The 136401-nt window shown below is 46.3% G+C and overlaps 4 protein-coding genes across 4 annotated transcripts; 3 read left to right on the forward strand and 1 right to left on the reverse strand.

Moving 5' to 3' along the window:
- Positions 1-528: 528 nt before the first annotated feature.
- On the forward strand, positions 529-72333 carry LOC146189629 (polycystin-1-like). The gene is made up of 45 exons (XM_084605310.1): positions 529-625; positions 10322-10510; positions 11917-12230; positions 15154-15349; positions 16627-16802; positions 21041-21260; positions 21646-21876; positions 22842-23051; positions 23414-23593; positions 26403-26626; positions 27152-27299; positions 29687-29781; positions 30687-30818; positions 31499-31851; positions 33117-33337; positions 34033-34217; positions 35356-35566; positions 37623-37791; positions 39708-39892; positions 40468-40737; positions 43270-43421; positions 45149-45317; positions 46421-46590; positions 47239-47361; positions 48148-48256; positions 48616-48689; positions 48811-48941; positions 49951-50077; positions 51055-51234; positions 53411-53630; positions 54601-54836; positions 55475-55699; positions 56086-56187; positions 56346-56461; positions 58793-58958; positions 60320-60598; positions 61184-61313; positions 62645-63012; positions 64072-64192; positions 65160-65398; positions 66529-66700; positions 67466-67824; positions 68443-68799; positions 69854-70045; positions 71188-72333. The coding sequence occupies exons 1-45, from the start codon at positions 529-531 to the stop codon at positions 71788-71790; spliced, it is 9126 nt and encodes a 3041-aa protein (XP_084461436.1). The 3' UTR covers positions 71791-72333.
- Positions 72334-81768: 9435 nt separating this feature from the next.
- On the forward strand, positions 81769-92272 carry LOC146189630 (myophilin-like). Its single transcript, XM_084603304.1, has 4 exons — positions 81769-81954; positions 89750-89859; positions 91512-91722; positions 91967-92272. The coding sequence occupies exons 1-4, from the start codon at positions 81889-81891 to the stop codon at positions 92159-92161; spliced, it is 582 nt and encodes a 193-aa protein (XP_084459430.1). The 5' UTR covers positions 81769-81888; the 3' UTR covers positions 92162-92272.
- Positions 92273-100499: 8227 nt separating this feature from the next.
- Positions 100500-112976, forward strand: LOC146189631 (uncharacterized). The gene is made up of 3 exons (XM_084605312.1): positions 100500-100608; positions 106779-107088; positions 112685-112976. Exons 1-3 carry the CDS (start codon positions 100500-100502, stop codon positions 112974-112976), a joined length of 711 nt encoding a protein of 236 aa, XP_084461438.1.
- Positions 112977-128229: 15253 nt separating this feature from the next.
- On the reverse strand, positions 128230-129075 carry LOC146189632 (motile sperm domain-containing protein 2-like). Its single transcript, XM_084603305.1, has one exon. It carries the CDS (start codon positions 129073-129075, stop codon positions 128230-128232), a length of 846 nt encoding a protein of 281 aa, XP_084459431.1.
- Positions 129076-136401: the final 7326 nt, after the last annotated feature.

Here is a 136401-nt window from a genome sequence, read left to right on the forward strand (position 1 = left end):
GGCTCGGACCTGTGGAAAATTTCCCTAGTGTCCCCTGGCTTGCTGACCTTCTGGACGTAAAGATTGTTCTGTAGAGAGACGGACGAATCTAACTGTGTGTGTGTACTTTCAGAGGAAGACTCTCGGCCAATCTGATTGCGCTCACAGCTATGTCAAAGTGCACTCTTAAAGCCTTTGAGCAAGAAAGTATGGCTTGATCTGGCTGGAAGCCTGACATCGTCTCAGTCATCTCAGTAGTCGTTACTTGAGGTCAGAGGGAAGAGAAGTGAACAGAAGCCGGCACAACTTCCTGGTGGTACAGGTCAAGTTAAAAACCCTCTGCACGTCTTTCAGTGTTTTTATTTAGCGTAACAAAGAAAGGACTCCAACTTGCACCGACGCAAGACAGGTATCTTGCGTTCCTTCACTATGACAGTGATCCTCTGAAAAACATCACTAAGTGGACCCTGAGTGCTTGCTTTGGACATTTCGGTTGAACTCTTCTTGAAGCCAAACAAGACAAAGTTACGACCAGGGATCACACTTTTTATGAGAGTAGCCACGAAAGGGGCTCTCGGAGCCCCTAGCTTCTCACAGCGAGAGCTGCTCATTTGTTTCGCCATCTTGGGGGCAATCATCCAAAATGGTAAGACAACTCTTTTCTCTGTTGTTAAGAAGAGTCTATATTGCAGGCATAGTAGATGTGTACCGCGACTATCACACCTTCTGCCGCATACACTGAGGGAAGAGTGAGGACGCAAAGTGTCCTCGTGTAAGAAAGTTAATGCTGCTCCAGCCTTCAGAAAGCATATTTGCCTAACTTGCACGAACCTTTACATGTTTTACAGGAAAGCTCCAATGAACTCCAACTTTTAGCCACGAGCTTTTCGTGATCATGGGGTAGGTTCCCTGTCATGGCCTACATGCTGTTTTGTGATGAAAATGGGGTGAAACCGAAGGTACCCGCATAGAAACGTTGAGCGAAAATGTGGACCCAAAATACCATGCACATTGCTGAGAAAGGTTGCGGTTGATAATTTCGTGCTTCTTACAAACTGCGTTGTGGTAAACGCTATACTCAAGCTCGGCTAGTTCGAATGAAATTTACTGAACACCTCTAACAACTCAATTAATGCGGCTGTTTGAAACGTACGCGTGACTGCGCGAGCCGCTGAAAGAATCGAATGAGCATTATTCAATCAGCAAACATAAAGGCCTGTTAGGAGCCGTTGAAATCCCAATAGCTGCTAAAAAAAGAAATATCCTTCTGTGAGCGTTCGTGCTGAGGCTTTTACAAATTGCATAACGGAACAACTGATTCAGACTTCAGTGATAGAGTATACGATAAGAATTTCTCAGAAAAGATTTTCAAAGCTCATACATATGACTTCGAATAATGCCACAAGAGAAAAGCTAATGATGCCCTTATTTCGAATCGCCTTGTAGCTCGTAGCAAGGACAGAGCGCTGGGCGAGTTGGCTTTGGTCCATACTTACCCCGGAGCGTGGGACACAGGGATAAAGTTTTTTGCTCTCTCTTTAATATTTTCTGCTGCCATAAGTTTAGTAATACTGATAATCCATCATTGCACAAGTCCGACAAGAATGGCGGATTCCATCACTGAAACGTAATTGCTTCCCGATGTTACAAAGAGATGTCTGCGCATTGTTAAGGACAAATGCGACGCGCTATGGCGCTACACTATGCACTCAGTGAGGATAGTATGATGCTTGCCGGAACAAGACACGTTTCAGCTTACAGTTTCTTATTATTTTACTGCTTAAGATCCTTTCAATAAGCTCCAGTATACCAATAGTAATGCAGTGTGTCATTATGAGCGCACCGGTCACATCAACCCGCCACGGTAGTGCTGTGGTTAAGACGCTCGACTACTGTACCGGAGTGCCTGGGTTCGAACCTGAACATCGGCGACTGCGTTTCGATGGAGGCGAAACGGAGTGGCGTCTATGTGCTGTGCGATGTCAGTGCACGTGAAACAACCTCAGGTGGTCTAATTTCCGGAGACCTTCACTACAGCGTAGTCTCTAATAGCCTGAGTACCTTTGGGGCGCTAATTTCTACAAACTAAACACAAACGACCGCTTCACAGCATCCATTTCACGCGCTGATTTTCCACAAACCTTGTCAGGTGGTTTGTGATTAAATCAGATACGGGCAAGACCCTTATCTGTGATCGAAATGAGGAACCGATTTCGCGCTTTTATTATTTCTCTGGCAGCGCACAGTGTTTTGCATATAAACTTTTTGGCACGTGCTTGACTGAAGAGATAGCTTAAGCAAATGATTTCAACTTATGCCAGTGTTGCTAAAGCATGCAGTGCGGTCGCGAATAACGTATTTCCTTAGTACATCATCTAATCGTCAAGCTCACATCTGTGAGATGTACGATGTCAGTGCGCGTTAAAGAAGGAACCCAAGTGGTCTAAATTAAGAAGAACAGAAAGCTGGGCGAGTTAATTGCTATCCATTATTTAACAGCGCGAAAAAACGAGGACGTTAACACACACAACAACACGAGCGCTGACTTTCAGCTAAAGATTTATATCACGGACGACACTTATACATAATCCCGCAAAAATACACACAAAAAAAAACTCACTTATCCTAGTCTTAATCTTCCTTAAACTAGCGAGACTAATAATGGCCGGATTATTAAAAGAGAAACACGGTGAAAGGACGGAGCCCAGGGATCTAGAAATGACCTTAAGAAGAACAGAAATCTGGGCGAGTTGGTTGCTATCCATTATTTAACAAGTCGTTGCAGAAAGATTAAGACTAGGATAAGTGAGATTTTGTGTGTGTATTTTTGCGGGATTATGTATAAGTGTCATTCGTGATAATAAATCTTTAGTTGAAAGTCAGCGCTCATGTTGTGTGTGTTAACGTCCTCGTTTTTTCGCGCTGTTAAATAATAATGTCTAAATTATTCTAGAGCGCCCCTTGGTCTTTCGCTTCTTTCTCTTCATGTTTCACCCCTTACTTAGCGGCGCGGTTAAAGTGGCCACCGAGATGCGAGACACTTGTCGTCGTTACTTTCGTCAAAAGCCAAATTTGCTGTGCGTTAAAAAACTTCGGGTGGTCGAAATTACTCCGGAGCTCTCCACTACGGCTTCCCTTTCTCTCTTTCCGCTTTCATTCCCACCTACCTCCCTTCCCTTACGGCGCGGTTCAGGTGTCCACAGAAACAAGTGTCAGTAGCCCTGTTTACATTCACACAACAGCGTAGGGTCGAGTTGGGGAGTTCAGTTGAGTGGACTCCACCGTACCGGGTTTACATGAGCCCGACACGACGATGCGCACGACCGGCTCTGGACGAACGGCGGTAACAGCGGTACCTCGCGGCGAGGGCGAAGAACTAGCAGACGGCATCCGATTCCAATTTTTCCCCCGCGCATATCTAGCATTTTCCGTACTGTTCTCCTCTCCCACTGTGCCCCGACCCAACCCGACAGCGTTTACATATGCTTCCTTCAGCGAGGTCTAGTCCAATCAACACACCCCCTGCGCGGGAGTTGACCATGACTCGACCCGTCGTCTTTTCGACCCGACCCGACGGGGTTTACATGAACCCTATAACCAGTTTTTCAACTCAACAACTCAACTCAACCCGCTCCTGACGAGTCATGTAAACGCCGCTACGGATGCCTTTCCCTTTCTGTGCACCAATTATTATTATTTATTGTTATTTATTATTATTATTATTATTATTATTATTATTATTATTATTATTATTATTATTATTATTATTATTATTATTGTTATTATTATTATTATTATTATTATTATTATTATTATGATTATTATTATTATTATTATTATTATTATTATTATTATTATTATTATTATTATTATTATTATTATTATTATTATTATTATTATTATTATTATTAATTTTCCCGGGGAGCACTATAGTTTAAATACAGCCATGGACAGATCATTATTGATTTGTTATTTACGTATGAAGGGACTGAAATTAGTTACACACGATAGCGTAAGTCTCACGCGTCAGAAAATTCAGCTTCGTCACCGTCTACTTAGTTGGCCGTCGGCGGATAGTCATGATTGGTCGGTAGGGTCATGACGTCATAGCAACATGCTTTCGGGCGGGAATATTAAACACCCCGCAATGACCAGGTTAAACGTGACATCCGGCATCGAGTTAAAATGAATAAAACACGACGTCACAAGCGAAATAAAAAGTCACCGCACGTCTCAGAAGGTTTCACTCCATAAAAAAAAATATTTCGTGCAAGATTTGAGCCACGACTTTTCTTCGAGATCCAGAAACGTAGTGTCTATGTAGACACGCCAGGCACGCTTGTAGGTTCTGGGAACAAGCGACAATGTGTATATACGTCGTGTGATCTTACACTCTTAAAGTGACATCCTACGGTTGTGTGCTACAAGGTGTGTATGCAATTAGTAAGGCAACAATAAGCGAAAACTTTATTAAGGGCAAAGCCTATGCTGCTGTTTATACACGCTTTGTCTGAAGTGGCGCTGGCCTGCGGAAGCAACCGGAACCACTAAAATCTAATGTACGCCGCTGCCTCATCAGACGGTGCGCGATCAGAATTGATTGGGCTGCTCTGAATAAAGAGATATGTATAAAACTGTAACCATTTTACGCAATCATGTGTCCACCATGCCCTTAAGAGGAAGCCTAAGTTCGCCCTGATTTTTATAGTCGGTTTAGTTATTGTTGCGGCAAACATCAGCAGCCAGCTCCACGAAGAAACCACTCAGTGTTTTGAGAGCCGGTCGAGTGTCAGAAGCCAGCGCTCTGACTTCATGTCTGCACAAAGCTGGACCAGCACGTCAGTAAATACATAAGTTATTTTGTATATTGTCGCCTGCTTCTATGAGAAAATATGCTATTTATCCAGTAAAGTGCACTTTTAATAGCAGCAGGAAGGTCGCTATAGCATCACAGGTAGGAAATTTGAAGAAAAAAAAAACTTATCTGCGTCTTACCACCATTATTGTAGTCGGCTGCAGCTGAAGCCAGCAGTAACCGTCGCCAAGAATTCCTCCATTAGAGGAAGCAGTCCCATTTTTATATTTAGGCGAACACATAAACCTTTTCTGGTTGCCTAAGTATAAAGCGAAACGTAAGGTGAAATGTTAGATGAAGTATTTCAATGAATCCGGCTTGTTTGGTACCGCCAAATTTAAGAACGCCACGTAAAATGGCGAATTTTTTGCATCCACTGTTTAATTTTTTTCAAGTTTCATTATACTGAACCAAATATAAACATCAACTTTTCTTTTGATAAATAGACTGTCAAAACTAAAATATCTTCACCCCTCCCCCCCCCCCCCCCGCCTCCCTTTTCTCTACGTCGTTTAAAATGTGGCGCTATAGGCTAAGACAATGATAACCATTCGTGCCATCTGCGTCGAAATCCGCAACAGGAATGTTCAAAATGGCGGATATACATCGTTTGTTCCATTAAAGAGATCTCATTGTGCAGCAGCCGATGACCATGTGTGGTTATACTGCAGTGAATGTCTGAGAAGCAGGAGAAGCTAACCTCTTTCTACTCAACATGGAGGATTTTTGTCCGCTTGGAAATAAAACTGCCATAAAAACCAAGGTATGTTGGTGGGCGAGTTGGTTAATCACTGTCAAAGGAAGAACGCTAGCAAACGACGGACAAGGTGTGTGTGGGTCCGCCTCATCCTTCTCCGTCGTCTGCTAGCGTTCTTCTTCTGCCATGATAACGCATGGCGCATGAACCAATGCCCAAATGAGCGTAACAAAGCGAAAAAGACAGAGTGCGACTTTTCGACCACTTTTCGGGCCGATACTTACCGTTTTCAGAGCCATATCTGAAGTGAAGCTGAGGGCGCGGTAAAAGCAAGCTGGCGCTGACAAAAAGCAAGCCTGCATATGGTAAGGAATAACCTCCAAAGTTGAGTGGTGCGAGATTCAACAACACTTTATCAATAACAAAAAGCACGTATAGCAGACTGTCTCCGGTGTGACCTAGCCAAGAGGGCGACCGAAAGATGAGTGCACTGTGTTGTCATGTGTCTAAGCAGCTGTTTCGCATATCGTCCACCGGGATATTTTGACGCTCTGTTGAAATTTGGTCATTTCGTCTCTCTGTCAGCTGTAACGAACTTGTAAAAATAGTTTCTTTACCAACCAGGCTGTAGTTATCGAGATGGGTGATACGATAGATGCGGCATTAAGATGATGGTTGATCGGTCTAGATGATATACAATTTACATTACGAAAGCCCGAAATATCGGTCGAGGACAGAACACTCGTCGATGTTTCTGGTCTCTTTATGCGCGTCTGATTTCTCGCGTTCCCGTGATGTCAGCGTAGTGGGCAAATTTAAAACTTTATGCTATTTTAAAATCAGCGCTTTTCGGTTAGTGGGCCCTTTTCTCTTCAGAGAAGTTATTGGCTTCATAAACACGTAAGTGCCGCTTGTTTGTATCCAGCCTTGTCATTGGAGCCATGTGATGCGCTAATGTGTTCTACCTTCACTAGAACTACGATGCCGTTTCCCCTAAAAGTAAAACAAGACGGATATGTAGTTTGCTGCAAAGTATAATGTATCGCATGCTCGTAGTCGTCACAAGCTAATTGGGTGACAGAGAATGCGACCAGTCGTACTCATACTATATGCATGAGCATTTATCTCGCTACATCGAGTAATCCACACGTAAGCAGCCCTGCTTCAGGACTCTGGCTCAGCAACAGAAGCGTCCGGATGTTGTGCTACAGACGGCAGGCAGGACAGTAGACGTCACTCAAAATCGATAACGCACCGCCAGTACTGTACTAATATCGATACAAAGGATGGAATGAACATTATTTTGTTCAAATACTACAACCATCGTAAACCTGAGGACCCTACCGTGGTGGTGCTTCTACCCGTCTGAGTAAGTAGGTTGATACACCAAGGAACAAATTGGCAAAAAATAAAATCATCTTGCAAAACACATATTTGGGTATCAGGAACAATTACCGGCGTAAGGACACGGCTATGGGTAGTTTATTTAGGGACAGGAGACCATTGCGGGCAGGGAAACAAGACTCTCGTTAGACGTCTCAGTGACGATATAAGCCAGTTTGGAGACGGGCCCGATATTATTCTACTGGGGGACATGAACGACAATATCGCCGATCTAGACAGATACACGGATTGCAACGGGAAGCTAATGCTAGATTTCTGTGAGCGATACAACCTAGTTATTGTAAATAAACAAAATGTGAGGGACAAATCACATGGGAGTTCCGGAACAGGCAGACAACCATTGGCTACTGCCTAATGTGGCAGGGAATTTATAGCAAGCTGGTAAAAGTAAAAATAGACGAAGAAGGGGAGTGTAGTCTGGGAAGTGATCATAAACGTAGTAGTCTGCAGATGGGACCCTTGATGAAACGAGAAACGCAATTTAGACAAAAAGAAAACGCGAGAATAAACGGCGATCAAATAGCGCAGATAGAAGCAGACATAGAGGAAGCAACAGAGAAAAGCCCCATGGAAAACTGGGATTATGAACAGGTAGAACTACCCATAAGGAGAAAAATTAAGGAGGTTAAAGTAGGAAACCGCTGGAATGGAAAGACGATGTTACGGAGCTGGTGGAATAAGGAAATCAGGGAAGCCATTGAACAACGACGGGCAGCTTCAAGGGAACACCGCGATCAAAAAAAAAGTACAGGTATCTTAGGAGGAAATAGACAGAAAATGCGAATCGTATCGACAAAAGAAATTTGATGTACAGGATCTCGTCCAAAGTAAAATCAAGCAGTCCACCGATCGCTGGATGGCTGAAGTACACTTTGCCACTAAAGGCGGACCAAGAAAATTCTGGAACCATTTGAGCTGGCTAGGTAAAAAGTATCAAATAAAGCAGGACTGGATTCAAGATAACGATGAAAATTGTTTAAAGGGACACAACGCTGTCAACTACATTACGTCAGTTATAGCCGAGTCATTTAAGAGCAACGATAGGGTAATCTCCACAAATCGGGGAGCAACACAAGATAGCCGAATACAAATTGGCTTAGAACTGACCAATCTAAACCGGAAAAAGGCGGGAAAAGATATTCCTAAAAGCACATCCACAGGAATAGATGAAATTCCTATCAAGCTGTTTAATGAACTTGGTCCAAAAAGTAAGGAAATGTTTTTAAAAGCTTTGAAAACCGTCATAACGAATAAGCAAATTCCGGACAGCTGGCGGCAGAGTAAACTGAATTTGATTTATAAAGGGAAAGGAGATAGGATGCGCATAAAATCCTACAGGCCGATTGCCATAACATGTTATATACATGTTAATCATGCAGGCGGTGAAATTAAGGCTGCAATCATGGGTATAAAGTACGAAGATGCCCGGAGAACTTCAGAACGGTTTTAGAAATGGTAGGCGCTTAGATGATATATCGTTTTCGTGCATACACAATGCATCGAAATATCTAGAGTGGCAAATAGTACTTTGTATTTGGCCTTCCTAGACATAAACGGGGCGTACGACAAAGTAAACAGGAAGCTCCTATGGAACATATTAAAAGAAGAAGGCATCGGTCATGAGATATCAGATTTCCTACAGGAAATATACCGGGATAACAAAGTAGAAATTACATGCGAAGGGATAAATAGTACGGACGCTGTCAAGGTATGCAAAGGATTAAGACAAGGCTGTCCTCTATCACCGCTGCTGTTCATGATTTATATGATAAATCTGGAATTGAGGATACAAGAAAGTAACCTAGGTTTTAACCTGTCATATATATTAGGCGGAAAGGTGTCAGAGCAGCGCCTCCTCAGTTTAATGTATGAAAACGATTTTGTGCTTCTAGCAGGTAGCCAGGAACACTTGCAAACTCTAGTTAAGTATTACGGAGACGAAGGGGACGCTCTAGGCTTCAGTTTTAGCGCAGTTAAGTCGGCGCTGATGATTCTCAACGGCTCAACTAATCAGAGTCTTAAAAAACAAGGCATGAGATACCCAGAGTGGCAGAATATAAATAGCTCGGGGTATAGGTAAACGAAGGATTAGAATACATTGAAAAGCATGAGCAATCACTTAGGATAAAAGGGCGAAGAAATGCCGGGATAATGATGCATAGGGCATTGTGGAGATACAACAGGTATCAGGTGCTGAGGGGTGTTTGGAAAGGAATTATAGTGCCCGGGCCTGCTTTCGGAAATGCGGTTTTGTGCCGAAAAGGAGAGGTACAGTCGACATTAGAAATAAATCAGAGAGCCGTCGGACGATTGGCACTGGGTGCCCATGGCAAAACCACTAATGAGGCGGTACAGGGAGATATGGGCTAGGCATATTTCGATGTAGGGGAAGCTCAGAGTAAAATATTATATGAGGAACGCCTGAGGAAACTGGACAGCCACAGGTAGGCAGCTAAAGTATTTAAATACCTATACCTTAAAAGCCTTGACTCACAATGGAGGAAAAGTACTAGGAAACTAACCAGGCGTATGCTGGTCACAAGGACGAAGAAATAAAAAACGTTAAGCAACCGGCGAAAAACACCGAAGGTAAAAATTGAATAAATTCTATGAAAAAGAAGCATAGTGTAGAACTATACCGAAAGGTGAAAAGGCAGATCAGGAAAGAATCTTTCTTTGATAACTCAAAAGGCAGTGTCCTACTTTTTAAATATAGATCAGGGTGCCTTAAACACGCAGCTAAAAAAAGAAATTTACCCATGAAGATGACACATGTGCAGTATGTGGTAAATCCACAGAAAAAATTAACCATCTTATACTCGAATGTAATGGCATCCATCCGGAAGTCGATGCAGGCGCAGTCACCCTTCCTAAAGCTCTGGGGTTTAGAGATACCAGTGGCAGGGTGAATGAACCTGCGGTGGTAGCTAGCAAAAAACGATTGGAAGAATGGTGGCCTAAAAGCAGAAAAGTGACGTAATGTTATTAATGTAGAAACAATTTAAATCAATGAGATGATGGTATAGTTAACCAACCTAAAACAATGATTAAAATATAGGGAAAAAAAACGAGCATGATAGCAACTGCTACCACCCCGTTTCAAAGGGGACGCTCCTATATTCTATCCATCCCATCCGGTTCCCTTGGGAGACGGAATTTCAGTCCACCAAAGTAGATGCGGTAGATGCTCTACAACGCAGCCACTGTTATATAGTTTAAAAACCCGATGAGAAAAAAAAAAAGAACAATCTTCTGAGACCAGTTTGTGCGCTCAGTGCAAAGCCTTCGCTCCGTGGAGGGCATCGGGTGAGATAGCGCACCGTAAGACTTAATGCCGGTTGTGGGTGTTCACAAGCGGATCCCTGCCATGGGGCGCGTTAATGCAGCGGACGCCCTCAAGAATGGCGACTGTCTGCGCTCGGACTCGGCGTCGTACTTCCAGCTCTCTCCCGGCGGCTACGACCCTGCCAAGGGCATGGATGGAGGGCACTGCCAGAAGCTGTGCGCTTCCATATCGGCGCCTTACTCGGGCATCCAGTCCAACCGTTATTGCCTATGCTCCGACGACCCGTTCGGTGAGTGCAAAAACTCCAATAGCTTCTGCACGGCGACTTAGTGTTTAGCTAACAAAAAGGCCCGTACTACAGATTTACCACTTCGCGTAAATGGCGATTTTTATTCGTAGAGCTTTTTTTTTTTTCTTCACAGCACAAACTTCACCTCGCGTCACATTTCTTGCCGCAATATTTGCATCGAAAATACCGCACCAGTGTCTTCAAAGCCTGTTGCGTTCACTCATGGTAGACAGTACATGGAGGTCACCCTCGAATGCATGAACAAACTATAAATGAGCACTTGCAAATCTTCCGCGATTAATATTTTACTATAGTCGCTACTAACGTCATAACTTCATGTTTTCCGCATCCAACTTCTGGTGATGTTCGAACCCATGTGATATGCCTGCAGCAGCAGTCTTTAAACGCCTAACGCCATCTGCAGGAGCGAACTGTAAACTTGTGCCTCAGTGCTATCTCAACGTTTTGAGGCGGGAACGAGTAGAGGTTGCTTCGGAAACGCTGCTATCCGGCAATCGCCGTAATCCTTGCTATCCGAGCAGACGAATAAAGCATCACATTTTATACCAATCGCATTTCACCCCTTACGCCTGCTATCACGCTTCAGCCGACCACGCTTAACTGTTCCCTATGATGAGGTGACGAACACGGGGCCGTAACCAACCTGTGCATTCCGCCGTGAATTTTCTAGATATATCCTTAGCCTGAATATATATCTAGGAAATTTAGGCAGCCGGTGTCTCGCGCCTCGTGTAGATATCGTTGTTGTCGCGCAAAACGAAATAGTTTTCAATTAATATTTTTAAGACATCACCAGACACCGCTAGGAATGTTTCTCAAATCTTGGCGAGTGTATGCAAGTAGTTAGAATAGGAGCATGCTAGCAGGCTTACATTGATGTCTGCACTGTGTGTGAAGGAAAGAAATAAGAAAGTCTCGAAAAGAGCATAGATATAAAAGAAAGAACTTCCACGTTTGTCCTTACTTCCGCTGAGGTTTGTCACTTAAGCATATCATAGCGTAGTGCACCCATTTTTCTTGCTTTATGGGTGGTGTATATATTTTTAGCAGGAAATGTCCGCGCGGTCTGACAGTATTCCTTTCTTCCCCAGCCGAGAGCACAAACCACCACTCCACTCCGGGCTCATGAGGAACAGATCGTAATTCTCCTTGTCAGGTGCGAGCGTGGTAGTAGCGATGACAATGAAGATGCAGTTAGGGATAATGATAATGATGGTAGTAGCGATAGTGATGATGATGATGGTAGGGATGACAATAACGATAGAGTTCGTGAAAACAGTCCTGTAAAGTGACGCCATTTCCGTTCTGAAGCAGACCTAGGTGCAGTCCTGTAATTTTCTCCTTCTTTTTTTTTTTGCGTGTGTTCACAATGCATTATGTCACAGCGGAGCGGCTGACGGCCACCAAAAAAGACGCGTGCGACAAAGGCGAGCAGCTGTCGACACGCTTCTTCCACTCGGACCTGTTCTCGCCCGTCGAGGGACTGCGCGTGATGCCGTCCTCGTCCGTGGTCAACGTGGGCGAGGAGGTCACGCTGCATCTAGCTGTCAAGTCCGGCCGCAATGCCACCGTGCTCTTCAACTTCGGCGATGGTCTGCCCGGTACCCGGGGCACGCTGACCAGCGAGCCCCGTTACATCTACTGGAGGCCCGGCACCTACAACATCGTCGTCCTCGCCACGCCGGTGGGAGCCTCCGACGTGAGTGGCCACAGCGCGCTTAACTGCGCTTTCGTCATACACTGCTTAGGCCCATATATAATATTCGATGTAGGACGTGCAGTGGAGAGTGTAGAAGTTACAAATATGTATTTCTTCGTATAAAATTTTAAACAGTTGCATCTTGCCTGTACTCACCTATGGGGCTGAAACGTGGAGGCTAACCAAGAGAGTTCTACTTAAGTTGAGAACAACCCAGAGGGCTATGGAACGAAAAATGGTAGGGGTAACATTAAGAGATAGAAAGCGTGCAGAGTGGGTCAGAGAAATAACTCAAGTTACTGACATTCTAGTAGAAATTAAGAAGAAGAAATGGACATGGGCAGGACATGTAGTGCGAAGAGAGGATAACCGATGGTCGCTGTGGGTAACAAACTGGATTCCAAGGGAAGGAAATCGTAGCAGGGGGCGGCAGAAAGTTAGGTGGGCGGATGAGATTAAGAAGTTCGCAGGAGTCAAGTGGATGCAGCTTGCACAGAACCGGGTTAAGTGGAGAAATATGGGAGAGGCCTTCGCCCTGCAGTGGGTATAATCAGGCTGATGATGATGATGATGATGATGATGATGATGATGATGATGATGATGATGATGATAAAATTTTAAGAATTTTCAAGAGGTTCTCAGAGGTTCTTTTTGTAACGCTTATCACAACAAGAGCGAACGTTGAGCTCTCATATACGACTTAAAACAAAATTCTTAAAAAGTTCGCACCCAGAAGAATTCCAAATTTCTGTTATGATTGAGCAGATGTGCTTTTAGCTCATGACATAATGCACGAGCCTTTATATTTGAGCACAATTTCAGAGTGCTTTAAGATTCATAAACTACTTATATGGGATGAATTTAACTACGCATCGAAGATCTCTTTCTTAACCCATTAGTTTCCACGTATTAGAAACGTAGCATTAGAGCAATAGCTTCCAGGATCGTATCACGAATGTACTCTAGATAGCAGAAATGAGCAAAAATGAAGCTTTCCGCAAGTGCTTAAAAAGTCATAATTGATAAGAGCAAATCTTTAAAATTTCAGAACGTCTAAGGACGGCAAAACCACGTGGAAACGCGCAGGCGCATGCTGGAAATCAAGTGTAGGATTCATAACTGTTCCGCCATGTGTGAATGCAACTTTATGACCACAGAAGTTTCAAAGTGTTCGGTGGTTAGGTCTGTTATTGGCACTAATTTATTTTTTGGAGAACCTGCATCTCTGGCAGTTTACACTTTCAAATACATTGCATTCATAAATATGCTGTAGAAACCCTTTACTTTAGGTATGCTAGCAATCACGTAGTTATGCGAGCCGAAATAAAAATTATTCACATTTTCGCGCTCTGTTGCATCTCACTATGCATATATTGGGCGGTACAGGGTTAAAAGATCGCAGCAAATGTATGTCGTAAAACTTCACATTTCTTATCCTAAATTTTCGCTGCCTGCTTCCATTCCGATTAGCCTGTGTTTGGTCTGCCTGAAATAGTTCCTAATGCCGGCTACATAAGTTCATTTAGCGCTTGTAACGGTTTAAATAGAGCTTTATGCACTATATCTCCCACACAATAACCTCTGGGACAACAGCCTGCATGCAAGGAGCTCTAAAAGCACTGCTACCAACTTGCACTCTACAATGACGTGTCTGTCAGAGCGGTCTCAGGAAGAATTGCTATCAGTATATGGCACCCGTTGGTCGCCGATATCCTCTCGGCATGCTCGACCAGTCGGCGCCGGTCGGCCGGATTCGTGCTGGAAACCGGTGTTGAGAGTTATGGGTGGGACGCCGTTGCGCGGTGTTCGACAGACCGAAATGAATGTCAGATTGTGGGTCGGTGTTGTTTGCAGCTCGGTGTAGTGGATGGGGAAGAAGTGTTTTGTGACGCCGGTTAGGATACGTCTGAGTCAGATACCGCTACCATGCCACAGCTACGGCCTTGGCCAGTATTGGTGTGGTGGTGGCATTGTTCCTCTTTGTGTACGGTAATATTCTGGGAAGTTGCTGTAAGTGGAAGTGGGAGTGGAAGGTGGGAGTGTGGGAGAATGCTCCTGTGTGGAAGCCCATTTTTAAGGCGAACGCCTTTAATGACTCATGCTGTCGTGGACAAAATGTGTCCCGCTTTTGCAGCGTTCTGATTGACCGAGGCGGGATGACGTCGTAGAGGTCGCGACCAATCACAGCGCACCACCACTGTATGAGCGAATGCTGCCTTATATGGCCATATGCCAATCAATGATCAATTACTAATTAATAAATTTATGACCCATCGATTACTAAATATAAAATTTATATGTTTAATTATTTCATTAACCACTTTCATATTTACTAATTAGTTAATAAGCCAATTATAAATTACTCATTAGTGCCAGCTGCGTAGCAGAATGCGGCACTCAGGCTTTTGCCTTTCACTACTTTAGTCGCTAAAGTACCTCGTAATTTTATTGGTGAATGGAACAAATTTCGGATGGAGCCACTAGAAAGTACACTGGAAAAGATACAGTCTTAGTAAAAAATGTAAAGCCCAGGGGGTTCACTCCTGAGCCAACTTGTAATGTATTTAAAGTCTTCCGAATCTGATGATAAGAAGATTTTTTGTCCTACCTACTCCAATGGGAAGGACCTCAACTAATGCTAAATCAGCGCCACATGCGCAGCTCAGAGGCAGACTCCCTGGGTACACTTTTGACAAAGACTGTATACCTTCCTTGCCCTGTGCATGCCTGGAAGGTGCACCGAGCATATCTGTTCTGTTGGGGGCTGGGCAGGCAGGCCTCAGTAATATAATAGACCAACACATGATATAGCGAAAAGAACTGCTCGCCAGTGCGCGGAAAATCTCATTGGGAGCTGCGTAATAGCACGGGGGAATTGAATATTGTCCATAAGAGCCTTTGGTGACAGAGAGTGCCCCTGCAGCTGTACACAGTTCGTGCGGAGGCCATGGTTGTGGTCACCACCGCCCCGGAGGAGGATGCCGTGCGCTGGAACTGTCCTGCTCTAGTGGAGCCAGGCGCCGGCTTCACCTGCCACCTGAGCGTCAGCGCGGGAGCAGACATGACGGCCGAAGTGGACCCCGGCGACGGCTCGCGACGTCAGATGATGAAACTGCCCGGTGCGTGTTCGCATATTCTTTGCCGAGAGGAAAGAAGTGATGACAGCGAAGCGACCTAAAGCGTGAAAACAGATCTCGGATCAAAACTGAACAGTATCTGTAGAGACGCCATCGGTGCATATATAGGAATCAAGTCATCACGGCAACGCAAAATAAAAATTACGGTGACACTGCTGATTTAGATGAACGAAACTACACTGACTATGCCTTGGAATCCGACACTTGATAACTGACATTTATTTATCGATTCAAGAAAGCCTCTATGAAATTATAGTACTCCACGTGTGTTTGTGTGTGGAGGCCGAGGGAAGGGGGGCATAAAAAGGCACAAACATAAACAGACATAATATCGAAACTATGCGAATAATAAAAGCTATGCATTAGGAATCATCTTAAACCTAATGCAATAAAATGCATAGAGACCAATATTTATTATTTATAATCAACCGCAATGTGTCGTGCAACTGCAATGTGTCGTGCATGACTGCAGCACGAAGAACGCACTGTAAAGCGGTGAGGCGGAAACCTCTTGAAGGAAAGGGGGGGGTGGGGATGGGGGGGGGGGGGGGGGGCTTCACACTGCGTACGGAATAGTGCATGGCGCCGTCACTGGCTAGATTCGGGACACCGCAAGCATTAACGTTCGTTTAGCAAGAAAACCAAAAAGCGAGAGCTGTCCCGAAAACCGTAATATAGAGCAATGCATCTATCCACTAGACCGAGATTGATTTTATCTCAGAATACTCTCAGGTTTTAGGTTTGTTATAAAACTGCGCTTGCTTGAAACCTGGGATTGCATCTTAATTTCTAAAGTTTTGAAGCAGAACATCATGCACAGCTTCCAGAAACAAACCTCAGTCCAACCAGCCGATAGCATCATGAAAATGGCGTCATGTAAAACTTGATTCCGGCGGTTAAATTTTATTTCGTGTTCGTTACCATTGTGTACCTTTTGAACTGAATGCACACTCATAAAGAAATGTTAGTCGGATACCTCACCTGATACTATCCAAGTACATAAACCACGCATCCTCCCGCGTGACTCAATGTTTTTCATTAAGCTTTTCTGCAAGGTCGCACAGAGATAATTGTTTCCTCGAACCCAAATCCCAAAACGTTTTGCGTATGACCGTAAAACTCTTGCTCGCCCAACTGTAGTGGTCTTCCGAACGAGGCTGGCGTTATTGAAAAGAAACCAATAAATAGTTCTTCTAAAATACGGTTTTGCTTTAATGCATGAACTCTTCGCGTGTTCACTGCTTTCGCCCTCGACGCAGACGTGGTGCCGGTGCCCGTGGGCGAGCCCGTACCTCAGTTCCTGACAGAGGACGTAGTGGTGAACGAGGACGATGCGGTCGACTCAGGCGTGCTGCCACAGGCACGAGTGGTCCAGTCCGCCCAGATAGACGTCATCCACGGATACGGCAACATCCCGGGAAAAATGGACATACTGGTGAGTGAGCGGCTGTGGCTGAGCAGCTCCACGACTGCAAGACAGCAGTAGCTAGTCAAGCGTAAGGTTTTGTGCCCTTATCGCGTGTTTAAAGGGACACATATGACATGTTGAAGATGTAAATAGCATCAACATATTACCGTGTCCCAAAGACATAGGTGCAACTTTCACGTTGTAAGCTGAAAAAGGTCAAATAAAGATTTTCCGAGATCACTGCAGAATCTGTACTGGAGAAATTGGTATATCTGAGCGTAGCTGCTTTGTCCGCGAGATGTGTCAGCGTGCTTTCGCGAGTGACAGATACAGCGCCTTTTTTTTTTCTGTAGCCCAATTATATGATTGGTTCATGCATGCACAAGAACACGACGAAGGATGCCTCCTTGGACTGCCAGAAGATCAAATCAGTCGATATTGTCGACCATAAACCCTGGCTGCTCATTGGAGGGTCAAATTCTAAAGTTAAAGCTCAGCTACTTTGGTCATCTGGTGAGAAGAGAGGAGTCGCTGGAGAAAGCTTTTATGTTGGGAAAGGTTGAGGGTCACCGGAGAAGGGGTAGGCAGCGAACGCGATGGTTAGATGGCATCCTCGAGGCGCTGCAGATGAAGTTATGTGATGTTAGGAAGATAGTGAGAGACCGGAAAGCGTGGCGTGATATGGTCAATAGGGTCACGAAGAGTCGGACACGACTGAACGATTGAACTGAACTGAACCCAATTATAAAATGCCGGTGAACTTTGATGCGTTCAAAGGAACGCTGGTAGTGCTCAACTAGGGTCACGCGATGTACCGTGTGAAGCAGCAACGCTCAAGCGTTCACATTTCTACACTCTATATTCTGCAGTGCTCTCGGAATTTTTCTGACTGCAGTTGGTTCATTACCTCTCTTTAAAAAAACTTTCTAACCATTCCCACCCATTTGTGCATGCAAATCACGCCCTTTCCCACTCGGTCACGTTGAAACCTTTCAAATTTCTCGCCACCGCAAGTTAGGCCGACGCCACCGAAAGTAGAGTACCACGTGACCCTATCTGGACATCGACATTACCCATCCCGGCAATTTCGACACATTATTGTCTTAATTGGCTGTAATTTTTTAGCCAATTAAGCCACATGAACCATTTTTTCACTTGCACATCTTTCCTTGGCGTTCTGTCCGATGGTACCATTCTTTTTTCGATATACCAACTAGTTCCTCTTTTACTGCGCCGAAAAGGTCACGCCCACGCGAAAACCGTTTACATATCCATACAATGCTTACGCATTAAAAGAAAACATTATGAGGACGAGTACGACACTTAATGCGAAATATGACCACTGCTCTTTAGCTTCGGCTATGCGAATGGCAGGGCCAACTCGATGGCGCGAACAGCAAGGTCCTCCGGAAGCAAAGCCTAGCTGCCGCGTCGATGGGGTTGAGCTGCTTCTTATGGCGTGCAGCTTGTTTAGCAGCAGCGACAGACGAAGCATTTCAAAAGGTTTCATTGTACATTACTCGAAAGGGACTAGATGACACTGAATTTGAGAGGAGAAGGAGCAAGAGGGAAGCCAAAGAAAGAGAGCGTCGGGGCCCTGGGACGTCTATTGATGCCGGCCACTGTGAGGGTATCGCTCTAGAGGAAACTATATAATAGTTGCATCATACCTTTACTCACACATGGGGCTGAAATGGGGAGGCTAACGAAAAGGGTTCCACTTAAGCAGAGGAAAACGCAGAGAGCTATATGGAACGAAAAATGGTGGCTGTAGCATTACCAAATAGGAAGCGTGCAGAGTGAGTCAGGGAAACAAGTGAGTTAATGACATTCTAGCGAAAATCAAGAACGAGAAATGGGCATGGGCATGGGATGAAGTGCGAAGAGAGAATAACCGATGGTCGCTTAGGGTAACAAACTGGATTCCAAGGGAAGGTAAGCGTAGCAGGGGGCGGCAGAAAGTTAGGTGGGTGAATCAAGTTAAGAAGTTTGCAAGGGTCAAATGAATGCAGCTAGCACAAGACCAGGTTAATTGGAGGAATATGAGAGAGGCGTTCATCCTGCAGTGGGTATAATGAGGCTGATGATGATGACAATGATGATTATGATGACGATGACTGTGAGGGCCACACTCTGCTCGATGGACCGTCTCAGTTATCCGCCGAGGGAGCGGCGCAGAGCTCGTGGATTTTCTTTTGCGTGTGTTCCACACTCTCGCTCGATTACACCGACAATGGCGCCAATGGAGACACGTCTCAGCGAGCGAACGGGTACATAAGAGCTTCGCTCTAAAACTTGCGGTATAATCCGTGTCACGCCTAAACATCCTCACTGCAGGAATGCATACGCATTGTTCTGTATTTTGGATCATGCATGCACAAGACCACGATGAAGGGTGCCTCCAGTTAGATGCAACCAAAGTAAACCTTGTACGTGCTTCTTTTCAATCGTGCCACGTTCCGGGTGAGGTCAGCCAGGTGGAACGAGGACGCTATGGCATCAGCGTAAGCATACAGATGCCTGAAGAATTACACCTCTAGCCCGACAACATCTCATACACGAGTTTATTGATGGATATTTTATGCATGTAACAAGCCAGTTACACGCAGAAAAACTGTCGCGCATTCAGAGAACAAAGGCGGACACTGGAAGCACGCGCGAGCTCGCACAGGAGCACGTGGGAGGGAATTCACAAACGAGGGCTCGAAGACAACAGGGAATGTTTCATAAAAAAAGCACAGTGCGCGTTCCAGAAGCATAAAACGCTGGAAACGAAATCAGTGAGTCTCCCTTACGTATTGTGTGGATGCTCTGCATTCTTGAGAGGGTAACATTTATCTCTCTTACTGCGTATTTTATACCAGTTCTTCCTTTCCACTTTGTGCTGCGCTGCTTACAAAATTAACGCCAGTTTTCTTTAGCAATGCCATTGTTGTTGATGTCGGTATAATTACAAGCGATTATTCACACATGCAGTTGTCGTCTGCATAAGCTTCTACGACCCGCAAGTAACGTGAAAACAGGAGCTGCAGCAATGTCAGCTTGCGTCGGTGCGAATCTCCTCAGCATACCGTGCTGTCACTATGCGTAATGGCTCCTAAAAGGCGTAGTATCGAGTCCCACTCAAACCTTTACTCTTCTGCGAATCTTTGATTTCATCGAATTTTGCCTTCATTTTAACAGAGGGAAAGAGACGGAGAAAGGAAGGTGAGAATGCAGCCATTGAATGCATACCTTCATTAGTGCATCTGTTGCCATTACCAGCTAGTTTTAGCCAGCACTCTGTGGTGAGTCATGACAACCTATTTTTGGACGGGGAAGAAAGGGGAGGGAGTGCGGAGCACTCAGACTGGTCTTCACTCTTATTAAGTTCCGACGAGGGTCATAAAGTTCTTCTCGCCCTTGATGTGGTTAGTTTGAGAGAGCTTAAACATAATTTTCTTGAGAATAACTCGGCCTTTTGTTCAGAAAACAGAAGAAAATGAAGGGCTCGTTATAAGATTTACACGAAGAAAAGCAACTGAAACTGACAGCAAAGGAAGTATAGCAGATTTTCTTTCAATTTGCTGCTCGATTGGACATAATAATGTAATCACGAAGACTGTTGATTATAATAAAAAGCAGCCAATGTGACCGCTGGGTTCCGAAACCATAACCTCTGAATTTCGCGTTCGGTACTCTGCCACTGGGCTATGGCACCGCTTTTTAATCATCTGCTTTCGTCAGCATCTATATTTCTTTTTAACTGTCCTTGCTAGTGTAGCGACTGCGTTCGAGATATCCAGAATAAAGCGGCAATCACTCCACGCAGATGCATTCGAAATGGGCGAAAAACTAGAACTGAGACTGTTTTTTGTTTTTTTTAATAAATACCTTTAATGAACTAATCAATCACTGAGTCAACTGGTTCACTTTCCCAAAAGCGAAGTTTTCACTACAGAGGAATGTTTCACGGGTCTGGTGATTTTTGCTGTACAGCTTGCTCGACTATACATGCTGTTCGGCTTCAGTAATCTGGAGTTTATGTCTAGCGCTCTGTCCTGTCGTGCCCTCTTTTGTTGTCATTGTGTCTTCGCGCAAGAAACTATGTCTCAGGCAGAGATACATCAAATCCCCTGAAAGCTTCATGGCACGCCATAAATAGAACGAAGTCTAAATAGGGCATCTTTTTCGAAACTAATTCACACTTCAGAAGTAGCTCGACAGTGGCTCCACCCTAGACCGGCATATATACCTAACACTTACTATACCTCCTTCACCCGCAGCTCCTGCGTCCGACCTGTCAAGGGTGCACGTTCGAGTTCAACAACGTCACCTGCCACGAGGGTGCCTCGCTGTGCTCGCAGGAAGCGAACTGTCTGCGCAGCGACCAATGCCCAAAGAACGAGGTCTACTCCATCTACAAAATGGTCGAGACCATATCCATCATGGTCAACAAAGGCTACTTTGTGCACCGCCTCTCCAGCCCTGTACCGGTCGTCTCTGGTACGTTCCGGAATACTCACACACGCCATAACGAGTACGTGACCATTGGTGCACGCATATACAGACGCGTCATGGGTCAGAGAGAGGAACTGCAGAAGCTGACTACACGCTACGTGTAACAGCAGGCCAGGTCAGAAAACAAACGAATACAATGATAGCGACTGTGAGCAAGGGGCATTTGTTGTCCATTCCAGGCCATTTAGTTACCTGAAATTGTAGCGAGAGCTTTAATCGCCGAATTTTATGTCTTATGAATCCATTGGAAGAAGGGGAAAGTGGTTAATTTTAGTGAGATATAGTCTCTTAAAGGCGTGTATCAATACACCTAGCTTGAGCTACCAGACATATCAGGAGTTAAGTATTTTTGGTCCTCTTGACGGCACAGGCGACATCCTGGGTTTCACCACGTCGGGTGGCCGGCTGGCGTACCGTGCCACGCATACGGGTGAGTCCTCGGACCTCGTCCGGCGGAACCAGCTGAAAGGCCAGGCCGTGCGCACCGACGACCTGCTGGTGATGGGTCGGCGCTACCTGGTCGGGGCGCTGCTGTCGTCACCCGTAAACCTCACCTACGACTACCTATACGTCGAGCCCGGAGCCTACGAATTCAGAATCAGTGAGCTCCGCCTTCATTACCTTCCGTGCATCTTGATATAAGAGTAACAGTAAAAACATTTTAATTCACAAGTGTACATCCCAGTGCAAAACTGCGGAAGTACTCAGATAGCCGTGTGTCTTGGGGTGACGGCGAAATGGTGAGCGTATTTTAGACATGCTGCCGTTGGAAGCTTCGTTTGCCAGCGCAGATCATTGAAAGCATCTTTATATTGTAGCTACCAACTTGCCTGCCGACTGAGATATATATAGTGCTACCCATAAAGCCGGTTATTGAAAACTAGCTCGTCATTCATGAACTACCAAAATAATCGATTCATAAATGCGGTACCGCTGATACGTTTGTGGGCGCGCTTCTGAAGCTCCTTGAGAGGCGGAAATAGCTAATATTAATCGTCACAAACAAGCGTATTTCAGCAAGATGCTGACGCCCCACTTGTCTTCTCGTCATCATCATCAGCAGCAGCCTGACTATACCCACTACAGGGCGAAGGCTTCTCACATATTGCTCCAATTAACCCGGTCCTGTGCTAGCTACATCCACTTGACACCTGCGAGCTTCTTAACCTCATCCGCCCACCTAACTTTCCGCCGCCCCCTGCTACGCTTTCCTTCCCTTGGAATCCAGTTTGTTACCCCAAGCGACCATCGGTTATCCTCTCTCCGCACTACATGTCCTGCCCACGCCCATTTCTTCTAGATTTCCACTAGAATGTCTGTAACTTGAGTCATTTCTCTGACCCAATCTGCACGCTTCCTATCTCTTCATGTTACCCCTACCATTTATTGTTCCGTAGCTCTCTGCATCTTCTCGTAGCAAATAGCAAAAAAAAAAAAACGAGAAAAAAAAAGGAAACGATGATTTCAAACCAGAATTTATAGCAAGATATTCACGGTATCCTTGTAGTGCCAATATCTGCGGCCTTTGATGTATAGTAAATAAATGAATTTTCGCTTTTCTTGCAGGCCTTCAAAACAGACACCACGACACCACCGTCCGCAAGATGGCGGATGTGAGCAGTCAGGAAAAGCTAACCAGCTTCCGCCTGGAAGTGTCACGGAACCAAGTGCCAACGGGCACGGAAGTTGAGATCACTGCGCGCATGTTTGGTGGCAGTGACGTCACCATGGTGTGGAATTTCGGCGACGGCCACACTACCAAGGAAGTCGTCAAGAGTAAGTTACGCTTGCGTTTACGGAAGACGCTCTTTCTGATTAGGCTCAGTGGTATGCATAAAATTAAAAGACATAAACTGCGCTAAATAAATTAATACGCGTTGCTAACATACCATATGGACCAGTGTGACATATAGACCAGTAGAACAATCTGCCATGCTCGTAGGGCGAAAAATTCCAGTTTGTCACTGAACCTTATGGGAGTAAAAGAGTGCCCGAATCATTCCTGCCAGTTCTCCTCCTTTAACAGCAAAAAGAACAACTCGAAAAACATTTTCGGCACGTTCTACCCACTCTCAAACTTATTATTTCAGTTCGGAGCTGTTTTTTCCACCTTCTCTTATATGCGTACGTCCCCGCAGGTGTCCTCGCGGGACAGCGCTTCTTGAAGACGCACATATTCAAGGAGCCCGGCACGTATGTGGTGCAGGTGAACTCTTCCAACCTGCACGGAAACTTCATCGCCCGCCGCAGTGTGTCGGTCCAACGACCCGTCACAGAGGCCTGGGAACTGTTCACCAATTCACCCGTCATTCTGCCAGGTACGCTGACGGCTGACAACTATACCCGGCTGAGGTAACGACCCAGCGCCGGTTTTAGCAGCTCTTGGCGACTAGTAATTTAACAGAATCCATCGGGTCCATAATTCAAAAACGTTGCACTTGCGGCGTACTTCTCAAACAGTAAAGTGTGCATAGCTATTTTGAACGGATTCTAGGTACAAATAAAGACTGCAATTTAATTTTTTTTTTCCTTGGCGAGAATCGACTCTAAGTTCTTTATGTGTTACTCGGCGGGGAAAAGTGAAGTTATTTCTGGATAAGTTGGATTTAAGAAAGACGTTTTTCCCACCGCGCTAACTATAACTCGTGACGTCAAGACCAAGACTAAGTGTCATAAGAGTAGCTTTAGAAGCTTTAGAAGCTTAATTTAAGAGAGATATATGGGGTTTTCAGCGGCAGATTTAATGTCACACCACGGAGCATCACGAGTGGAAACCAGAACCACTGATAAGGAGCGAGAGCCTGGGTGGAACACGATCGCTGAAGAACCGGAATGGAGTTCGCGCTGGTTGCTATGGCAACAAATCTGGGCATCACTGGAGCAGCGGTGCATAGTTTCTACGTCGTAAATAGGGGTTGTGGCTGCGACGGAGATGCTGACGAGTAATAACCAGCATTCGGTTGAAGCTGAATAATAACTCGATGACGCTGATGTGTGTCCCTTCCTTGTGGGTTTTCGCGTGCTGACGTGATGGATGACATTTAATCAAAGCGTTACCGAGACCAGAAGTGATCAACATGGACTGGCGCCACTGTAAGCGAGGCTGCTACTTTGGTCAACAGTGTGAACAAGAAGCGGCTCACCATGCCGCCGGAAAAAGAGTAGAGCATCGTACCATGCTCGATGATTCAACAAGTCGAGATTTTGTGTGCCTGGTTGGCCTGTAGCGCGCTTAATGGTCCGGTTGGTTGGTTTGGTTGCTTTATGGGGTTTAACGTCCCAGAGCAACTCAGGCTATGAGAGACGCCATAGTGGAGTACTCCGGAAATTTCGACCACCTGGGGTTCTTTAACGTGCACTGACATCGCACAGCACACGGGCGCCTTGCTTTTCGCCTCCATCGAAAAGCGGCAGCCGAGGCCGGGATTCGATCCCGCGTCCTTGGGAACAGTAGTCGAGCGCCGTACCCACTGCGCCACCCCGGCGGGGGCTTAATGGTCTATAAATACGCTTCTTCCAGTGCCACCATTTTCTTCTAGTACCCAGTAGACCAACCTTACCTGCCGCGAACGCAAACAGAAGGTCGCAATTGGATAAAGCCACGAGAATGCACGTTAGAACAGAGACGCCGAAACGAGCCCGGCAGACAACAAAACGGGCACACCACTCCACACTTCTAGGCTGTTAACGCCTTAGCTGGTAAATGCGCTAAGCCAGAACACTGAGCTCTAATACTTTTGGTTATATTAAGTAATTTACTTAACCTTATAAGCCCTCATAGACAGATCAGTGCATTGGGGGGGTACGTATATTATGATTGATAGTGAACACTTAAGCATTACCAGACAGAAGAAATAAGCTGAAAAATCAAAAGGCATCTTAAGACGAACAAAGTATGAGGAAAGTCACGCAGCGGCGTCATTCGCCGCTAAAGAGTTATCGAAATTTTATTATATCAGTACGATGCCTGGTCGCGAACTCTGCCATTCAGTGCTATTGCGGGAAATGAACGAATAGCCAAGGTGGCATGCAGAAATGTGCAGCCGGTATACGCGTTCAAATTTGAAAAAGAACGAGCACATCATGGAAGGATGACATGCAGTGCTTGAAATAAATATTTCATGAGTGACGGACGATGATAAAAGTTACAGAGAAAAATTAAACAAGCAAGTTCAAGGTGGTGTGTGTGTGTGTTGCCATTTTTTTTTTCATCACGTTCCTTTAGCTGGGGCACTACAGAAACGCGCGTATGATGTGATAAGTCTGAATGACAGGTGGCACGGCTAACTGAGCACGATAAATTAAATAGAAACACGACCCGCGTAGAATGAGCTTCAAGTAGTGTATTGCTATGCTACCACGCATGACTGAACAAAACACTGCATTGATTACTATAGCAGTTGTCTTTGTGGCGCTGCGTCAAGTTTAGATCGTTAATGCTAAGATAGTAAAGAATTAAATCCTGATAGAAGTAAGTACCAGAGCTTCAACATTTCAAGAATTTGTGTTTGCAATTTTACATCATTAGAATTATTTGTTAGTTCAATGAATGAACTTCAAAAAATTACTTTCCTTTATATGGTTCGCAGTTCAGGTGGAGGACACTTCGATACCAACAGCAAACTACAGGGGTTTTGCAAACCTCACGTTGGACAGCAGTACACGCGAAACATCATCTGAACTCTAGGTACTTTTAGAGGACTCCGGTAGCAAATGGAGAAGAAGAGACGTTAATCAAGCATATTGAACCAGCGAAATAGACAGAAATACAAGAAAAGGAGTACACGGGGCAGGCCTGTACTTCTTTTTTTGTGTGTTTCTGTGTATTTTGCAGGTTATAAATATGTTATATTCGCACCAACTAGCCCAAATGGTCACCATGTTAAACGCATGAATCACTTCGGATGCAAATGCTTAAGTCACCCTTGTTGCGATTTGGCTACTTTGTAGCCCATGTCGCGTTGCTGTTTACTGATTGGCCAGAACTGAGTGACGTCACAAATGACGTCATGACAGCAAGCCACGCTCAATATTCTAAACGTCAATGGCGATTTGTCTGATAAGAAAATATTCATATATGCCACCGTATTTTTATTGATGACCACTTGTGGTTCCCTACTGGCGCAGAGGCAATCTACCTGACGCTGACGTACCCGAAGACGGAGAAGCTGCCCACAGACGCCGTGGCACGCATCTCGTTCGGCGATCGACAGAAGGCCAAGTGGAAGGTGCCTAGCGAGTCCGCCGAGAAGGTCTCGCAGAAGTTCAGTCACGTGTACCTCAAACCTGGACACTACAATGTCGCTGTCAACATCTCCAACCTCATATCGCACTACGTCCTCACCACCAGGGTACGCATATCAGTAGTAGCTACAAGGGATCGACATTTATCGTTACCTTCCTGGCGCACTGGCAACTGCGGAATAACAAAGTCGCAATAGCTACCTAGAGCTCTCTTATCAACCAACTTTCACGTGGACTCTGCTATAGATGTGCAATTTGCAGGAAAATTCAATTCCGCAAAACTGCATCAGCATTCAATGGATGTGAGCGCAGTAGCATTTAAGTAGTCTGCCGCGGTTTTAGGTTGGCCCCTATATAATTAAGATTCAATTGCCAGAAAACCATTTATTTTGGAAAAAAGGGCCCCAATAAATATACAATGGACACTTGCATAAACATATGTAGCCTCTTTAGTTTTACAGAGAACGTAACAAGTGATCATCACATCGAAAAAAGTAGATTGCCTCCATTCGGCCATAGCAACCACGATAACCTTCATGAAAAATGAAAAGTAATGCCCCAGAGATCTTGTAGTCCACGAATATCGTGTACGTCTCTTTCACTCGTTCCTAAAAACACTGAGTAACACGCAGGTGGAGACTGCCACACGCACCACGGGCCTGGTGGCCAAGGTGCAGTTCCAGCCGACGGACGATGCCCCGCTGCGAAACGGCCTCGGGTCGGCCAACGACATATTCCCAACTACGCGGCCCGTCGTGTTCACCGTCAAAACGGGCTCAGGTGAGGACGTCACCTCCTCTAACTCCCCCTAACCCTTTTTTTCACCGCTTTTGGCATACACGCTGTAAATCTGCGAACGAAATATTCCATGTAACAATTTCTTTTATGCCATGCATTTCTGTATGCGTCATGTGGGAACTATGTGAAATTTGCGGTGTACTAACAATATGCACAAAGGAGTCGAAAGCAATTAGTGGTTCCACCCTGCTGAACCGAATGTGGAGAGAAAGCTCTGGCTGCGGGCGACCGAGCGTTGTATCGAACACAACCAGCTTTCTGTTGAACACATCGAAGTTCGCCGGTGTTGAGGGCAGAATCAACTTTCATGCACTGTGTATGCGACGCCGGCAAACGCTTTCCTGCTCCACTCGGTCATCTCTCCGATGCGGCGCGCGCATGCGCAGTGCGGAAACTGACGTCCTCCTCACGCATCAGCTGGGATGCCGCTACCTCCCTCCTCTCTGTAGCCAGCGCAGCGGCGGAGCACCTGTGGAGCTGCGGAGCTGATTGCCATGCCATGAGCAGTAGTAGCCTCTGCCTGGCTCCGCAAAATGCCTTTCTACTAGTTTAGTGTAGCTTTCGCCACAAACCCATGGACAATTTCATACGAACTCTATGCGTCATGTACATCATACGAAGATTGTACGGAGAGGATATGGAAACCGCAACGGAAATATATAGAAAGCGCATGAATTCCCGCATATTGTCCGCCCATATACCCAGAATTTCATATGCGCGGCTCATAAAAAGCGTATTCATATAGATCTGGAATATTCGATGCACGTATGCAACCGTCAATAAAATGCGCGCTGTCTCTATGAGACACGTACAGTAACGGCAGCAAACGGGGCACTCGGACATTGCATATGTTTTCGGCATTTAAGATGGTTTGGTTTGTGGGGTTTAACGTTCCAAAGCGACTCAGGTTATGAGAGACGTCGTAGTGGAGGGCTCCAGAAATTTCGACCACCTGGGGTTCTTTGACGTGCGCTGACATCGCACAGACCACAGGCGCCTTGCTTTTCGCCTCCATCGAAAAGCGGCCGCCGTGGCCAGGATTCGAACCCGCATCCTTGGGCACAGTAGTCGAGTGTCGTAACCACTGCGTCACCCCAGCGGGGCATTTAAGAAGGTTTCAGAATGTATATAATTTACCGACTTTACAGTACCAAACTTATCATCGCTTGTGCTGTCCCCTTCCTATGCCTTTGTGTTGTTTGCGCTGCATTAGTGTATAGTAATATCATAGTGTGAGTCTGTTTGGCACATTAAACCTTATAAGCCAAAGAGAAATTTGGGCTTTGTGTACCATTTACAAGATGACACAGCATTTTTGTTTTCATATCCGGCCATTATAACATGTCCTCTCCAAGACTATTTTCATTAAAATTATATTTTCCTTTTTTTTTGTTTGATTTTTTTACTGTGCCTCCTGACCATAGAGCATCTGAATAGTTTTACGGATACAATTGCTGCCGCTTATTGGCATTTCCATTACGAAAAACGTTGTTCAGCCGTCTTGTCTGCGACGTGGCCGACTGTAAGCACACGACCTTCGTAATGAATGGTCTGCTGAGAGATCTGTCCCGATAAAAACAAACGGTACATTCATAATCGTCTAGGAAAACTGTCTCGATGCCTCCGAAAACATGAGCGTTAATTATCGGCAATGCTCTCTTCAGGTGTCTAACGCAATCGTGTACGCTTTTTATTATTATTCCGGAAGATGAGCCATGCGGACCATTACTGGAGACGCATGACCGAGTAAAAAAATTGCTTCTTTGGAAGACTTCAGCCATGTGTACAATACACAGGGTGAGGAATATAGCCCGGAAATTACTGCACTTGTGAGGCGACACCATTTGAGCTGTCTGCATCGCTATATGCCGATGGCCCCTAAGCGACGGTAGTATCCACCTATCAGCTCCGCGTTGCAGGCATTTGAAATAGTGTGAGGAAGGGAAGTGATAATTCATGCCCATACCATACCATACCCCATACCATACCACACCATGCCATACCATACCACACCACACCCATACCCCCCCTCCCCATACCATACCATACCATACCATAACATAACATACCGTACCATAACGTACCCATACCGTACCATACCGTACCATAACATACCACACCACACCATACCGTACCATAACATACCGCACCGTACCGTACCGTACCATACCATACCATACCATACCATACCATACCATACCATACCATACCATACCATACCATACCATACCATGCCATAGCATACGATATCATTTCACGTCATTCCATTTCATTCCGTACCATATCATTCCATTACGTATGAAGAACATGGGGTAAGAATATTTATCGTGGACCGTGATGTAGAATCAAAATTTCGCATTTTCTCGCAGGCATTGTCGAGATGTTCATCATTGAAACTGCCAAGGGCCAGCTGCTCGCCAACGGAACAGGAAAGCAGCTCAAGTACACACTGGACTTCCCTGTGGTGAGTTCCTTTGTTCTAGATCTAACGTGTTCGAATTGCGCACGAAATGTATCCACCGCAACCGTGTCCTCTAAAAGCAGCTAGTGGTCAGTGGGATCGTGGCCCCAGATAAAAGACGACGTAGTAACTAGTACTCAGGCCTAGCCAGGATAAAAGTTTTGACGAAGCGCGTCCTTCGAGGCGTAAGTAGGGCCTATTGTCGAACGTCCTTCCTGAAAACAAGCTTGTCCGATATTGACATCTTGGTAAATTTTGAGTAAGCAGTGAATCGCAAGCTAACTGATCTGTGAGTTTTCATAGCTCCCATTTCCCCCTTCATGTGAATTAGCGGTTTCCTGAGAAGTTTTTAATGCTTCCTCAAAATTTGAAGCTGTGCGATATTTGCAAACTGTGTTGCATATTTTCAGGGTGGTCAATAGGGAATCTTCACCTTTCATCTTTAATTTCTCTGAAACTTTTGTCTCGCTGTTATGAGTCAGAAAAAAAATTCTTCAATTTAAAAGCCATTGAATCGTAATTTCATGTTCTTGGAGTGAGTAGGTGGCGGTGAACGAAAGTCTCGAGAGAGGCTTTGAAAACAGCAAACGTCCTGTTACTGACTACGGCTGGCATCCGTCATGTCCTCTCTAAAGCGGTACTGCGACGTATGTACGCGTTTAGGAACTGCCCTATCTCCGTACATATTGCATAAACTGAAGGCAAACATGTCATGATATAAACTGACGATGAGCGAAATATATCGGCGGGGTACAGAGCGCGGCTTGATCCGACCGAACAATTTAAAGAGAAAAAATGGCAACCTCGTGAGTGCAGTAAGGTTACCTCCGCTTTGCGAAAAGTTAAATTAGGCACCTTACAGAGAGCGGTATAGTCTAAGTGAAACTCTGTTTCGATGATCTGTACAGCCAGGGCAACACGACGTGTTCGTGTACGCCTGGAACCATGTCCAACACCGGACGGAGCCATTTGTCGTCAGCTTCCGCAGCATGGAGCCCATCGAGGGACTGGACGTGTACATGAACGAGACGACGCCCAAGGTGCGTTGATTTTCGCGGATCATTCAAAAGGAGCGCTTCCAACTCTTCGAGAGAACACCTTATGCACTTTTATTTATTTACAATGGTTTCTTCGTCCCAACGGACTTTACAGAGCGAGGAATGAACACTACGCAGAGATTGCATGAAAGTCAATTTCGACCTCTGCTGAAAGCGTTCATATCATTGGAACATCGAGGATATTAAATTTAACAACTGTTTGAAATAGAAGCGAGCGTTAGAAAAAGGATGATTTTTACTGATACTCCTAAATTAGATCATAAAAACGATATTGAATGAAATTTTAGGTCATTATTGCACATAATAAAAGAATCTTAAGCGCGCTATTTTTCTACATCCAGATTAAGAGCTGGACCGAGAGCTGCCTATCGACCAGTGCTGCATACAGCGATTGCTTTCGTTTGCACATAAAAAAACGAACGCAGCTGCTGAACTTCGCACGTAATTTATTATTATGAGTTTGACACTGCGGGTCCCCGATGACACTCGCGTACTCCAGCCTTCGCGATATAACTTTGTACTTTTCTACAGCCGTTTCGAGAGAGAGAGAGAGAGAGAGAGAGTGCACACAGGCATAACGCGAACTACGATGTCTGGCAGGTGTGAAAATTCGCGTCTACCTGTGGGTTCTTAATCGTGGCTGACCCTACGGCTTTTTCCAGGACGAGCACATTCGCAACTTCATGGTGACCTTCGACCTGATGGGCACCGACACGTGCGTGGTGGTGGACTACGGTGACGAGTCACCCAAGCGCGCCTACGGCTCGCGTTCCCAGTGCTTCACGCGCTACCGGCCCGACCAGTTCCAGCTGGAAGGGGACCTCGAGAACCCCATGTGGCTCCAGAACATCTATGAGCGGGGCTACGACTACGTCTTCACCCTGACCGCCTTCAACGACATCAGCGAGCAGACGAGCATACTCAACTTCACGGTGAACAACGAGCCCTGCAAGCCACCCATCATCAAGATACGCAACCAGGTGTTGGACCCCGCCAATGCCACCGTCTTCTACAGGTTCGTGGTCGCGTTAAACGAGTCGAAAAGGGCTGTTTGTTGAAGTGGTAAAACGCAGAAGGGTGGTATGAGGATTGAAGTATACACGCAAATTCACTCTGCGAACCCAGTTTACTGCAAGCAATGAGGCTTTCTGGATCTGAGTCCTTCCTTACGTGCGGAGCATGTCACACAATTCTTTACGTCCGCTAAGCCCAACAGATATAGGAAACGAAATGAAGCATTTTTCACGCCCACACCTACAATAAACGTCAATCTGCTAATCTGCTGACCGTCCTGGTTAGCTCGGTTGTTAGAGCGACTGGCCTGGAAAGGCTGTGGTCACAGGTTGGATCACCGGACCAGGGCGAATTTTTCTTTAACTGCGAAGTTTCTGAGAAAGCTGTATAGCTTTACTTTGTATTCGTATGGCTGCGCTTGGGTGGCTGTCAATGAGTAACTACTCTCTTATTAATAAACGTTAAGTGCGTCTTAATACGTTCTCATTGCCCCTTAAAGAATCCCAGGTGGTCAAACTTATTCCGTGGCCCTCCACTATGGCGCCCTTCGTAGCCTATGTCGATTCGAGACATTAAGCAATATAAAGCAAAGCAGTAATTAAATCGAGCATAAAATTTGTGCTTAATTGGTGATAATTCAGTTCAGTCCAAATATCTTCGCCTTGTACCTCTATAATTATTTGTTTTATTGCTTACTCCCTATCCACATTCAGTTGCCGTAACTCAGTGGAACCTGTGCAGTACTTGGACAGTACTTGCAATAAATGAAAAACTGAAATCCCCTCAGTGGGATTCTTGGCTGCGCTTCCCTAAAAGGACACTGAAGACAAACTGAAGTTGTCCAGCGCCGATAGATTGCCCAAGTTCTAAACACAACGGCATTACTTTTATTGAAGAGGGAGCTTCTATGGACAATCTATAAGAACTTCCAAAACAAAATACAGGTGTCTTCATAGTCGGTTGTTTTCACAAATAGACTGCGGTACGTCAAAACAGACCCCCGAATCTAGGTTTCTCCGCCGATCCTTCTAAACAAAACATTTTTTTTTTTTCGTCCATGACATGATGAGTTTGAATCCAGTAGTGGGGCATCCTTAAAATACAGTTTTCTTAGAATAACAGATTTCGGTTGTATCTGTCCTCATTGCCCCTCTAGGGAAAGAAAGGCTTGTGTGTTGACAGGCAGGCTAGCCCATCCTCAACGCAGTGCCTTATCAATGATTTGATCATCTCTGTTTTTACATATCTGGCTTTTTTTTTTTTCAGACTCCGCCCAGTGGAATTGTACACATTCACCTCCGTCGAGTGCAACATCTCCATCGACGTGACACGCGCGTGGGAAGCCTTCCTCCTGAACGAGACCGGCGACCCGATACGCCAGATCGACCTGACTATGCTCGATTCACGGACGAAATCAATGATCTTCCTACCGGAGTTCTTCCTCGAAGCCGGACTGTACAAGCTACGCTACAACGTCAACATGAGTGGTAAGTCGCGGAAACAGGCTTCTCTACTTTGTCATCCTCATTTGTCCATCCTTCTCTTGAGCCTCTAAAAAACCGCTCCGCCCGTTGCATTGTAGCTGCTAACTCTTCACACGTTGCTAGTATCTGTTACGCGAAATTTTATCCTAATCTACAAGGTTTAGCCTATCGCGAAAATCTCGCCTTTGTGCCCTTTGCACACAAATTACTACACTCACCTCCGAGCTCAATAGCGTACCATTACATTACCTTTTATTACATCGCTTACCGCATCGATCATGCTCACAAGGCTTGTGCACCCAGTTGCCGCATCAGCTTGTCCATCGACGCCTTTTTACCGGAAATACCATCGGACTGGAGCCACCTCTCCGCCTCTACCGGCAGCGTTTCTAATACGATATCGTCCAAATGGCCGTAACGAACAGTTCTTGATATTATAGTGGAATATTATAGTGGAAAATGGAATATTATAGTGGAATGGAATATAGTGGAATATTATAGTGAAAAAGTGGAATAGGAATGTTTTACACGATGGCTTAAGCAGTAACGTGACATACAGAAATCTCAACCATGCTGCTTTTCTCTAATCTGCCACTCTGCCACTCTGCGCCACTCTGGTACCACATCTACAGATGTTAGTCACATTTTCTACCAACACATTAGAGTCTGGCAATTTCTGACGGGCTTCATTATTTCAGCACCAAGGGCCAAGCCTCCCATGTTCCACAAGCGCTTCGCCGAGACCTACATAGAGATGAAGCCTTCTCCACTGCTGCCCCAGATGTCCAACGGCGCCCAGTCCCGGATAACCAGGGGCTTCCCACAGACGCTCATTCTCAACCCCGGCAACTACTCAATCAACCCGGATGACCCCTCGGACAAGGTAAATCTAACTGCGAAACCTCCACGAAACCGAAGAATGTGTTTCAAAAGATGATTTGGGTTCAAATTCCCAGTTCGGATGGGATCGAGACAGATATTGTTCACATTCGGAGATACAGCTATAGCACGCAGCTCGAAATCATAGATTAGAATGTTTCATCGTGGAAGTCTACGAAATTGTGCGCCAGTTGTCGCGCACAAAAAACGATAGGCCGTAAGGCATTTTCCGTGCGACATTCTTGAAACAGCCATTTTTATGCTGCGCATTCAGCAATGCGAACTCGGTCCTTTTTATAAAACTCTACGTACAGGCCGGCTTCTCTGCGACATAGCGACACCAGCGATGCTATACTGAACCCCTGATGCTAAAAGCAAGCGTACTAGAGGAATGTGTTCTCGCAGCAGTGATAGGGCCGAGAGAAGGCTAGGATGATTTTCAGAACACACCAAAATATACTGAAGCTCCTAACATGCTTCTAAAACACTGTAATCTAGGAACTTGTTTAGGACGGCGCGCGGTAGCAAAGGTGCAATCGCACCCTGCCAGGTGTACTATATATATGGTACCGACTTTCGTTAGCGTAGGTTGGCGTGTGATGGAGCCACCGCTGTCTTTACTCCAGCCAGAGGAGATGAAAAGTCGGAACAGCCTTTTGTGTTACATTCGCTGGACGTACATGGCTGGGCGTAATACCAAACTCGCTCAGAGCTCATCAGCACACTTAATTCTTACATGAGAGCTCTAGGCATGAGATCTTCGCTCTATCGCCGCTACACAGAATGCAAGTCAGCCAACAAGTCTACAAGTGGTCCCAAGGAAAAGAAAAGAAAGGTGCGGCGGCTATCTCATAGTGGATGAGCACTCTTACTGTATACTATGAAGCCCTTCAGGAGAGAATAGAGATCTTTGACTACGTTTACGCTAATTGTGGCTGGATTTCACGATTTGCGCAAGCACAAACACTCATCTTTTTTTTTTAACCATAGCCGTGTCGAAATACACTCGTGTAAAACTTTTATGTCAAGTCATACTGTACTAACTTGTTTTCTACGACTCCGTAGATCGCTCGCTTACCCAATTGCGGCCACAAGAGTTCCTTGCTGCGCATGCGAACTCTCCGTGTTGTTTGCGGGTGCAGAACTTCAGCGTAACCTGGTTCTGCCGCCGGGTTCCCAACGAGGTGATCAACCGGACCATTCCTGACGACGAGCAGAACGTGACGCAGCCCCTGTACCACCGCATGAACAGCCTGGCCAATATCACGGCCAAGGGTCATAACTTTGACGTGGCCGGGTTCCTGGCGGCTGAGGACATGGAGGACGGCGGCGGCTGCTTCGGCACAGGCCCAGGTCTCTCTCTCTCTCTCTCTCTGACTTTTGCGAGCACAGCACAGTTGGCGCCGAACATATAAAGCATTTTATAGTGAAGTAATGTGACTGTCAGTAATGAAAAGAACTTAAGATGCGAAACTGTTTTGTTTGTGGGCCGTTCGTAAAATACAAGAATAAATAAACAGGTCACTGCGAAGTGATCACTCTCTGATCTTTTTATCTTGGTCCTTTCTACGTGACGCATTAGGTGTCGTGGACATCAGGGATCTATGCTTGTGTGCTTCTAGCACTGTGATGAAACATTGTAATACAAAGCTCTTCGCAGTGATCTTTTCATTCTTTTGCCCTAATTAAAGAGTATCTCTCAATAGAATCTCTCAATTGGCAAAGCCAAGCCTTAAATCTGGAGGTATGGACTGCACTTTTCCTGCTCACTTATTTCTTATTTCGCAGGAACATCTGAAATTCTCATTCCAAATTGTGTCCCCCCATGGAGCTTCCTTTCTTCTACTTCTTCTTCTTATTATTATTGTTTTGTTTATTTGTTTTTTTTTTGATGGCGGTTTTTTACGTAGTTTGAGAATTTTTACTGTTCTTTTTAATCAAGATTTACGTCAGATGTACTCTATACTTTGCCACGAAGAAACTTCGAAGCCCCAATAGTTGATACACTCAGGAGTCCATTAAGCGCTGCTACGCGGTCATCTTCAATGACCCTCAAGGTAAATATGTGCAGAGTGAAAGAAACAATGTGGCAACCCATCGAAATTTTGAAGTCCTTCGAGAGGCGCCTGTGCGCAATTTCATTTGTGAGATGGTCGAAGCTGCGCTTCAGGGCAGGGGTCTCAAACAGGTGGACCGCGAGCCACATGCGGCCCGTGGAGCTATGTGGTGCGGCCCACCGACTCCAAAGATGTCAGTCTTAGTTCCGAAAATAAGTGCCAGCTTAATTCACGGAATGGCTTTGCCGCCTGACTCGTTCCACCAGATTCATTTTCAAACTGAAATCTACAAAATGGCCAGCTTTTTTCCCAGACGGTGAATTCTTTGTGGAAGTGTAAAGAGGCATTGGACTTTTAATAATCCGCGTGAACTTGGGACGGAAATCGGCTGCCTTCAGTGGCGAAGTGCCGGACAACCCACCATCTCATTCATCTCTAAAGATACATCCCGTCTTTTTAGCCTAAGTGGCTCGTTTTAGCCGTTGTACCTTTCAGTAGTTCTCTCCAAACCCTTCCTGGAGTGGCGATCGCACGGCGTTTAAGTACAGGGCAGCATGCTCCGCTTTCCTTATCCATGAACAATGGGGAAAGTGAGGTCTGGAAGCGGGAATTACTGGTAGTCTTTATTTGTTTTATTGCTACTTGTTGCTTTATTTTTCTATTCTTTATATTTATTTATTTCGCTTTTGTTATTTTTGGCCAGCGACGAGCTAAATTTTCTCAATGCGCCGCGCAGCAATGCGAATTTCAGATCCCTGCTGAAGTAAATAAAATGACCGCAGTATCATTTCTAAAGACAATTGAGCTTTAAGATATGCAGCTTCTGCACAAAAAATAAGCAGAGGCTGGCCACAAAGCACTGCCACAAGCATATTAGTGTTTCCAGTCAGACAAAAACGCTCTAAATATGCTTGCCCAAAAGTAAAAGAGGTCAACTACAGCTTGTCCAAAAGAAGTAAATTCAGCTTAAGAACTCGTAATAGTATTAGAGTAACGAAAGAACATTTCGTATTTAACTTTTGTATGTCAATCTTCTGGAATAATTGCTTACATGTCTGCCAAATAGCAGCGTCCCAACTAGCTTGGATTGTGAGAATTGAATTTCTCGAATGCGACTGAGTTTGCGATTCAAAAGCCACACAACTCCTTCGAATTCGATAGCGATTACAAATCTTAAAGGATGTTGACTCAGCAGCCATTTTAAAGTGCCCGTCTGAAAAAGGTATCGATTACTCTTCGTGTGAGAACTAGCCTGCTTCATGCCAGACGAAGCTATAGCCACTCTTCCTCAAATCAGGAACAGGTGATGCGGCTTGAGGTTGTGGTTTACGCTTTTTTCTTTTTCTGCGCAGGCCGTATCAATATAACCGGTGGAGATCTCGAGTGGAGTACAATAGTGTTCTACAAGCCTAACGTTACGTACGAGATCCTGGTCAAGCTAGAAAAGTCAGACCGACCGCCATCTTGGGGAGCCATACAATTGGTGCTCATGGAGAAAGTTCCACCTTCAATCAGCGTCCAGTGAGTGATTTCTCTACTACCGATCCGCGGTGTGTTTGTTGACCTTAGTCCAACGGGATGACACGTGACACAAAGGGTACAAGGTGGGGCTCAAATTGGTGTGCGATCTTAATAATGTTATTTATTGCCTCAAGGCATAAAGAAGTTAGGAATAAAAGGGGCCGGGTTGTTAAATAAATGAGGAAATGTTTACCGATCTAATGAAGTCGGTTGGGGCGACCCTGCGTTCAAGCAATATATGAAGATGAACTGTTCCGCGGAAGAGGCGCTGCTGCCAGACTTGGCTTCAGCACCGGGCAAACCCAGAACAAGTGATGAATATTTTCTTCTGAGTTTTGGGAGTGGCAGACAGGACACCGCAGGCGGGGATATAAGTACCGAAATTAAGGCCACGTACGGGTGACGGCAGGAGCCGTGGTGTTGAATACTATGTATTTTTTTTTAGAGGGGGAGAGTTGCGACGTAAGTTGACCGATTGTGTTGGCATTCTTCTTGGGGGAAGGAAGTAGGAAGAGGGAGGGTAGGAGGGGGGAGGCACTAAGCGTTCCTAGCTGCTATAGTCCGGGATGAAGGGGAAATGGGGTGGGGGGGGGGGTGGGGGGGGGGGCTGGGTTTACGCCAGATGACACAGAACAGGCGATCCAACCGGGCCCCCACAAGCCATACTTGCTCGCAAGAGTGAGAGCTACCCCGAGCGCAACCTCTTCTGCGCGGGTAAGACCGCTGGGGAGGGTTACCGAACACATACATGTGTGCGGCACGGAGGTGTTCCTTTCTTGAGGGAATTAGGGTTGCATCATCCATGCTGAGGAACTGAGGCATTGGTGAGTTTAGGATCTCCAGGCTGTTTGTAGTATCTGCAGAACATGGTGAACCCAGCAAATCACGTGACACCCACTCAGTTCTAAAGAGGTGCAGGATGAGAGCCGCCAGATGATATATCCCCTGACGTATTTCATTGGCTGCGACTGACAAGCCGGAGTAGGCGTGTGTTTTGAAGGGCGTTACTGCTGATGACCAATGTGGGCCGTAGGAAGAGAGGTAACTGCGGCTACATAACGAAGCTCGTCTTGGATAGCAAACAGCTCTGCGCAGAAGGAAGGAGGAGGTTACACAAATGAAAGCCAGGACGTCTTGTTAAGCTTTTTGCTCAGTGAACTAAACTGTGCCTCAAGTTAGCGGATCGATGTAGCGATTTCAGCAAATAAGTTGCTTTTCAGACGAGTTATTGTCTTTCTTCAAAAACTTAGCGTAGGAACGGACAAGAGCAGGAAAGAAGGTACAAAGGCGACAACTGATAGCTTAGGAGGCGTATTGGTAGCAATCCATTTTGTTCCTATTTTATTTGGCCATGCTCTAGAACGTCGTCTCCGGTCGAGCAATGGGTATCACCGCCACTGAAAGAAACTCTGCACCCAGGGGAGCTTTTGGTGCAGCGGCAGTAGTACGACGAGAGGCTGTGCCGCAGCACGCAGGTTGTGCGCGCAATTGGCACTTTGCTTCCTCGTTTCTTGCGGTTTTCGTCACTACTAACATCGTCTACAAATGGAATGAAATCAAAATGAGCTATAATAAAATATGACTTCCTCTTTACTTGTGAATAAGTTACGCATTCTGTATGCGCTGTTACGTGCGTAAAAAAAAGGAAATTATTTCAACGAATGGAAACCTATTCACCACAGTCAAGCTCGTGCTTCGTTAATTTTATGTACGACTGCTGCATGCCCGCGCATTAGTCTGGCGAGCGCAGCTGATTTCAGCAGGTTCACAAGAGAAACTTCAAAATATATATTTGAAGTGAAGTAGATATTTTCTTCATAACACGAGCATAAGGAGCAGCTAACTCAGCACATTGGTAATGATATTAACCGGGAACTCCGTTAAGTATACCATTAGACACGACCCCTGTGGTGCAGGTGCCAGACGGAGAAGCTTTGTTACCCCAACGATCCTATCGGCCAGAAGATCAACCCGGTGCGTGTGGGCCTCATTGGATTGTGCATCGAGAACTGTGACGGAGAGATGGTCTACAACTGGGAGGTGTTCGGCAGTGACAACCTCACCGAGGTCTACCTCGAGGACGCCAGAGACTACCTAGTCGGTGAGTCACGCACAGCTCCTTGGTTAGGAGGGGAGAAAGCATCACGTGTTAACGGAGTTGACTATGATGAATATGATAACGAGTATAGGGATGGCATTTTTAAATCAAGACAACGAACTCGGAACGGCACTGTCTGACGACGATAAGACAACAGGGGGTAAATTGTGCCCTTTCCTTTGGCCGTGTCAACAAATCATTAGTGGTTGTGTCCTGAATCTTCGTCAATATTTTAATGATGTATTAAGGCGCAGAAGAACTTGGCATTTCATTATGAGTTTTGGCACTGGTTTCAACTCCGTTTTATAGTCTGAAAAAAATTACCGTCTAATGGCTGTCTACCCCAGAAGCTAGTGTAACCTACAAACATCAAAGGGATCTTCTAAAGCGCGCGCCTCTAACTTTATGGATTTTTAGTGAAAAGAATGTGAATGGTGCTGTCATGTGGCACACTCCACTGTCTGATGTGGCTCAGCAGTTGACAGATAGCACCTCGTGTAGAGATTAAAATGTTGTGCGGCGTTTTCCAGATGTCTTCGCGTAACACTGCATTTTCATGCTTGTCTGCCCGCCTCCAGGTGCCACCGAGCAAAAGATGGCGCTGTCGGACGAATTCTTCAAGGTGTACTACCCGACGTTCGGAGACTTCGTGGCGCGCCTGACGGTCACCAACCAGTGGGGTGTTAGCGGCGTGTCCGACCTGTTCCTGCACATAAACAAGCCTCCAGAGAATGGCATCTGCTCTTTCGAGCCGCAGGAAGGACGCGCCCTCATGGACAAGTTCAAGGCCGCTTGCTCCGACTGGACCGACCCCGAAGGACTTGACATCGAATTCTTCGCATTCTGGGGTGAGCAGCTCTAACGGTTGCTGCTGTGCACCGTTAGCATTTTTGAAATTTCATCCGGGAGTTATTTGAGACCAACGATTTTCAGCTGAAGGGTTATCTTTTGCAGCAGGGTGCAACAAAAAAAACGCAGTTGGAAACCATTTCACATCACTCGCGTGCTGCTGGATTATACTCTACTAACCAGCCAGTAAACTAAATAAACAGTTTTCTTCTCTCTCTGCAAAACAAATCAGATTACGATTTTCAAACTGTAACACTTAGTTTCATCTCGTGGGTAGCTTTTCGCTTAGGTGACAAGATAACCCAAATAAGGGACTACTTGCTTTACGCGGAGGAACAGCCTTCGGCGGGGACGAACAGGGCATAGCTTCTCCGTAGGCTGGAGATGCATCCAACCAGCGAAAAGAATAAAGCGGACAGATGAATCGGATGCATGAAACGAACCGTAGCACGCATCAATGCTTATCAGAAAGCCAGCGCTGACGTTTTATAACTTTTTTTTTTTACGTCTGAGGATCAGATACACATTCTAACAAACCCCAGAAGCAGCTTTTAGTATTTCACTGTATCGTGGATCTCGCGGTGATCATCCAAAGCTGTAACTAAATTAACGTGCCGCGCACAACAGGGTGTGAACCCGTGGCAGCAACCCGATGCCATCTGTCAGCGCACAGTTCTCGAGTAATTTCGATCACACTTCAATTAAATATTTAAGCATTATCACAGAAAAATGCAAAAACTACGTATAATCAGCGCCGTGGCAAAGGCTGTGTCCACAGCATTTCGATGGGCACGAAATGTAAAACGCTTTTAAGCATTGCGGGGTCACTACACGTCTTTTTTTTTCTGTTTCGTTTGTTCTGCTTTTCGAGGGAAGTGAGGGATGGTTTCTTGTGGCAGGCCCCTTGCGGTCACTCCCTCATCTTCCCAAGAAGGGGAGAATAGAGCTTTCTTTCTCCACTTTGCCAGCAAATGCCCCTTCTGTCAGGAAAGCTTGGCCGGTGACAGGTGGCTCTCGACATCTGTCATATCGCAGGTGGGAAGTGTGTAACACCGCACGCTGACACCGCCCTTTCCCCACAATGGCGCTCTTCTGTGGTCGACAAGATACCTGAAGCACTGCGAAAGGCAGAGGAGCCCTTGCAATTGTGCTCTCAAGTGCCTCTCGCCCCTGCGCACTATAATAGAGAATTGTGATCCCACTATGACCCCCGCCAATTAGGGGGGCTAGAGGCGCGTAGGAGCACAATTGCCTATTGTAGTGTGTGTGATCCTGATTGGACTGGGGTGCTTCTGCCTTTGTCAGTGCTGCAAAAATCTTGTGAGACGAAGTATAATAATCCTGAGCTCTACACTGCGAGGTCTCTCGTAGCGCAGGTGCATGTTCTCGACGTTAAACCGCACATATGCACCACACTTTACCTCACTGTTTTCAACAGGCTCAAAGGGTACAAATTATAAGCATAGAATAATGACAGGAAGGTCTGAATACGAATAATACTAAACGTGTCACATAACGGTTACCAGAACCGATCTTTACGACAGTCATGCTTGCTGCTGTTCAAGTCATATTCTACATTGTAAGTAGAAAATACGTGGAAAAAAAATATGGCACTTAATTCGTGTAGCAGTTTATAGAATCCCGTCATTTCTTACTGATGTATTTTCTAATATTTCTCCATTAATCTTTGCCGCTGAATAAATAAAGCCGGAGAAAAGAATTTGTGGAGTTATTCATTGGGCGTATTTGTATTTGTTTTTACGTGCTACATGAGGTATTTTTAACGGGGCCAACGTGACAGAAACTTTGGTCGCCATCGTCATCTAAGGCTTTGTTTTCAAGTAAAATAATTGCTAATGATCCAGTTTCAGGATGTACTCCTTAATTAATTCGATGCAAACAAACGCGTAAATGACTAGCATGAGTTCTTTACTCGCACGCTACTTTTGCTATTCAGGTTAGATTCACCTATGTAAATGTTTCCTGAACGCGGCTGCAGTGAGCGGACTTTTCCACACACAATGTGCGTGAGCAGCGAAGTGCTCTTCCCGAGGCATCTTCTGTTTGCGGTGTTGAGCTTATAGGACCAACGAGCGGGCACAACAAGTTTACATCACAGAGGCAGCTTTATTTACGGCCTCTCTCCGCCGCATGCCATGAATCGTTTAGAACGGAATTGATATCCCAACGCCCTACCGCTTACTTAGAATCAGTAGAGAAAATTAGCTTACCGTGATCCGCGATCCGCCACCGTGACCCGCTACCGTGCGTGGGCGGGGCGCACAAGCTGATTGGTCCCGACGCGGCAGATATATGTGGCGACATCCAGTATGTGGCGCCATCTATCGGCGTCAAGGGATCTCGGCATGCGCAGTGGAATGCGCGGTGGCGGATCACGGTAAGCTAAAACTTTTTAATGGCTCTTATACAGCCTTCCCGTGTGGATCAACACACTTCTCCAAAAAGAAGTTCCTGAGCTTTTACACTGATGCGCATTCTCACTTTCCTCCTCCTGGCGGATGGCCTCGCAGTTCGCAACATGGCCAACGAGGCTCTCACCTTCCTCACGTATGGCCCGGACAAAGAGGTGACCCTGGTGCTGCCGTACGGTGAATTCCAGGTCGGCGCCGACATCAAAGATAAAGAAGGAGCCACAACCCGGGTCAACATGACCACCATTTCCGTGAGCAGGGATTCACTCTTCTGATAGAAAGCGGGGTCTTTAATCGGGCTAAGGCGTCGTTTTTAGGTGACGATTGTCTACAAAGAGCCCCAGCGATGTTTAGGTATAGCGGTTCCACCTAAGGTTATCAGAGGGGTTATTGAAAATGTATCAAAAAGGGCCAGTGATTCAAGGGTATAGAAAGGGTACATTACTCTTTCTGTTCACTGGCTTCTAGTCAAGATAAGACATTTAGCTTGCGTAAGGCACCTCGCTGATTTGGAGGTTGCCCTTCGGCACTGCCGGCAAAGAACAAAGATAGCTCTAGAAGACTCAGGGAAAGAGTGTGGCATTCAAGGGCACTACTAGAAGTGATATCATTCCACCGAGTGTCTGAAACAGACACACGCTACGCGGGTACGCCACATACCCGTGGGTGGTCACTGATGATGTCTTAAGTTGATATCAACACAGACCTTGAAATTGAGCACCTCCTAGCTAAGCCCACGCTGCACGTATGCGTCCTGTTTCAAAAGACGCACTGGTTGGTGGGTTCCGAAGAAGTGAAAGTGCTCAAAATACCTGTCATCAATGAAAGTGCTCAAGATACCTTTCACCAAGGTCTGGATGGGGCCAGATAAACGGAGAGCATGATCGATGTGCAACTTTAGAGATAACTGCCAACGAAACGTCAAACCTTCCGGAGAGCTAGTTCAGATGTAGCATAGAGTCTTGCCAAGAGGTGCCTTCCACCTAGCACTCAGGATGTGTCTCTCATAAGAGTGGTTAAAAAGCATGCCTGTGCACACCAAAAGACGGGTACAGTGTAGGTAACCCTGGTAGATGACAGACGGCCCAGTGAGCACTTCGATGGTTGGTGCATAATTGAGCAGCTAAAGAACCTGCACGTAATTCATGTGCCGTAAACGAATTTAAAAGGCTGATAAATATTATTGCGCGCCATTCTTTCGGAAACTGCTACCATTTCAAAGCGACAGTCCATTAGACTGGAAATATTTCTCGTCCGTGTGTGATAATGTACCTAATGCTAGCTGAGCTTACAAGCTCATGAATAGTGCCCTTGCGAACAGTATAGTGTGACTAATAAGATTCGCCAGTCGAAGAAAAACGTACTGCCGCTTTAGTTGATGCGTTTGCCGTGTCTCATGCAAGAAAATGGTATCCAGGAGTGGAGAACCTAACTACAATCAGTTATTGTCCTCTCCATGTGCCTTATTTGTACCTTCACAGTGTGCACATGTCTCTTAAATCATATGTCGATAGTAGTATTTGTAAGCGGCTATTCTGTACTACAGAGAAGGAGTTGAGAGAGAAATTCTTGTTAGTGATATACTGAAATTCTTGAACAAAGGCTCAATCTGTCTTATCGAATTTATGTTCTTAATGCACTGGTTTTATATTGCTAGATTAATGAGGCTGTATTGAGCAAGTGTATAGCAGCGGCCATGTTTTGTGTATGGCATTATTGACATGAATTCTTAATTGTTTTTCTGTAGACTCTCTGTCCTACGGAAAAGAAGTTGAAGTTAAAGAAGTTGTTCTCTTTTCTACGGAAAATATATTTCGTAGAATATTTTTTTTTCGTAGAAACCCCTTTTTTGTTTCTGGAGATACATTTGTCTCTCAAAATCCAAAGGACGGAGGCAGGAGACCATCAGAGCCGATAGTGCCCCAACGGAGAGGTTCCGTAATTGAAGCCATCAACGCTGTTACGTGGTGCTTCGCAGATGTACCTGCCGACGCGGCAGGAATTCGAGCGCTTCATGGGCGAGCGTATGCTGGACAACGCTGACGCAGCCGGGGACCAGGCACGCATGAACCAGATGTCGCAGGCCATCTCGTCACTCATGAACGTGCGCCTGCCTGACGAGCTTGAGAACGAAATCAACTACTCGGGTGCGTACGAGGGAGTACCATCATGCGCATGCTGGTCATCTCCCTATAATAAAGCAACCAAAGCAGGTCACATCAGGAGTGGCACTCGAGACCTTGGATTCTTTACGTCTTCAGCCATTTACGCCTTGAGTGACCGTTGCGGATGTTCCGTTTCAATAGGTGAAATCAGCTTAGCATTAATTGCTTCTCCAACATGTTGATTATTCGCAACGCTAAAATATTTTGCCCGCAATAATAGATTCTATTCGCTCTGCAGTATAGTGCACTAAGCAGTGGACCAACTGTAAAAATGTTCTTGCCGATTACATGAATATATATAACTGTTGCCTAAGTATTCTGCTTGATGCGCGCGCCCGACAGACAAAAACTTCGTCACCGCTACGCAGTACTTAGCGTTTGATTCGTCCGAAACAAATATATCAGGCAAGTTCGGATATGATGGGCCACTGCGTGAGTGGCTGACAAAATTTGAACAATGAATGTACGAAAAATCGGACGGAATAGACTGGTTGATTGACGGGTGACAGTGCGCATGAGGAGTAGGTAATGCACGTTTGCTCAATGTAACTAGACCGCAAAATTAGTGGCCTTATAGAGGACTCACTAGCGAGACAAATTTTGTGCAAGCACACATGAAAGTACTTTGCAATACGTGGCGCTGTACTATCGTACTATTAAAAATTTGGTGTGCGTAGGCCGAATATAATTAAACCAATTTGTAGACTCGTGTGCTCTGGTGAATGCAGCGCTATAGTGTACCATAAAAAAACGCAGCAGTGCCTACTGCGCGAATGCTAGTGAAAGAACCGACGTAAGTTTGCTGGTATATTATATGGTTGTGCAGACGTCACGAGGGCTTTGAAATTTCAATCTAAGTTCGCCAGAAAGCAGAAAGCAGTGCTTAAAGTCACAGGTGATCTGGTGGATTAGATGCAAGTACACCAGAAAAAAACGAGGCAGAGTGCAGGAGTGCCCTGCAAAATTTGACGCAAATATTGCAGGAGAGTACGATTGAGCTCTGCGCAGGAACTCGAGTGGTCTGTAACATTCGATATAACCAAATCAGGATATGATAATCTCATGTTCCGTCGCTTTCTCTCCAGATCCCGCAGTTCTGGACCGAGAGATGGAAGAGCAGGCGCTTCTCCGGGCCAAGATGGTGCGCTCCGTGTCCTCCATCATGAACGTGGACACGCTGAACAGCTTGGAGCAGGTTGGCAGTGCCTTGACCGCCATTGCCGGAGACGGAAGTGGTGTGGACAACGAAGGAAAGGTAATGCTGATTTCCCTTCCCACCCAGAATGCGTATCTCACTTAAAATGCACGTACCCTCTGCGTAGTCTTTTAGTAGCTGAGTGTTCATTGCATGCAAAAAACCAAACGCACCAAACGCGCCACCAAAGTCAGCTTACCGACTCGAATTAGGTCAGCCTTTGCGGCTGGTGGAGTTTCTTGAAACGAGTCCCAAGGGTCGCAGAGGCGAAATTCAGTCATTTCTTGTTTCAGTCAAATTTATTTTTTCCTTGCTTTTTTTTTTCGTTTGTTGACATTTTTTCGGGAGCTGAAGACAGTAAATTATCAGTGAAACTGGCGAAAAGGTCTGTTATCAGAAATTTTTGTTAGAACGTGATAATTTATCTACAAGGGATACATTCGATTTGCCTCTTGTCCATTTACTGAAGAGACATAGTCACCATCCCCTTCCCCGAAGAGAGGGGAGGCCACATACGGCCATACATAAAGACGCAATATTTTACTCTGCCAAGACTAAAGGCTACCCACACAGGTACAGCTGCACCTAATTTAGCGAGGTACAACGATGCTTAATTCCTTTTGTACAGTGCAGTTGAACTGTGTGCGCTGCTTAAACAATTTAAGGTCGTTCGACCAAAACGGTGCGAAACCCTCTTGTGCTGCGTAGGAGGTGATCATCAAGTTGCTGCAGAAGACTGTGTCCCTCGCCTCCAACCTGAAGGTGGAGGCACCACAGCAACTGCTAGACTTCTGCATGTACGCCGTCGGCACCATGGGAGGGATCGTCTCGGTACGTTGTTTCAACCATCAAAATATGACTGGTGAATAGCGTGGAACTCGCGTTTCCTCTAGATAATAAAGCGGTGTGTTTACAATTTACTAAAGAACCAGGTAAAAGGCCGAGGAACAAGGAAATGGTTAAGGAAAGAGCAGCAGGGAAGTGGGGAGGGTGGAGCCAAGGAAACAAATACTTTTAGTGGTAGTCGAGGTGCATTGAAGACGAGGGAACGTGTATAGACATGTAATTTGAAAAGAGGAAGACTGATTACTGTTAGAAGGGGAACATAGAAGTGCGCGACTGAGAGCCGAGTTTGGTTTGGTTTGGTTTGGTTTTGTGGGGTTTAACGTCCCAAAGCTACTCAAGTTATGAGAGACGCCGTAGTGGAGGACTCCGGAAATTTCGACCACCTGGGGTTCTTTAACGTGCACTGAGAGCCAAGTGTAGAGATGAACTCTGCGAGGATCAGATGGTCAGCAGCTTCCGCCGGACATCAATAATTGGGGGGAGGGGAGGGCGGCATACGAGAGGTGCCTGCCGTGATGTAGACGTATTAAGACTAGTGACTGACTGACGATGATGAAGCATGTGTCGTCGGTATAAAAGCACTCCGCGCAATTTCAGAAGAAAAAGAAAGAAATGTCATGGTGCAGCAGAAGTTGGACGTTTTATGAAGGAAGAAACTGTGATGTTACACAATTTGATGAAGATGGAACAAAATCATTTTTCATCAAAGAGGCAGACAGGTACCCGCAGATCAATTCGCGGGGGTTTCCCATTGTTGCTTTTTTTTTTCAGCGCATGACGCAGCAGCTGATCTCTGGCGTGGTGATGCCCACTGATAGAGCGAAGGCCGTCAACATCGAGTACGACACAGAAATTGCCTTGGAAGGGGAGCCCGAAAAAGGTGCGCCTTGAGGCTGATTCTCTGCTGCTTTCAAGAAGCCGATAGAAGGACTCGAAGTCACCCACCGCTTTATCTTGCCTTTGAAACGATTCCGAAAAAGCGCTGGAACAAGGTGCTGTGCCATAATACCAATGCGATCATAACGCATATAACAAACTATCTAATGAGGAGGCCATAAGATGTCGTCATCATATAATGAGTTTAAGACTTGCGTCACTCACTCAGTACGCATGTGTCACTCCTTTTCTTTCCTGGATTTATAGCGACGGCTTACTTAGGCGCCTTGTGTGTCAAACAAGTCAGCTGTGCTAAATAAGCTCAAGTGATGAGATTGACTCATCTGGACATGCGGTTTGCAGAAAACCTCTTCGATGGGACGGTCCCCATGGACGTCGCCTTGGCGAGAGCAGTCGTTCTTCAGGAGCAAAAGCAGGTACAAGCTTCCTTCTTGCCCTCGGACGTTCATTCATGGATTGCTTCAGTGGCAGACTCCTCTGTCACCAACTACGCATACATGATATGATGTGTAAGAAAGGGAATCGTGGTGTTCGCAGGCCGAGCGCCAGATCAGCACCATGGTGGACTTGACCATCGATCTGGTGCTGGCCATCCTCCGCAACATCGTGGTGGGCGAGAAGCCACTCGAGTTCCGTGCTCCCAGCGGACTCGGTCTTACCATATCCATGTGAGTGGTGCACTTCAACTCCCGATGTAAAGGTGTGTGTGTGGGTGGGGAGGGGGGGGGGGGGGGTAGGCACGCAGATACGCAGATTCTCGGACCACTGCAAGGAGTTCCCTCACCTTGGTCGCTGACGCCACGGCTTATCATCGCTTTTTTCTCTTTCTCATAACGGGTCGCAGCAAAGTAGGTCGCTTAGTTCAACTCTGTTTCATCGCAGCAGCTAACATATGATGGATCATTCGTTATTAACTCGGGCGGTTAAGAAGTTATTGGTCTAAGGAGGAAAATAACTATACATGGTAGAGCTGTAAATGTGACAGGGAATAAAAGTTAACGAGAAAGAGAATCGGCTATCTTCTGTGCACATTACGCGTCCCGCCCAGTCCACTTTTCGAATAACAAGAGTTTCTTGTCAGCAATAATTACGAGAGGCTTTAGCGACTAAAGTAGTGAAAGCGAAAGCCTGAGTGCCGCATGCTGCTACGTAACTGACCCTAATTAATTATAAGTAATCAAGTAGGTAATAATTAATAATTAATCAGTCATTAGTTATGTAATAAGTATTTACTTGATTGATTGATTCATTGTTATTTGGGTAATTAATAAAAACCTAATTAGTTATCAATACAACATTAATAATTAATATTATTAGTGGTAGTAATTAGTAATTGATCATTAATTGCCGTATGGCCATGTAAGGCATGCATTCGCGCATACTGTGGTGGTGCTCTGTGATTGGTCGAGACCTCTATTACGTCATCCTGCGTTGGCCAATCACAGCCGCCGCAAAAGCTGAACACATTTTGTCGCGAGAGCATGACCCATTAAAGGCTTTCACCTTGAAAAATGCAGCATCCACGAGATCTTATCCTAATGCACAAATTCTCATTGGGAAGAAAAACACTGAGACTGATGGAGGGCACGCGGCAAAGCATTCTGCTACCTTCTCAAACCGTGAACCATTCACCCCTATACAAGTTTTGCTCAATGTCTTCCTCTTTCGCGATCGCAGGTTCAGCGGCGGAGCGCTGAGCGGCCGGGCGATTCAGCACGGCGACGCCGTGTACGTGTTTCCCGGAATCTGCGACGTACTAGCCAGCAAACCCACCTGTGCCGGCAACGAAACCCTGGGAGTTATGGTACTGTATCGAAAGAAACTACGTAAGAAACTGCGCAAGAAACTGCGTGGTTTGCTTCATTTCCCAGTTCCCAGACATTGAAAACTTTCGATGAAATGTGTGGACGTTTTGAATTCTCGAGATAATGGTCTTAAGTCTGATAAAGGTATAAAGCTTTGAGGGATTCACCGAGACAAAGATTAAAACATCCTAAATAAATATTGCTACTTTCAGATTTCCAAGGGTCATAAATCTGGGAGCAAATATGCAGACGCGTACAGGAAATTGAGAACAAACATTTTAGAACTACATCACCGGCTGCCAATGCAGCTTTATTAACCTATGTTGTTACAGCACCGCAGGAAAAAAAAACACGTAAATATAGAATAAAACAGGACAGAGCACTTCGTCATCTCGATACTATTTCTACATGTTTTGTTCCTGTGATGCTGCGACAACATGGATTCTTACCAACCTGCCCACCCGCCATTTAAAAGCTTTATAACAGCATACATATTAGACGGATTTGCCATTATGATTTGGTTTTACGCTGATTTGTCTATTTATCTATTTCAGGTATTTTTCGCAGGTGACATATTCACCTTGCATGATGAATGCTTTTGCAATCAGCACTTTCTACTATTTCATTAGCAACTCACATATTCCAGCGAACAGAAACAAATTTTGTTTCATGTGTTTTGCATACTGTAACACATCTGATACGCCGTCCATTACACGGTTAGATACCGTCTCAGGGATGACTGAAGTAGTTGCCCATTAACACGATGTTTCTTCCGTTTCCCACCTTACGGAAAGGTGTAAAAACGTAGGAACACAGCCTAGACATGTTTGAACTCTCTATGCTTGACAATCATTTGCATATTGCGATTGCAAATCCGCAGTGTAAGGAACGAAACCTTGCCCAAAGGCCCTCAATTTTTCTCGTCCTCGTTTGGGCGTTTCTATCAGTCTTTAATGCACCTGCTCGTACCTCGCAGGCCGTGTCGTGGCCCTCAATCCTGCAGTCCTTCGGCGGCAGTGTGGACGTGCTCTCCGAAGACACACAGACGCTGCAACTAGTCGTCCTGGACGAGAACCTGTACCGTGTTGACGTCAGTAACACCACAGACTACTTCGAGATCATTGTGCCTCGCAAAGGAGCCAAGGACAATGGAACAGTACGTGCACGACCAGCGATAAGCACCCTCGATCGGAGCTCCGATGAGCTCAGCGGCTATTGTTAAAGAAATCGCACAGCACTACACTTCCTCCCATCGTTCCTTGACAACATGTCCGTAAAAATTGCTGTACCCTCAGGCTTCTTCGTCCTTGAGACAGCCAACCTCGAGCATGCTCACTGCCGTTGATCTGCTCAGAGTGAGGACACGTTCGTGCAACTGTAAACAGCCGGAGAGCAAGTATTCTGAAATGTCGAACTTCTCGCCGCTTTTCTTCATGTTGTTCAGATTTACCTGGGTATAACTCCTCGTGATTGATGGGGAGTTCATGTCGAAAGAACTGCGGTCGTTGGAGGTGCATGTTCTCAGAGTTATTACCACTCTTAACACAGTCAACCGCTGTATATGAAACAACAGAATGCCACTCATCTCTGTAGGCCACGACCGCTGCAATCCTAGCACCTATATAGCACTGAACTGCGGAAATGGGAGGTGCAGTCGGGGACTAAGGTTTAATTTCTGTATTAAGCCTGACTAGAAAGCTTGAGGATTATATATATTAGCAAGCTTTCACCAGCATTACCTTTTTTGTTGTGTTGGGTTAGTTCGATGAAAAAAGCTTTCCATCCATGGAGTGCGGTTCGAAGCGCGTAAAATACCGAAGGATGATTAGTCCCTCTTACGACCACAGCAAACACGTTTGCTCGGAGGTTGAGAACATAGTTTCCTACTCTTACCTAGAGGGAAAGCTGTGTCGTCATCTATGGGAGTTTGTATGGAGCTTCCTTGCGAACAGTTCAGCCACCATGGGCGCCCAAAGCATCATGGGGCGGAGAGCTACCGAGTGCAGAACTACAACTTTTGGCCAAAAAAAAAATAATGCAAATATAAACGTTGTTCTAGAATAAAAAAACATCCCAACATTCAATATTGTGACTATAAATTGCAAAAAGTGAGCGAACCAGCATTTAAGTGTTAAATTTGTTCAAAATAAGCGATGGTTCTCTCTTCTATTGGCTAAGTTTTGAGCAGCACAGAAAAAAATTATTCGCACCTTATAGGCACTCTTTAAAAAGGAAATAAAACTGTTTTAAAATATATGTGAGTGCTCGATCGCTTCAGGAAGTATTTTAGTGGCATTTCGGAAAACGAGAACCTTTTATTGGCGTCGTCTGGTTTTTGCGTCTTCGCTACTATGCCTTTTGCGCTCCACGTTCGCGCCTCGACATGATGATGATAATCGGTATGAGAAAGCTTAGTAACGCCCCTCTGTGTTCACTAAAAAATCCTACTGTCCGGCGCCAAGTATCACACCACCCCATGACGCTTAGCACGACCATGGGGGCTGAAGTGCAGCGCCCCCAGCTTTCCCTGGAAGTAAAAGCAAAAACCTCTATGGTTGAGAAGGAACAGTCAAAAACGACTAAACGTGCTGACTCGTGAAACACCCACAAACCTCTATTCCTTAAGCTGCAGCTTCCAGTCGTTCCGGGTTGTTTCTTCAGGATTTCATTGCTCTGACTTCCAGTGCGCAGATTTTTTTTTTTTTTTTTATCCTGCAGTACATTCTTCCTACTGCCCTATTGTCCTCTGTGCTCTCTTTCATAAGCTCGGGAAATGTACAAGTGTTGTCCTCCAATGCCAGACTTCACGCATTTTAATTACTAGACAGGTTTTTGTTTCTTTACAGCATTACCAATTTCCTTTGTGATAAGCGGTGTGTTTTGCACAGTGCCCCTGTTCTTGGTTTTATTTCCCTCTTTTTTGCGTTGAATTAGGTGATGCGGGCTAGCCACTTATATTTCAGTTTCTTTTGGGCCACTCACCTTAACAGAGGCGTGTGAAAAAGAAAAAAATCTTAGTGCGTCGTTTTACTATCATGCTGACAACAGTAAGGACAAGAGAGAGGGCACGATGAAACCAAACTTATGACATTGCAATCCTGTCTCCCTCTCTATTTTATGAACGATTGATTGATTGATTGATTGATTGATTGATTGATTGATTGATTGATTGATTGATTGATTGATTGATTGATTGATTGATTGATTGATTGATTGATTGATTGATTGATTGATTGATTGATTGATTGATCGTAGTGTATGGTATCATAGAAAGGGGTACGTGATATTGGATCAACTTCTTTTCAAAAGAAATCTTTTGACGTGTCTCGCAGGGCCTCCCGGAGCCGACAGTGTTCTCGCCCCAGGTGAAGTGGAACGAGGAGATGGTGTATCATCAGTTCGTGGTGCCCAAGCCAGACTCGGCCGTGAACATCGAAATCACACCGCACGATCCGAGCGCCCAGTTCCTCGTCTATATCCGACACAGGGTCAAACCGCAGCTCAACGCTTACGACCTCATGGTCAACCTGTCCACCATACGCACCACCAACGGTCAGCACAGCAGGCTTCTTCCTCTCTCGTGACTACCGCGAAACCTGACGATGACGCTTGGTGTCTTTCCGGCACTGATTTCAGATTCTCCGCTGGCATATCTAATTCATGGTGCCGAGGTGCAGATTAGACTATTCTAGTTGAGTGTCTTTTAGGCCGGTGTAGATTACTCACGCAGCCATGATCGTGTGCCGATAGGAGGCCATGAGATACCTTAGCCATGGCCATTATAACATGCATCTGTAGCGCCCCTTTATCACGCCGAGAGAGAACACAACTCGCATGCGCGTGGTCAGTCTAACTCTCGGTGACTCCCTGAATCCAGCAAGAAATGCAAATTGGAGCATTGTTTTAAAGTACAAATGAAATATCCTTGCTGCCTTCTTATGCTGTAGGCGTGGAAGGCACGGTTAGCTTTCATGTTTGGCCTTCCTCGCATGAAAATCGAAATGATTGAAATAAAATAGAGACATTCTAACACTCAAGTTAAGCTTTCTAGGACACACTCTACTGGTGAAACAACTGCTGAATACTGTAAGACACTCTTATGAACATATCGATATATTTAGAAATGGTCTACGCTTCTAATGCAGAGTAAAAATTTGTTCCAGAACTTTGTCTTGCGCTCACAAATAGCAATTAAGACTGCCTTAGAAAACCAATAACGTGCGTTCTTGAAAATAAATTTCAAAAGATTACAAGCCTGTCAAAAGAGTATATGCGATATAATTATTTTTTATGGTGCACCCATACAGTATTTGAAAAAAAAAAAAACATTTAAAAGGTTTTTGCTATGATTTGTCCAAATTTTCCAGGTATGATAGGGAACGAAATGAAGCGCAGTTTAGAAGACAATCGGGATAAAATTATCAATTAAAGATTTTGTTACCTTAAACAAAGAACAGGAGAGGCAGCTGTGGCAGTGGCAAATACGAGCCAAGTGACTTATATTGCGCGACCCACGACACAGGCACGTATGACATATTCATGGACAACGCAATGGTCGGCAACCGGACGGGTTTCTTCTACCTGGGTCTGGTTCAACCCAACGGCAGCGTTCCCGAATTCAGCATGGACGACCCGGTCAACCTGACCCTGTCTGACGTCAGCCGAGAGTTCAGCACTAATTACTCCGTGCGCATCTACACTTCCGGTTGTTATTTCTTCAACTCAAAGAGCAAGACGTGGTCGGCCGAAGGCTGCTTCGTAAGCACCGCCTTTTTGACCATTGCTATTTAGCAGAACCCGCGCTCCATTACAGAGTCACTAGTTGAGACTGCGCTGCTTATGGTACCGAACAGTACAAGAGCTCCGGAGCGCCATACGTAACTCCGGTCTGTTCCTATATTGAAATCATAACAGAAATGGAACCACCAGCCATCTGTTGCTTTGACTCACAGCCACTATTCTCCTTTTGTTGTTTTAGTATACCTGTACTGACCATATGTGTTCATTACGCCTCATTTTCGGATTAGTGCTCGTTCCAAGTTTTCACTTGTTTTATTTGTTCTTAACACGTATCTACTTTCATTGAATTAATGTTCCTGCTTTTTTCGTATGCATTTCATTGAATTTGCATTTCTCATATCTGTGCTATTGGATTTTATTTCTCAGTATAATATCTAAACAATTTAACTCCTCTTTTTACAATGCCCTATGCATTAAGGTTCTGAAAGATGCATTAAATTAAAAGAACTCTTCTACTAAAACACGTAAGACAAGTCACTCGCGTAATGCGCTATGATCTGCAGATAGTTCGTCAATACTTCTTTGTTTACTGTGATACATCCTGGTCCTAACCACAACTTGCACGAGCTCATGTCCCTGCCTTGCCCGTTACGCAGGTGGCCAACGCCAACTACGCGGTGACCAAATGCAAGTGCAACCATCTGACCTCGTTTGGCAGCGGCTTCTTCGTGATGCCCAACACGATCGACTTCTCGTACGTGTTCGCCAATGCGGGCTTTGCCGACAACGTGACCATCTACATGACGGTCGTGATCACGATGCTCGTCTACGTGCTTCTTCTCATCTGGGCACGCTACGAAGACAAGAAAGACGTTGAGAAGGTACTTTTCTATCCAGGGCAGCCGCTCCTAAACTTTACTGTCCAGACTTCGCCGAAGACCTGACCTATATATGGCTACTTCGCAAGGGCTTCAGCTGATAACGAACAAAAAGGACTATCGCAGACCATTTGCACGGATGGAACCCGAGGAAATAGATTCCCAGCAAGACTCAGAAAGGGTACACTCACCATAGCTGGCCTGTCTTTCAGCAGGTTCTTTCAACATCAGCCATATGAGCCAATTGGCCTGGGTTGTGGCGCTACTGTGATAGTTGATTCAGCCGCTGTAGCTGTGTCGTTAGCCAGATTGTTAAATGTCTGTCTCGCGCGAAGCTCGCATGAATTGGCGCTTACGTAATAACATTCTTTCTTTTTTTGCTTTCAAAGATCGGAGCACTGCCTCTGCAAGACAACGACGTCAAGGACAAGTACATCTACGAAATTGTCGTCTTCACTGGGGACAAGAAAGGAGCAGCCACAGATTCAAATGTAAGCAGTAGTGGGATAAGTGAACAGCGTAGGCCTCGAAATTTTGCTTATGACATCCTGAAGCCTTGAAATAACAGGAAGCGCTAGGCAAAAAAAAAAAAAGAAAAGGGCAACAATTCATTAACACCACACGAACTTTCTTGCCACTTTCCTATCAGGTGTTCTTCATCTTATCTGGTGATGATGACGAAACAGAGGTGCGCACCTTCGGCGACCAGAAGCGCAAGATATTCCGGAAAGGTGCTACGGACACGTTCGTCATGACGGTGCCTCGGTAAGACACCTTCTAAAGTATACAAACTATCGTTATTGGTCGCTGTTTATTTCTTCCTGAATCATAGTGAGTCTCGGCCATCAACAATGCGGGGCTTAGTGCTACACACATCCGCCGCTGCATTTGTGTGTACGCCCTTTGGAACTGATCCGTGATGTACATCCCTGCGCAAAGGTGGAGAGACAACGCGAACCGCTGCAATTATTATTTTACTGTATAAAACAATGTACCTGACAAATTTTCTTGGGCAAGATGGCAAGCATTTTAGTGAGGCCACCCTATGCATTACTTAAAAATAACAGTTTCAGCATCAGAAAAAGCTGTCTTGCAGTTTTGTCAAAACGCGTGGTCTCTCCGCTTTTGCGCACGGGTGTACATAATTTATTGGCATAATTACCGCACTTTTCACCTCACAAAGCTTATTAAAGCTAGCAATTCTGGTGTAATATATTAGCAAATCTATATCTATTGACAAGCAATAAGCGCGTGCGTTATGCAACTAATTGCGGCAGTAACTTTTACTGATTTTCGGTACACTCAGTATATCGTTCGCTTGGACTAACAAAACTAAACGACAATTTATTTCCTTGAATTGCCTGCCCTTAACCGCCGCTAGACAGACCTGTATGCCCCTGTAGCGCTCAGGTTCGTCGGCGAGTTCGTGCCATCTCGCCGTGTATGCGTTGTGTGGCGGTGATCATAAGTTGTGGTGAATGCATCCCTTTTCATTGTAGGTCCGTGGGACGTCTCAACTACTGATGTTTTACTGATTTACTTTTAACTTTTACTGATTTTCGGTACAGCCAGTATATCGTTCGTTTGGGCTAACAAAACTAAACGACAATTTATTTTCTTGAATTGCTTGCCCTTAACCGCCGCTATACAGACCTGTATGCCCCTGTAGCGCTCAGGTTCGTCGGCGAGTTCGTGCCATCTCGCCGTGTATGCGTTGTGTGGCGGTGATCATAAGTTGTGGTGAATGCATCCCTTTTCATTGTAGGTCCGTGGGACGTCTCAACTACTGATGTTTTACTGATTTACTTTTAACTTTTACTGATTTTCGGTACAGCCAGTATATCGTTCGTTTGGGCTAACAAAACTAAACGACAATTTATTTTCTTGAATTGCTTGCCCTTAACCGCCGCTAGACAGACCTGTATGCCCCTGTAGCGCTCAGGTTCGTCGGCGAGTTCGTGCCATCTCGCCGTGTATGCGTTGTGTGGCGGTGATCATAAGTTGTGGTGAATGCATCCCTTTTCATTGTAGGTCCGTGGGACGTCTCAACTACTGATGTTTTACTGATTTACTTTTAACTTTTACTGATTTTCGGTACAGCCAGTATATCGTTCGTTTGGGCTAACAAAACTAAACGACAATTTATTTTCTTGAATTGCCTGCCCTTAACCGCCGCTAGACAGACCTGTATGCCCCTGTAGCGCTCAGGTTCGTCGGCGAGTTCGTGCCATCTCGCCGTGTATGCGTTGTGTGGCGGTGATCATAAGTTGTGACGAATGCATCCCTTTTTCATTGTAGGTCCCTGGGACGTCTCAACTACTGATCATTTACTGATTTACTTTTAACTTTTACTGATTTTCGGTACAGCCAGTATATCGTTCGTTTGGGCTAACAAAACTAAACGACAATTTATTTTCTTGAATTGCTTGCCCTTAACCGCCGCTAGACAGACCTGTATGCCCCTGTAGCACTCCGGTTCATCGGCGAGTTCGTGCCATCTCGCCGTGTATGCGTTGTGTGGCGGTGATCATAAGTTGTGGTGAATGCATCCCTTTTCATTGTAGGTCCGTGGGACGTCTCAACTACTGATGTTTTACTGATTTACTTTTAACTTTTACTGATTTTCGGTACAGCCAGTATATCGTTCGTTTGGGCTAACAAAACTAAACGACAATTTATTTTCTTGAATTGCTTGCCCTTAACCGCCGCTAGACAGACCTGTATGCCCCTGTAGCACTCCGGTTCATCGGCGAGTTCGTGCCATCTCGCCGTGTATGCGTTGTGTGGCGGTGATCATAAGTTGTGGTGAATGCATCCCTTTTCATTGTAGGTCCGTGGGACGTCTCAACTACTGATGTTTTACTGATTTACTTTTAACTTTTACTGATTTTCGGTACAGCCAGTATATCGTTCGTTTGGGCTAACAAAACTAAACGACAATTTATTTTCTTGAATTGCTTGCCCTTAACCGCCGCTAGACAGACCTGTATGCCCCTGTAGAACTCAGGTTCATCGGCGAGTTCTTGTCATCTCGCCGTGTATGCGTCGTGTGGCGGTGATCACAAGTTGAGGCGAATGCATCCCTTTTCATTGTAGGTCCCTGGGACGTCTCAACTACATGCGTATCTGGCACGACAATGGCGGCAAGGGCTCGATGCGCTCGTGGTACCTGCGCTTCATATCGGTGCGTGATGTGCAGACTAACGCCCGGTACGACTTCATCGCCAACCGCTGGTTCGCCGTCGAAAAGGACGACGGTCTGGTACGTATTACGCGCCCACGGCATGTCTCCCTCTCCAGTGCAGAAACTCGTATACTTTGAACTGGCATTGAGAACGAACCCACATTCTGCCTTCACTGCTAGCGGAGCTCTTCAAAGCTACATAAAGCTACATAAAAATGAATCACATGTTTGGCTACCTTCGGCCGATTGCAAAAGTCAAAAGCCAACTACGGTGCGTCACGGTCTCTCTCCTTCCTTCCCCTCCCTTTCTCTCTCTCTCTCTCTCTCTCTCTCTCTCTCTTGGCGGCTTCCAAATAGTAATTACAGAATTTATACAGGTCATAACGGCATGGGCTTGAGTCGAGTGCCTGAACAAAAAATCGAAATTCCTATTTTCTTGGAAGTAAATGCGTATTTCGTATTTTGCTATCAGTCAAAAACATATCAAAGCCAGAAATAATCACAGAATCAATTTTTGTGAATAATGCAATTTGGAGCAAACATGCTCAAGTGTCATTGCAAGCGCCAAGTACTTCATTTCACTTCATGGTATAGAAAGAAAAGCGGTCCTTCGCGGATTTCGAAGAAAAAAAAACAAGCTAATTACCTCGCTTTAAGTGCAGAAAGTGCAATGCAGGCGCATCTAACTTTTTTATGCTTTGGGTAATCGAACTTTATTACCCAGCGTTTCTTGTTTGATTGCTAGCAATTTCACCATTTCTAAACGAATCTTATACACAGGGACAGTTTCTGCAAGCAGTACACATTATGCGACGCGCATTGAGTATTGAAGCATCCTGGGTATACAACATCTCAGAATCGAGCGCGCTTGATAGAAAACGTCTGTTACACAGTTACAAGATATTAGCTGATGCTACGTGGCCTTCTTCAAGAATCGCAACGCCCTAAGAGACATTCCTGGCTTATCAAGGGTTGATTATCAATTGACCTGATGCTAGCCGATACGCTTCAGTGATCTGCCTTCCAGAATGCGCGTAAGATGCGTATGGGCGCATCGGTGTAGGCATTGCTCCACCGAAGTCCCCCAGTAGTCTTAGCGAAGCCGTGCACTTGCAGAGAGGGGGGGGGGGGGGGGGGAGGAGGGTGCAAGAGAAGTAATATTGATACGTGGCAGACTTAACAATATGTAGCCTGCCGACACTGTGTGCATTGATGTTACTCCACAAAACAGCATAGAAGGAGAAAGTAAGCAATGGCGGAGCATCGTTTTGTCTTGTCCAGTTTATCGGACTTCCAGAATCATGTACACTGCTGTGAACTTATGATAAGTAAGTAGGGGTTAGAAGCACGGTTGCACGCCCAGATCGATTGAAAAAGAGTCCCTCACATCGCGAGCTCCCTCGCTTATTGTGCTTGCTGTGTCTTACTGGCGCGTGCAGACAGACCGACTGCTTCCGGTGGCCGGCAAGGACGAGGCGACCGAGTTCAGCCACCTGTTCCAGCTCAAGTCTCAGAAGAACCTGGCCGACGGCCACCTCTGGTTCAGCGTGTTCATGCGGCCACCCAAGAGCCGCTTCACGCGCGTCCAGAGGGTCTCGTGCTGCGTGGCACTACTCTACCTCTCCATGCTGGTGAACGCCATGTGGTATGGCCGCGTGCCCTCCAAGCCGTCCGCGTCGGCCGTCAACGTGGGGCCCTTCTCCCTCAGCCCCGAACAGGTACCACCAAATTAAGCTAGCTGTCCGCAATTGAGTCTAGCCCTCACATCCAATTGCTGTGACTCACTGCTATCTGTGCAAGAATCGAACCACAAAAAAAGGCTCGCAATTCCGGCGCTTTACAGGTTGCTCCCGCGCGTTCTTAGGAGAACGAGGCTTCCCGCATTGCGTCGTCACGCGCGTAACTTAGCTGATAACATACTGACATCATTCAGCCGCACCCCGCGCATCAATGGCATAGCGTTTAGACACTGCATCGGGCATACAGACTCTGGTATCAGCCCAAAAAGCTTTAAAGAGAGCTGAGGGTAAAGAAGTGCCGCGAGTGTAACACATAACCTATTGCATCGTTGACAGCTGATTTAAATTGGTACGGAGCTTGCACCGAAAAGATGCATATTTCACTTACGTTGCTAGTTTCCACAAGCTCAGTCAATGTAATGACTGCGCACTGCGAGCTTCCGGGACGGCTTTAACGACTTCTCACATAGCAACCAGAGCTCGCATATCTCCCGACTGGTGCTCTGAGGAACGGCGCAGTGACCAAAAATATCTGCAGCGATGATTTCGTCGCCTTTCCTTCAGGTGGGCGTTGGCGTGCTGGCCAACCTGATCGTGTTCCCCCCGACCTTCCTGATGATCACGCTCTTCCGGAGGTCACGCCTGCGACGCAAGAGACCCAACCGGATCACCGAAGCACTCCGCCAGAAAAGAGGTGCGCCTATATACAGACGCAGCTGTACAGTGTCAGTCACACTTAGCGGGAACACGGCTCCGCGTGGGCAAGCGTATTCTTTGCCCCACAGCATATAACCCGGTCACTAATCAATGCTGTGTCGCGCATGATTACAGGGACATCGAAACGGAGCTTCGTATTGTCACTCATTTTGCAAGAATTTCTGCTGGATTTGCTCAGCACGTGCGCAGCCACGTGGAGCAGTGTTCCCGCTAAGTGTTATTGACACTGTACGCACTTTAAGGTACGCGGGGACGGGGAGAATGGCTTGATGCGGACAAGTTCCGCACTGAAGCCGTTACGAAGTGCCAACGTTGTCAGCTATTCAATGTGAAAAAGGTTTAGAGTACAACATGCGCAGCAGCTGCCTTAATACGAGGGAAATTCCTAGCAGTGAAATAATAAAGTTGTCTTCCCAGATTAAATAAAGAGTGAAGCAAAATTTTGTGCGTCGCGAATCAAGCGAGACGGAACAAATGAAATCTACCCACTTCTAAAACAATGCCAGGCAGCGTGGCAAAGGCGGAGGAAAACTTTACTGGACCAAAGTTGTGTCATCGGTTTGTGGAGAAAAGGTATGGGAGGGAGCCCATTCCTTATAACGGTGAGTTAGGAATAAGGGAAACGGAAGGCGGGAAGAGATTACCTCGTCACGCTGGCTGGGATGTGTATCGTGTATGTGAGAACATCCAGTATTAGCTGGCGGGGCTAGAACCTTGGTACCAACGTGGTTAATCCCGTCAGTAAAAATAGGATATAAGGAGGGAAATGACCGTTGTATTACACCCCAGCAGGGTGCGTTGCAGCAACCGGAGCAGTGCGGGGAAATGGCCAATTCTACGTCATTGTTACACCGACATAAAAATGGTGTGCTTGCGGCCTGTGAATATTTACGTCTCCGGGCTCTGTAAGCCTGCAGTGATGCTGTATTACTAGAATTTTCCATTTTTCAGTCAATTATGAGTTTGATATAGGACATATAAAGGGAATTTCCGATAGCTTTCAGGAAAATGTATTATGCAAAGAAAAAATTTTGGTGTAAGCTATATTACAAAGCGCTGCTCTTAATTTCTCCCTCTCTGCCCTTCATTCACTACGCAGAAACGCAAAAAAAGAACGAAATAACGTAGGTAAAAGTGAAAAGATTTTCTAAACCGCTTTAGGGAAAAGACGTGAAAATAAAGATTTTTCAATAGTAAGTAAGGTAATTTTAGGCACGGCATGGAGCATCATTGTATGGGGCAAGGAGTATACATAATGATAAACCGAGTTATTAAGAACAGCAAAAGCTCGGGTCTAACCTTGCGCAGACTCCCTGGTGGTAAGCCGAGCCTCGTCGGCCGCCACCGCCAAGCCGATGACCCGCGGCCCCAAGTCCGAGTCCACAATGCAGCTGACCGAGTTCCGAGAGACGGAGCTGAACGACGTATTCGAGGAGCGTCCTACGGCCCACCAGAGGCGCCTGGGGCGCCGAGGAAAGGCAAGCCGCAAGGGCAAGTTCATGTTCCCCTGGTGGTGCCGCTACGTGGCCTGGTTCCTCTGTCTGGCATCAATCTTCGTGTCCGTGTTCTTCATATGGGCCTATGGCGTCCAGTTCGGCGATGAAAAGACGCGCAAGTGGATCACCTCTCTCCTCGTCTCCTTCTTCATGTCCGTCCTCATCACGCAGCCCATCAAGGTGGGTCTCGTTCGCCTTCACCTTGCTTCAGCTCGTCGTCGACTGCGTAAAAGATTTTGCCAGCTAAGCGCTCATGAGGCAATCGGTGTCAATGGCCAACTTTTTCTTTTTGTGCTGGACAAAGAACAGTAACAAGAAATCCTGAATGTAGGAGGTAGCCACGCACCGTTACTTGGCGGTATTAGAGAAATTTAGCTTACCGTGATCCGCGATCCGCCACCGTGACTCTCTACCGCGCGTGGGCTGGACGTTCAAGCTGATTGGTCCCAACGTGGTAGGTCTGTGTGCCGACATCCAGTATGTGGCGCCATCTATCGGCGTCAAGAAGGATCTGGGCATGCGCAGTAGAGCGCGTGGTGGCGGATCACGGTAGCGGATCACGGTAAGCTAAAACTCTCTATTGTTAACAAAACGGTAAAAGCGAAGCGGATACTTGCAATATAAAACCAAATTATTTGTGCTGTCTTTTAATCTGCTACCACGGCTACAAAAACTTCCATTACCTCTAGAAAAAGCCCGTGAACATTATCATCACGCGTGGTGTGCTTCGATTTTATCAAGCATCCCATATCCAGGCGAACATACCACAGAATGAGGACAGTGCAGAAGATAAAATGTCGGCCAAGGTCGCAACCATGCCTTCATTGCATACAAATTGCATGCATTGCATGGGGAGCTTGTCAGCTGTCCCCAGGGGAATGCAAGTTTTTTTGAGATGATATTAATCGTTCGATTTTAGCTATAGCATGTAGAATGTGTTTTTATATTTCGTATACCTTCCGGAAATAAAGAACAGAGACCGTCCAGTATTCATCTCTTCTAGTGTATTGTTCTCTCAGGGTTCTCAGAGCGCACTTTCCTGTTTCCAGTGCTTAGAGAACTCGTGACTCAAGTAACTCAGTTTACTTTGAGCAAAGTGATTCACAGGCATCTCAGAGGCTCGTTCCCATTGTTTTCGAAGGAAGAGTTTTTCGGTCAGACTTAAGAAATAACTGTTCGTGCACTCCCAACTGAATAGGCTCAGCAAGCGTCCCTCTCTGCGAACGTTTTCCTCCCCAGGTGTTCCTGCTGGCCATCATCTTCTCCAGCCTGTTCAAGTCTCCCGACAAGGATGACGACGAGGCGGACGAAGACGAAGAAGACCCCGAGCTCCTCGAACACGAGGAGTGGCTTCAGAACGGTACCTATCATAGATATAGGCATTGTTGACTGAGCTCGCGGCTCTATCACTACATTTTCTTTGCGCATGCGTCTATTAAGGCTGCGTGATCAGAGTGGTTGTGTAATTCGCGCTCTGAATCATTGTTTCGCTCTGTCTTTTATGCATACGATTGCGTTTTTATTTGTTTCCTTGTTGTTGTGCACATATGCACATGCTTTTGTTTATTGCTAGTAATTACGTGCGAACTGGAATGGGTTCTATGAATTACATGGCACTTTCGTATACACAAAATAAAAAAAAACATTAGGGGCCTATATTTTCTAGTGTTTTTTTTTTCTGTGTATGATCAGTTTCGTTTCAATTTCATTTTCGTGCCATTGATCAGCAAAGCTTTCACTATCGATTAGGCCCCACCACGGTGGCTCATTGGTTAAGGCGTTCGACTATTGAGCCGGGAGACAGGATCGAGCCTGTAGCGGCGGACGTGTTTCGGTGGAGGGGAAACGCAACGTGGCTGTGTACTGTTCAGTGTCAGTAAAGAAAAGCAGGTGGTCGAAATTATAAGGAGCCCTCCACTACGTCGTTCCTTCAAGCTCTAAAAAACAAACCAAAGTGAATAGCATTGCTTGTTTAGCTCTCAACCTTGACTTCAAAAGTCGCAACTACCAATGGCACAACAGCAAATAAAAAGTTTAATCGAGAAACCGATCGTCACAATACACTGTCCGTGTTTTGTGTGCTCTCGTCTTTTCTTTTTGATCAAGATGTTGCAACTTCCTGATTCTAGGCTCAGCCCGCCATTGTAGTATGCAGTCATGTAACTTCTGATGAACAATATCAAATACTCATGAAGCGTCGCAATCAGCACCTTGGTTTTTTTTTAGGACTACGCCAACAAAGACAAACAAGCAAACTGTAACACTCGCGGCATAGCAACTGCCTCAGGTCTTTGATTACAACTGTGTCCCCTACCTGGCTGCTGCAGATGCCCCTAGCCACCGGCGGCGGCGACTGTACAAGCCGCAGAATACCTGGGAACTGGACCGGGTCCGTGAGGAGCGCCTACGGGAGCTCAAGATGACGGCCATCCTGCGGGAGATCGGCAGCTATCTATTCTTCCTGTGGATACTCACCGTGCTTTCGTACGGTAACAGGGACCCCAGCGCCTACTTCCTCCAGCAGAGCCTAAGGCACGAGTTCATCGACAACGGAAAGTTCATGCAGGTCGGTTCACAGTATACACGATACCTGCCGATCCCGTGTTTCCTCGCGTTGCCCCTAGAATACTGTCTAGCCAAATCAAGGCAGTACAACTTCGTCTTTTCGTGGGCCCTGAGGTGCCTCTTATGTGCAGATTGGTTACACGTTGCACAAGCCGTAATGGAGCTCGGATTCGAGCATTGCGGCGGAGCCGGATCGCTCCACAGCTGCGGGTGTGGTAATAGCTGTGCAACAGATTTTGAGCCAGATATCTGAATCAAGAATTTCATGATGTCACAGTAGAGGGAATGGAGCGCTTTATTAGGACTGCACTGGGTAAGCAAAAGTAATCAGTTATTAAATGCAGTTAGTTCAGCGGACGATGACAATATACTATAATCACTTGACCACAACTACAACCAACTCGGCCAAATTTCCTTTCCAACCAGTAAAAAAAATCTGGCTGAAGGCTTAGCTTGGTTAAGCCTGGTGATTGCGAAAGCAATACCGTAGCTACGCTTAGTTCAGCTGGTAGTGTTGCTGGTGGTGGCGCTTGTGATGCCGGCGGTTTTACAGCAGATGGCGTGACGTCCCACCGCTAGGCGCGCCGCGCGCGGTGGGCGCAAGAGTTAGGCAGCAGCCACCACGCGTGGCTTCGCCTCGCGACGGCACAAGTTGGAGCTCTGCTCTTGCAGCTGTGAAGTCACACCGCTAGGCGCGCCGCGCGCGGCGGGCGCAGGAGTTAGGCAGCAGCCACCACGCGCGGCCTCGCCTCGCGACGGCACAAGTTGGGCCCCTGGTTTTTGCGGCAGATGGTTTGACGTCATAGCAGAGGTCAAGCTAAAGGTCAATAGTAGCTACCGCGGCCTCGCCACGGGAGGAGCTGAAAGTGAAAATAGTATTGCTTTCGCAACAAAAAAGGCAAAGTACGAGGTATAGTATATACAGTCTCGCCCGATCTCACGCACAGAACGCTCGATGTCGCGTGCAGCCCAGGAGGCAATGTCCGTGTAGCCGTGTCGAAACGCGTCGCATTGCGGTGAACGCCTAAGCAGTGTCCGGAACCTGCGCTTTATATAAGCACCTGATCGTTGCTGTAGTTGTTTTTTCGACCGCTTGCGCAATTCGCATGAGCATGTTGCACGACTGCGCAGGTCACCAGCGCCGAGCAATTCTGGAAGTGGTCGCGGGAGGCGCTGGTGCCCAATCTCAAGGCCGGACCCTGGTACAACGGAGGCCAGCCGTTCGGACTGCGCGGATTCCTCGGAGACCGGGTGAACCGAATCATGGGGTTCGCCGCCATGAGGCAGATACGAGCTCGGCCTCGTGAGTTTCACACCGCTTGGCATCGAACGGCTTTGGTCCGTCTTGACTCCGCTGTGTGGTAGCACATGAATACGCCAAGTGTTGGTTGTTTCCAGAATTAAGGAAACACGTGTTTTACGTGTCATGTGTTTCAATTGTCATGTTTGAAGCAGTAATCGCCATAAAGCTAGCCTGATGCCGCACACCTTTCTGAGTGCCAGCTATTTCATTTTAATCCGCTTACTGTGGAACCACAGCACACAGTGTATGACACGGACGGGGGCGCTTGTATTGGGTTACGCTATTTACATTTACCTAAAGTATTTGAATTACTACTGAGAAAGAGGGGAGGGGCTGCTGTAGAAAACGGTCACATTATTTTATTATTTTTTTATTTCTTGTCCGTATGAAGGATTACCGCGGAAAGTACTGTTTACACACACCAACTGGCCTCGGCAGACCAGTAAACGTGTTTCTTCTTCCATGCTTTTTAAAAGTATTCGCGAAGCTCGGAGATATTATGCAAATAAACTGCCCGCTGAATGACTGTAGTGGGGGTGGTAAAAAGTCTATTGATCTTCAGGGAGAACAACCTTAGCGCAGCTTTTCCAACAGACTTATTAAATCTTCTCATTCTGCGCAAAAAAAAAAGTGTCTAGCTCTTATGAAAAAATATTGTCATTCTAATCTCGCACGCGTCCAGCAAAGGGACAGTGCATGGGAGTTCCACAATGTACCCCGGTTTGTACTGAGCAGCGAAATGAGAGAACTCGCTTGGCGTTGCAGACTCGTGTCGGGTGGAAAAGCTGATGCGAAATCTTGTGGACGAATGCCGCGGCCAGTCCAATCTACTGAACGAGGACAAGCTGAGTTACAAACCCGGCTGGCAGGAGGTGATCGTGGACGACAACCCCAAGGACCGCAGCGGCCGCGTTGTGGACGAGTGGCACCATCGGCGCGCCAAGGAACTCAATGGGCTGCCCTTCTGGGGCAAACTTGACGTGTACGGAGGTGGAGGATATCTAGTGCCACTGAGGGGCACCAATGAGAAGATCATCGAGAAGCTGCGCCAGCTGGAGAAGGCAGACTGGATCGATGGAGGCACCAGGGCTGTCTTCGTGGAGTTCAGCGTCTACAACGCACAGGTGGGCCACGTGGGCTGACTGTACTTTGTCGTGTCTAAAATAAGAACTAAGTGGTTAATAGACATGGGATAAAGAACAGGCAAGAAAGTGTTTTGCGAACCAGTTTTAAAGATCGGACCGGGTAGATATGTAATATGTATATTAAAAGGAAACTTAAGATTAACAGCAGTTGGCCTATACCTCTACGTTAACCTAATTCTGGCCACAATATACACTGCTTTCAATAAAAACGAAGCCTTTATAAGAAAGAAAAGATAAAAAAAACTAAGAGATTACGTGGAAGCTTAACTACAATCTTCCGGTGAAGATACTTTAAGATTAGGAATTCTCCTTGTTTTTAAGTGCGTTTCTAAAACTTCTCGTCTCATTCTCACATTTTATTATATGCTCTGCTAAGTGTTTCTTCGTTCATTAAAAGTTATTTTCTTGACTCTGCTGAGCAAACAACTGAACAATTTCGCTTTGCTATAACTATCTAATACCAGGAATCGCGTGAAGATGTTCTCAGTGTTCGTTAAAACTCCGTGCCACGGTGACTAAGCATTTGTTTCACGCGCATGTGGGGCTGACTCACCCGGCTTCTAATAGGTGTGCACGTATACTCTCTGGACTGGACAGGTGAACCTGTTCGGCGTGGTGACGATCGTCGCCGAGTTCCATCCTGGCGGCGGCATCATCCCGAACGTACGCATTGACGCCATCCGGCTGATGCGCTACCACCAGGGATTCGGGATGTTCGTGCTCCTGTGTGAGCTGGTGTTCGTCGGCTTCGTCATCTACTTCACGGTGCACGAGTTCCGCAGCTTCCTGAACCTGCGGGCCGACTACTTCCGCAGCTACTGGAACCTGGCTGAACTGGTTGCCCTGGGTCTTTCCTACTCTGCCATGTTCTTCTATATATCGCGCATGATCGTCACCAATAAGATACTCAAGACCTTCGAGCGTAGCCACGGAAACGGCTACGTCAAGCTACAGGTATACATCTTGTTCTTTCTTGCACAGGTGTAATATATGATTGTGCGGATACCCATTTGGATCAGTGCATATACTCCTCACAAGTTGTGCACCGGACCCGATTACAAAGCACATCCAGGTACATTACGTATGTACCCAGAAGCACACGCATGCATACATGTGCACAATTACGTGCAGGCTGTCTCAAAAGTTCCAATGCCACAAGTCTCCTTTTGATTTGTGTATTGTGGTATTTACAATACCTCGAACATTAGTCTGCGCGCAGTAGAGAGGTAATAATCTCAGCTCTGAGAATTCCCCTACAGCTTCATAAGTATCTCAGATTCCAGAAGTAACCGATGAAAAGTAAACCATATAGACTGGTTGTTTTTACACACACTGTATGTAGCACGCCAGTTCATCAGTAGACTAACAGTAGGCGGGGACAGTTAAAAACGAATTACCCATCAATGAAGTAAAAAGGGAGTGAAGTGTCCCTCTAGCCAACTCCTTTCTATGAACAGGGTTGTCTAGGTCTTGGGGCAGATTGCTATCTATAAAAATGCAGAATACTTGCAGATGGCAATGAATAGAGATTACCTCGTCGACACATGCGAAGTTATTGCAATTATTGCGCACATATGAAGAGGGGCTTTTCCTTTCTCTACTTTTCCACATGTAGACTGTAGCAGGTGGCCCGGGGAGACAAGATTAATCTGTAGGACGGTTTTCAGTCATAAATGGCACTCTAATGCTGAAAGACTGAAATACAAGGGTCTCTGCCACGATTCCTTTTCGTTTTAACCGATGTTTCAATATTCTCTACGTTGGTAACTTCAGGGACTTTGATTCCACGCTTAAAGGGTTTTCATATTGCTGAACTGAATCCAGATATTACTCTCTCAGGGGGGAATATTCATTCATTGCTATCAATAAGTATAAAGTGTGTTTAGTTATCGAAATGTGCCCCGGCCCATGAGTATAGCGTACCTCGCCTTTGAAAGGAAGTGCGCTACTTGACTACTCTCTTTTAACTCCATTCAAGTTTATAGTGTAATCACTATTCTGCTTGCAGGTGGTGGCGGCCATCGACGAGCTATTTGGCTACCTGATGTCCTTCTTGATTTTCATCTGCATCCTCAAGTTCACCAAGATGTTGCGTTTTAACAAGCGCATCGGCATACTCTACAGCACGCTGGCCCAGTGCTCCAGGGACCTGAGCTCCTTCTTCGTCGTCTTCTGGGTCGTCTTCTTCGCTTTCGTGCAGGTTTGTGTCTGTCTCACAATTACTTTAGGCGTCTTCGTGAACAGCTCATTATATCGGTTGAGATTTAAGAGGCGCTAACCGGGCCTTAGTGTCTTAGACTTGGTACAGAAAGAACTTGGTACAGCTCCAAGCGAGTACCGCTATGCGTTACAATACTTCAGTGCGAGAAGACGGCTTATTCCAATATGCGTGTATTCAGGTGTCTAAAATTTAGAGCTGTTCAAGGGGAGAAAAACACTAAACCTACAGCTCAAGCGATTTTATCCAGCGGCTGCAATCAGGCAAATGAACAGGGTCTGGGCTTATACTGCCCTTCATTTCTGTGTTTTGTCGAAAGGAATAGGAATAATTGTACAATAGAAATAATTTTAGAACACGGTCGCCTTGGTTTGTTTGTAGAGTTGTAAGCCAATGCATCTACACTGAGACACTTGGTATAGCGGACGGGTACTAGCGTGGACGTATAGCAGTTTAGCGTACACCTACTGCGCATGCTTCGTGGCATGGATGGGGACGAGATGAGGCCACTGAGCCAGCATTCGGTAAATTTATTATATATTTACTTACAGATACTCCTAATCTCATTCGGGATTATTGCACATGGGCATATGTAAGAAGCGTAGATACAGCTTGCTAGCAACGCACAATTACATGGGCATGTGCGCGAACCACAGCGATAGTATAAAATGCATAAAGTACAAAGCTGCTGAGAACTATAATACAAGGAGAAACAAAATATAAAAGAGTTATTTCTCACAACATGCACAGGTTTGAATTTTATATTTTACGCTAGTATCCCTCCTCTGTGCGCTCTATTAACATCATGCGTACTGTCTTATCAAAGTGGTCTAATGTTGCACCAGAGATATCAAAAAATTCTACCGCAGGGATTCTTTCTTCTTTTTTTTTTTTTCAGGCAATATATACAGCCTCTTGTCTCTCACCATATGTCAGACGGCGGTAAAGTAAACAACTAAAATTACAAATGTATGCTCAACTGGGTGTTAGGCACGCCTCATGCTTAAGTGTTCAACATAAACCAGCGAGAAGAAAAGAAATGTGAATGCATATGCAAGCGCTGCCTTGTGTGCATTACTGACACCTGTCTCGAATTCCTGCTAATAGCGACCCGTTGTTCCCAGGTGTTCTACATTCTGTTGGGAACCAAGATGGCGGAGTTCTCCACTTTCGTCACGGCTGCCGAGACGGCGTTCGACATGGCGCGGGGACAGTTCAAGTTCGACGACATCGCCATGGCGTCCCCCGTGGTCGGACCGTTTGTCTTCTTCGTGTTCGCCCTGGTCACCTCCGTTATCCTGCTCAACATATTCGTGACACTCATCATCAGCTCCTTCCAGTCGGTGAAGGAAGACGTTGAGAAGCAGTGCAACGACTTCGAGATGGTAAGCTACATGGGCAAGAAGTTCAAGGGATTCCTGGGAATGGCGACAGCGGACCTGGAACCCGACGAGGCCTCCAAGCCACCCACGCTGGAGTCACAGATCACAAACTTCCCAGAGAAAGTTGACCGACTCTTGTTCTACATCAACGACATGTACTTCGACGGCCGGCTCGACCTGAGTGGCAAGCGAGCGCTGCGGGCCCTCTACAAGGCTCCGGAGCCGACCGCAGCGGCAGCCGCGCCCGTCCAGGGAGCCATGCTCGACTGGATGGAGGTCTCGGACGAGCCCCTGGATGAAGCAGCCGAGCCGGCGCCTCGACGAAGGAAGAAGAAACGGTTCTGAGCGACGACCGAACTCCGATGATGTCCTCCCTGAAAGGTCTTACTTGGGAACACGGAGCCGTCGCAAAATTCACCCCAATGGTGCTGTTGTCAACCGTAGTTTCCTGGAAAGTCAGCTTTCTTTGTCAGGCAACAGCTAGCGCCATCTGTTGGCAGCCAGAAGCACTCACCACCTAATTCGGTGCGCGTATTTTAAACGTGCAATTTCGAGAAAATTAGAATGTCCCGAGAGATATTGCGCTCACATGGGGATAAATCGCGACTGACTCTTATTTTCCGCCTTCAAAATCAGACATATAAAACGTTTTCTGCGCTAACAGCAGCTATTTACGACAGCCATCAAAAGGCCGGCACGGTGTGCCCCATATTAGAAATTCCCGCGGTGAATTTAAATGTTCAGCGCCACGGGGCACGTGGTGGCATCCGTGAAAACTATAGAAGCGTTTGTCGAGATTCCCTTGCTTTGAGACTGAAGCCCTTGACTTGAGAGCGCTTTGCACTCTGTGTGCCTTAAAAGTACCAATTTTCTCTAGGTTGGACAATTCTGAACCCCATATATACCAACTTATCGTATATGAAGCGTTAAAAAAAAAGAAAAAAAAAAAATAACGGTGTATTCCACGTCTATCAAGGGGATACGCAGTGTACTATGTTTCACCGAGGCTTTTTTTTTTTAATATATGTCGCGTAAATGAATAAAGGAGAGATTCCGCACAGGACACACGTTTGACAGATATCGGAAATTACGCTGCTTCACAGGCTGGATCAGCGGCCCCACTTAAAATTTGAGATGGACGATGCTGACATGCTCTCCTCGTTCCCAAGTATGTCCTTTAATGTATACGCATGCGCAGTGCAGGCTCATGTACACAGAAAACGAAAATGATGCGTCTAAGAAGACAGTTTCACTGTCTCTATGAGCACAAAGGAAAGAGTGAGACATAGTTTTTCAATACGTCTTGCATTGTTCGTAGTGTGTAGTCTGGAATAGAACAAAGCTGAACATGACATTAGTGCACAACCGCCTTACAGCGCAAGACATTTTGCCCCACTGGGCAGGACCTGCGGAATTTTCTTGTTTCGTCATTGCTAATTAATCTTAACCACCATGCACTGCACCTATTATAGTTTCCGAACTTTGGAAAAGTTCAAGATTTATTCGTGACAATGCTTATAAAACAAAGAAAGAAATTGGAGTGAAAAGCAAGGGGAAAGTGAAAATCCCGTGAGACAAATAACCAAATAATTAAAGAGAATAATTTGTTTAATGTAAGAAATATGATTTACTACTTCGAAAGAAGAAGATTTCGAGACGACTACTTTGCGTTTGGAAATGTCTCCAGATTAACCGATCTCAGTAATTCTAAATTTCATTACAGTATTCTAAATTAATTACAGTATTACCAACACTTGTAAATAATATTAATATTTTAGCCTGAAATCAGCTTTTCAAGAAATTGAAAATGTTTAGCTTTTCTTTAAAATTTGTCGCCCAAAACTGCTGCACCTATCAACTCCTGGCCTAATGTTCACCACAATGTCTTTTCAATTCCTCTGGTGCGTTTCCTGTATTTTCTGCTGAGCGCATCATCTATGGTGTGCGCCCGAGGCACAAGTACCGCACAGTGTGACGTTTCATTCACAGAACTGCATAGCTTCCGCTGGTTCTTCAAATGTCTGATATCAAAACGTTGAGCTTATGATGCAGTCGTGCTTTTTTTTTTAATATCAATTACTTCGTTTTCATTCTGATCAATAACTAACATCTTTTTTATAACTCAAGAACGCCATAGAGGAATGTTGTTCTAGCACTGCAGTTCCTAAAGCACCACTGTCGTATATCATCTCCCAATATTCGATCAAAAATGACCTGTGCGGCGCTCTTGAGATGTTTCATCTTGATTTTCCTTGCACGCATGTGTACATACTGTCAATAAATAGTATAGTTGATTGTTCAAGAACCCGACATTCCTGTGGTTACTCTGAGCCACGTCTGCATCGCAGAACCACACTTTCAGCAGCTCAACCTGCGCTCGCCGAGTTGGCGCGAAGATCTCTTACCTCGTGGGCATCCGTCGTCGGCTTCACGCCGATTGAAGAAGCTTTTAACCCGTTTACAAGCTTTCCTTTTCCAACTGCAGCTTACTGAGCCTGTCAGCGCATGTCAGGGGCCTTGTTTTCGACACATGGCCGTCGTTCGGCGCCTTGTTGCTTCTCTGATTGGTTGTCAAGAAAGTCACGTGTTTCAAATTTGTGACGCGAAATTGCGATCTGTCGAAATGGCTTTTTGCGGTGACGTAAAAATGAAGTCAGTGTAAAAACGGATTTTTAGCAACGCTATTCATGATGCCTGGACTGTTATATAAGTAACTGTGGAGGAAAAAACGAAGGTATAGATCGTGGTGACGAAAGCACTTACGCTTGTCTAATGATTGGGGTGAGATGAACGGCCCACTGTTAAGAGCCGCCTCCTGAAATCTGATTGACTAACGTTGTGTGGTGGGAAATACGTCATGCAAAACATTGTTGAGGATTCGACGGAAACCCGTCCGGCAAGGGAAATTCAGCATGTTGACGAAAACAGCACTCGCCGCAGTCACAGACGAAACAGAAAAAACAGAAAAAAAAAAAAAACATAAACACATTGACGTTTCGGCACCGCTACGTGTGCCTTGTCCAATACGTACTTTACGTTCAACAAGACGTTCTACAGGCAGGTCTTCGGGACAGCGATGGGTGCTTCCATTTCTGTGGTTTGTGCCAACCTGGCACTAGAAACGACTGAAAACCGCGCACTGACGTCATTCGACCCTCCACCAAGACTGTTCCTTCGTTACGTTGACGATTGTTTCTGCCTCATCCGTCGAGAGGACGCCGAACGATTTCTGCGGCACCTTAACTCGTTTCAAGAAAGCGTCCAGTTCACTATAGAAAAAGAAGTCAACGGACGACTCCCCTTCCTTGACGTCCTTGTTGAAAGAACAAGAAACGGTCTAGAGACGAGTGTATACAGAAAGCCTACCCACACGGGTAAATATCTGAATTTTCATTCAGCGCACCCGTTAGGGCATAAGCGATCGGTTGCCTCAGCACTTTTTAATCGGGCCTTCAGGATTTGCTCAACCCCAAGAAAAACACGTCGTGAACTAAGCCACATACGGAAGGACCTTAAAGAAAACGGATACCCTTCCCAAGTCCTGCGTTCGCAAGAACTACGCGCTGCAGCCCCTCCAACCGGAGAAAGAAGAGAAAAGAAAACGCGTACTGCCATTCCTTATGCCCAGGGCGTCAGCGAAACCTTATGCAGGATATTCGCTGCCTACGACGTCCAAGTGTCCCATGTACCATCCAGCAAGCTCCGAAATCATCTGGTACGGGTCAAAGACCCTTTGGAGAAGACAAGCTACCCTGGCGTCGTCTACAAGATTCCTTGCAAAGATTGCAGCGCTTCCTACATAGGCGAAACTGGCGACTTCAGAAGACGATTGAAGGAACACCAACGTGACGTAAAGAACAAAAAAGTGACTTCTAACGCTCTAGCAGAGCACAATCAAGACACGGGCCACCTGATTGACTGGGATTCCGCGCAGATACTTGAAAGGGAAAAACTGTTATCTACCCGCCTACTCAAGGAATCATTACACATCCAAATGACAAGCGAAGCGATAAACAGGACGCGGGGAAATCTACCCGAGATGTACATGCACTTTGTACGCAACACTTTAACTTCATAAGCAACGGCCCATCTCGTTTCATTTCCATTGTGAACAAGGCACCCGTAGCGGTGCCGAAACGTCAATGTGTTTATGTTTTGTTTTTTCTGTTTTTTCTGTTTCGTCTGTGACTGCGGCGAGTGCTGTTTTCGTCAACATGATGCAAAACATTATATGATGATGTCGAATTGACGTTTATTATGTGCTGCCATAGCTGTAAATAACCATGGTTGGGCGCCACATTTCGGACAAATTCAGGTAACCTCGTAAATAATATGATGAATTCGACTTGGATTAAAGGTCGCTGTTAGCTGACCGCAGCTTAGTAGACAATTTTGTGGATGGTGAAAAACATTTAAGAGTATTAATAATAAAAGCGTAAATTCACAGCCGCACGAGGGTCCTAGCTGCCCTCCCCTTGCAAACGCTTTGCCCTCGTAGAGAACTATCGATCCGCATCGATGTCACCAAGCGCAGCAATGGCGGCCTGCCAACTCAAGCGGTTGATCTGCGTGAGACGATGCATTTCAGAGAGCACTGCGATGCTTTCTAATTATCTGTCTGGATGGTTCGTGAGTATAACCTGAGGGGTGATATGGCCCGTTCTCCAGGGCTGTGCAGGAATTTCGCGCGACACACAGCGAGGGATGTCTAGCACTATGCAATCACTGCAATGTTAATTAATTGAAGAGCCTTCCCACGATGGAAAAAGCTAGCAAATACTGACAGCTTCTCTTTTAATAAATAAATTTATGTGCCATATAAATGGCACAAGTTTGCTTGCGGCTTGTGATGTGTTTCATGTAATTTTTTGTTTTGATATGCGTGTAGACATATATGTTTTCTAGAAAAAATAAGTACTCCAGAGCACTTTATGACAATACGCTCTAATCATAAGTGACATTTTGTGTTGATTGGTTTTCTTTAATACAGCCAGAAAATAACCTTCCTTGATTTATTTTCATTTCACCGCATCGACAGTAAGGAATTCGCGCGCGCGGCGCCGCCCTAGCTTCATACCATGATTTCCTCTGTCATTTTCCTAGGCACCGCCTAGTTAACCTCCCTGCTATTCCGTTCTTCTGTTTCTCTTTCTCAGACATCTCTCGCGTTTCGTAGGAGCCTTTCACACTCCAGCGCATGAAAATTTAACTGACTAGGTGTAAAGCCCAGCGTGTGCCTACCACTTTGTCGGGTGTGTGTGTGTGTGTGTGTGTGTGGAAGACACACACACACACGCCCTCTCTCTCCCCCTACTTCCCGCCTCCTATCTCTCTCTCTCTCTCTCTCTCTCTCTCTCTCTCTCTCTCTCTCTCTCTCTCTCTCTCTCTCTGCGTTGCTTTCCGCGCTCTACAGAACTCAAGCCGACACAAGATGTTAGAAACTTAAGCAGACTTGCTTACCTGACGGTAGCTGATCATAACGTGGCTGTTCGAAAAAGATGGGCAGCACAGCAGTACCTAACAGTAACTGATACTTTGAGACTGCGAGCGTTGTCCTTGGACATGTACCATGCCGGCTGCACCTGCGCCTCTTCGTCAGTGCTGGAGATACATCAGAAATACGTGGATTTTTTACGACGAGGTCCTTAAACGTTTTAGTTCCTGCAATTAAAAGCCGCTGGTAAGTGAACGTGAGAGGTCATCGGTGCTTGTAAGGAGCAATGCCACTTTCTGCTCCAATTTTGCGCCAACCCACTGCCAATATTTTTTGCCGTTCTCGCTCTTCAGCTGTAATTAACGCTCAGGGCGTTACAAACTCGCTCAGCCTCTCCGTGCGTAGCTGCTGCCGAATGTGCGACCGCAGGTATATCATGATACACCGAGACCGCAACGCCACAACATATTTCACTCGCCCTCACTGCAACCGGAGGCTTCCGAATCGCGGAATGCATCGCAGCGGCTCAGTTCCTGGAGCATCGTCGTTTTTTATATTTTGCACCAATATATAGTTGCAGAAGAGAGCGCTTTTTCTATCTCTTTTTTTCTTTTTCTTCGGAGTGCGTAAGCCAGTTGTGTGCTTACGTAACCTGTTATGGTTTGGTTTGGTTTGGGGGGGTTTAACGTCCCAAAGCGACTCAGGCTATGAGAGACGCCGTAGTGGAGGACTTCGAAAATTTAGACCACCTGGGGTTCTTTAACGTGCACTGACATCGCACAGCACACGGGCGCCTTGCTTTTCGCTTCCGTCGAAAAGCGGCCGGGATTCGAGGCCGGGATTCGATCCCGCGTCCTTAGGAACAGTAGTCGAGCCGTTCTATAGTGCACACTTCAAGGGTACGTCACAATTTGAAGAAAATGACGAATTGTCAAAAATAGGGCCCCAGATCAGCAAGTAGCCTTGCTAACAGTTGTTTACCGCTACCCTTTCGGCTAGCGCAACCGAACAAACATCGTACGCATCAACTCCGTCACAGCATACACCCTTGAGCACCTTACAGTGAGAACAATGTACAATTACAATCACTCTGAAGTGTTAACTGCGCGCGTGTCGTTGGCGAAAAACTGTATACGGATCTAGCGAAAAATGACAGAAGTTCACAGCAGGGCTGAGTTCGCTGTGTACTTTAATGCATTCAAGGCCTCGCCTCACAAATTCGGAAGAAAACTTTCTTCTCTAAATATAGCATATCAAGGCCTCAATGAAACCGGATGACTATTTTTCAATGCAAAGCGCCATCGATACATCATTTACAGGCATATATAGTGTCACGATGCTTGGAAGTTCTTTCAACAAAGTAGCAGTATTTGACAAGCAAAACACACGACGGATCATGGAATCCTAATCTCTTTGTACACTTAGTTCCTTAGGAAATCTTTCTGCGTGGAAATGGCTTGGCTACCATGGTAATTTTTTTTGCGAGAACTTATTCACTCACTAGATGGTGAAGTACCCTCTTTGCGACATGAAGGACCCGAAATTCAATCAAAACGAATAGACCACTGCTGGATTTTGCTGGGTTTTTCGAAATGCACCCCATTAATTCGTAACGCACTTGTTTTTTGATTTTTTTTTTTTACACTGATGACTATCAAAACGACTGCTGCTTTTCTTCCTCCCCATTCAAAATCTAGAAATTTAAGCACCACCTCTATATTTCTAATCCTGCAGCTTTGGAAACCCCTGGCTTAACCCACTCACCATGGGCTACGTGTTACGTCACTGCCGTCGACCCGGCACACCTCAGCGCCCTAAATGATGACGTATAGTACCACGAAACACAATACATGATAACTCCAGCACCGTTTGCCTGTATATAGCGACACTGCCAACCCGATTCCACGTTCCCAGAACTGGCCAGACCAACTTGAATCAACCTTTTTTGTCAAGCGCTCCGTTTCCCAAGCGTTGGTGTCGCTGGGCTGGTTCTTTCTAGGCTTATGGTTAAAATCTCGCGTCCGCTAGATGTATTCGCGAGATTCTGCGAGAAATGTCCGCCAGGCGTCGCAATAGGTCCTGACGTCGACATAGTTTACCCGTTCGGCTAGTTAGGCCTAGTCTCTATAAAAAGCCCCGTAAGACCAGGTCAGTTCAGTTTCGCATGTCAAGAGAGAAGCCTTAATATGGCGATGTCGCCAATAACAAAACGAAAGAGAAGAAAAATGATATTATAACATTTATATAGACACACAATACAGAGATAAAAGAGAAGAGGTAACAGAAAAAGAGGCGGAAAAGCTTTCGCCATTAAGCCCTTAAGCGAAGATTAATACAATCCTGTAGTTTTTTTTTTTTTGTTAGCCCCGTTCTCTTGGCCATGGATATATCTTCATTCGTGAAAAAGTTTGTGAGCATTGGGCTTCACATATCACCCCGTTATCACTGCTGACAGGCCGAACAAAACTGCCGTTTTTGTTTTGCTGGCTCCGCTGCCTTCGTCAGCATCCGAACAAAAACACTGTTCCTGATGGGTACTCCGTCTTCCTGCATGGTCATCATTGCGTTCCATGACTGCAGGCAATACTTTTTTTTTTTTGTGACAGAAATAGTCTACAAAATTCCTATTTAGGATTGACCGCTGTCTCTCGGAAACAGGCCTTCCGGCAAAAACTGCAAAGAACAACACAAAAAAATATACGAGGGACTTTAGCGATTAAAGTAGTGAAAGGCGAAAGCCTGAAAAGTCTCATCTTGTCTAGCGTTCCTGCCAGAGAAAGAACGCTATAGCAGACGACAGTCCAGGAAGAGGACACACACATATGCGCTCTGTATCTGCAATCCCACACTTGAACGCGCGCCAAGGAACACCACGCGACAGGAGCGATGGCGTACCATCCAAACGCTCACTTGTCGGAGAAAGTGTGACAGATGCTGCGTCTTTCCTCCAGAAGTCTCATCTTGTCTAGCGTTCCTGCCATCTGCAATCCCACACTTGAACGCGCGCCAAGGAACGCCACGCGACAGCCGCCCCAAAAGCGGGACACGCTTTGTCCACGACAGTATGAGCCATTAAAGGCTCTCGCCTTAAAAACTATTAGCTGGCGATGACTGCCTGCTGAGGAGTCCTTGAACGGAAAAATGGTAACAGTCTTGTATACTCGCCATTGACGCGAACCTTAATGACAGATTTCTTTCTTGTTCCTTTCTAGTCATTTTTTTTAATATACAGATATCCTTGCCTGGCTAGTAGAGAGTATTTACTCCCTTATACCGACATCTAAGCCGCGAAGTTTTATTCAGCTAACTCCGTATTTTCCTACCAGTGTTGTGTACACGCGTTATCTTTGCATTCACATTCATACGGTTTTCTTTTGATGTCATAATAGCCATACGGAGCAATATAAATCCTTCTCATGGCTTCGCTGTAGAATAAAAATTCGTCCCGGTCCGCGGATTGAACCGAGGACCACCGCCTGTCCGGGCAGTCGCTCTACAAAGCTAACCGGGACACGTATTAGCAAACCATATCCCGTAGGAGCACACGAGCAGACGCCGCTCTGGCGCGTGATTCCTCTGAGCAGCGCCACCAGACGACAAATAGTGGATATATTGTCGAAACGTATAAGGACACATTTAAAGGCTATGTTCTAGTCGTTTTGGTGGCGCAATAGATTAACACCACACATCTCGTCACTGATGCCACTTAAACATGCGTTCTACTCCTGTGTTGTATTTTTTTTTTTCTGAATATTGTTTTTGCCTTCACTGTAATTATATCCTGCCTTCAGTGAGTGTATGTTACCTTTAGGTTGCGTTTACAGACACCTTTGAGTAACAATCGGTATGACAACGGTTACACTAAGCAATTACCTTCCCCATAATAATTTCCTGCCTCGGTGAGTGTATGTTACTTTTAAGGTTGCGTTCAGAGACATCTTTCAGCAACAATCACCGTTTACAGTGTGTGTATGTACCTTTATGTTGTGTTCAGAGGGATCTTTCAGCAACAATCGCCGTTTAACTCGCTGAAGGCGTCGTCTGCTCCAGTGCGCCTACGGGATATGGTTTGGCAATACGCGGGGTTGCTAACAGACGGCAAGATGAGGACCAATTGACCAACAGCTCGAAGCGCGGGAACGGCATCAGTTCAATGCATATTGACGAACGCACAACGTGAAGTACGTATATTTCGATTAAACAGTGACCACTATTTGCCGGAGCAAGCAGTGTTTTGTGTCTAATTGGAATCTACTTCATCTTGGAGGTTTCGTCCGAATACGTCTGACTAAAACTATACCAATGCCCCTCTCTTATAAAAGTCACACTTCGATGTTCCAGGTAAACGATGTAAGCGGGCTAGCGTTATTTGCATAACAAAGAGCACAGTGCATGCGAGAAGCCGTGAACCTTTCCACTGCGCCAGTTTTAAAGAGGCCAGTTGCGTCAGCATGGCATATCTAATGCATGGTGACCCCTGGAGGATTGCACAAAAGGCGTGCCAAGCACACACCCAACCAATGGCTTAGGAAGCAACCCCACCAGGACGTGACACATGTTTCATGACCGACACTGCCGTCAAAATTCGAGGCAACCCACGCAGCCTAAACGGCGCGGGAAAAAACAACAGCGACAAAAAAGTGCGCCGAATGTTTCACAGAGCAGCACGGCCGCTTATCCACAGGGCGCTATTTGTGTGTTCGGCCCCCTCGCCAGACTCCCGCTCCCCTCTTCTGGGAGCAGTTGTTGTTTGCTTTACTTTTAAAATTGGCGACCTCTGCTTGCTTTTTTTTCTCTTTCTTCGAATCGTTATCTTCTGTACGGCGCTAAGTTCTATTTCCGGAAAGCGCAAGTTGCCGGCCGCCCCTGTGTCGTCTGCTGCCAGCGCCCCTAGCGGCAACACCACCCACAGCTCGACCAGAAACAACGTTGTTCGCCGATAATCTGTCTCTAGCGAGCTCAACCGCCAGCGGATTAGCGTTAGAGTCTCTCATTCGGTAATCTCCGCCATGCGACAGCTCAAGAAAGCCGATATAGATCAGAAGGAGTGGGAAGATGACCTGCAGCCTCATCAGGTAAGCGTGCGCGTTATTTCTTGGCGCACCACAGCGCTGACTCGCGAGGCCTCAGCTGTTTTAGCACGCTGTCACAATGTGTCTCAAGGTATGATCAACCTGGAAAGTGGTTTCTAGACTGCTGACGTGCTTGGATGTCTGCGAGCAGACGACAGAGAAGCCAGAGCCACATCCCCGGTGCACTGTTGTGGTTATCGACGGGCTGCGTCGACTAGACTTGAAAGTTAGGTGAATTGGATGTCAATTAAGCAGTCTGATGCCCCCAGTTTACGATCAGTGATAAAACATAGGCAGCAGAAGCTGTGCGCGTTGCATTCCATAGTTCTTTAGCTTGTTTGAGCAAGCCCCAGTTTCATCAAACACGTGTTATCGGTTAAAGGCAGGCTTGAGATATATAAGTGCTCCCTGATCCTTTTTCAGTGCTTTATTTCGATATCTTTTTTCTTTTCGATATGCGAGCATCTCGCTGAGACCTTTATCCCAAATACTGCTGTCGTACCTTGAGTCCTGATGACTAGTAATATGTGACCAGAAATCTATTTTAAACTCGCCCTTAACGCAAGCAAAACTTCCGTTTTGCGTAATAACTGATTTGGTATGCGCGGGTGTTCTGGTTTGCTTGTCGAATTAGCAATGTTTACTTCATTAGTTTCCTGCAATGTCGTGGAGCACAATAGAACGGTATTTAATTGTCCTGTCGAAAGCTAACATTTTTATTAAAAAGCACGCGCAGATGCGCACAGCGGAACAGTTAATCCGAGCCTAATCGGGCGCATCTTTATATCATGTTTGGTTTAAAGCACCGTCATTGAAGGTAACACGTGCGTATGCCCCCACGACAGTGACGACGGAAGTACGTTTTCAGTGTGGTTGGAAAAATGTTTTTGTTTTTCTTTGCTTATTGCTGATGTACTTGAAAAGTATTCGTTCACTCTCATTTCTTGCATTTACGCGCAGAACGATACCAGCGAGCAAACTGCGTTCAATAAGGTACTCACGCCAGCCTGTTTTTTATTGTTGAAATTGCTTTTCTATTTAAAACCAAAAGGATGTCACGCTCCTGTGTTTTGTGTGCGTCATCAATGTAGAATTGCCTAATATTGCGTCGTGATAGAAACCAGGTTGTCCGAAGTTAGGCGACAGCAGAAAAAAAAAAAGTAAATAGTGCAGGAAGTCAGGTAGGAGGAGTGGAGGTTGAGTTTCCACATAAGAATACATGGGGGAGGGGAGCTCCGCTCCCCCAGAGCCGTCAACATTAAAGAGAAGTTCCATTTTTAATTCTTTATCAGCAGTATAGTTCGACATGTCGAATATTAAATATAAAGTTCGTTGATTTGGCTTCGCAACGGTTTAGTTGCGAGACAGCGCTGTGTTTGTTATTCTCTGTTTTCCTTGTTTTTCGTGCTAGTTTTTTCCTAATGAAGAGGCAATATTGCGTTGCGTAATTGAAGGGCGCAAACAGCGAAGGTGAGCATAGATGTTTTGTTGTTGTTTTTTTTCTTAGCCGGCAGTCTAGTTCGAAATATCGGACGCTAAAATGCACATTTCAAAACTCGTTGGGTGAACTTTGTCACATGCATATCTTTTAAACGACGTTGCTGCGCGTGGTATTGTCGCCACAGTGACGTCATCGAATACACGAACGGTGTCTGTACACTATGCATTAAGAAATTCGAGCTATGCCACACCGTAAATAACCAATACTGCAAAGCCAACGCAACGGCCTTTATATTTGACATTCGATATATCGAACTACACTGCTGACGAATTAAAAATGGCACTCTTCTTTGATATTGACGGCCTTTAATTTCGCTACGTAATATTGCCCCATAAAATCATAAAGTTGGTTTGTCAATTAAAATTGATTAATTGTCTGATCGTTACACTATCACATACGTACATGATGTCCGCATTGATGTACAGCCCAATTGCACGGACGTCGCGGATTTATCTCTCGTAGTTTTAAAATACAAATGTACATATAAAATAAAAAAATCTGCGTACCTGTAGATATATGCACTATCATGCACCGGCTGACTAAATTTGCAGGCGTATTCAGCCATAGAAGTGAAAGTTGAGCCAACAGCCTATAAATGCTTGGGCGTTTATGGCAGCGGATAGGCCCCGTGTCGCAAGCAGTCGTAGATGTGTCTGTGAAGAAGAATTTCATAGACGACGGTACACGATACCGTATCTCTGGCAAAGTCACGTGTAGTACGCGGCTCCGTGTTGCTCCCGCCGGTCGCGGAGACAGCATCCACTCGAAGCCATACGGCTTATTGGTTTTACGTCCGGGTTGATCCTTCATGGCTCACCGAGATATATTTGTGGGCGAGAGACACTCAGAGTGCTGTACCGTTGTACTGTCACATGTGTCATGTACCAGTTATTGGATTCTTTTCGGGACGCCACACATGAAATAAGGTCAGGGTAGAACGAGAGAAAGAACTGTTCACACAGTATGAAAGTGCGCTCAGAAAGGGTTGAAGGGGAGCTTCAGTTCTCAAGCCGAGCCAACGTTTTGACCAGGGGGGCTTGTCTTCGTCTGGGTCAGTTACATCTGCAATCAGGAGCTGGATACCACCGCTCACCCGACGGTCCTTAGGCGGCATCTGGACGCCGCTGCGGTGATTTAGTTCTTGAGATTGGAGATGTCCGCAGCTACAGATAGCGCAGATGACAGTTTGCACGACGAACTGAGTACGATTGCAGGCAGGAACCGTCCTCGTGTTTTCGAGCAGTCGTCCCTTGGGATGCCAGGCTGGGCGTGTCGCTCGGTCCCCTGCCCCATCATTTTCCATGGCTTTCTTTGTGTCCTTTCTTCCTGCCCTCCGAACACTCGCGCAGGTGAGCGCGTCGTTCGTCGACCCTTCTTCGCCGCCGGTTTTCGGCGGCACGATTAGAAAAAAAAGATGTGGTTAGGTCGGCGGTTCCTGACTCATCACGTAGCCCGCACCTGTTTGTTCCAGCACGTGCAGCTAGCCGTCACACATGTAATCAGCGATTATAGATTAGCTTGACTTAACGGGTCTTGTCGGCGTGTTCGGCGAAAAATCCCTGACATGGCTCTGGTAGTTAGCAGGAGACATGCCCAGGCACTGATTTGTCTAGTGGTTTGTGTAACGGAGATCCGGACCATGAAAAGGAAATAACAAGAAGAATAAGGTTGGGATGGAGCGCATTTGGCAAGCACTCGCAGATTATGACTAGCAGCTTACCGGTATCGCTCAAGAGGAAAGTATACAACAGTTGCACCTTACCTGTACTCACCTATGGGGCTGAAACGTAGAGGCTAATGAAGAGGACAACGCAGAGGGCTATGCAAGAAAAAATTATAGGGGTGACATTAAGAGATAGGAAGCGTGCAGAGTAGGACAGAGAAATAACTCAAGTTACCGACATTCTAGTGGAAATTAAGAAGAAGAAATGGGCATGGGCAGGACATGTAGTACGAAGAGAGGATAACCGATGGTCGCTTAGGGTAACAAGCTGGATTCCAAGGGAAGGAAAGCGTAGCAGGGGGCGGCAGAAAGTTAGGTGGGCGGATGAGGTTAAGAAGTTCGCAGGGGTCAAGTGGATGCAGCTAGCACAGAACCGGGTTAATTGGAGAAATATGGGAGAAGCCTTCGCCCTGCAGTGTGTATAGTCAGGCTGATTATGATGATGATGATGATGTGTAACGTAAACAGCACGTGATGTAGTATACTTAGATGGAACTGCCAAATTGAGTCGCTCAATTCAAGTAGCAGTGTGGGGTAAGAAATAAGTCCAGGGCTCTTGGATGCTGTGTCAGGCACGCTACCCCTCTATATACCACGAAGGCCCTTTCGCACGGCTCGGTTAAGGCCAGTATATATATATATATATATATATATATATATATATATATATATATATATATATATATATATATATATATATATATATAGACATGGATTGCTTGTTACTAATGGGCCAGAGTTAAATTCAAACAGGATGTCACAGAACTTTCCCGATTATCTATTTTATTCCTAAATAAAATAGATAATCGGGAAAGTTGTGTGACATCCTGTTTATATATATATATATATATATATATATATATATATATATATATATATATATATATATATATATATATATAGCCTCCGGCATGCGGCCTTATCACTCTGATTCTGGATCGCGTATCAGTTTTGTATCCCGTGTTTGTTCATGCTCGTTGTCGCGATACGACACGTTATCATTTTCTTTGTCGCCAACGATGCGCCGAGATCTGTATCGAAGATTCCGATCATTTGCGTATGTTTCTACAATGTTCCAGGTTGTACTGGTAGCAGTTTGCGACGTTATCTAGATCGTTCTGAGCAGCCTTTAAATTGAGCGTTGACGAGTGTGACGGGCAATCTTTATTCGACATCGACGAGCACGTTTGTTGCTATCGCCGCCGCCGAGTTGCTTAGTTCTTTTGCGGGCGCAAGTCAGCCCAATAAAGAGTTCATTTCAGTACCATCAAGCCTGTGTCTTCTTTTGGTGTCAACGGCCTTGTCGCCACTACGTGACAATATATATATCTATATCGGGCGGTCGCTTACGACCGGTAACTGGATGACGTTGTAGTTCAGCGATGCTGATAAGCACGTATGAAATACTAGGGAGACAAATTAAGGGACGGGTAATTAAACGAAAAGGAAATTAATGCATACGAACGATGAACTCCAAGGGAAGCCGCAGGCTGAAGCTATTAATTTTATCGCGTCATGTTCTTATAGGCGGAGCTGATAAGTATATAATTTTTAATTTTTCTATGGTATGTGCACGTGCTCCACTTTTAGCACCGATACAAGCATACTATTTAGGTCATGTGATCTGCCGTGTTGGGTGAGTGGTTAGGGCCCTCTACTGTTCAACCAAAGGTGCTGGTTCAATCCTGGTCGCTGCGGCTGCTTTTCGAAGGAAGTGGAGAGCAAGGTGCCTGTGTACTGTTCGATGTTAGCGTGTGTTAGAGAAACCCAGGTGGTCGAAATTATTCGGAGCTCTTTATTAGTGTGCCTGAGTCGCTTTGGGACGTTAAACCTTATATGCAAACTAAACGAAAACAAGGAAAAATGCCAGTTACATAACAAAGCCCCGTTTCGACCCTCCCTTCCATGCCTTCCACACATATTCGCGTATGCCTCCTACACTTTTTTTTTTTTTTGCCCAAAACAGCTTGGCAATACTTTCATGGCTGTTGCTGGTAGTTATTTAGCGTCATTTGTCAGCACGGTACACAATGAGACAGGAGAAGTGTATGTCGGCAAAGAACTAGTCAGGCGTCTCGTTTTTCGATGGTCTCTGCAGCCTATCTCCTCCGCTCTAAAACACCAAAAAGGCGGCCGCTGCAACCACCCGCCGGCACCCACATCTCTCCTCTCTTCTGGAATATAAACACGAATATATTGCTGCACAAAGCCAAAGTTCGTTGGCGTTGTGAGCGAAAAGTTACGAGTATGCTGGCAGGTGGCAGCTGACATGGCCGCTCAATGACTGGACATATAGGTTGACTGGCGTTACGTTTGGCAGGAGCTGCCACTTCAGGCCTGTATCCTGTCATATGGGAAGGTGATATCGGAATCAACCTGCCAGGACCGTTCCATCCACGTTACCAATAAACTATGCTTCACATCACACCCTTAAAAGCAGAGCTTAAGTGTCTTCGATAATTGTTTTATTTTTATCATTTGGCCCTAGTGAGCTGAGGCATCTCTATATACGTTGAAAGGAGAGGTGTGGTATCGTTATGTGCCTCGTTGGTAACCTCAGAAAACGACCGATAGATGGCATACAATTGCCGTTTCGCGAATAAGACTAGCCAACATGCTCTAGAAATCCGACATGATGTGTGTTCTTTCGCACTTGGGGGGGGTCTGAGAACGAAAGAAGCGCAAATGCGCTAATGTAGGCTGGAAACTGCGCGTTGTTGTGTGTGTGTGTGTGTGTGTGTGTGTGTGTGTGTGTGTGTGTGTGTGTGTGTGTGTGTGTGTGTGTGTGTGTGTGTGTGTGTGTGTGTGTGTGTGTGTGTGTGTGTGTGTGTGTGTGTGTGTGTGTGTGTGTGTGTGTGTGTGTGTGTGTGTGTGTGTGTGTGTGTGTGTGTGTGTGTGTGTGTGTGTGTGTGTGTGTGTGTGTGTGTGTGTGTGTGTGTGTGTGTGTGTGTGTGTGTGTGTGTGTGTGTGTGTGTGTGTGTGTGTGTGTGTGTGTGTGTGTGTGTGTGTGTGTGTGTGTGTGTGTGTGTGTGTGTGTGTGCGCGTGCGTGCGTGCGTGCGTGCGTGTGTGCGTGTGTGCGCGTGTGTGTGTGTGTGTGTGTGTGTGTGTGTGTGTGTGTGTGTGTGTGTGTGTGTGTGTGTGTGTGTGTGTGTGTGTGTGTGTGTGTGTGTGTGTGTGTGTGTGTGTGTGTGTGTGTGTGTGTGTGTGTGTGTGTGTGTGTGTGTGTGTGTGTGTGTGTGTGTGTGCGCGCGCGTGCATTTGTGTGTTTCTTAAATTAAAGATTTAACTAAAAACCATAAAATCGACAAACTCCTCTTTTCAGATTGGGGTGAAATTATAATTAGCGAAACGGGGTCCATCTCTCAAATCAAGCTTTTAATCCAAACGTTCTGTTTTTGAATCGCCTTTGTTTCCCGTTTAGAGCTGGCTGCGGTCAGTTCGGTTTTCCAGCTTTAATGCTAGGACCACTGAGTGCGAATTTATGTTGGCGTATGTCGATATATTACGCGGTCTGACACAAAAATACTAGTTTCACGAAATACGGACTACTTATAATCTGCAAACGTTAAAACATTCAGATATCAGAACCATCACACGTTTTCGCAAGATGTCGGAGGTGTGTAAAACCAACCGTTAACCCGGGAGCTGGTGACTACACCGCCATTCAGACTAAAACGGTGGTCACAGAGCCCCTTCCCGCTAGTCACGAATTTGAATCAAGAGGCGGAAAAATTTTAGGTCCAATTTTGCCGGCAATAAATTCATCATTTGCAGTCCGACAAACATCAAGGCAGCCAGAATGGCCCTCAGAATGATTTCTTACGAAAAGAAAAGGTTGGAGATCTACTCTGCGTCCCTTTAAATAGGCAAAGAAGGTGGGGATGCAGAGGCGCAAGTATAATAGCGATCGAGAAGGCATTATTCATGCATAGGGGTAGAGAGGCCATAAAGAAGAAAACCCGTACCAGCCTGAGATGAAGCGCTTTAAAATCCAGCACTGCGGATCACCTGTGTGTGTACGCGCCGTTTGTTGTGAACTCAACAACAGTTCAACGTGCAAATGCGTGACATGCGCCTTCCTGTCACAATCTCATGGTCTATCGTTTCTCGACTTTTTGGGCCAGATTTTAACTCCGCTTTCTCTCCAGCCTGTTTTACAGCTAGGGGGATTGAAAGAGGCCCGAATTTGAGGCTTCCGGTCGAGTCAGAATAGAACAGTATAACCAGCTACCGCCATCTACCGTCCCCCTCTTAGCCCATTTTGGAGTCACCACAAAACTTACCTAACTGACTCTAGCCCAAACGACACCGCACCATAGATCACTGCTCTCGGATTCATTTCTCTCCCGGTTTTTCGCCTCTTTCATCCATCCACTTAAACTTGCGCTGCAAATTATTCGTCGTTATCTCGCAGGAGTCCGAACTGGATACAAAACCGCGTTTTGTTTTTAAATAAGATATTAGTTACAGGCAGTGGCTCCCCTTTGAGAAACGCACCGAATTGCCCACATCGGTTACCCTCTCACCCTCTCGTGGCACTTACCTGATGGTCATCCTCCCATCCACTGCGCAGCGCGACAACACCAAGGAGAGCCAGATCCTCATGTGGATCTGGAACTGCCTCGAAGAAGTCAGCTGCCTCGACTACGACCAGTTCCTCAAGGACGGAGTGGCACTCTGCAAGTGAGTCGTCGCCCTCTCGTACGCCTCTCGGTGTGACCGCAGTCATAATCAAACTGACTATACACTTAGCGTGGGAATAAGGCATCTCCCTCCATCCCTAGAATTAACCCTGTCCTGTCTCATCAGTCCAACTATACACTTAGCCCAGGGCGGGATAAGGCCTCTCTCTTTATCCCTGCAAATAACTGCCCTGGCTCAGCTGCGGCTCCCGCAAACAACCTGTTTCATTCGCTCCCCTGATTCTCTAGCGTCCCCTGTTACGTTTGCCTTCTTTTTTATCAATTCCATACCCTTAACAATAACCGGTTCGCCGAGTTCTGATAGCGTTTCTTTAGTGTTCTATTTGTGTCTCTGGATTAGAGTAAACGCGTAACGTTGCCAGCAAGGTGGTAGGCTCCGCTTCGTTTGCGGTTTGCGTCTCGAGAGCGTTTGCTTTAGTCTGTGCTAAATAATTACTCCCTTACTGCAAAATTACTGCCTTACTGCAAATCTGCTCCGCCTTGATGGAGTCCTCTGAACTTACAATAATTAGCACCCATCCCAGTTCGAATTATTGGTCATTTCGCTCTCCCGATACCACGTAATCTGCTAGCCTTCCGGGCTAGCTCAGATGGTGGAGCGGCTGTTCCGAATAAGCGGTGATCCCGGGTTCAAACCACGCATCAGGACTAATTTTTCTTCAACCACGAATTTGTTGTGAAGTCTGTACAGGTTTCCTTTGTAGCCGCATTGATGTGTTTAGATGGACGACAATGTGCAATTAATCTGTTATAATTAAATTACTGCGCAGATACCGAGCGTCCTCGACAATTAGTTTGCCAAGTAGTATGCCAATTGATTTGTTAGTTATGCCAAGCTTTTGGCCATATATGTGCGCACGCTTCTTCCGCGTAACAACTGATGAATAGCTGGCGTTGCTTCGCATAAAGCAGAACAGCATAGGAGATGACGCTACCTACAGCATCAGGAATTGAGGACGTACACATATACTCGCAATGCTTTCTACTCTTCATGCTTTCACGATATCAAAACTAAGGAATGCTGTACCTGGAACCATTCTCTCTACAAGCTGGAGTCGCTTTGTTATGCGCCAGAAAAGCTTTTGATAAGAGGCAATGTAAAGGGGAAACTTCAATATAGAGTACAATACATTGATATGCGTCCCTTTTATCACCATGCTGCAGGTTCAGGCCTACCTAAAAGTCGGACTACGTTATATAGGGATATTTAATAATGCACACAGTGCTTTTGTTCATTCAACAGTCCCTCAAAAGAGTTTTTTGGTCCAATATTGTTTCTTAGGCCCCGCCGGGGTGGCGCAGTGGTTACGGCGCTCGACTACTGTTCCCAAGGACGCGGGATCGAATCCCGGCCTCGGCGGCCGCTTTTCGATGGAGGCGGAAAGCAAGGTGCCCGTGTGCTGTGCGATGTCAGTGTACGTTAAAGAACCCCAGGTGGTCGAAATTTCCGGAGTCCTCCACTACGGCGTCTCTCATAGCCTGAGTCGCTTTGGGACGTTAAACCCCACAAACCTAACCAAACCAATATTGTTTTTTATATTATGTGGACGTTTTAGTCACGCTGATTACACATCTGTTAAGCTTTCCGCGCACGGTTGTGACATTGCTTAAACAACTTCACGTGGCGCACAGGCTGATGAACCACCTTCGGCCGGGTTCGGTGAACATGGAGGAGGTGAGCAGCGGCACCGACTTCCGCCAAAAGCGGCGCAACATCGAGCTCTTCCTGCGCGCGGCCAAGGCGTACGGAGTCGAGGAGCGGCTTCTCTTCCAACCCGAAGACCTGCTCTTCATGCGGCACCTGCCTAGGGTCACGCGATGCATCTACGCCCTCGGAAAGCTGGTACGCTACACAGCGCGAGGGCACGTACATTTTTAGCAGTTCACTTCGGCAACTGCAATCTGAAAACTTTCGTTGCTATGGTGAAGTGATTATTAGTTGCTCCTTCGTTCTCAAGACTGCATCCATCACCGCGCATCCGTGGCGCCATCTAGCGCCCTTAGGGCGATCTGCGCATGCGCACTCACAGCACGCGGTAGAGGAATGAACTATGCTAAAATCCTATAATTACGGGTCGCCTTTGCAGGTTGACCAGGACACAGGCTACTCGGGCCCTAAGCTGGGCGAAGAGCCGTACGACCCGGTGAACGCAGCCGCAGGGAGGCGCCGGGGAGGCATGCCCATCGGAGACGACATCTATGTGGCGCATGTCAACGTCCGGGACGTCATTCGCCGGCTTCCGTCGCTCGTTGAGGGCGAAGACGTCATCTCCGTCGGCTGAAGTATGACTTAGGAACTAATAAATGGACATTCGCACAGATTCTGTACACGACATAATTTATACGAACGAATAATATATACAACTCCATCGTTTAAAGACACTATCTCCATGGTCGTATTGCCAGCTCACGGACAATCGCCCCACTGCTTCCCCGTCGATATCATCCGCACATCTGCCTGAAGGGTGCATATTATATACCGATGCATCACATACTGCAGAGCGAGGAGTTACTTCTGTGTATAGTCCCTCTCATCCGCATCTCAACACTCATGGCATTTGCATTCGGCAGTAGCAGCAGTAGCACATCGACGACGCTTGTCTTGAAAAGTGCCTGACGCATTTCTTCCACTTCGCAGTTTTACGGCTGGGCCTCCACTCGAGCTCAACCCTTGACGCATGGCTCCACTGCGGCTGTGCTGCGCTTGAAAAATTTCCTGCCGACGCCGGAGCAAGGTTACAAAGATTGCGGATCATATCTGCGTCTAACATCCATCGTATCTGGCTTGCTCCCATTGGCCCCAGCTACGACGTTCGAACTACCGAGGTTTCTTCGGCGATACTGGGAAGCACCGCTCCGCATTTGCATTCGGCAGTAGCAGCAGTATAGCACATCAAACGAAGCTTGTCTTGAAAAGTGCCTGACGCATTTTTTCCACTTCGCAGGTTGGTGGCTTTGCTTCTTTTATTATTTTTTGTTTGTTTGCATCTGCTGCTGCTGCCGAGTGCAAATGTTTAGTGATAGCTATGTTTAACCCTACGGGACTAGATAACCCTGACCTGTGTCTTTCTTGCCATGCTGCTATCCCGCCCAAAGATCCATTTGTAACCTGCGTAACGTGTGAATTCAACTACCACATCGGAAAAGCATGTTCAGGTCTAACAGCGAAAGTCTACAAAAATAAAAAGGCTGATAGCAGCATTACGCAGTGGAAATGTCGGACATGTGTAGTGGCGTCAGAGCGCACTGCGCGGCAGTCTAGCAAGCAAAGTTGTTCAGATGACTCCTCCCCGGTGAATAGCTATCCAAATAACGAACAGCAGGAGTTCTCCCAACAGGGACTAATGGCTATCGTATCAGATATGCAAAAAAAAAAACTATGCCTTCTGATGCCTTTAGTTCAGATGATGAATGCACATCCCGAGTTGAAGCGAATAGTAGCAAGAGTCTATTGGACTCATGTCTGATAAGTATGATGAAGTGCTCCAGCGTCAAACCAAGCAGGGCCGTGAACTAACAGACATCAAGGCGCGTCTTGCAGCAGTCAAAGACTCCGGCAGTTCGAATGTGATATTAGATTTAAAGGATCAAGTTAACGAACTTGAACAGTATGGCAGACGGCAGAATCTCGAGATACACGGGCTCAAATCAGAGGAAAATGAAAACCTCTTGTCTAAAATCAATGAGCTGGCTGCTTCCCTTGGTCTCTGTTCTCTTGACGAGGATGACATTAGAGAGTTTTAGCTTACCGTGATCCGCGATCCGCTACCGTGATCCGCCACCGCGTGTTCCACTGCGCATGCCCAGATCCCTTGACGCCGATAGATGGCGCCACATACTGGACGTCGGCACATATACCTGCCGCGTCGGGACCAATCAGCTTGTGCGCCCCGCCCACGCACGGTAGCGGGTCACGGTGGCGGATCGCGGATCATGGTAAGCTAAATCTCTGTATTGACGGAATCCACCATCTTTCCGCAAAAAAGGGGCGTGAGACTCCCATCCTTGTAAGGTTCGTTTCTAGAAAAACAAAAGCTTGAAGGACAAGGGTAAGCAAGTATTTGATAGTGGTTCAGATATCCGCTTCTACGATAATCTTATCCGACGAAACAAGAATCTTTTGTGGCTGGCACGCACAAGGGCAAAGCAAATGGGTTATCGCTTCACATGGCAGAAGAACGGAAAGGTGATGGTCCGTAAGGGCCCCGGAGACCCCATTTTGCGCATCAAGGAAACGACTCGGGCTGAAAGCGATGAATTGGAGGAGTGAACCTTAATCCATTGAGTTTCTTCTGCTTCTTTATCTCTGGCAGTATGGACTACGGAGCACCTTCAGAAAACTACAGCTATTATGCGATAGATGATTTTAACAGCATAGTAATGGGATTACCTTCCCACCCAAATAAGTCATTTTCTTTATTTTGCTTAAACTCGCAAAGTCTTCGAAACAAAGGAGATGCCGTTGACACTTATCTCAATTCACTTGCCCATAAATTTGAGGTTTTAGCATTTGCAGAAACGTGGTTCACTGATTCACTTGATGTTGTTCAATTTGAAAACTATTCTGATGTGTCTTTGTTCAGAGACAGCAAGAAAAGGGGGATGTGTCTCTCTATTTTCGTGATGGTGTATCACATGCCTGTCTACAGACATTTCCCGTTGTTGATTACGATTTTGAACTACTTGTTGCCGAATCTTGAGATGTTCTTATAATCGTCGTTTACCGATCACCGTCTGGGAACATTGAACGGTTTTTTTCTTACCTCGACAGTGTACTTCACTCGCTTACAGGACATAGCCAATCTGTTGTCGTCCTGGGCGATTTTAACATAGATATATTAACTGAGAGTACTGTATCTAAGAACTTTATTGCTATTATGTCCACCTACAGTTGCACAAATGTTATAAACCTGCCTACAAGAATCACCGCAAGTACCGGTACCGCTCTTGATTTATGCTTCACTGACTTTTTACCAAACGATGTCAAGTCGGGTGTGATGGCATGCGACGTCAGTGACCATCTTCCATTTTTTATTTTTCTACCCCATTCGAGGAAAACTTTTTCTAGAAACCCAGTTAGTTATTTTTATCGAAAAATTAATGGCGAAACAATAAATTGCTTGCGACGCATGATCTCAGAAGTGGACTGGTCAAATGTTTTTAATAAAATGGATCCTAGTCGCTCTTACGATGTCTTTGAAGAAAAATTTCAAAATGCCTATAATGCCGCCTTTCCTCTTGTTCGTAGCTATAAATACAAAAAGTCTAAAAAGCCGTGGGTCATAAAAGAGCTGTACAAAATAATAAGGCAGAAACACAATCTCTTTGCTGATTTTTTAAAGTGTAGGGACATGAATATACTGAAACTGTATAAAACCGTAAAGAATAAACTCAACACCGATTTGAAAACCGCAAAACAGGAATATTACGCAAAAGCGTTTGCTAATAAACATGCCCTAAATCAAATATGGAGGTCATACAACAATTTATTATCTAAACGATCTCAACCAACTCCAGTAGAAATTGTGGTAGATGGCGTCCTCCTCAGAGGTCGTCCCTTATCAGACACCAGTCGAAAAACATTACAGAACTGTGTCAAAAATGCGACAAAATATCCTGTAGTTCTGTCGTAACCATCGAATTTTTCTGTAGTTCTGTAGTACGTTTCTGTAGTTCTGTAGTACGTTTCTGTAGTACATTTCTGTTGTCTGTAGTTCTGTAGCACTTTCCTGTTGTAACTACAGAAATTTTTGATGTTACTACAGAATGTTCTGTTGTCACAACAGGTTTCCCGTCAAAAACCGCACAGAAATTCTGTCGTAACATCAGAAAATTTTCTGTAGTTTTTTTCCGACTATGTTCAACGAACACTTCTTGACGGTTGGTGAAAATCAGGCCGCACAAACGACGTGCACTGATCCAATGTCATTTCTTCAAGTCAGTCCAAAGTGTTCAATATTTCACTTCCCAACAACAACAGCCGAAATTTCTAGGTGTATGATGTGTCTAAAAAATAATCGTTCCGTTAGTGCTGATAGCATTAGGTTGAGGTAGTGAAAGCTGTATCCGATATTATCGCACCTTTGTTGTCCCATATATGCAACCAAATGCTCAAAGAAGGCAAGTTTCCAGAGAAATTAAAGATTGCGAGAGTTTGCGTGATACATAAGACAGGAAGCTATAACGATCCTTATAATTATCGCCCAATATCCGTTCTGCCTGTCTTCGCGAAAATTGCCGAGCAAGTTATCAACACCCGCCTTATTTCGTACCTCGCTAAGACCGGAGCTATTGCCAAAGAACAGTTTGGATTTCAGAAGGACAAATCTACGGAAAAAGCTTTACTTCTCATAAAAGACAAAATAATCTATAACATCGAAAACAGAATGTTTACACTTGGGCTATTTTTAGACTTTAGAAAAGCCTTCGACTCAGTCTGTCGCGAAATTTTACTACGCAAACTAGAATTCTACGTGGTACGAGGCTCAGCCCTCAGTCCTCTTGAGAGCTACTTGTCATCCAGAGTGTAATTTACAATGATCAACGACATACCTTCCAGCTACGGCTTTATACGCACTGGTGTGCCACAGGGCTCAATACTGGGTCCCATTCTATTCCTTGTTCACATAAATGATATTATTAATATCCCTCCTTGCTCCGAAACAGTTTTATACGCCGACGACACAAATATTTTCTTTACTGACGCGAATTTACAAACTATAGAGAGTAAAGCAAATATCTGGTTAGAAAATCTCTCATTATGGTTGCGGGCCAATAGGTTAGAATTATACATCACGAAGACGAAGTATGTAATATTCAGAGCTAAAAATAAAGTCATAGGAGATGAGCCAACTATACTATACAATTTAAACGTTATGCAGCGCGTAAAGTCAATAAAATTTCTTGCAGTTATATTTAATGAATACCTGCTGTGGACTGACCATATTAATCAAGTAAGAAAAAAGATTTCGCGATCTGTGGGCCTTCTAAACAAATTTAGGCTTCTATTACCAATGTGGCTAAAAAAAAAAAACAACTTTATTTCAGTTTAATTCAATCGCATCTTCACTATTGTCTGCTGGTATGGGGCGATACAACACAGGCTAATTTAAATGCTTTGTTTCTGCTACAGAAAAAGGCCATTAGAGCAACTGCTAGCCTAGCTTACTTAGAAAGCACGGACCAGTGGTGGAACAGCTTAGGGCTATTAACCATTTTTTCAGTTAAAAACTCTTCGGCTAGCGCTTGAAACGTATAATACAATTCATTCTGAACCTCAGTTTTTTGTAACGCCAGAACTACCTCAAAATCCATATCACCTTCGGCAATGGAAATAAGAACACCAAACGCAAGAACGAATTACGGGTTTAAAACGATTTGATATCAAATGACTGCCCTTTTAAATGAAAACAGAAATATCCATGACCTCTTGTACCAATGTAAAAGTAAAAAAATTTACAAGAGAAAAGTGATTGCCCTGCTGACTGCATGACGTTTTGGTACATCTTGTGATATACTGTGTATTCATATCAGTGAACAAGATTCTTTTTCTTTCTTTCCTTTCTTTCCTTTCATAACTTCCTGTATTTCATCATTGCTTCTTTTCAAGAAATCTTAATTTACTGTAACATGCTCTGTACAATTTTTCTTTCTTGTATGTTCGTCATAGATTGCCGTACCAGCAGTCGTGGCTTGTGATGGTTTCATGTTGTTGTTGTTTTTTTTTTTTCTTATTTATTCAGAACACCTTAGGTTAAGGTATTGTTATTTTTGAAAGGGATTTTGTTTCATGTGCTTGTGGAAACTGATGTCATGATGACCGCTACACGTATTGTATTTGCTTGTTTTGTATGCATGCGTCAAATGCAATTTGCTTCCCCAAGGGAGGAAGGCCCACGTCAGGCGTCGTGCCTTTTGGCCTTCTTCCTGAAGTGTAAAAAATGAAGTGCACTTCAAATAAATAAATACTACTACTCCTACTACGTGAGATATACCGCGGATACATGCACCCCTCTGGCTCTGGAACTTCAAGCCATTTACAATGCCATATATTCCCTTCCGCCAGTTCCTACATTCAATGCAGTTCATCTTTACACAGACTCTCTCACTGCCCTTAAACGGCTCAAGGCCGTTCGACGCACATTCCAAATAACACAGTCCATTCATTTGCTCTGTTCAAAGTACCCATGTCCTGTGCGCATACACTGGATTCGCGGCCATGCTCGCGATCCACATAATATTCAAGCGGATGCTATGACGCACATTAACACATCAGACGATCCACCACCTTCCCCTCTTCCCCCAGATCCGTTCCTGTCCCACGTTTCCGATTCGCAAGTTCTGCGCCACCGAACACGCGCTCTCATTCCTCCGTGTTCGCACCCTCTCCCCCGTAGTCTTACTCGGCAGGAGGAGGTAACAGTGCGCCGGATTCGGGCAGGGGCGGCTCTGACCCCATCTGTTCGACATCGATGGCGGGATAAAGATCTACAAGTGACTGACAGGTACCCTCACTGTGACACTGCACCTGACGTCTGCGATGTGCGTCACTTGTTGTGGACGTGTCCTTCAACGACTCGCATTAGACGACGGATACTCATGAAGGTGGGCCTGCGGTGGAATCGTAATTGCGATTATGAGAAGTGGACAATGGACAATCGCTACACTGCCAACCTCTGCGAATACATAATCGCAACTGGACTTCACTCCTTCTTTTAACTTTCTATCTCCTGCATCCCGTTCCCCCTTTCTCAACTTATGCCTTGTGGCAAACTTTTCGAAAAAAAAAATAATAATATTTACGTTCTTCGCGATTGACATAAAGCGCGCAAAAAAAGTGTTAACGCTAGTAGTTTTGGCTAAATGAGCTCTAACTAGACTACACCTCTCGATCTCGAAATTGAACGCTCGCGAAAGATTCCTATTTTGCCACTACATTGCAATCTAGACAATGATAACTCCCATATTTGCTCAGAAGCTCTCGGAACTGTAGAGTTCTCTTTATATTGCAGGTTTAAGACATCCCCGTGCAGTTACGCCGTGGCCTCTACTGGCTGCCAACAGATAGCTATACTTGCTGAATGTCCACGGAAGCTTTGTACATGCAGGTTTCACATTTCGAGCCATGCACTCGCTTGCCAACATGACTGCTCGAACACTGAGAATATGTTGGGATGCTCTCCCTGTTCTGCGTACAGAAACAAAAAATATCGTCCGGGACGAGCCTCGATAGGTAAATTCGCATCCCCTGCAAATATCAAAGGTGACATGTATTTTACTTTGAGCCCTTTTAATGTCATACTTAACCAGCCAAAGGACGAGACACAGGAAAGAAGAGGACAGGACAAGCCTTGTCCTGTCCTCTTCTTTGCTGTGTCTCGTCCTTTGGCTGGTTAAGTATGAACCTTTACCAACTTGCCCAGTCGTCAACCTTTTAATGTCAGTTCGATCATTTGGCATTTTGTTTAACCATTGTATGGCCACCTGTTATAGCTAGGACAGCCTGCAGTTCGCTTTCTCCGTCCCTCTCGAACTTTATAAGTGGTTCTGACGCTTGAATGCTAAGCCAAATGCTACATAATCGAATCATATTCGCGGCAGAGGGCATATATCGATGGGATCAATAAAAAAAAACGCCCGTGTGTTTAGAGACGTTGTTTCATTCTACACAAAAGATATAGCCCTACACTACGACGTCCCTCACAGCCTCTCCTCCACATGTACACCTCGAGGGCGTTGAACATTAAACACAATACCCTCTTGAACCATACGCCCACTTCGTTTCGCGGCATGTTGTTCGTGCGAAGTTTGCGAGTTACCCTTTTTTGCTGAACGGACTTTTAAAGAAGCTTCGATAGGCTTGGCTTGCTACGTAATTTTTTGTTTGTTTGTTTTTTTTTTTTTTTTTTTTTGCGAAACGGGGCGTCTGTCGTCTCAAGGCCTTCGCACCGACCCAGTCCAACCTCTCTTCCAACTCAACATCACACGTCCGTCGAAATGTTCCACCGTCACCAACGCATTCCAGTCAGGGTCACCAACCATGGTGACGTCCGCTGCCAGTGCACCGACTGAAAGGGAGACCATGGCGACCCCTAGTCGTGCATGAGGTATGAGCTACCATGGGGAATTTGCGAGCTGAGAGCAGCACAGGTGAAAAGAAAAAAACATAAGGGACTCCCAGTGTAAGGTTTTTGAAATTGCTGCTGAGCAGGGCAGGTTTTGAAAGGGCACGCATATAAACCAAGCATGAAGCGGCTCTTCCCCACGATAAAAAAAAAGAGCCGTTTTCCTAACAAAGCTCCTCTGCACCTCTTCCCCTTCTCCACCAGGTGTGACGGTGAGGATCACCTGCATTCCGCGCTGCTACAGTAGTCGTTTATAGTAGATGGGGAAGGGGGGGGGGGGTGAAGACTAGGGAGGCGGTTGTTCGAAGTTGCCGCAGGTGCCGTCGTCTTTGTGTCCTGATCACGGGTAGTTCTGTGGCTGCTTTGGGGAAGCGTGCGACATATCTTGGCGGGCGTCTTCGTCCTCGATTTGCAGCCCGGTGCCAGAGCTGCTGACGCTGCATCGCTAAGTGCAGGAATTCTTGCTGGTGCTCCTACACCGTCTTCGCGAGTCAAGATGTCCGGCGCGTCTCCGTCAACGAGAAAGAAGATCTCTGCGCTCCTCCTACTGATGATTCTCTCCTGCGCTGCTATCGCCGAATACCAAAGACTACAGGGAAAGACAGGTAAGCGCACAGGACTGCAAAGAGTCGGGAATCGCCTTGTATTCTGTTGTCGGTTTGTCTTTCGCCGGAACGTAACAAACCGTTGCTTTGACATGGTTAAGCCTTAAGTTAATGGCTTGCAAGACCGAGTGCAGTAATGTTACCTGTTAACTCGTCAGTGTTGTTGTTAATTTGTTATTAATACTAATAAGTGCTCAAAAGTGCTCTGTCGTCTTTGAATATGCAAGTGAAGCCAGTTGATTCATTGTGGCCATTCCAGTAAAAGATCGACCAATTGTCGCTTTTCTTTAAAATATATAAAAGGAAGTAGACGATACGTACTGGATATTACACGTTAGAGAACGACGCAGGTTCTAAGCCTAGCTTCAAAGGAACTTCGGCAGCACTAGCCTATGTAGTAAATGTGCGGTCAAAAGTGAACGGAACCCGCTACTGCCTGCATTTTTTATTTTTTTTTTTTTACACGCTGCCTAACTGAAAGTGGCAGATGCGATATATGCAGCCTGGCAGTAGAAGTATACTGCGCTCTCTCAAGGACAAATAATGTTTTTGTTTTTGTTTTATGCGCGTCAGGAAATGCGTGATTGCAATTATAACGGATTAGCGTGTTCCGTTAACTTATGTCCGCACCTTTAGGTGGCTGTTACGCTTGCAATTGGGCTAAAAACTATATTGGACCACCGAACGTTTTCCGCATATTTAGCCGAGCATCGTCTGGGAACGGCGGTTAACCACGGGAAAGACTTGAAACAAGCTTCCCTAAACTTCTATCCTGTAGTTATTATTCGCTCGGGGCTCGAGCAAACCGTGAGCCCGGAGCTAAAGAACTCGGGGCGGGCTTTCGACGCCCCTGCTATCAATGCGAGTTTGCCGGCGGCATTACTGTAACGCTATGCATGCATGGCTTTATACCTCTGTCACACGAGCAGATTTAATGTCATTCGATGCATCGAATGTCATTCGATGCATCGAATGTCATTCGGTTTCTTTCGGTGCTACACGGTAAAATATCATGCCATTAGCAAATGGTGGCAATTACGATCAGCTATAAAAAAATGCTGCACTTAAGGAACATCAGTGCGCATAAAAAGGCCCGTTCACACTTGCGACTAGCAGCGGTCGCGCGACCGTTTTGGTCGAAAAGCGACAGTCGCAAATGGTCGCATCGGTCGAAAAGCGACTGCCCCGGGCCGATCGGGCACTGCTCGAATTTTCAGTCGCGCGACTACTAGTCGCAAACCATTTCACCAATCAGCGAGGTCCCGGAGTACTCGATCGAGCACCTTCTCAATGCAATTAAAGAATACCCCTACCTTTTCAACAAACGGCACCCGGAATTCAAAGGCAGGGAGATAGGATATGGCCTGGGAGGAGATTGGAAAGATATTCGGACTATCCGGTAAATACCATGAACTTTTGACAAATGGATTTTTCACGCAGGTGCAACATTTTATATTGACACCACGGTGATTGACATCGTCTATTCGTCGTCGGCGTTCTCCTGGAAATACGAGAGCGCGGCATGCGTACCGGCTCGCCTGAAAAAGCTGAAGTGTCTGGCAGGCGGCAGCTACCGACGTTCACTGTCTTCGCCCAGCAGCTCTCCTACTTCCCACTCGTTCGGAACGAGAACTGAACGAGAAGGCGACTGTCGCAAGTGTGAACATCGGTAGTGGCGAGCTCCTCTCCTCTGGTCGCGCGACTGGCATTCGCGCGTCCTCATCTAGCCGCAAGTGTGAATAGGCCTAAAGGCGTTTGAAATCACTGTGTAACATTTTAAAGCTGATCAAAACATTTCTGTACGATAATTCAAGCGAAAAACATTACTTTTGACTACGCGGTAGCACTTTAGCTATAAAAATCCAAGCCAAGTATCGAGTCACCCATAAAATGCCCAAAAACCGATAAAAGTAAACAAACAATATGGCTGAACACAGCGGAGCGCGGATACACAGTGCGAAGACGCACGGAGACACGTAGAGCATGCGACTGGCGTCCAAACTGTGAGACGCTCAGTCAAAACTTAGTTCCGAGATAAACATACGGGGAGATGCGGCTACTAAGGAACACAGAGCCCAAAATGATCATGAGTCGCTGCCATGACTGGACCACTGCTGGGACCGAGAGTAATGCCGTTCCGCGAGAGCCTGCAGTGCTAATAATTTTACACCTAAATTAACAGCTTTTACAACAAAACTTTAGAAATATAATTTTTAAATTTCAATGTGCGCAGAATATGTTGTTGGGTTACTTGTTTCTGCTGCGTATCTGGCGTCAAGAGTACACATTCGGTTCGCGATCGAATGCGAATGAGTTCCCCAAACTCATTCGATGAAGAATGTCATTCGAACCTAATGACATTAAATTTTCTCGTGTAGCACGGGAAGAATGACATTAGATGCTAATGTCATTCGATACGAATGACATTAAATTTGCTCGTGTGACAGAGGTATTACCTTACATCTATGCAGTGAAACCTTGTTCTAATGAAGTGGCGTATAACAACATAATAGGTACAATGAATGAATAATCATCGTCCTTACGTGCTTCCGTACACACTGATTTCTTGTATCTGATGTTTTATTTTTAAGGTGCAAGATTTTTCTACCACTGAACTTAACGATCTCAACTGAACGCTAGTGGCCATTTTGAACTAATTTTGTAACCTTGCACTGCTCAGGACATGTGGAAAACAAACCCTGCCTCAAGCAGGGCCACAAAAATTGATTTTCAAAATGGGAGGGGAGAGGATACATGTGCCGACTTGTATCCGTGCCAGAGCCCTCATTCGGTGTTCGGCCCTTCTCTACCGTCTCCTTTTTTTTTTTTTTGCGGCAACATGATATGAGCCAAACCCTGTAGGGGTCAAGTGGATGCAGCTAGCACAGAACCGGGTTAAGTGGAGAAATATGGGAGAGACCTTCGCCCTGCAGTGGGTATAATCAGGCTGATGATGATGATGATATGAGCCAACGTCTGTGTAGGCGACAATGCTGCACTGGCGTGCTCCTTTCACTTCCATTTTTTTTTTTGCGACTTCGTCTTGTGCGTTGTTTTCACGACACACAAAAAAACTGATTTATTTAAAGGAAGGGAAAGGCGAGGTAACTGTCTCACTTGTTTTCTGTGGACACCGCAACCGCGCCGTAAGGGAAGGGAAGAAGGTGGGAATGAAAGTGGAAAGAGAGAAAGAGGAACCGTAGTGGAGGGCTACGGAGTAATTTAGACCACCTGGGGATCTTTAACGTGCGCTGACATCGCACAGCACACGGACACCAACCACCTATCTTCATTGGCTAAATGTTTTCTTCCACCTCCTCCCCCAGTATTTAACCCTGAAAGGATGCAATGTGTCTCGTGACTGACATCGCACAGCACACGGTCACAACACACATTGCATCCTTTCAGGGTTAAGTACTGGGGGAGGAGGTGGAGGAAAACATTTAGCCAATGAAGATAGGTGGTTGGTGTCATCTTACAGGTCTCGGCTGGAAAGCGTTGAGCTAGAAGGCCAGTGATCAGTTTCAAAAGAGAATATATATGGCCCTCTTTGGTCGTTGACCCTTTCTCAAACATTTTACCCCAGAAAAGCGAGAGAAATCTTGTAGCCACTGAAACACCGGCGGGTGCCAGGCGGCACCAAGAATCGAACCTGGCACCTCCCGAATGTGTGGCGGATGCTCTACAACAAGGCCACCGCTTGTTTGTTTGTTTTTTTCTTTATTACCAATTTTTTTAAGCACACAGCATACACTCTGAATACACAACAACAAAGCAAAACAAAAGGAATGCTAAAAGCACTAGGCACGTTCTGCCTAAAGCGCTAGATTTAAAAGGGCTTTACTGAAGCCAGCTGGTCCAGTACAGGTAGCCACTCCGGAGAATTATCTTGCGCACGCAGATTGGGCTCAGTGACAATGTGTCATTCCTGGACGGATAGCCTCCATTACTGCACATTTTAGTTTCGCTGCAAAACCTTTGCAACAGGTTTCGCTATAATACGAGTATTTGCAGTTGGAAGAAAGGTAGCCGTATTATGGAAATTAATACCTTCCTTTTTAGGTAATTAAGGCAGCTATCACGTTCTTAACGGTATTTATTTCCTCGTTCGGGGTCTGAATAACCCAAGAATTATCCCAAATACGGTGGAGTGTCTCCTTTCTCTGCAGTGCATAGTCTGAAAATGATTGCACCAATTTCACAACATAAATGTTTACCATAAAGAAGCCCGCAGACGAATCAGCACTCTCGCTCTGTGCCTGGCACCGTCAGCAACAGCTGCTTCCCGTTATTCGGCACGAAGTGCATGCTCCTCGCCGTATTTACATCAACCCACTGCTCAACGCTGCCTGCATCCCTCCCTTGCAAGCCCCGATTTCCTCCAAGCCTGTGCTCCTACGAAACATTCGTTTTCCCCTTCCCGCTTAATTAGCGAGCGCGCGAGTGTGAATGACCCTGTAGTCATGAGCAATATGAGAGAGAACAACGTTGGTTGGTTGGTTCACAAGAAGGGAAAGGCGCAGTATCTGTCACACTTGCTCTGTGGACACCTGAACCGCGCCGTAAGGGAAGGGAGGAAGGTGGGAGTGAAAGTGGAAAGAGAGAAAGGGGAGCCGTAGTGGAGGGCTACGGAGTAATTTCGACCACCTGGGGATCTTTAACGTGCGCTGACATCGCACAGCACACGGACGCCACTTCGTTTCGCCTCCATCGAAACGCAGCCGCCGAGGTCGGGTTCGAACCCGGGAACTCCGGAACAGTAGTCGGGCGTCTTACCACTGCGCCACCCCGGCGGGGCAGGGAACCACGTTGTTCAGCTATTTATTACTCCATAATTATACGCTAATTAGAAAACTGAAAAGACTGCGGGAACAACGTCGTTCAGCTATTTATTACTCCATAATTATACGCGACAAGCAATTTTCTGCAAAAATGTCTTTTCCCTGTCATATTGCTCATGACTGCGCATAGTTATGTATTATCCGCCGCGATGGCTCAGTGGTAAGACGCCGAGTTCAGTCGCGGTGTAACCGGTTTTGCCGCAGGCTGCGGCCACCGCGTTTCGTTGACGGCTAAACGCAAAGATGGCTCATGGGTTCTACGATGTCAGTGCACACTAAAGGTCTCCAGGAGATATAAACAATCCCGAGACCTCCAAATAGCTTGAGTCGCTTCGGGACACCGCATGCTGTGGCCCACGTTTTAATTGTCTTTTTTAACATTTAATACAGTCATTCCCACCACAATTTCTCCCGTTCTGTTGGTATTTGGCTCCTCCTCTATCTTTCCTACCCCAACCTGATGAGTTTGCCTCCACTTGTCTTAAGTTCGGACACTCTGCCAGCCCCGCCGGGGTGGTGCAGTGGTAGGACGCCCGACTGCTGTCTGGAGTTCCCGGGTTCGAACCCGACCACGGCGGCTGCGCTTCGATGGAGGCGAAACGAAGTGACGTCCGTGTGCTGTGCGATGTCAGCGCACTTTAAAGATCCCCAGGTGGTCGAAATTACTCCGTAGCCCTCCACTACGGCTCCTCTTTCTCTCTTACCACTTTCTCTCCCACCTTCCTCTTTCCCATACGGCGCGGTTGAGGTGCCCACAGAAAACAAGTGAGAGCCCCGCCGGGGTGGTGCAGTGGTAAAACGCCCGACTACTGTGCCGGAGCACCGGGTTCGAACCCGACCTCGGCGGCTGCGTTTCGATGGAGGCGAAACGAAGAGGCATCGTGTGCTGTGCGATGTCAGCGCACGTTAAAGATCCCCAGGTGGTCGAAATTACTCCGTAGCCCTCCACTACGGCTCCTCTTTCTCTCTTTCCACTTTCACTCCCATCTTCTTCCCTTCCCTTACGGCGCGGTTGCGGTGTCCACAGAAAAACAAGTGAGACAGTTACCGCGCCTTTCCCTTCCTATAAATAAATCAGAAAACAAGTGCGACAGTTACCGCGCCTTTCCCTTCCTATAAATAAATCAGGTGTCCACATAGCAAGGGTGACAGATACTGCGCCTTTCCCTTCCTGTGAAACAATTAATAATAACACTCTGCCACAAGATTTATTCGATGGCTGCAGCGGCGCGAAGCATCACCGTAACTCTCTCTCTCTCTCTCTCTCTCTCTCTCTCTCTCTCTCTCTCTCTCTCTCTCTCTCTCTCTCTCTCCCAGTTCCTTATGCAGGTCTTCGGCGCTCCCGGCGCACGCTGGACAGGATGTGCGGCAACGAGCAGTTCGTGAACGCCTTGGCGCGCACTTTGATAGACGAGTCCCGGCCCTTGCTAGCCGCCACCGAGCCCCTGGTGCTGGGCGACGGGCCCGATTTGGGCGAAGTGCGGCTCATCAACGGCCGGCTGTGGGGCGCCGCTTCATTGCACTTGCGTGACCGCATAAGGATGCGGTGTGACTCCGCACGCATGGCCGTCTCCCTGCACGTGGCCCTCAACAACAGCCGGCTGGCCTACTACTGGAAGGTGCTGGACGGAAATCTCGGGTGGGCAATTTAAGCACATGATGCGATCACGAGCAATGCATGGTGCACATATCTGCCTCCTTTTGACCGCTCACTGCTGCGTAATTCCATCTCCTCAACGGTTGGGTCCCGCAACTTCTTTCTCCTCACTGAATGCCTCTCAGAGTGTTAAATGACGATAGTTACCGAAAGGTGTCTTTGAACGCAGCCTAAAGGTAACATACACTCACTCACTGAAGGCAGGAAATGAATACTGTGAAGATTAATTGATTAGTGTCACCATTGTCATGCCATAATAATAATAATAATTGGTTATTATGGCATCACAATGGTGACGCTAATCAATTAACCTTCACCGTATTCATTTCCTGCCTTTGTCATGCCATCACCTCGTGGATCTGCTCAGAGCTCATTTTGCTGCTATTAAGAAATAAAAACAGTACTTATTGTAACCTAAAGGGGAACAATCCCCAGGAACGAGCTTGGTAGTTTTTTGTAATGCTTCCTTAAAAACAAAACTAAAAAAAAAAGAAAAGAAAGCAGTAACAGGATTTGAACATCTGCATTACGCGCTTAGAGCTGAGGTAAGTAGTGTCAATCTATTGCGCCACTAAAGCAACCAGTTGGGCATGTTTTACACCCGCTATTATTCAGTTTTACAATATTTTTGCTAACTGTCGCCAGGTGACGCTGCTCAGAGGACCCTAGACCATAATGTTAGTAATGTAGGAACAAAATTTAATGAATAGAATGATGGTTTAGTTAACCATTCTAAATCGATAATTAAGATATAGGGAGAAAAATGAGCATAATACCACCCCGTTTCAAAGGGGACGCTCCTATATTCCATCCATCCATCCATCCATCCATAGAGGTGGCTTAAAAGCAGAGAAGTGACATAATGTTAGTAATGTAGGAACAAAAATTTAATAAATAGAAGGATGGTTTAGTTAACCATTCTAAATCAATAATTAAGATATAGGGAGAAAAATGAGCATGATAGCTACTGCTACCACTCCGTTTCAAAGGGGACGCTCCTATATTCCATCCATCCATCCGACTGTAAGGACTGTAAGAGAAGTGACATAATGTTAGTAATGTAGAAACAAAAATTTAATAAATAGAATGATGGTATGGTTAACCAATATAAAACAATAATTAAGATATAGGGAGAAAAATGAGCACGATAGCGACTGCTACTACCCCGTTTCAAAGGGGACGCTCCTATATTCCATCCATCCATCCATCCATACGGTTGAGGGAACGGAATCACGCCTCACTGATTTCTTATACGAGCTGTAGGACGTGGTTGAGGTGTACGAAAGAGGTACTCTAGTGGAAGTGGTGGTAAAAACGTTTGTTTGAAGTAGAGGTGTGAACCCCCCAGGGGGACCCACATACTAGGTGTCCCTAGTCAGGGACCCCATTAGTCGAAGCCGCCATCCTGGCTCAAGGCCTTTTGAGCTTGAAAGTCTGAGCAGCCAACCCCAGAATAGACTGAGCATGCGGATCTTCAACTGAGCGACGTCCGTGCAGGCCAGACAAAATGTCACTCGACGTCCGAAATTATTCCGGAGACGTTCAGTACGCTCTGTCTCTCTTTTCTTTATTTCACTCACCTCGCACCTTTATAACTGAGCTGGAATCGCACTAAGCTACGTTCCAGGCTGAAACGGGTAGGATACACGTTATGTATCCCATAGCAACGGCGCTATTGGCGACACACGGTAGGAATTAGGGACCCAACACAATGCTGCGTTCTGCTTCCTGGACTAATCGTCTTAAAGCACAGGGTTACCTAGTCTATGCCACTCACATATTTATCAAAAAGTATTGCTGTTGAAAACAAACAACAAAAATATTGCTGTACCGTGTTTGAAACAAGTTGCCTTTAAGCAGGACGCTTGAAATCGTGTATTTAGGTACAAAAAAAGTGAACCATATGGGCTAAACGTCTGCTCATTTGCAACTGCGAATCATATGTACATTTCTCACTAACAACGTACAAAATATTAATGCGTATAAAATGGGGATCCTTCAGTAAGAATTAAAGCCGGTGTTTGTATTCGCTTTTTACGCACTATGTGCATTAATTGCCGCTGCACACTATGATCTGTCTAATAATAATAATAATAATAATAACTGGTTCAAAGGAAGGGAAAGGCGCAGTATCTGTCACACTTGCTCTGTGGACACCTGAACAGCGCCGCAAGGAAAGGGATGAAGGTGGAAGTGAAAGTAGAAAGATAGAAAGGGGAGCCTTAGTGGAGGGCTACGGAGTAATTTCGACCACCTGGGGATCTTTAACGTGCGCTGACATCGCACAGCACACGGACGCAAAAGAACTCATGGCATCACGCAGCATTGTTATCCATCGTACTCACTTATTCCGGTTCCTCTCACGCATTTCCAATTCAGGGTAGAAACGGATACAATTTGAAGCGTGTTACCATAGTAACGGTACATTTACAACCTCAGCTTCCTCAAAAGTAGTAACGAGGTGGTATGAAGGAATCAACAATAACGGAGACGTAGTAACCGCAGCAGTTATATACTTATTTGTGTAAGATCATTAATCCGCACTAATCCGGTGGTTCGGAGCCTAGGAAAGTTATCTGACATGTGCGTGTCCTACAAAAATATCTCGCTATTTCGTATCAGTATTGTGACAAAAACTGTTCTTTGTGCAGCGTTCTACCTGCTAGTCAAGTTGGAGGAATAGTTAGCTATAGAAATTCGAACCGACAATATAAGCAACTACAATCGTAAGCCGTTTACTGCAAGTGTAGATGTTCCCAGATACTGCGTTTTTCCTTTCACCAAAAACCAAAGCAATTAAAGACGTTTGACACATCGCCAAACTATACGACTTAATGTGCCGTAGTACCCAGGTTCGATCCCGACCGCCGACGGCTGCGTTTTGATGGAGGCGAAAGGGAGTGGCATCCGTGTGCTGTGCGATGTCAGTGCACGTTGAAGCACCTCAGGTGGTCGAAATTACTCCGTAGCCATCCACTACGGCGTCTCTAATAGCCTCAGTTGCTTTGGGAAGTCAAACATACAATGCGCCAGTACCTCAATGTTAGGCCGCCAAAAGAAAAAGTAACAAACCATCTCAAACAGTGCTTTCGCGCGTCTTAGTCGGTTCGAGACACGGAGCATTCTTGCTCCGTGGTTCGAGAGGAGATCATCGTCATCATCATCATTATCAGCCTGATTATACCCACTGCAGGGCGAAGGCCTCTCCCATATTTCTCCACTTAACCCGGTTCTGTGCTAGCTGCATCCACTTGACCCCTGCGAACTTCTTAATCTCATACGCCCACCTAACTTTCTGCCGCCCCCTGCTACGCTTTCCTTCCCCGAGAGGAGAGGAGGGGAGATAAACCCTGGGTAATTTTTTTTTCCTATCATTCTTTCTTGTTTTGTTTATGACAGTCTGCGGTTCGGCGGCAGCGCAGTTCGCGAGGGAAAGAAGGAAGAGAAAAACAGGCTCATAGTGTCAGGGCTCCGGGTTGATATTATTCTGTTCGGTTTTTTTTTTTTTTTTTTTTTAATGAACGAAAAGCCCCAGTATCGTCTCAAATCTTGGTGTACACACTTCATCCTCACCCGTGAGGGAAAGCCTCGAAGGTGGGACTGAAAGGAGGGCCCCGCCGGGGTGGTGCAGTGGTAAGACGCCCGACTACTGTGCCGGAGTACCCGGGTTCGACCGCGGCGGCTGCGTTTCGATGGAGGCGAAACGAAGAGGCGTCGTGTGCTGTGCGATGTCAGCGCACGTTAAAGATCCCCAGGTGGTCGAAATTACTCTGTAGCCCTCCACTACGGCTCCTCTTTCTTCCTTTCCACTTTCACTCCCATCTTCCTCCCTTCCCTTACGGCGCGGTTGCGGTGTCCACAGAAAATAAGTGAGACAGTTACCACGCCTTTCCTTTCCAATAAATAAATCAGTAAATCAGTAAAGGAGGAAGAAAGGGGATGTTGGTTTGTAAGGTTTAACGTCCCAAATCGACTCAGGCTATGAGAGACACCGTTGTGGAGAACGCAGAAAATTTCGACACGTTCACTGACTTAAGAGGTGCTGTAGTGGAGGCGCTACGGAATAATTTCGACCATATGAATCTTTAGGTGCACCGACATTGCACAGCGCAAGAAAGCGTCCTCATAATATTTTTTTCCTTTGTTACTAGCCTTGGTGCGCTATAAACTGACAAGGTCACTTCAATGATGAGGAAAAAATTAATAGTGATTGGTTTATGTGAGCAATCATGCAACAGTCAAAGCGAAAAAAATTAAGAGGACGCTTAGGACAGGAAAGTCCCGTACCTGCCACATTTTTTTTTTCTGTGGACTGATTGATTGAACTGATTGATTTACAGGAAGGGAAAGGCATGGTAACTGTCTCGCTTGTTTCCTGTGGACATCTCAACCACGCCGTAAGGGAAGGGAGGAGGGTGGGAGTGAAAGTGTAAAGAGAGAAAGAGGAGCTGCAGTGGAGGGCTACGGAGTAATTTCGACCACCTGGGGATCTTTAACGTGCGCGGACATCGCACAGCACACGGACGCCTCTTCGTTTCGCCTCCATCGAAACGCAGCCGCCGAAGTCGGGTTCGAGACCGGGTACTCCGGCACAGTAGTTGGGCGTCTTACCACTGCACTTCCCCGGTCTGTGGACTGCACCACCACGCGTCGTAAGGGAAAGGAGGAAGGCGGGAGCTAAAGAGGAAATAGAGAGGTATCGTAGGGAAAGGAAGGAAGGAAGGAAGAAAAACTTTATTTAGCCCTATATTATTTTGGCGGTTTTTGGGACGTCTTCAGAGACGTCTGCTTGTTGCATCCACAAGAGTTTTCTCCGTCAACTTCGTCCACTTCTACACAATGGTCGGTTGCTCTCAGTGCAGGGCTCCGCTGGCTACTGCCGCCCGTTGAGCTCGCTGTACCACAGACCTTGCTGGTCTTCTCAGCGGTCGCTGGACAGCAGAGTCTCTCATAGCTCCGCACTCGTGTTTCGAATTTTGGGGACCACGTACGTCTATATTTTGACAGGCCCATGTGATGTGATATAGTGTAGGTTTTTCATCGCACCACAGACATCTGTCCGCGTATATGGTAGGGTGCATTTTGTTTAGTATGTGTAGGTTTGGGTAAGAACCCGTCTGTAATTGTGTCCAAATGAAAGCTTCCTCTCTGTTGAGAGAACTGTGCGGTGGAGAATATCGCATTATTCTGCCTCTATAGTTTTCTAGTATGGCCGAGTATGTCTTAGGTGCTGCGAAAAGTTCCGCTGACTCGTCGGATGCTCAGAAAGTAGCGTATGCTCGAGCTATCCTGTCGGTTCCCTGTCCCCCCCCCCCCCCCCATATGTCCCCGGTACCCACATGAAACGAGTGATTTTGACCACCTGGGGATCTTTAACGTGCCCTGACATCGCACAGCACACGGAAGCATCTACGTTTCGCCTCCATAGAAACAGGGATAGGCGTCAGTGTGCGGTGTGGTGCCAGCGCACGTTACATAAGCCGAGTTCGGATTTGCCACTTTCTGGGGTAGCTTTTTCACACTGAAAGCCCGATCAGGGAGTCCTTAACACGCGCTGCCTGTCGCTGCTTGTTCGCAGCTCCGGCTCGGCGAAGTTCTTCTGGCGGGAGATGGCGCTCAAGTTCGTTCTGGTGATGCCGCGCAAGTGGCCGTCCGGCGGACCCGTGCAGGTGTTCGCCTTGCGCATCACGACGTTGCGTGGCGCCCAAGTGGAGCTGACCGGGCCCTGGCCCGTGGCGCACGGCCTGTCAATCATCGCCAACATGTTTCTCGATAGCATGCCGGACTGGATCCCCGAGATCCTGTCCGGACCGTTGAAAAACGGCCTTCAGCTATACCTGGATCGCCTGTTCGTTGAATTGCAGCGATAGTGCTTCGAAATTCGTAGCTTCTAGCGCCTTCTACTGCGGCTGAGACAAAATTCACAGGGCTGCAGTGAATCAATCTCACGTTGAGATGTGCGGGCACCGAGGCAGATGACGCGTTCGTTTGGTAGCTGCCGAAAAGTGGCCGCAGCAGGTGTGTGCATTTTGGAGCATAGTTTCACGGAGAGTATGATTAAATAACTCTACGTGACGATGACCTATGATATCGTGTTTCTTGTAGATATCAAATGATGTCCAGTGGTGACGACCTTGCCAATGTATCTTTTCATTCAACCAACAAAAACAAAGAGGTGTTTTCGAAACCGAATCAAATGCGTACGGTGTAATTATATACAGAATCGAACACGAATCATATAGCGAAAGAACAGATTGTCGTCTGTTAAAGCATGCAGAGCGGCGGTGCTGCGAGAGGACGCTGCGACACATGAATGAGGTGGTAGCTTCAACTGTGAAAAGACGAATTATTGATCCCAAATAAATGCACGCTGCCCATTAATGTTAACTGGATAGAAAGGTTAAAGTCCGAGAGCGAATAAAGCTTTGAGATCACTGCGGTAACCTGCAATGGAGAAATGCGAAACCATCCTTATTATCCCTGATTTTCCTATCACTATTTTTCTTGTCACTAATTTCTTCACCCCTGATTTCCTTATCATCATTTTTATTATCACCTATTTTCTATTTATTTCATATCAATAATTTTTTATCCCAATTTCCTTATAACTAATTTCTCAACTAATTTCCTTATCAGTTTTTTATTATCACCTACTTTCTGTTTATTTCGATGATTATCACTAATTTTCTTATACAATTTTATTATCCTCTTGTTCTCATTTCATTATCACATAATTTCTTGTCTCTAATAACCTCTTCACTGCGCTTTTCCTTACTTTATTTTGGGGACACATTCTACCCTCAGTTTTCGCCGACACAACATAGCCTAGTATGGCTTTGGCCTTAATCAACCAGCGTAATTTTTCAAAAGTTTTGAGAAAAACTCTCATATATCACTCACACGGGTTGCTGCTAAGGGACGTAACTGATGAGCGGAAACAGTGGACGATCCACAGAGAAGACATAAGAACAGGCGCTACTCCAGGGATAATTTAAACAGCATGAACAAGAAGACAAAGGACAAGATAAAAGGAGCCATAGTACAAGCGCTGGCTCACAACTATGCCTAAGCCTTTACTCCAAGACCCAGATAAAAACAAACATGACGAAAACGAAACAATCACGTGAAACAACCCCTAGGTTCACCTGCTGTACAAAACGTCACTCAAAAAAGATCTCTTTGCTTGAAAGATCAAGAAAATTCTTGCTGAAACACTTATTGTCGGTTGAAATAAAATGTGATTCAACTATCTCTCTCGTCATCTTTTCTTTGTGGCGATACAAAATCTTAACCTGGTCAAACATAGGAGTGCACTTCTTCTCCTCCTTCTTCATTGTTTCACATGAATGGCAATGTGAGACCAGAAATGTTTTGTTCTTGCCACTCTCCAAGTTGTTCCGGTGTTCCAGCAGTCTCTTGTTAATACAGCGTCCTGTTTGTCCTATATAACAGGCTCCACAAGAGAGTGGAAGCCTGTACACAACGCCTGTCTTGCGTCCAACAAATGGGTCTCTTTGTTTCACCCCACATTCTTGTTTCTCCGATTCTCTTTCCCTTTGAATAGCCGAGCAAATCCGCTTCATCTTGAGCGGGGAATGCGACGTCAACACCATACCTCTCGCCTACGTTTTTGAGGTCATGTGAAACTCTGTGCACATACGTAAGGTGAACTGGGCAGAGCGAGCCTCCCGCTCCACTAGAACCCGATCTGAATCAAAAGAAAATTCTAAAACTCAGGAAACTATCGAACGTCTAACTAGAGAGAATCAGGAATTAAAGCAACAGTTGGCTCTGGTACTGGAACGCTTAAATACACTCACAGCACCTACTCCTAAACCTTCTCCGTCCCTTACTATCGCCCTCTCCACCTCGGAGTCAGATATAGCAGACCAATCAGAGAGCGATCCCATAGAATCCTCCCCCCAGCCCGCGAAAAAGAAGAGGACACAACAGCCCGATTCAGCTGACTAGGACCCCAAATGCGCATTTCAACAAATCCGAAAAGAGCACAGGGGGCTCAGACAAAAAGGTTGATTTAGGCTTTACCCAAATCGCCGAACGCTTTACCAAGATAGAGAATATTCTCGACGTGCTAGTTGCTCGGCTCCCCCCCCCCCCCCCCCTTGGACGCCCTGCCACAATCCTCTCCCTCTCAAGCGCCTTCCCAGCAATAACCCCCCCTTGCGCCCTTGCCTCCTCCTCCCCCTCTTCATTCTGCATATGGCAATGGAACTGCCGCGGGTTGCAAAGGAAGAGAGACAATCTCTCTCTATACATACAGCACTCTACACCTTCCCCAGATGTCATCTGCATACAAGAGCCTTTAAAGGCATGCAAGCTTCTAGGCTATCAGGCTATACACTCCATTCTACTTCCCCGTGGGTTACCACATATATCCAGAGAAATATCGTGTATGTAGCTCACGATCTGTCCGACCTCTATTCCGACTGCACTCTTCTCGAACTCCTCCCCCATCGTAAAAGACAACTCTCATATTTCATTTTAAATATCTATTCTCATCCTAGAGATAACTTTACTGCTGTATTTGAAACATTTGACAGGGCCATCCAAATAGCAGGCTCCGCTCCTATAGCGGTAACGGGTGATTTTAATGCGCCACACTTAGACTGGGGATATAATAGGAACACTCGCAAGGGCACCAGCCTATCTCAGTACATTCAGCAAAATAGGTGCACCCTAGTCACTGACTGTACACTAGCCACACGCATTGGCAACAGTGTGAGCAGAAATACCAGCCCAGACCTTACTTTTACTAAGAACGTCCGTCAGGCTAACTGGACTCACATGGGAATCAACCTCGGCAGCGATCATTACATCCTAACAGTTACGCTGCCGTCTGCTAGTTTACGGCCTCAGTTTCACCTTAAACCTATTGTAGACTGGGACAAGTTCCGCAAAATTAGAGACCAAAACCCGGCACAAGAAATTCATGACTATATGGACTGGGCTTCTAAGCTCCTACGGGATGTATCCCTTAGCGAAAAATTGGCCCCGGCAGAACATATTGGCGATCCAGTTGACAGCAGACTACTCCAGCTCTGGGAGGCCTATCAGAACTTAGAGAAACGATGGCTCAGGCAAAAACACAATCGCAAATTAAAACTGAAAATGGCGCAAACGCTCCAGCTCATCACCGAACACGCGGCCGAGCTCTCGTCACAGCAATGTAACCGATTAGACGGCACTCTACACATGAAGAACTCGTGGTCCCTCCTCCGCCATATGCTAAACCCATGTTCCTCACGGTCAGAAAATAATAAACAAATCACCAAACTACTGCACGAGGTGGAGAAACAGGGGCAAGACGTTGAAGCAGCTCTTAAAGCCACATACTTTCCCGACCTAAGGCAGGAACCCTTACCGGCTTACAAAGGAACCCCCAATTCAGACTTGGACGCTCCCATCACAGAGGCGGAGGTATGGGCTGCCCTGGGTAGGCTCCGCACCACGTCCGCACCAGGTCTTGATGGAGTAACTAACAAAGCGCTACGAAATTTAGACGCCAAATCATTAGCCTCTCTCACTAGGTACATGAATCAACACTGGGACTAGAGCACGCTGCCCCCGGAATGGAAATCAGCCAAGGTAACTTTCATACCAAAACCTAACAAACCTTTAGACCTTAAGAATCTGAGACCAACCTCTCTCACCTCCTGCACAGGTAAAGTCATGGAGCACGTAATCCTAAATCGACTTAACCGATACATGGAGCAAAACCAGCTCTTCCCCACCACCATGCTTGGCTTCCGCGCGGGCCTGTCAACTCAAGACGTCATGTTACAACTTAAGGAGGATGTGCTCAATCCCGTTTTCCCTCACATCACCAGAGCTATCCTTGCATTGGACCTGACGAAGGCCTTTGATAATGTTGCCCACTCCTCCATTTTACAATCACTGAGCGACCTAAACGTGGGCTCTCGCACGCATGACTATGTTGCTGCCTTTCTCAGCAACCGATCCGTCTGTCTACAATTAGGCACAGCAAAAACTTGCCCTTTCACGCTAGGCAGTAAGGGAACGCCCCAGGGAGCAGTTTTGTCCTCATTTCTTTTTAACATTACTCTTATCCCGTTAGCGAGGGATCTTGGCAAAATTCCTTCCATCTACCACTCCTTGTATGCGGATGACATCACCATCTGGGTCAATACCGGCAACCAAGGCGAAATAGAATCCAAACTTCAGCTGGCCGCCGACACTGTTGCTACGCATGCAAGCAGCATTGGTCTAAGCTGCTCGGCAGCTAAATCTGAGCTCATAGTCATGGACCTAAAAGAACGGAACCCCCCTAATATTCAAGTCACATTAAACGACACCCCCATCCGCAGGGTCAATAGAATCAAAATTTTAGGTCTCAGTATTTTGACAACGGCTCCAACGCCGAGACCATAAAATTAGTTCGTGCTGCCATTTTGAATACAGCCTCACTAATTAAGCGTATCGCCAATCGCCATCACGGCATGAGGGAAGCAGACACACGTCGCCTCATTCAAGCATTTTGCTAATGCAGGATCACCTACTCCATCCCTTACCTCTATCTCACACCCACGGAGACCGAGCAACTCAACAGACTTATTCGCACAGCTTACAAAAGTGCTCTCCTCATCCCTAAATCAACGCCTACTGAAAAACTACTTCAACTAGGGGTTCACAACACCTTAGGAGAGCTGGTAGAAGCTCACCTCATTAGTCAGTACCACAGACTCTCACATACCGAAACCGGCCAAATTCTTCTGCGCCGAATTGGGATAAACCTACCCGGTCATACCTCGGCCACGCGTAATCCTCCCACCGCTGTTAGCAACAATCTTTACATTCCGCCTCTTCCCAAAAATACTCACCCGGAGCATAATCGTGAGAGACGGAAAGCTAGAGCCAAGGCTTTGCACAAGCACTACCCTCCTGGCGCTCCGGCAGTTTACGTAGACGCGGCCGAATATTCAAACCGACCAGCTTTCGCATTAGCCGTCGTGGATGGATTCCACAACACGATAGTCAGTGCGTCCATTCCAAATTTGCAGGATTCCCTGCAAGCTGAAGAAGCAGCAATTGCCCTAGCAATCACACACTCCTCTGCTGAGTATATCTTCTCAGACTCCAAAACAGCAATTAGTAATTATGCCCATCGCAAAATCCACTAACATTCTAGCATCATCCCCTCCACCGAATCACCTCATCACCTTTTTAAAAAGGGAAGCAGAAATGAATTGGGCAATTACCGTCCGGTGTCTATCTTACCTATATTTTCTAAACCTCTCGAAAAAATAATACACTGCAGGCTTGCAAATTTTGCTGATCACTGCGAATTAATAAAGAAACACTAGTTTGGGTTTAGGAAGAATATGTCTACAGAGTTAGCCCTGCTTCACCAGAAAGAGTATATTTTAACGCAGTTCGAAAGCAAGGCAATAGTAGTCGGCCTATTTGTAGATTTTTCCAAGGCATTCGACCTGGTGAATCATGACATTCTGCTGCAGAAGTTGGACTTTTACGGTATACGTGGGTGTGGACTACAGTTATTACAATCATATTTATCCCATCGATGTCAAGTAGTCCAAATCAACAACTCGCGGTCACGAGTCCTGCCACTGCTTTGTGGTGTTCCACAAGGCAGCATATTGGGCCCCTTGCTATTTAACCTGTATATTAATGACATTGTTAACATTAATCAGAACGCCAAATTTATTATATACGCAGATGATACTAGCATATTTTTTTCTGGCAATAATATCGATAAACTCATCTCTGATTGTAATGACACCATAGTCCAACTGCAGCAATGGTCCTCATCCAATTGCATGAAGATTAACGAAAATAAAACAAAAGCTGTTGTCTTCCGGCCGAAAAATAAACCTGTTCCTCCTCATGCCGATATTGTTTTAAACTCTCATCCTGTTGACATTGTTGATCATTTCAAATGTCTAGGTGTGATATTCACTGCCAATCTGTCCTGGGAAACTCATGTGAATTTTGTATTAGCCAAACTTGCTCGGATAACCGGTGTAGTCGGTCGTCTCCGATACATGCTCTCTACTAAAACAAAACTATTGGTCTATAACTCTCTTTTCTATTCGCACGCCAACTACTGCCAACTTGTCTGGGGCACTACATTCTCTAACACACAAAAAATATTCCGTATGCAAAAACGGTATCGGCGCCACGTGTACAATGCTGGTTATAATGCAACCACTGCAGAATTTTTTCACAGTGCTCATGTTATTACAGCTCACAAGCTATACCGCTACCGTTTGAGTGCTCGGTATAAATATGAAGTGAAAAAAAAAAGATTCACAGCCTGGACGCCTTGGCACATTTAGAAACAAATGAGAAGTGTTATAATACTAGACGTGGAGAAAAACGGAAGGTTGCTGCACCACGCTTGAATTCTGGTATGGAGCGTTTGTGTTATTATCTCTTATGAACTATTATCAATCACTGAATTTTGATTTATTTAGCTGTTCCACTGTTAAACTCAGAGACATGTTTGCTGATTGACTAAGCTGACCATCTTTTCTGGTGTTTGTTTTATCTAGCATTTCTTTTCTTCTGCATAGAACAAGTGTCTTGATATGCTTATCGCTTGTTTACTTTTTGTGCTGACGGTGTTTGTTTTACCTGGCTCAGGACCTTTTCTTTTATTCCGCATTGATTAAGTGTTGATTTGTTTATCGCGTGTTGATCCTCTGGTGTTGCCTAGACGCTGCCTTATATATGGGCCTGCGGACTCGTCAAGCCGCCAAGTGGCAGCTTTTTTTCCGTAGCCCTCCATCTGTATAGCACCTGATGGAAATAAAGATTTATTTATTTATTTATTTATTTATTTATTTATTTATTTATTTATTTATTTATTTATTTATTTATTTATTTATTTATTTATTTATTTATTTATTTATTTATTTATTTATTTACCCTCCTCTGGGTCCATGTGCACAGCGAACACCCAGGCAACACGGCCGCTCACTCCCAAGCCCGAGCACTCGTCAACCGGGCTGAGAGCGACCTGGTGCCTTCGTCTCGCAGTGCCAGAGATCGGCTTCTTAACTATCACGACCTCACCGTATTTTATAGATATTCCCGCCTGCTGTACCCTCCTCCGCATAAATCTCCTCCCAAAAGCGACCAGGCTTTCTGGCGCAGACTTCAGACGGCCACAGTCATGACCCCTTTCCTTCTCTCTATTATAAACCGTGGCGAAACCTCTCCTCACTGCCACTTGTGTCCTAGCACCGGAGCCGATTTTACTCAGGTCTTCCTGAACTGCCCGAACAAACCCAAGCCCCCGTGGCAAGGGCCAAGACATCAGGAGCGATGGGAGGCTGCTCTGCGCAGCTCGCTGTCGGAGGTACAGCTTCTGACAGTGAGCTGGGCCCGAGAGGTCGCCGAAGCTCAAAAGTGCCCGGCCATCTAGAGCGGCCTGAGGGCCCATCGTCGTCCTGCTCCCTCGCTTCCCTTTACCCCCCCTCACTTGGTTCTTTTTTGAATCATTAAAGTTGCTACCTACCTACCTACGGTACCACCGCAACCTTCCTCTTCTTCATACCCATGCTGGGCAGGGATTTCTGTCTGTGCGTTCCTTTAAGGCTCTTCAGTACCCGGCAACTGGCCTCACTAATAACCGACTCCCGATAATCGGCCTTTGCAGTTCTTGTCAATTGTCTTCCAAAACTCTTGCCCATGCCGTGGTAGCAAGATTTCTTCAACGCATTTAACAAGCATGTGTTGATCATCCCATTCTTCACTAATTTGGAATGCCCCGAATTGGAGCTTAGCAAGGGCTTCACCGATCTCGGGTTGTATTCCCAACAAAACATGATCCTCACCGAACTGAATCAATAAATCTAAATACTGTAACCGATCTTGACGATCGGTTACAGTGTTGGGCGGTTACCAACTCGCCCAACAAAGTATCTTGGTAAGCTACTCCAGGGATCGTCTACAATTTACGCTCATCAGTTACCTTAGTAAAATCACGAACCAACTAGCGCAACCTAAATTTCATTAATAACTAGAAACCAGGCCTTAGAGTTTGGGCACCCCGGCAATGCGCTCATTTGGCCTTTCCGCACTCTCGCGAAAAGGCGCATAAACATGAGCACCGCTGAACGAATGGACTAGCTGCACCGCGATGCTAACCCTCATTCCTGCAGAGAACGCGACAACCGTGATCGCGCTAATTTGTTATTCGAGCTCCGTTTTCAAAATAGGCGTCGAAGAAAGCTACGGCATTTCTTAATTCCAACTATTCGAATTCTGCTCGAAAGCCTATAATAATGAATTCGAACACTTTCACGATATTTTGCACCCGTTCGTTCAGCGAGTAGAATAAGATGATTTTTGATTCGCAATTACAAAGTATCGAGTATTCGCACACCTCTCAATTATCAGCCGAATTCCGTTCCGAGGCAATGACATCCACGGCGCCATCACAAAGCACTACACCAGCGTTATCGAATTATCAGCTCCGATTCAACATCGGCTACTGCCCGCCAGCAGCCCCGCGAGCGACTGCTCCTCCGTTGCCGGCTCGCCGCTGTTGATGTGGTTTCAAGGTCTATGTTCTATGTGATGGCCACCTCTGCAAACGGCGCGAGAACTTCTATTTCATTGAGCGTGCATATTTCGCCCGGATTTTACTATTTCCAAAGTCAGTTTCTCTTCTTTCCACGTGTGATGCTCCGCAGTGTGACAGCGACTCTTCCGTTGTATACGTCCTATATTTTGCTCTTTAATAAGCTAGCAAAGATTTTGCTTTAAAATACATATACCCGAAATTCTGCGGCAAACTGAACAATCAGCCAGGTTAATAGATTTGACTTCATTTACAAATGCAAAGTTGGCTGAACTAGGCACCGATAGTTAAACAATTGGTGTGGGCCCGCAACTGGGTGGAAGCTGCTTCGCGCTGACTTTGTCTTCTCTTCAAGTTCTTGCGCTCTTGCTCAAGCGCAGAATTCCTAGCACGAACTTCATCCGATGTTATTAGAGAGATTTAGCACACCGTGATCCGCGATCCGCTACCGTGGACCGCCACCGCGCGTTCCATTGCGCATGCCCAGATCACTTTGATGCCGATAGATGGCGCCACATACTTGATGTCGGCACATTGACCTGGCGCATCGGAACCAATCAGCTTGAACGCCCCGCCCACGAGCGGTAGAGTGTCACGGTGGCGGATCGCGGATCACGGTATGCTAAATCTCTCTATTAGAGAGATTTAGCTTACCGTGATCCGCGATCCGCCACCGTGGCTCTCTACCGCGCGTGGGCGGGGCGGTCAAGCTGATTGGTCCCGACGCGGCAGGTCTGTGTGCCGACATCCAGTGTGTGGCGCCATCTGTCGGCGTCAAGGGGGGTCCGGGCATGCGCAGTGGACGCGCGGTGGCGGATCCCAGTAGCGGTACAGTGGCTAGAATAGTAGCGGATCGCGGATCACGGTAAGCTAAAACTCTATAATGTCCGCCTGCATGCGCCGTCGGGGACGACGCTCTCCCTGCTCCAAAACTTCTTACGAAAACACCTGAGTGGTGTCTACGCCAACGTTGAGCCTTCCGCAAGCGACGAGCGCGTACTCTGCATCACTCGTATTGCTGTGGCACAGCAGCTGCGACGCCATTCACACGTAATGGAATTTCGGTTTGCTATTTTGAGGCTCATGAGATGAGTTCTTGTCCTCCGAACCTAACACAGAACAGCACGCTGTACTGGGCGAGTTGGAAGTAGTTCATCTTGAGGGCTAGCGCAAAATAAACTAAGGATTAAGTATAGACGGCGCTGTCGTCTAACCTTTCCTTGGTCCTTTGTCTCTCTTGCGCTAGCCCTCAAGCAGACACGGAACTTATCGGTATAAAGTGTTACCAGAAACTGTGACATAACAGTACATGTTTTAAGAGAGGAAAGAAGAGCGTTCGAGTCCCAAGCAGTGGTGAAGGGTTCTAGGTTTAGGGTTTAAACCACGGATGACGTCTAGGGCTCCAGTTCCAGAAGAGAGAGAGAGAGAACTTTTATTCGTCCAACAGAGTGACTATCCCGCTCTTCGGGCGTTAGACCCGGAAGGTGGGACAGTCGCCTTAGTTGCAGGCCGGTAGTTCTTGGACTCCGGCGGCATCTTCGGCCAGTCGAACAATTTCTCTTTGGGCTCTTGGGTCTGAGCTTCGCAGAAGGGTCTCCCATGCGTCTTTAGTTATATTTTTAGCCCTGCCTGGTGACTTTGCACATTCCCATATTATGTGATCTAGAGATCCCCTTTCCTTACATAGTGAACATAGGTTTATCGTATTTCTGGCCATATATGGTTGACAAGAACTGGGTTCGGGTATGTATTTGTCTGTAGCTTTCTCCATGCTACTGCTTCCTTTTTGCCTAACGTGGAGTCTGGTGGTGGTAAGACCCTCCTGCTCAGTCTGTAGTCCCAGAAAAAGTCTGGGGCTAGAGTTTCTCGCTCTTGCCACAGCAACTCTGATGCCGTGCATGAGGTCGAGGGCTCGAATCCCTCGCTTATGTCATAGTTGCCATAGAAAATGTGACGTTGTCGAGCACCGAAGTGGCGAGTGGAACAACCCCCTTATCGCCTCTGATGTGCTATTCGCCCCTAAGGCATCAATAGCAAACCTTTATGTGGCGCCAGATTTTTCTTTTTCATATCAAAATTCCGATGCAACCGTCCTTCGTGCAGCTTACAGGTGGTGTCATACCACTTTGCTGCCTATTGGCGTGCATCTGCTAGTCAAGTTAAGTGACAGGAACTTGAATAGACTTATGTATCTCCAACTGTATGCACTAATCACCTCCCTTCACCACGTAGTGAAGGCCGTAGTGAAGCATGAAGGCTGTAGGCAAAACTGGTCCCATCTAAGAAAGATTTCCGCAACAGAGATGAAACTAATAAGAGCGCGTGGCGAAACTTTGTTCTTTTTCGACGCGTCTAGAAGCCTCTGCATCGCAAATATGTTATAGGTCCGGTGCTGACTGAAAAGTTCCGGCATATGTACTAAACAACAACAGACTAGCTTGAACCTATAATCCACTTCATAACAATCATCTTTCAGCTCTATGGAAGCTATAGGAAACCTCTGTATCTAATCACGATAGAGTGCGTTAAGCGTTGGGCTAGGTCGTCTGCTCGCGGCGTATGCAGATATGGTTGCAAAAGAGCATAAATACATTCTGTCTAAGTACCATACCCAGAAAGACCTTTAGGAAACTTCAGAACAGGATTTTACATGACATTACGCTGTTTGTCCTATGTGAAAGTTCAGTTCGGAGTATGCAAACGAGGCCATGGGGGAAACTTCAGCCACTTCAGCCACTGGCGTCATCTGGTTTCTCTTACTAAAACAATTGTTGTCAACAGACCGCCTTTTTTTAGAATTAGGAGAGACAAAATCATCACCCGAAATAAAAACAAAATATTCGATATTTTTTGCTCCTGGATGTTTCTATACGTGAGATGAGGCGAAACGAAAGGCCGATGCCCCATTCACGGTTAACTAACGCCCTTAAAAACCCAGTAGGAGTGACGAGCCCAGTTCGAAGCGAGATGTTCTGCAGCGCCGCCATATTACCGACACAATTTTGTCGTATGCAAAAGTTGTGAACGCTAAGCTCAAGAAATTAAGGCTTGACCTGAAGTAGCGCTTTCCGAATGTTCACCTTCAAACGTTATCGTATGACCATTTTATACTGGCACTACTTTCTCGCCTCTGCACTCACCACAGCTTTAGTAGTGCTGAAAGAAACTACTCGGGTCCTCCATCGAAGAGCACAAGGACGATCGCGTTCGGCGCGTGAGACCTGCCTGCAATTAAATTCAATTCAAACTATAGGCCGCAGGAACTAGGGTGGGGTGCCAAGTGATCAACAGTGGCCGCTATTGCCGCCTCACACACGAAGCCCTCGTTGTGGCCCACGAGGCCGAATCCACATTCCTCGTAAGTCAGTATCCAAGTTGGGCGGTGTTGCCAACGGTGACTCCAAGCCATGGCAGTCTCCCACGGGGTGATGTATTGATGAGGTATCTTCCTGTATTGAGGCGAGGCATCTCAAATGTGGGGAAGCTTCAGGGGGGTAATCGCGTTCCGCGATTTGGGCTCCTGTGCGCCTGTGGCAGCGGCCCGCCCGCTAAGCCTCTGCTTGGCTCGGACAACTTTCACAGCGTTTTGCCGCCGCGTTCAAGCTCTGCTGTAATAATAACCATGTCCCCTAGAGTATACGCAAGTACAATATGGCGTAGTATAGGGTTTAGCTTAGTAAACAGATAGACTGCACCCTTACTGATGTTCGCATCACTAGCATTGCAGTGCTTTCGACGCTTTCGAACGCCAGTTATTGCATAGTGTGCGCAGCTGGCGACGACTCACGAAGCCTCAGTGGAGAAAGGTAAAAGAGAGGGTTGGAGACGACGGATGGTGAGAAAAACCGCGGTTGTGAAGCGCTGGGATAGTGGAGGAAGGTAGTCCGGCGTGCCACATGCACAGTGATTGCTAGGTTGGATCCTGGAAGGAGGGTGAAGTGCCGCACCGTGACTGAAGGGCTGGGTACCGCCACCTCCTCGCATGGTCAGATCACGTCAGCGGTAGTGAAATTCGCCTAATTTGGACCCCTGCACATACGTCTGTTCCTGGCAATGAAGCGACCCACGAGTTAGCCGGAGCTCTCTACTTCCGGGTAACTGTGGAGCCACCCGACTGCCGGAACATGGACGAGCATCTGCAAAATTATACGGAGATTCTTCAAAATTACAGATTAAGCATGGAGACTGGTGCCACCACCGGATAAAAGTCTGAACAATAGGGAGGCAGTCGCATGGCGGCGCCTGCAAGCTGGGAACTTTGTAAACCCGGTCTGGACATATTATGTCCAGATGGACGATAGAAAAAAATGATAAATGCAAGCATTGTGGGGAGGGAGGGACCCTCGACCATATAATCTGGGAATGTGCTAGCTCCCTAGGGGCTAAAACAAATATAAATTGTAGAGAAGCCTGGGAAGCCCTGCTGCGGAGCGAGGTCCCTGTTCCACAGCAACAAGCCATCCGCCTGGCGGAAGAAGCCGCGAAGAGCCAAGACCTATTTGCTTGCTTCTGATCGCGGAGGTCTGGGCTCCCTTCCCTTAGGCCTGCGTGCCGGGGGCGGGGAGTGGGAGCCTCCTTATCTGGTGGAAAAATAAAGTTGCTATCACATCACTGCTACTTTTGAGGGTAATGAGAACGATTATTCAGCTACGCACGAATCGCAATGATCGTCTGTAAACTTTTACATCTGTTAAAAGAAAATTTAGAATAGTGGTGGCACACTTTGAGTCTGACTAACCAACGCGCGTTCTTGAAATGAAATTGCGTACGCCTTATAAATGGCTCGAAACCGCCTCTACAGCATGGCATGGTCGGTGACTATGGCTTGGCTTTTCAGAGTAGTTAAAATTAACAACTAGTGCCAGAAGCAAGTTATACGACCCGAAGATTAAAGAAAAATCTTGGGCACGCTTGAGCACCACATTTAAGGGTACGTCGCGAAATGGCTCCCGTTTGCCGACGTCACCCGGCTTATCCTCGTTCGAGTGCATGCACTGTGCTCCTCGCTTAATCGATAATCTATTAGTGCCAAAACACTTATCTGGAAGTGGAGAGTCAAGGAAAATTGTCTCACGCTTGTATGCCCTCCTATAGTGCTTTAATTCGCACAAGGAAAAAAAAACAGCCAGAGCAGAGCGGATTACATCTCGAAGACGTGCAATGCATGTCGTCCTCTCCGCCAACTTTTGTTCCCAAGAGCTTTTGAAGGTCCTACTCGGTTTAACTACGTTCAAACCTAACCTTTTTTTAAATTTCTGCCTCAATTATCTCACCTACAATGAATAGCATATAGTCTTAAATATATGAATGACCACCCGACATAAATTCCCGCTTTTACCAAGTCATACGAATGTGCTGCATGACCTATACCCTATCAGCATAGTCAATTATCGGTACTGTTATTGACCGGTCCAAAATAGGGCTAGTGTATTGCCAAAACAGTACCGATATCGGGTCAATTGTTTGTGTCACCTGAGTAGAGGCAGCGCTTCTAACTCGGGATAACAGTGTACTAGAGGGCTGGATTCGAATCTCAAGTTGTCAGCGCCTTCAAATTCGACTTTGTCATGCGGTTCTGTGACGTCGGAGTCTCTATTGTGGCGTATGTTTTTCGGTGGAGGAAAAAGCAAGGTGTCCGTGTGTTGTGCAACGCCACGGCACGTTAAAGAACCCCAGATGGTCAGGATTACCGGAGCCCATTACTACGGCGTCTCTCATAACTGCAGTCACCTTGAAACCGAACCAAACAGCCTGGCGGCTAGTAAGTGCATGGCCATATCAGCTGTCAGCTAACGCCTGCCAGATCCATACCCGTGATTTTTGGTTCACAGTGGCGACAACTCTGACTCCGTATTTTTTGGAGAAAGACGTCTTTAACGCTGTGTGCAACCGAGAATCAACCAATAATGCCAAAGCTGTTACAGGGCCACAGTGGCAGCATACGCGGTACTGGCAATACAGTCACCCGCTGGAGGCAGTCAAAATAGCTTTGTGTTATTTTGCATTCCTGTGTGCATGGCTCACTGAAAGTCAGAAACGTCGATGACCACACAGACCATTTTCCATTCTCCTCAGGCCTGACCAATTTTTGAATTTTCATTTTTTTGAGAGAAAAATTTCCACGCACGGCACTGCTTAAGTTTGAATTAGCTAATTTCGTTTAACAGTGCCTCCTTAGAGGAAAATAAAATTTCTGTAGGACCAAGTGGGCGAACGGCTAATGGGTAGTGGACATATTTTCGCTAGCTTCAGAACAAACTTGCATCGGCTAGCAGAGTTCAGGCGGCCACGACACGACTAACGGTGGCTGATTAAAGGGGAATCCAACATTTGTACCAGTCTAGCAGCCAGGCTGTGATGTCATGACCAGACGTGACGTCTATGCTTTCCTTATCAGCCGAAAGTCCTTGGCGTCGTTGTGCCTAAAGTCTCCTCAAGCGTCCTCCCCACACACACACACAATTCGCGCGACACACTTTGTTCAGAGACTAGAGACTCCTTTCCGAGACGTTGATTGGAAGCGTCGCTGAAGGTGCTCAAGCCGTGAACATGCCGTAAACATGAAGGCTAGCCGTGGGGCAGCTCACGGGGTCTAGTGGGGCGAGCCGCGGACAACGGTCTCCGAGGGGCTTTCCGGGCGTGTACACGTAGTGGTAGTTGTCCGTGCCACCCATACGCACAGGCAGCTTGTCGCGGTCCACGTACCTTCCGATGTCGCGGACCGTCACGAAGCGTATCCTCTCCAGGGCCTCGACGGGCATCAGGCCCTTGCAGAGCTTCCAGAGGCCCTGCAGAAGTCTCGGCGGCTCCCACAGCAGGACGAAGCCCAGTGAGCGAGGGTAGTAGCAGCGGAAAAGCACCATCAGGTAGCGGCCCAGCTCCAGTTGGTGGCGGTCCCCTCCGCCAGCGCAGTCCACGAGAAGCGTGATGCGGCTGGCGTTCTGGCGCCGCAGAAGTGTCTCCACGAAGAAGACCAGCATGCGGCGCACCTCGGTCAGAGGCAGGTCGCGTACCTGTCCGGGCCTGACCAGCAGCACGTGATTCCCGTAGCGGTCCACGTTGAAGGGGTACACGAAACCGGCCTGGAGGCAGGCCTGGGGCAGGCTCGACTCGCTTAGCTCGTGCAGGCGGGCCTGAGCTCGCCATTTGAGCGCCGCGTCGGCCATGCGCACGGCGCGCTCCAGGTCGAGCCGGTTGTGCACGATGAAACGCCAGCAGTACTCGTCACTGTCTTGGATGCGCCGCCGGTCTGCCGGATGGTAGGCAGCTGTGTCCCGAGAGCGAGCCTCACTGAAAAGTCGCGACCGGAATGCTTTCATGTGCTCGCTGGTGATGTAGTAGCGGCTCTCGCCAAACACGTCCGGGTAAGGCTGCGGAGCCATGGCGGCCCGGGGCGCTGCTAACTGCGCCGGCCCAGTTGTTGCTACTGCTGGCCTTTTCTTCCTTCTCTTCGATGCTCACTGCACTTCGTCCTTCTCTGCGGCACAAAATGCGTCACTGCCGACGGAGACAAGACAGGGCAATGCGGTGCAACCGACCGTGCCTCCGCAGAGCGCGTGGCAAACAAGAACCCCCCACTAAAAATGAGACGGGGAGAAGGATGGGTGCAGGCGCCTCCTGCGTCATTTTTGTCTCGTGTTTCTGATTGACTGGCGCTGATAACCCAGCAGAGTTATTAACTTTGCTGTTGCAGATTGGTGGAGGGGGCTAAGTTTTTTTATTGCGAAAGCAATACTGCTCCTGGTTTCGAGCCTTCAGCGTAGCGCGGCCGGTAGTCACGTCTTACCCACGTGACACTGTGACGTCACACCCCATGTGACACTAGGGTAAGAGCTGGGCTACCAACTCAAGCGGTCGGCAGGAGCTGCCAACTTGGGTATCTCGTTTCACATAGGACGGTTATGTCAGAGTCAGCCTGCTAGGACCCTGGCATTCACGTTACCCCTATAGGTCACTAAAGCACGCTTTATATGGGTTGGTTAAAGCGGGGCTTTATATGTGGGCTGAGGAAGAAGAAGAAAAAGAGAAGAACGCTCGGTCACCCGTAGCTAATGCTTTCGCTCAATATTTGGCTCAGCAGCGTTCATCATCATCATCAGCCTGACTATACCCACTGCAGGGCGAAGGCCTCTCCCATATTTCTCCCCTTAGCCCGGTTCTGTGCTAGCTGCATCCACTTGACCCCCGCGCACTTCTTAACCTCATCCGCCCACCTAACTTTCTGCCGCCCCCTGCTATGCTTTCCTTCCCTTGGAGTCCAGTTTGTTACCCTAAGCGACCATCGGTTATACTCTCTTCCCACTACATGTCCTGCCCATGCCCATTTCTTCTTCTTAATTTCAACTAGAATGTCGGTAACCTGAGTTATTTCTCTGACCCACTCTGCACGCTTCCTATCTCTTGATGTTACCCCTACCATTCTTCGTTCCATAGCCCTCTGGGTTGCCCTCAACTTAAGTAGAACTCTCTTGGTTAGCCTCCACGTTTCAGCCCCATAGGTGAGTACAGGTAAGATGCAACTGTTATATACTTTCCTCTTTAGCGATACCGGTAAGCTGCTAGTCATAATCTGTGAGTGCTTGCCAAATGCGCTCCATCCCAATCTTATTCTTCTTGTTATTTCCTTTTCATAGTCCGGATCTGCGGTTACTATACCTGTCCTAAGTAAACATATTCGCCAACTACTTCCAGTACCTCGCTACCTAATGTAAACTGCTGTTCCTTTCCGAGGCTGTTGAACATTACCTTAGTCTTCTGCATATTAGTTTTCAAGCCTACCTTTCTATTTTTCCTGTCTAGGTCACCAATCATTATTTGCAGTTCATCCCTCGAGTTGCTAAGCAAGGCAATGTCATCAGCAAATCGCAGATTACTGAGGTATTCACCATCTACCCTTATCCCTAACTGCTTCCATTCCAAGTCTCTGAATACTTCCTCTAAGCAAGCTATGAATAGTACTGGGGATATTGTGTCTCCTTGCATAACACCTTTCTTTATGGGAATTTTGTTACTTTCTTTATGCAGAACTATGGTTGCTGTGCAGCCACTTTATATATATATATATATATATATATATATCCCTGCATCACCGCCGAGGTTTCAACTGAGTCAAATGCTTTTTCGTAATCAATGAATGCTATGTATAAGGGCTGGTTATATTCCGAGCATTTTTCTATCACCTGATTGATGGTATGGATATGGTCGATAGTAGAGTACCGTTTCCGAAAACCTTCTTGATCCTTTGCTTGATTGCAGTCTAAGGTTGTCCTGATTCTATCATACGATTACCTTAGTAAATACCTTATACGTAACAGACAGTAAGCTGATTGGTCTGTAATTTTTAAGGTTCTTAGAGTCTCCTTTCTTATGAATGAGGATAATGTTTGCATTCTTCCATGGTTCCGGTACCGTCGATGACATCAGGCACTGCGTATACAGGGTGGCCAGCTTTTCTAACACGATTCCCCCCCCCCCCCCCCCCGTCCTTCAGCAAATCTGTAGTTATCTGAGTCTCTCCAGCTGATTTCCCCCTTTTCATAGCTTCTAATGCTTTCTTGACCTCGTCCTTCGTAACTGGTGGAACGTCTGACTGCTTTTCCCTACCGCCAATCTCCTTACGGTCCTGACTACTTTGGCTACTGTAGAGATCTGTATAGAACTCCTCGGCTACTTTTACTATCTTGTCCATATTCGTGATGACGTTGCCCTCCTTGTCCCTTATCGCATACATCTGGTTTTTGCCTATGCCCAATTTCTTCTTTACCGCTTTAAGGCTTCTCCCGTTCTTTACAGCATGCTCAATTTTCTCGATGTTATGCTTCCTTATATCGGCCACCTTGCGCTTATTGATTAGCTTTGATATCTCGGCCATAATTCAATCTGGTCTGTTGGATTGGAAGCTTTCATACTCTGGCGTTTCTTAATCAAATCTTTCGTCTCCTTTGACAGCTTACCGGAATCCTCTCTAACTATCCTACCACCTACTTCTACCGCACATTCAGTAATCATATCTCTGAAATTATTGTTCATTGCTTCTAGGGTAATGTCGCCATCCTCGTTTAGAGCAGAATATCTATTCTGTAGGGAGATCCTGAACTCTTCTGCCCTCCCCCTCACCGCTAATTCGTTGATGGGTTTCTTTCTTACTAATTTGTTGCGTTCCTTCTTCAGATTTAGGCTAATTCGGGACCTCACCATCCTGTGGTCACTGCATCGCACTTTCCCGATTACCTCTACATCTTCATAATGGCGGGGGTTGAACACATTATGAAGTCAATTTCATTTTTAGTCTCCCCGTTAGGACTTTTCCATGTCCATTTCCGGTTCTTCCGTTTGCTGAAGAAGGTATTCATGATTCCTAAGTTACTGCGCTCTGCAAACTCAACTGGTAACTCCCCCCTGCTATTACCAATGTCATAGTCACCTACTGCCTGGTCTCCTGCCTGCTTTTTCCCTACCTTGGCATTGAAGTCGCCCATTAGTACAGTATGCTGCGTCTTTACTTTTCGCATTGCCGATTCTACATCTTCGTAGAAGCTTTCAACTGCCTGGTCATCATAACTACATGTCGGTGCATAGGCCTGTACAACCTTCAGTTTGTATCGCTTATTAAGCCTAATAACGATGCCTGCCACCCTCTCATTATTACTATAAAATTCATCTATATTACCCGCTTTATAATTATTGACAAGGAAACCTACTCCTAGTTGTCGCCTCTCTGGTAAACCTCGATAACACAGTACATGCCCATCCTTCAGTACAGTATATGCCTCATTCGGCCTCCTAACCTCACTAAGCCCTATGATATCCCATTTTATACCCTCTAGTTCCTCTAACAGCACTGCTAAACTAGCTTCACTGACTAGGGTTCTAGCGTTAAACGTTGCCAGGGTCAGTTTCCAATGGCGGCGTGTCGAGCGGAGCCAGGTATTCTTAGCACCCCCTGCTGCCAGGCGCGTAGCCGGGGGGGGGGGGGGGGGGGGGGGGGGGGAGCTTATGGGGCTTCAGCCCCCCCCCCCTCTCCCCCCCCCCCCTCAAATGTTTTCGTGCTGTCATGCACCGCCGACCAAATCAACCACCGGCGCTCGAAAGCATTCTGGGTTTTGTCTACAATATCTTTTTCCGGTTCGTTCGAAAATACATTTCGGCACGAACATTACGAACTTGGGGGCTACATTTCGTAGCAACGCCCATGCAGACGGAGTCACGTAAAGCCAGGAACCATTTCCGAGCACTAAGTTTCAAGGGCGTTTAGATAGCGAGCGGGCTCGTCGCGTCAACTCGCGCCGGCCGCGGAGGTGGGGGTGGACGACGAAACAAGACAGGTTTCCATTCCCGCTCAGTGTTTCAAAGGCGGTATTTCCCTCGCCTTCGACTCCCCGCTTCCTCAAAATCCCTGTGTCTCTCTTTTGGGGCTTTCTTTTTTCTCGTGCCTTCTGCGAATCCTCACCGTGCTGTAGCAGCTCTTAGTGGTACTCCCTCGCCCTTCTCCCCGTACACTATGCGTGCTCCATCACAGATATCCGAAACTGTTTTGGAACGCTAAAGGCAGCGTCAAACTTTTTCCGCGAATCTCCTAACCGCTCGCACGTTTTACGAGAAATGATAAGTTTGATTTGTCCTGAAGGCAGCGACTCTTGGGATTATGTGAAACGCGCTGGGTGGAAAAGCATGATGCAGTTCTTTCATTTGTGAATCTGTTTGAACCGGTGAAATCGGCACTAGAGGAGATAAAATTAAACGGCAACGGTGAAAGTCCAGTTCAGGCAAATAGTTTGGCGTCGGCACTTTTGTCACCGGCATTCCTTGTGAGCCTACAAAGTGCCCTCAAAGTGCTCCTGTTATTCCTACGGGACAGTGGACTAAGTGCAAAACTGTGAACACTTTCCATCTTCCCCTAGTGCGCAAATTACTGCCAGCAACTCGCACCAATTCAGTGTGCCACTCCCGCGCCATTCCCCGCATAATACCAGTTCCATTTGTGTGTGTGTGTGTGTGTGTGTGTGTGTGTGTGTGTGTGTGTGTGTGTGTGTGTGTGTGTGTGTGTGTGTGTGTGTGTGTGTGTGTGTGTGTGTGTGTGTGTGTGTGTGTGTGTGTGTGTGTGTGTGTGTGTGTGTGTGTGTGTGTGTGTGTGTGTGTGTGTGTGTGTGTGTGTGTGTGTGTGTGTGTGTGTGCGTGTGTGTGCGTGTGTGCGCGCGTGTGTGTGTGTGTGTGTGTGTGTGTGTGTGTGTGTGTGTGTGTGTGTGTGTGTGTGTGTGTGTGTGTGTGTGTGTGTGTGTGTGTGTGTGTGTGTGTGTGTGTGTGTGTGTGTGTGTGTGTGTGTGTGTGTGTGTGTGTGTGTGTGTGTGTGTGTGTGTGTGTGTGTGTGTGTGTGTGTGTGTGTGTGTGTGTGTGTGTGTGTGTGTGTGTGTGTGTGTGTGTGTGTGTGTGTGTGTGTGTGTGTGTGTGTGTGTGTGTGTGTGTGTGTGTGTGTGTGTGTGTGTGTGTGTGTGTGTGTGTGTGTGTGTGTGTGTGTGTGTGTGTGTGTGTGTGTGTTTATGTCCTATAAGGCCCTTTTTGCACAAGGACCTTCTCCCACTCCTGCGCGCAACCAACTGCCCGCAAATCGCGTAGTCTCTACGCGTCTAACTTTTATCTGTAGCAATTCATATAATGCGCACAGAATCCTTTTTTTTTCTTCTGTGTTTATTATCATCAATTCTTCCTTTATATATTCCATAAGGTCCCATGCACCTTCTGCAAAGGCCCTTCCCTCCTAGCCTATCTGTTGCATTTCAAATAATGCCCTCAGACTACTTTTTTTTTCCTCTTCTTCTTTTTTTTTTGTGTGTGTTTATTATCATCAATTCTTCCTTTAGATATTCCATAAGGTCCCATGCACCTTCTGCAAAGGCCCTTCCTTCCTAGCCTATCTGTTGCATTTCAAATAATGCCCTCAGACTACTTTTTTTTTCTTCTCCTTCTTCTTTTTTTATTTTATTATTATTATTATCTTATCTCCTCCTATATTATCCCACAAGGCTCTCTGCCCCTTCTGCAAGGCCCCACTCCTCCCCCCGCGCGCATCCAATTGCTCGCTATGACATTCCAAAGCTCCCTATCAGATTTTTTTTTCTTGTTTTTTTTTCTTTTCCCCTCTTTTTAAACCGCACAACTGTATCTCCATATGTCGTGAAGGCTTCCCCCTTTGTGCGGCACGGCCCCGCATCAAAACCCACCAATCCTTGTTGTACGAGTGTTTACCTTACCATGTTCGGCCTTTTTCTCCAGGGGTCTTCGACACCGACTATCAGTGACAATGCTTTCGCTCCCCCTTCCTCTCCCCTCTTTCATTCCCCCCTCCCCTTTACTCGGCCCCGTCGCGGTGTATCCCTGCAAGTACAGGAGACAGTTATAGGGCCGTGTAATCCCCCCCTTCTCTTCCCCCCCTCAACAAGAACCTCATTCCATGTGGCGGAGCATGTGCTAGCGATGACCCTGCCTCTGTCAAAGAAGCTGCAGACCAAGAACATCGACATGAGCGCCGCCATTGACGACATAGATGTGGTGCAGCAGGCGATCGAAAATGACCGCAAGAATTCGAATGTTTCTTTTTCAAAAATCTTTGCGCAAGTGCAGGAACTGGCAAAAAAAAAAAAAATGAATGTTGAAATCACCACCCGACGAGCCGGTGTCCGACAGCAGGATCGTGGGAGCGTTACATCAGAAAATGCTGAGGAATATTTCCGGAGAACTGTATACATTCCATTCATGGACCACGTATTAGCACAGCTACAGCAACGGTTCGAAAAGCACAGGACAATTTTAAAGGGCTTTTACCATCGGCAGTACCACCAATGCAAGATGACCGACAGAAAGGAGCAGAAAATCTCCTGGCCGCTTTTGCGCAGGACGTGGATGTGGAGGCTGCTTTGGGGGAACTGCGGCTATGGTGGACAAAGTGGGCGAACAAAACAGCAAGCCAGCGTCCCAGCACAGGAATAGATGCCCTCTCTCACTGCGACGGCAGCTTCTACCCAAATGTGTACAAGCTGCTGCAAATTCTAGTCACCCTTCCAGTGACCACTGCCAGTGCAGAGAGATCATTTTCAAGCATGAGATTGCTAAAAAACTACTTGCGTTCTACAATGTCTGAAGAACGCATGGTTGGGCTGGTGCTTCTATACACCCACAGAAACGTCGACATCAACGTGTCCGAAGTGATTGACCGCTTTGCTAAACTGCCCCGCCGAGTGAAGTTTGTCCTTTAGATAGCGAAGCAGGAAAAATAATGCAAGTAAAAGCACGGTTCCTTCGGGTTCATAAACGCATAATTATAAAAACATGATTGTTCATTAGCTTCTAAAACCGCAGACATTTTTGTCTTTTATTGTAACAGTCAGCATCTAGATCAAAATTATCACATGAATGCGAAAATTGCGAGGACATCAATAACCAATTTTGACCGACCTGCTCATTGAAAACCCAGCCCACGCGGCGTTTTTCAACAAGCACACTCCGATAATGGGTAGTTCGAATTGTCGCATCGTGTCAGGGTTTCGTTTGTCCCTTTCTTTCTTTTTTAGCTACCTGTCCGTCCTGCATGGTACCTGTAATATAATGCAAATATATATGCCAACTCACAGCTGTATACACCGCAACAATGTGCCATATATACTGGGCATGCGATTCCTGTATATGTTTATATCTATTTTATTTGGCAAAGTATT

Source organism: Amblyomma maculatum, chromosome 5 (assembly GCF_055883805.1).
Source record: "Amblyomma maculatum isolate TAMU_Amacu chromosome 5, ASM5588380v1, whole genome shotgun sequence".
Lineage (NCBI taxonomy): Eukaryota > Metazoa > Arthropoda > Arachnida > Ixodida > Ixodidae > Amblyomma > Amblyomma maculatum.

Coding starts and splice junctions, on each gene's coding strand:
- LOC146189629 (XM_084605310.1), top strand. CDS start 529: ATGAGAGTAGCCACGAAAGGGGCTCTCGGAGCCCCTAGCTTCTCACAG. Junction 50,078..51,054: donor ACGAAACCCTGGGAGTTATG/GTACTGTATCGA, acceptor CGTACCTCGCAG/GCCGTGTCGTGGCCCTCAAT. Junction 66,701..67,465: donor GCAGATACGAGCTCGGCCTC/GTGAGTTTCACA, acceptor TTGGCGTTGCAG/ACTCGTGTCGGGTGGAAAAG.
- LOC146189630 (XM_084603304.1), top strand. CDS start 81,889: ATGCGACAGCTCAAGAAAGCCGATATAGATCAGAAGGAGTGGGAAGAT. Junction 89,860..91,511: donor GACGGAGTGGCACTCTGCAA/GTGAGTCGTCGC, acceptor CGTGGCGCACAG/GCTGATGAACCACCTTCGGC. Junction 91,723..91,966: donor TCTACGCCCTCGGAAAGCTG/GTACGCTACACA, acceptor TCGCCTTTGCAG/GTTGACCAGGACACAGGCTA.
- LOC146189631 (XM_084605312.1), top strand. CDS start 100,500: ATGTCCGGCGCGTCTCCGTCAACGAGAAAGAAGATCTCTGCGCTCCTC. Junction 100,609..106,778: donor AAGACTACAGGGAAAGACAG/GTAAGCGCACAG, acceptor TTCCTTATGCAG/GTCTTCGGCGCTCCCGGCGC. Junction 107,089..112,684: donor GTGCTGGACGGAAATCTCGG/GTGGGCAATTTA, acceptor GCTTGTTCGCAG/CTCCGGCTCGGCGAAGTTCT.
- LOC146189632 (XM_084603305.1), bottom strand. CDS start 129,075: ATGGCTCCGCAGCCTTACCCGGACGTGTTTGGCGAGAGCCGCTACTAC.